Source organism: Somniosus microcephalus, chromosome 4 (genome assembly GCF_052327205.1).
Source record: "Somniosus microcephalus isolate GS21.2 chromosome 4, FLI_Smic_1.0, whole genome shotgun sequence".
Lineage (NCBI taxonomy): Eukaryota > Metazoa > Chordata > Chondrichthyes > Squaliformes > Somniosidae > Somniosus > Somniosus microcephalus.
Genome location: NC_140990.1, coordinates 75,648,780 through 75,792,958, shown reverse-complemented (window position 1 = coordinate 75,792,958; position 144,179 = coordinate 75,648,780). Strand labels below are relative to the sequence as shown.

Here is a 144,179-nt window from a genome sequence, read left to right as displayed (position 1 = left end):
TTTGCCGAATTTGTCCACAATTCTGCATCCACTGAACGCCCTACTACAAACGGGAGTAGCATGGAAATGGAGCAATGAATGTAAGCGGGCCTTTCAGAAGAGTAAGGACCTAATCACTTCAAGAGAAGTATTGGCTCACTACAACCCATCACTACCGATAAGACTGGCGTGTGATGCGTCTCCCTACGGCATTGGGGCGGTAATGTCACATAAATTCCTTGATGGTTCTGAGAGGCCAATAGCTTTTGCGTCATGCTCGTTAACTTCAGCCAAGCGTAACTACGCCCAGATTGACAGAGAGGCCCTCAGCCTGGTGTGGGGGGTGAAGAAGTTCAATCACTACCTGCACGGTCAGAAATTTACTCTACTAACTGATCATCAACCTCTCGTCTCCATTTTCAACCCTCAGAAGGGCGTACCGATAATGACGGCACCACGGCTACAGAGGTGGTCCCTTTTCCTAGGGGCATACCAATATGACATCGAGTACAAAGGAACTAAATAGCATGGGAATGCTGATGGATTGTCGCGCCTACCGTTGCCGACGGTGGAAGAAGAACTGGCAGTGGATCCAGTGGAGTTATTCCACTCGACTATTGTCGAATGTCTCCCTGTGATGAATGCAAACATAGAAAAGGAAACACGAAATGACCCAACACTCTCCTGGGTCTGTGATTTAACGGTGAAGGGATGGCCAGCACATGGCGAACCACTGCTGCCAGCATTCTCGCCGAGAAGAGAACAGCTGTCAGTGTGCAGAGGAACCTTGATGTGTGGATCCAGAGTAGTAATTCCACCCAAATTGAAGGATAGAGTGCTCAATGAGCTTCATGAGGGTCATCTGGGAGGGGTAAAAATGAAGAACTTAGCCAGAGAGTTTGTGTGGTGGCCGGGAATCGATAGAGAAATCAAAGAGATGACCAAGAGCTGTACAGGATGCCAGAAGGTCCAAAACGCCCCACCACAAGCCCCTCTACATCCATGGGAGTGGCCCTCATCTCCATGGCAAAGGGTGCACATTGATTTTGCTGGTCCCTTTATGGACTCAATGTTTTTAATTGCGGTGGATGCACATTCAAAGTGGCCAGAGGTAATAAAAATGTCCTCAACCACCACAGAAAAAACTATCACAGTCTTACGAACCATATTCGCCAGGAATGGGCTGCCTGAACAGATTTGCTCTGACAATGGACCACAGTTTGTGTCTGAAGAGTTCCGGAGGTTCTTAAAGAACAATGGTGTTAAGCATTACACATCCGCCCCATATCATCCAGCCACTAATGGATTGGCCGAGAGGTTTGTTCAAACATTCAAGAAGGCTATCAAGGCAATGTGTAATGAAGATATATCCCTACAACACAAGGTGGATAACTTCTTGTTTGCCTACCGGAATGCGACACATGCGGCTACCAACCAAACTCCAGCCATGATGTTCTTCAATCGAAGACTATGATGCCGCTTGGATTTGGTTAAGCCAAACGTCAGAAGAGATGTGGAGAACAGGCAGTTTCAGAATATGAATGAAAGGCCGACCAGGAATTTTAAGATAGGTCAACCAGTTTTGGCCCGGGACTACCGCACAGAGAAATGGCAGCCAGGAACGATCTGTACACGGCAAGGACCTCTAATGTATACCGTGGACGTTGGAGAGAGCATTGTAAGACGCCATGCTGACCAGATTCTAGAGTCACTGGAAAACCTCAACTCCACACCACGATCTGATACACCTGGCGATGAAACCGAAGTACCAATTGCATCTACCGCAGAATCGGTGATATTGGAAGCAGACGAACCAAACAACGACATTGATCCCGACTCAACCTTGCCAGAAGAACCTGATATCCCAAAGAGGCGTTATCCAGACAGAATCAGGAAGCCTCCTCAAAGACTGAACTTATAATTGCTTAACTTCAACTAATGTATCTAGCAACCGTAATTGTAATTGTAATTAGTTATTATTTAGTTGTTAAATGAATGTTATGTACTGTTTATCTAAAAGGGGAGGAATTGTTGTGTACGTCCCTTTAAGGGAATAACTGGTCTCAGACTGCAGTACCGGCAGTGACCATCCCTGTATAAAAGGCCCTGGCAGGCTTCTGTAGGTTCAGTTTCCAGATTGTCTCCATTCAGTAAAGACTTGTTAAACCAACTCCTGAATTCCGTGTCTCCATTAACACACGGATTTAATACTGGCGACGAGTAAGAAACAAACTTACCTGCAACTCGGCAGCACCTCAGACGACGTTATTGAAGGTCGAAGCCAGAAAAGAAAAAAAATAATCCAAAGAAACTCGAGAAATGGGCGTCGACCGTGGGCAACCACCCTCCAAATCATCGGATTGAAAACTTGCAGGGGAGACTGTCAAGAGCCAGGCTTGGTTCCCCAGTCTGTGGTTTCCCAGCTAATTGGGCTGGTGGCAGGTAGTGCACTGATCCTTCCTGGGCTGTGGCGGGCTAGAGCTCGATCGGGTGGCTCTGCAACGGTGCCGGGCAGCGAGTCGGGAAGCAAAGAGAGAGAGAGAGGGTGGAGCCCACAGGGTACGGCCGGTGCTTCGCAGCCGGGCAGCGTTCGGACCTAAGAAGAGGGAGGGAAGTGTCCCAGAGGGTCCGCTCCATGACGGGAACGGTTAAAAATAAAAATACCGCAGAGAGCGGCGTTGACAGCAGCGGCGGGAGGCGCCATCTTAACTCGGCGGGGAAGAAGGAAAAGCGCGGGAGGCGCCATTTTGATCCATCAGGGACGAAGGAAAAGCGCGGGAGACACCATCTTAGATTTTCAAGATGCCAAAGACTGGCAATATCACTGCCTTCGATAATGCAATAGAAGACTGGACCACGTATGTGGAAAGAATCGAGGTATATTGCGAGGCAAACGAAATAGCCGAGGGGAAAAAGGCATCGGTATTGCTAAATTTAATGGGCGCAAGAACGTACGGCCTATTGCGGGACCTGATTACTCCAGCCAAACCGAAGGCGAAGAGTTTTAACGAAATTGTTGCTATCCTACAGGAACACCTAAATCCTACACCGCTGCTGATAGCAGAAAGATTTAAATTCCACAGGAGAAATCAGCATAAAAATGAGAGCAATGCTGATTACCTTACAGAACTATGCAAGCTATCAAAGCACTGCCAGTTCGGAGCAGGACTGGCCGATACCTTACGGGACAAATTTGTCTGTGGACTCCTGAGTGAAGGAACCCAGAAGAGGTTACTCTCAGAGAAAGAGCTGACGCTAGATAAGGCTTTCAGCGTGGCATTATCGTACGAAGCAGCAGCAAGGGGAGCTGCGGAAATACAACAAAACCCACAGGAATACAGCACCTACGAAATGACACGGGGATTTGCAAAATGTTATCGCTGCGGCAGAACAAATCATGACCAGAAGGACTGCTGGTCCAAGGACAAAATATGCAGGCAATATGGAAAGATGGGACACATTGCACGAGTTTGCAGGTCTGAGAAGAAGACCAACGACAATAAAAAGGCTACTAAGGAACCGTACAGGAAAGTACAAAAGATGACGGACAGTAGTTCCGAAGACCAGATGAGCGATAGTGAATCCGGGAACAAGAGACTAAGCTGTCTCAAACTTCACAACGTAATCGCAAAAGAGGATCACTGAACCATTTGGGTCACCCTCACGATAGCAGGGTCTCAAGTCAAAATGGAATTGGACAGCTCTAACCATCATGAATCGACGCGACTACGAGCGGCTATTCTCACACATACCCTTGAGAGAGACATCCATTGTCTTGAGGATGTATACAGGGCAAAAAGTATACCCCAGAGGAAAAATAAGGGTGCCTGTCGAATACAACAGCAAGAAAATACGGAAATTGTATCTCTACATTCTGCAAGATGGTGAACCACCGTTATTGGGATGTGAATGGATCAGAAAGATAAGTTTAGACTGGCACTCCATTCAGGCACTGACGGTGGCTGGTCAAAAGGATGACGACGTCACTCCTGGACGATTGTCAACAATCTTAGCTGACGCCAAAAAGGTATTTCAACAAGAACTGGGCACTCTTAAAGGCATAACCGCCTCGATAAAAATAGAGGAGAATGCAATTCCCAAGTTTTTCAAAGCAAGACCGGTACCATATGCAATTCGCCCAGCCGTCGAGGCAGAGCTGGAGAATCTGGAGAATGCAGGCGTGTTATCTAAGGTAGACTGGAGCGAGTGGGCGACACCCATCGTTCCTGTCATGAAGAAAACGTTAAACAATAAGTCTGAGGAGTCAAGGAAGGTTCGCATCTGTGGGGACTTCAAGATGACAGTGAACCCAGTCCTTCACACAGTACAATATCCTCTTCCAAGGATAGAAGATATCTTCGCCTCACTATCCGGAGGGAAGCGTTTTACAAAAATTGACCTAGCACAAGCATATTTGCAGATGGAGGTTGAAGAATCCTCTAGGAAGTATCTCACGATAAACACTCACAAAGGTCTTTACCAGTATAATCAACTGGTATTCGGAGTAGCATCAGCTCCGGCGATATGGCAAAGAGCGATGGAACAAGTCCTGCAAGGGATTCCGAGGACTCAGTGTTACTTGGACGACATCCTAGTGACAGGTGAAGATGACAGTGAACACCTTGTCAACCTAGAGCAGGTGCTCACTAGACTACCTGAACATGGGCTATGAGCCAATCGCCCCAAGTGTGAGTTTTTTAAGAAACAGATATCGTATTGTGGCCACGTGATTGATGAAGAGGGGTTGCATAAGTCCCCTGACAAAATTGAAGCGGTAGTTAAGGCTCCAGCGCCTGAAAATGTGTCACAACTGAGGTCATTCCTCGGATTGGTGAATTACTACCATAAGTTTTTGCCGAATTTGTCCACAATTCTGCATCCACTGAACGCCCTACTACAAACGGGAGTAGCATGGAAATGGAGCAATGAATGTAAGCGGGCCTTTCAGAAGAGTAAGGACCTAATCACTTCAAGAGAAGTATTGGCTCACTACAACCCATCACTACCGATAAGACTGGCGTGTGATGCGTCTCCCTACGGCATTGGGGCGGTAATGTCACATAAATTCCTTGATGGTTCTGAGAGGCCAATAGCTTTTGCGTCATGCTCGTTAACTTCAGCCAAGCGTAACTACGCCCAGATTGACAGAGAGGCCCTCAGCCTGGTGTGGGGGGTGAAGAAGTTCAATCACTACCTGCACGGTCAGAAATTTACTCTACTAACTGATCATCAACCTCTCGTCTCCATTTTCAACCCTCAGAAGGGCGTACCGATAATGACGGCACCACGGCTACAGAGGTGGTCCCTTTTCCTAGGGGCATACCAATATGACATCGAGTACAAAGGAACTAAATAGCATGGGAATGCTGATGGATTGTCGCGCCTACCGTTGCCGACGGTGGAAGAAGAACTGGCAGTGGATCCAGTGGAGTTATTCCACTCGACTATTGTCGAATGTCTCCCTGTGATGAATGCAAACATAGAAAAGGAAACACGAAATGACCCAACACTCTCCTGGGTCTGTGATTTAACGGTGAAGGGATGGCCAGCACATGGCGAACCACTGCTGCCAGCATTCTCGCCGAGAAGAGAACAGCTGTCAGTGTGCAGAGGAACCTTGATGTGTGGATCCAGAGTAGTAATTCCACCCAAATTGAAGGATAGAGTGCTCAATGAGCTTCATGAGGGTCATCTGGGAGGGGTAAAAATGAAGAACTTAGCCAGAGAGTTTGTGTGGTGGCCGGGAATCGATAGAGAAATCAAAGAGATGACCAAGAGCTGTACAGGATGCCAGAAGGTCCAAAACGCCCCACCACAAGCCCCTCTACATCCATGGGAGTGGCCCTCATCTCCATGGCAAAGGGTGCACATTGATTTTGCTGGTCCCTTTATGGACTCAATGTTTTTAATTGCGGTGGATGCACATTCAAAGTGGCCAGAGGTAATAAAAATGTCCTCAACCACCACAGAAAAAACTATCACAGTCTTACGAACCATATTCGCCAGGAATGGGCTGCCTGAACAGATTTGCTCTGACAATGGACCACAGTTTGTGTCTGAAGAGTTCCGGAGGTTCTTAAAGAACAATGGTGTTAAGCATTACACATCCGCCCCATATCATCCAGCCACTAATGGATTGGCCGAGAGGTTTGTTCAAACATTCAAGAAGGCTATCAAGGCAATGTGTAATGAAGATATATCCCTACAACACAAGGTGGATAACTTCTTGTTTGCCTACCGGAATGCGACACATGCGGCTACCAACCAAACTCCAGCCATGATGTTCTTCAATCGAAGACTATGATGCCGCTTGGATTTGGTTAAGCCAAACGTCAGAAGAGATGTGGAGAACAGGCAGTTTCAGAATATGAATGAAAGGCCGACCAGGAATTTTAAGATAGGTCAACCAGTTTTGGCCCGGGACTACCGCACAGAGAAATGGCAGCCAGGAACGATCTGTACACGGCAAGGACCTCTAATGTATACCGTGGACGTTGGAGAGAGCATTGTAAGACGCCATGCTGACCAGATTCTAGAGTCACTGGAAAACCTCAACTCCACACCACGATCTGATACACCTGGCGATGAAACCGAAGTACCAATTGCATCTACCGCAGAATCGGTGATATTGGAAGCAGACGAACCAAACAACGACATTGATCCCGACTCAACCTTGCCAGAAGAACCTGATATCCCAAAGAGGCGTTATCCAGACAGAATCAGGAAGCCTCCTCAAAGACTGAACTTATAATTGCTTAACTTCAACTAATGTATCTAGCAACCGTAATTGTAATTGTAATTAGTTATTATTTAGTTGTTAAATGAATGTTATGTACTGTTTATCTAAAAGGGGAGGAATTGTTGTGTACGTCCCTTTAAGGGAATAACTGGTCTCAGACTGCAGTACCGGCAGTGACCATCCCTGTATAAAAGGCCCTGGCAGGCTTCTGTAGGTTCAGTTTCCAGATTGTCTCCATTCAGTAAAGACTTGTTAAACCAACTCCTGAATTCCGTGTCTCCATTAACACACGGATTTAATACTGGCGACGAGTAAGAAACAAACTTACCTGCAACTCGGCAGCACCTCAGACGACGTTATTGAAGGTCGAAGCCAGAAAAGAAAAAAAATAATCCAAAGAAACTCGAGAAATGGGCGTCGACCGTGGGCAACCACCCTCCAAATCATCGGATTGAAAACTTGCAGGGGAGACTGTCAAGAGCCAGGCTTGGTTCCCCAGTCTGTGGTTTCCCAGCTAATTGGGCTGGTGGCAGGTAGTGCACTGATCCTTCCTGGGCTGTGGCGGGCTAGAGCTCGATCGGGTGGCTCTGCAACGGTGCCGGGCAGCGAGTCGGGAAGCAAAGAGAGAGAGAGAGGGTGGAGCCCACAGGGTACGGCCGGTGCTTCGCAGCCGGGCAGCGTTCGGACCTAAGAAGAGGGAGGGAAGTGTCCCAGAGGGTCCGCTCCATGACGGGAACGGTTAAAAATAAAAATACCGCAGAGAGCGGCGTTGACAGCAGCGGCGGGAGGCGCCATCTTAACTCGGCGGGGAAGAAGGAAAAGCGCGGGAGGCGCCATTTTGATCCATCAGGGACGAAGGAAAAGCGCGGGAGACACCATCTTAGATTTTCAAGATGCCAAAGACTGGCAATATCACTGCCTTCGATAATGCAATAGAAGACTGGACCACGTATGTGGAAAGAATCGAGGTATATTGCGAGGCAAACGAAATAGCCGAGGGGAAAAAGGCATCGGTATTGCTAAATTTAATGGGCGCAAGAACGTACGGCCTATTGCGGGACCTGATTACTCCAGCCAAACCGAAGGCGAAGAGTTTTAACGAAATTGTTGCTATCCTACAGGAACACCTAAATCCTACACCGCTGCTGATAGCAGAAAGATTTAAATTCCACAGGAGAAATCAGCATAAAAATGAGAGCAATGCTGATTACCTTACAGAACTATGCAAGCTATCAAAGCACTGCCAGTTCGGAGCAGGACTGGCCGATACCTTACGGGACAAATTTGTCTGTGGACTCCTGAGTGAAGGAACCCAGAAGAGGTTACTCTCAGAGAAAGAGCTGACGCTAGATAAGGCTTTCAGCGTGGCATTATCGTACGAAGCAGCAGCAAGGGGAGCTGCGGAAATACAACAAAACCCACAGGAATACAGCACCTACGAAATGACACGGGGATTTGCAAAATGTTATCGCTGCGGCAGAACAAATCATGACCAGAAGGACTGCTGGTCCAAGGACAAAATATGCAGGCAATATGGAAAGATGGGACACATTGCACGAGTTTGCAGGTCTGAGAAGAAGACCAACGACAATAAAAAGGCTACTAAGGAACCGTACAGGAAAGTACAAAAGATGACGGACAGTAGTTCCGAAGACCAGATGAGCGATAGTGAATCCGGGAACAAGAGACTAAGCTGTCTCAAACTTCACAACGTAATCGCAAAAGAGGATCACTGAACAATTTGGGTCACCCTCACGATAGCAGGGTCTCAAGTCAAAATGGAATTGGACAGCTCTAACCATCATGAATCGACGCGACTACGAGCGGCTATTCTCACACATACCCTTGAGAGAGACATCCATTGTCTTGAGGATGTATACGGGGCAAAAAGTATACCCCAGAGGAAAAATAAGGGTGCCTGTCGAATACAACAGCAAGAAAATACGGAAATTGTATCTCTACATTCTGCAAGATGGTGAACCACCGTTATTGGGATGTGAATGGATCAGAAAGATAAGTTTAGACTGGCACTCCATTCAGGCACTGACGGTGGCTGGTCAAAAGGATGACGACGTCACTCCTGGACGATTGTCAACATTCTTAGCTGACGCCAAAAAGGTATTTCAACAAGAACTGGGCACTCTTAAAGGCATAACCGCCTCGATAAAAATAGAGGAGAATGCAATTCCCAAGTTTTTCAAAGCAAGACCGGTACCATATGCAATTCGCCCAGCCGTCGAGGCAGAGCTGGAGAATCTGGAGAATGCAGGCGTGTTATCTAAGGTAGACTGGAGCGAGTGGGCGACACCCATCGTTCCTGTCATGAAGAAAACGTTAAACAATAAGTCTGAGGAGTCAAGGAAGGTTCGCATCTGTGGGGACTTCAAGATGACAGTGAACCCAGTCCTTCACACAGTACAATATCCTCTTCCAAGGATAGAAGATATCTTCGCCTCACTATCCGGAGGGAAGCGTTTTACAAAAATTGACCTAGCACAAGCATATTTGCAGATGGAGGTTGAAGAATCCTCTAGGAAGTATCTCACGATAAACACTCACAAAGGTCTTTACCAGTATAATCAACTGGTATTCGGAGTAGCATCAGCTCCGGCGATATGGCAAAGAGCGATGGAACAAGTCCTGCAAGGGATTCCGAGGACTCAGTGTTACTTGGACGACATCCTAGTGACAGGTGAAGATGACAGTGAACACCTTGTCAACCTAGAGCAGGTGCTCACTAGACTACGTGAACATGGGCTATGAGCCAATCGCCCCAAGTGTGAGTTTTTTAAGAAACAGATATCGTATTGTGGCCACGTGATTGATGAAGAGGGGTTGCATAAGTCCCCTGACAAAATTGAAGCGGTAGTTAAGGCTCCAGCGCCTGAAAATGTGTCACAACTGAGGTCATTCCTCGGATTGGTGAATTACTACCATAAGTTTTTGCCGAATTTGTCCACAATTCTGCATCCACTGAACGCCCTACTACAAACGGGAGTAGCATGGAAATGGAGCAATGAATGTAAGCGGGCCTTTCAGAAGAGTAAGGACCTAATTCACTTCAAGAGAAGTATTGGCTCACTACAACCCATCACTACCGATAAGACTGGCGTGTGATGCGTCTCCCTACGGCATTGGGGCGGTAATGTCACATAAATTCCTTGATGGTTCAGAGAGGCCGATAGCTTTTGCGTCATGCTCGTTAACTTCAGCCAAGCGTAACTACGCCCAGATTGACAGAGAGGCCCTCAGCCTGGTGTGGGGGGTGAAGAAGTTCAATCACTACCTGCACGGTCAGAAATTTACTCTACTAACTGATCATCAACCTCTCGTCTCCATTTTCAACCCTCAGAAGGGCGTACCGATAATGACGGCACCACGGCTACAGAGGTGGTCCCTTTTCCTAGGGGCATACCAATATGACATCGAGTACAAAGGAACTAAATAGCATGGGAATGCTGATGGATTGTCGCGCCTACCGTTGCCGACGGTGGAAGAAGAACTGGCAGTGGATCCAGTGGAGTTATTCCACTCGACTATTGTCGAATGTCTCCCTGTGATGAATGCAAACATAGAAAAGGAAACACGAAATGACCCAACACTCTCCTGGGTCTGTGATTTAACGGTGAAGGGATGGCCAGCACATGGCGAACCACTGCTGCCAGCATTCTCGCCGAGAAGAGAACAGCTGTCAGTGTGCAGAGGAACCTTGATGTGTGGATCCAGAGTAGTAATTCCACCCAAATTGAAGGATAGAGTGCTCAATGAGCTTCATGAGGGTCATCTGGGAGGGGTAAAAATGAAGAACTTAGCCAGAGAGTTTGTGTGGTGGCCGGGAATCGATAGAGAAATCAAAGAGATGACCAAGAGCTGTACAGGATGCCAGAAGGTCCAAAACGCCCCACCACAAGCCCCTCTACATCCATGGGAGTGGCCCTCATCTCCATGGCAAAGGGTGCACATTGATTTTGCTGGTCCCTTTATGGACTCAATGTTTTTAATTGCGGTGGATGCACATTCAAAGTGGCCAGAGGTAATAAAAATGTCCTCAACCACCACAGAAAAAACTATCACAGTCTTACGAACCATATTCGCCAGGAATGGGCTGCCTGAACAGATTTGCTCTGACAATGGACCACAGTTTGTGTCTGAAGAGTTCCGGAGGTTCTTAAAGAACAATGGTGTTAAGCATTACACATCCGCCCCATATCATCCAGCCACTAATGGATTGGCCGAGAGGTTTGTTCAAACATTCAAGAAGGCTATCAAGGCAATGTGTAATGAAGATATATCCCTACAACACAAGGTGGATAACTTCTTGTTTGCCTACCGGAATGCGACACATGCGGCTACCAACCAAACTCCAGCCATGATGTTCTTCAATCGAAGACTATGATGCCGCTTGGATTTGGTTAAGCCAAACGTCAGAAGAGATGTGGAGAACAGGCAGTTTCAGAATATGAATGAAAGGCCGACCAGGAATTTTAAGATAGGTCAACCAGTTTTGGCCCGGGACTACCGCACAGAGAAATGGCAGCCAGGAACGATCTGTACACGGCAAGGACCTCTAATGTATACCGTGGACGTTGGAGAGAGCATTGTAAGACGCCATGCTGACCAGATTCTAGAGTCACTGGAAAACCTCAACTCCACACCACGATCTGATACACCTGGCGATGAAACCGAAGTACCAATTGCATCTACCGCAGAATCGGTGATATTGGAAGCAGACGAACCAAACAACGACATTGATCCCGACTCAACCTTGCCAGAAGAACCTGATATCCCAAAGAGGCGTTATCCAGACAGAATCAGGAAGCCTCCTCAAAGACTGAACTTATAATTGCTTAACTTCAACTAATGTATCTAGCAACCGTAATTGTAATTGTAATTAGTTATTATTTAGTTGTTAAATGAATGTTATGTACTGTTTATCTAAAAGGGGAGGAATTGTTGTGTACGTCCCTTTAAGGGAATAACTGGTCTCAGACTGCAGTACCGGCAGTGACCATCCCTGTATAAAAGGCCCTGGCAGGCTTCTGTAGGTTCAGTTTCCAGATTGTCTCCATTCAGTAAAGACTTGTTAAACCAACTCCTGAATTCCGTGTCTCCATTAACACACGGATTTAATACTGGCGACGAGTAAGAAACAAACTTACCTGCAACTCGGCAGCACCTCAGACGACGTTATTGAAGGTCGAAGCCAGAAAAGAAAAAAAATAATCCAAAGAAACTCGAGAAATGGGCGTCGACCGTGGGCAACCACCCTCCAAATCATCGGATTGAAAACTTGCAGGGGAGACTGTCAAGAGCCAGGCTTGGTTCCCCAGTCTGTGGTTTCCCAGCTAATTGGGCTGGTGGCAGGTAGTGCACTGATCCTTCCTGGGCTGTGGCGGGCTAGAGCTCGATCGGGTGGCTCTGCAACGGTGCCGGGCAGCGAGTCGGGAAGCAAAGAGAGAGAGAGAGGGTGGAGCCCACAGGGTACGGCCGGTGCTTCGCAGCCGGGCAGCGTTCGGACCTAAGAAGAGGGAGGGAAGTGTCCCAGAGGGTCCGCTCCATGACGGGAACGGTTAAAAATAAAAATACCGCAGAGAGCGGCGTTGACAGCAGCGGCGGGAGGCGCCATCTTAACTCGGCGGGGAAGAAGGAAAAGCGCGGGAGGCGCCATTTTGATCCATCAGGGACGAAGGAAAAGCGCGGGAGACACCATCTTAGATTTTCAAGATGCCAAAGACTGGCAATATCACTGCCTTCGATAATGCAATAGAAGACTGGACCACGTATGTGGAAAGAATCGAGGTATATTGCGAGGCAAACGAAATAGCCGAGGGGAAAAAGGCATCGGTATTGCTAAATTTAATGGGCGCAAGAACGTACGGCCTATTGCGGGACCTGATTACTCCAGCCAAACCGAAGGCGAAGAGTTTTAACGAAATTGTTGCTATCCTACAGGAACACCTAAATCCTACACCGCTGCTGATAGCAGAAAGATTTAAATTCCACAGGAGAAATCAGCATAAAAATGAGAGCAATGCTGATTACCTTACAGAACTATGCAAGCTATCAAAGCACTGCCAGTTCGGAGCAGGACTGGCCGATACCTTACGGGACAAATTTGTCTGTGGACTCCTGAGTGAAGGAACCCAGAAGAGGTTACTCTCAGAGAAAGAGCTGACGCTAGATAAGGCTTTCAGCGTGGCATTATCGTACGAAGCAGCAGCAAGGGGAGCTGCGGAAATACAACAAAACCCACAGGAATACAGCACCTACGAAATGACACGGGGATTTGCAAAATGTTATCGCTGCGGCAGAACAAATCATGACCAGAAGGACTGCTGGTCCAAGGACAAAATATGCAGGCAATATGGAAAGATGGGACACATTGCACGAGTTTGCAGGTCTGAGAAGAAGACCAACGACAATAAAAAGGCTACTAAGGAACCGTACAGGAAAGTACAAAAGATGACGGACAGTAGTTCCGAAGACCAGATGAGCGATAGTGAATCCGGGAACAAGAGACTAAGCTGTCTCAAACTTCACAACGTAATCGCAAAAGAGGATCACTGAACCATTTGGGTCACCCTCACGATAGCAGGGTCTCAAGTCAAAATGGAATTGGACAGCTCTAACCATCATGAATCGACGCGACTACGAGCGGCTATTCTCACACATACCCTTGAGAGAGACATCCATTGTCTTGAGGATGTATACGGGGCAAAAAGTATACCCCAGAGGAAAAATAAGGGTGCCTGTCGAATACAACAGCAAGAAAATACGGAAATTGTATCTCTACATTCTGCAAGATGGTGAACCACCGTTATTGGGATGTGAATGGATCAGAAAGATAAGTTTAGACTGGCACTCCATTCAGGCACTGACGGTGGCTGGTCAAAAGGATGACGACGTCACTCCTGGACGATTGTCAACAATCTTAGCTGACGCCAAAAAGGTATTTCAACAAGAACTGGGCACTCTTAAAGGCATAACCGCCTCGATAAAAATAGAGGAGAATGCAATTCCCAAGTTTTTCAAAGCAAGACCGGTACCATATGCAATTCGCCCAGCCGTCGAGGCAGAGCTGGAGAATCTGGAGAATGCAGGCGTGTTATCTAAGGTAGACTGGAGCGAGTGGGCGACACCCATCATTCCTGTCATGAAGAAAACGTTAAACAATAAGTCTGAGGAGTCAAGGAAGGTTCGCATCTGTGGGGACTTCAAGATGACAGTGAACCCAGTCCTTCACACAGTACAATATCCTCTTCCAAGGATAGAAGATATCTTCGCCTCACTATCCGGAGGGAAGCGTTTTACAAAAATTGACCTAGCACAAGCATATTTGCAGATGGAGGTTGAAGAATCCTCTAGGAAGTATCTCACGATAAACACTCACAAAGGTCTTTACCAGTATAATCAACTGGTATTCGGAGTAGCATCAGCTCCGGCGATATGGCAAAGAGCGATGGAACAAGTCCTGCAAGGGATTCCGAGGACTCAGTGTTACTTGGACGACATCCTAGTGACAGGTGAAGATGACAGTGAACACCTTGTCAACCTAGAGCAGGTGCTCACTAGACTACGTGAACATGGGCTATGAGCCAATCGCCCCAAGTGTGAGTTTTTTAAGAAACAGATATCGTATTGTGGCCACGTGATTGATGAAGAGGGGTTGCATAAGTCCCCTGACAAAATTGAAGCGGTAGTTAAGGCTCCAGCGCCTGAAAATGTGTCACAACTGAGGTCATTCCTCGGATTGGTGAATTACTACCATAAGTTTTTGCCGAATTTGTCCACAATTCTGCATCCACTGAACGCCCTACTACAAACGGGAGTAGCATGGAAATGGAGCAATGAATGTAAGCGGGCCTTTCAGAAGAGTAAGGACCTAATTCACTTCAAGAGAAGTATTGGCTCACTACAACCCATCACTACCGATAAGACTGGCGTGTGATGCGTCTCCCTACGGCATTGGGGCGGTAATGTCACATAAATTCCTTGATGGTTCAGAGAGGCCGATAGCTTTTGCGTCATGCTCGTTAACTTCAGCCAAGCGTAACTACGCCCAGATTGACAGAGAGGCCCTCAGCCTGGTGTGGGGGGTGAAGAAGTTCAATCACTACCTGCACGGTCAGAAATTTACTCTACTAACTGATCATCAACCTCTCATCTCCATTTTCAACCCTCAGAAGGGCGTACCGATAATGACGGCACCACGGCTACAGAGGTGGTCCCTTTTCCTAGGGGCATACCAATATGACATCGAGTACAAAGGAACTAAATAGCATGGGAATGCTGATGGATTGTCGCGCCTACCGTTGCCGACGGTGGAAGAAGAACTGGCAGTGGATCCAGTGGAGTTATTCCACTCGACTATTGTCGAATGTCTCCCTGTGATGAATGCAAACATAGAAAAGGAAACACGAAATGACCCAACACTCTCCTGGGTCTGTGATTTAACGGTGAAGGGATGGCCAGCACATGGCGAACCACTGCTGCCAGCATTCTCGCCGAGAAGAGAACAGCTGTCAGTGTGCAGAGGAACCTTGATGTGTGGATCCAGAGTAGTAATTCCACCCAAATTGAAGGATAGAGTGCTCAATGAGCTTCATGAGGGTCATCTGGGAGGGGTAAAAATGAAGAACTTAGCCAGAGAGTTTGTGTGGTGGCCGGGAATCGATAGAGAAATCAAAGAGATGACCAAGAGCTGTACAGGATGCCAGAAGGTCCAAAACGCCCCACCACAAGCCCCTCTACATCCATGGGAGTGGCCCTCATCTCCATGGCAAAGGGTGCACATTGATTTTGCTGGTCCCTTTATGGACTCAATGTTTTTAATTGCGGTGGATGCACATTCAAAGTGGCCAGAGGTAATAAAAATGTCCTCAACCACCACAGAAAAAACTATCACAGTCTTACGAACCATATTCGCCAGGAATGGGCTGCCTGAACAGATTTGCTCTGACAATGGACCACAGTTTGTGTCTGAAGAGTTCCGGAGGTTCTTAAAGAACAATGGTGTTAAGCATTACACATCCGCCCCATATCATCCAGCCACTAATGGATTGGCCGAGAGGTTTGTTCAAACATTCAAGAAGGCTATCAAGGCAATGTGTAATGAAGATATATCCCTACAACACAAGGTGGATAACTTCTTGTTTGCCTACCGGAATGCGACACATGCGGCTACCAACCAAACTCCAGCCATGATGTTCTTCAATCGAAGACTATGATGCCGCTTGGATTTGGTTAAGCCAAACGTCAGAAGAGATGTGGAGAACAGGCAGTTTCAGAATATGAATGAAAGGCCGACCAGGAATTTTAAGATAGGTCAACCAGTTTTGGCCCGGGACTACCGCACAGAGAAATGGCAGCCAGGAACGATCTGTACACGGCAAGGACCTCTAATGTATACCGTGGACGTTGGAGAGAGCATTGTAAGACGCCATGCTGACCAGATTCTAGAGTCACTGGAAAACCTCAACTCCACACCACGATCTGATACACCTGGCGATGAAACCGAAGTACCAATTGCATCTACCGCAGAATCGGTGATATTGGAAGCAGACGAACCAAACAACGACATTGATCCCGACTCAACCTTGCCAGAAGAACCTGATATCCCAAAGAGGCGTTATCCAGACAGAATCAGGAAGCCTCCTCAAAGACTGAACTTATAATTGCTTAACTTCAACTAATGTATCTAGCAACCGTAATTGTAATTGTAATTAGTTATTATTTAGTTGTTAAATGAATGTTATGTACTGTTTATCTAAAAGGGGAGGAATTGTTGTGTACGTCCCTTTAAGGGAATAACTGGTCTCAGACTGCAGTACCGGCAGTGACCATCCCTGTATAAAAGGCCCTGGCAGGCTTCTGTAGGTTCAGTTTCCAGATTGTCTCCATTCAGTAAAGACTTGTTAAACCAACTCCTGCATTCCGTGTCTCCATTAACACACGGATCTAATAATTATATAAATACAAGTTGTTGTTATTGTCTGAAACTAACAAATTCCACAGAGGAAAAATAACAGTATTTTTACTCCCAAATATTAAATATTTTGTTCCACGAAGTTTATCTGCCTTTATTCATGAATTTAGAAAGTCTCTTTTAAAAGCCTATAGTAAAACCTGAGCCAGTGTGTTGTGAGGCAAAGAGCCTTGTGTCCAATAAGGGGAATAAAGGCCCACAGGTTCCCCTGGCCCCGGGCCCTGAACAAGGGACTGGAGAAACTCGCTGCCCTGCGGAACAGAGAATCAGCCGGCGCTAGTCCCGCCCCTCGGGCTCCCCGATTGGTTGGAGGACCCGCCGCCGGCTCGCTCCTCCAGCCCCGCCCCGCTCGCTCCCTATTGGTCGGAAGCTCCCGTCAATCACCCGGGCAGTGTGAGCTGAGCTGAGCATGCGCGGACCTTGGCAGCAGCCGCTGACACATCAGGTGAGAGAGCTCAGGGAGCGGGTTCATGTACCCCGCGGGCTGCTCACACCCCGAGCTCATGGAGAGGGTTCATGAACCCCGGGGGAGGCGGGCTGCTCACAACCCGAGCTCATGGAGAGGGTTCATGAACCCCGGGGGAGGCGGCGAGATTCTCAGCAGCTCAGCTCTGCTCGGTGCTGTGTGAACGGGCTGCTCCACACCCCGGCTGCTCATGGGGAATGCCAGTGCGGGGGGCCCAGTGCAGAAGGCCCAGGGTGGAAGACCCAGAGGAGAGTGTCCTAGGCGGGAGGCCCAGCACGGAGGACCCCAGGTGGGGGGCCTAGGGCGGAGCAGCTGGTCGACAGAAGCGGAGTCGGGAGATGCTGTGGGTGAGCATGCTGCACGGTTTCTAAAGGTGAAGAACGGTCTCCGGCCCGAATGAGTTCCAGCGGCCCCGTCTGTGCTCCGTTTGGTGGCAGCTGTGAGGCTTTTTCTCGGTGCCGGGATCGGGTTTGTGCGCTGCCATTTTGGTGGAGGAAAGACAGACTGTTCCTATCTATAGTATGGTGCTTGAGCGGCCATAAGATGGGAAAAGAGAACGGAATAAAAGTGAATAAAAAGGAAGATAAAAGGCAAAACAAGGTATATCAGCAAGGAATAATGAATGTCTTGATGACTGGGTCCTGTGAGTGATAACAGCAAGAAGAAGGAAATTTGAGTAGTCGTTTTCTTCTTTTACGGGATTTGAGAAAGTGGTCGGCTTCTTTTCTGTGGAAAGGTTGAAGACTGTGGACAAGGATCATGACATTATATGGTTGGATAACATCAAGTGAAAACGAGGAGTTATTAGAGTGCCAATAGGACTGGCGTTGAACTGGTATTACTTGTTTTTTGAAGAAGTTTCGGGTTCTGGTTAAAAGTAGTTTACTTGAAGTTTTAATTGCTTTCTGATATGGTTATGGGACTTTGTATATTGTGGTGTTATTTACTGTTAAAGCCTTCCTTAATCGAACGAACGCTCTAGTGAACGCACGCATGCGGATACATATAATACGCACGCACACACGCATACACAATGGAACTTACGTTCGACCGAATGAAGGGCCCTCACTCCCCAGGATGAAAACGGGCATCCTACTGGGTGAGCGTGAGGCCTGTCTGGACGGATAAACGAACGCACGTATGCACGCAGGTAGACAAATGACACGCACGCACACAGCTATGCACAATGGAAGTTACACTTGAGCGAACGAACGAACGGAGGAATGAATGACCAAATGATTGAGCGATGCCAGTAGGACTGGCGTATACGGGTTCTTTCTTTTCTTGGTTTATTAAATAGTGGCAGTTTGTACTGTAAACTTTGTTGATTTACCTGTAAAACTTTATTATTGTATTTATATTGTTGACCATTAAGCTGTTTTTTTTTTGAGGCTTTATCCTTTTTTTGTGGTCAATGAATGTAATGGATTTACTATGTAATTGATGAGTTGTATAAGTACTGTTCTACTTGAATGTTAAAATTTAAAAAAAAGGACTACAGGTAATACCAAGCAAAAACAAAGAGTTACTAGATTGCCAATAGGACTGGTGTAAAATTGTTTTTCACTATGGGTACCTGTACTGTTAATATTGTTGATTTTTCTGTAAAATTCACCACTGCACTTATACTGTTAACCCTAAAGCTGTTTTTAAGGCTTTGTTTTATTGCGGCTAATGAATGTAATGGATTTATTATGTAATTGATGAGTTGTAACAAGTACCATCATATTTAAATAAATATGTTTCAAAAAAATAAAAATAAACCCCAGGTGGACGCGGGCTGCTCACACCCCGAGCTCAGGGAGCGGGTTCATGAACCCCGTGGGGACGCGGGCCGCTCACACCCCGAGCTCAGGGAGCGGGTTCATGAACCCCGGGGGGATGAGGGCCGCTCACACCCCGAGTGCGGCCCCATTATTAAAACACTCAACATTATCCGCTTCACAAACACCCGGGGTGGGCCTCAGGCCCCGAACAAGAGCCTCCGGGCCGGGCGTTTGCCCCGAGCGGGGCGGCAGCTGTGGGGCTTTCTCCCGGTGACAGGCCCGGGGTAACGGCCGCCATCTTGAGAGGCTCAGGGGGCAGCAGGGCGCATGCGCGGCCCCCTTGGCCAGGAACCAGGAGGAGAGAATCTTGTCAATTTCTATCCTGGACTCACAGTGATGGCTTTTGTAAACTCCTTTTACAGGCTGTGAGAAGGACAGCATTTACACACCGCAAACTCAAACCAAACATCACATCAAGATCTGACAGAGTCACTCCATTCATCAGGACCTGAATATCATCGGCCTCTGAATGTGGAAGGAGAAATGTTTGTTCTGTCTGTGGGAAAAGATTTCAAACATCAGTGTGACTGGAAAAGCACCGAGACACACACACCAAGTGAGAGTGTTCCAGTGCACTGACTGTGGAAAGAGCTTTAACCAGTTACACAGCCTGAAAAACATTGCACCGTTCACAGCGGAGAGAAACCGTTCATGTGTTCTGTGTGTTCACTCTGATAAGAAACCTTTTAAATGTTCTAAATGCGAGCTGAGCTTTAAAAGTGTTGCAATCCAAACCCATCGCACCATCTCCAACATTTCTTTCCTCCACTCCCAGTATTCTCCCTCCCTCTACTCTGGTTGGGTTCAGTTCGACACCCGCTGTGTGCAGAGTGAGAGTAAAATCAATGAGTCAATGGTTGTCTCTCCTGGTCACTGGGACCCTGAAGCCCCGCCCACTCTCTGTTCCTGTACGAAGATGACCACGCATGCGCCGTGCTGCAGGTGGAACCGGTCTGTCTTTCCTTCACCAAGATGGTGGCGCCTAACCCAGGCCTGTCACCGAAAAAAGCCTCACCACTGCCGTCCGGCGGAACACAGACCGGGCTGCTGGATCTCATTCGGGCCTGAGGCCGTTCTCCAACTTTATAAACCCTGCGGCGCGGCCTACCCGCAGTTTATTAATCTCCCGACCCCGCCAACCTGCAGGTCCGCCCGGCGACCGCGCGAGGCTTTCTTTGTAAAGTTGGTCAGGGACACGTGACCCGGGCCCGCGGCCTGATTGACGGGTGCTTCCGACCAATAGGGAGCAAGCGGGGCAGGAGGAGCGAGCCGGCGGCGGGTCCTCCAAGCAATCGGGGAGCCCGAGGGGCGGGACTAGCACCGGCTGATTGTCTGATCCGCAGGGCAGCGCGTTTCTCCAGTCCCTTGTTCAGGGCCCGGGGCCAGGGGAGGTTGTGGGCCTTTATTCCCCTTATTGGACACAAGGCTCTTTGTCTCACAACACACTGGCTCAGGTTTTAATAGAGACTTTTTAAATTCATCAATGAAAGCAGATAAACCTCGTGCTTCTGTGGCACAAACCTTCTAATATTTGGGAGTAAAAGGAGAAGTTTTTTCGCTCTGGGGAATTTGTTATTAGTTTCAGGAAACAGCAACAACCACTTGTATTTATAAAGCACCTTTAATGTAGTAAAACATCCCAAGGCTCTTCACAGGAGTGTTATAAAACAAAATTTGACACCGAGCCACATGAGATATTCGGGCAGATGACCAAAAGCTTGGTCAAAGAGGTCAGTTTTAAGTAGCATCTTAAAGAAGGAGAGATAGTTAGAGAGATGGAGAGGTTTAGGGAAGGAATTCCAGAGCTTAGGGCCCAGGCAACTGAAGGCATGGCCACCAATGGTGGAGCGATTAAAATCAGGGATGCTTAAGAGGCCAGAATTAGAGAAGCGCAAATATCTCGGAAGGTTGTGGGGCTGGAAGAGATTACAGAGATAGGGAGGGGCGAGGCCACGGAGGGATTTGAAAACAAGGATGAGAATTTTAAGGATGAGACACTTGAGGAAAAGCAGGGAGTGGGGGAGGGTCAAGCCCTTATGGGACAGGGTCGCTAATTCTGTTGTGCGACAGTTACTGGGACAGACTGTATCTCCCCCTCTCCTCCACACAGGGATTTGTGGTAGTTAAAGGGACAGTGATTCTTCTTGTTCTGTGAGATTGTAATTAAAGGGTCACTACTCTGAGATGGCTGCGAACTTTTAGTGCCGCCAGCCTTTCTAAAACATCTACCTTTCTTTGAAGATCTGTGTGAACTCGCTGGTGACTCAGCAGGTTAGATGAATTCTGAAACCTCTTTGCAGTCAGAACATTTAAAGGGTCTCTCATCAGTTCAAGGTCAGGAGGGATCTGGTTAACAGTGATCACAATATCATTAGGTTTAAAGTAGTTATGGAAAGGGACAAAGAAAAATCAATGGTGAAAATACCCAGCTCGAAGAGAGCCAATTTCAGTGATTTGAGAAGGGATTGAGCACAGGTCGACTGGAAACAAAGATTGTCCAGGAAAACAGTGAATGACCAATGGCAGGCCTTCAAGGCCGAGATAGTTCGGGTACAATCCAAGCATATTCCCATAAGGAGGAAAGATGGGGCATCCAAAGCTAGAGCTCCCTGGATGAGAAAGGATATTGAGGTTAGAATAAAACAGAAAAAGGAGGTTTACAACAAATGTCAGGTACAGAATAGTCAAAAACCAGGCAGAATACAGAGAGTGCGGGGGAAATTGAAACAGGATATATGGGCAGAGACAATATGATAAAAGATTAGCGGGTAACATAAAAGAAAACCCAAAAATCTTCTATAAACATATGAAACGTAAAAGGAAAGTTAAAGGAATGGTGGGGCGGATTAGGGACCAAATAGGAGCTCATCATACGGAGGCAGAGGGCGTGGCTGAGGTACTGAATGAGTACTTAGCATCTGTCTTCACAAAAGAAGAGGATGAAGTTAATGTCGCAATAGAGGAGGGGGGAGTAGAGAAATTGGATAAAAATGGATAGAAAGGAGGTACTAAATAGGTTGTCATCACTCAAAGTTAACAAGTCACCCGGTCCAGATGCGATGCATCCTAGGTTGCTGAGAGAAGCTAGGGTGGAGACAGCAGAAGCTCTGACCACAATCTTTCAATCTCCCTCAGATATATGGGAGTGGTGCCAGAGGACTGGAGGATTGCAAATGTTACACCCTGTTCAAAAAAGGGGAGAGGGATAAACCTGGTAACTACAGGCCAATCAGTCTAATGTCATTGGTGGGTGAATGACTAGAGACCATTGTCAAGGACAAAATTAATTCTCACTTGGAGAAGCATGGGTTAATAAGGGGCAGCCTGTATGGATTTGTTAAAGGTAAATCGTGTCTGACTAACCTGATTGAGTTCTTTGATGAAGTAACAGAGGGTTGATGAAGGTAGTGCAGCAGATGTTGTATATATGGACTTTCAAAAGGCATTTGATAAAATACCACATAAGAGACTTACTCGGAAAACAGAAGCACAGGGAATTAAAGGGATGATGGTAATTTGGGTATATAATTGGCTAAGGGAGAGGAGGCAGTGAGCAGTGCTGAGGGATGTTTTTCTGACTGGAGGGAAGTATGCAGTGGGCTCCTCCAGGGGTCGGGAGACACAGACTGCAGGAGAACGGTACAACAGGTGTTTACTCAACGTGGCTCACTCTGGAACTGAACTGTACAGATTACTACTCAGTGCTATATACAGGTGTGGTGACTGCCGGTACTACAGTATACATGAGCTGTAAAAAGTAGTTCCCCCCCTTAAAGGTATATACATTACAATTCCTCCCCTTTTAGATTAACAGTACCATAACACTCATTTAACAATTAAATATCAAACTAATTACAATTAACACTTTTAACATGCAACATTAGCTGAAAATAGTCCATTTATATATTCAGTCTTTGGGGAGGCTTCCTGATCCTTTCTGGAGAGCGCCTTTCCCGAGTGTCTCGCTCTTGGTGCGGAGGCGATTCTGGCACCCTGTCATCGGTTGGGTCATCAGCTTCCGATGCTACTGTTTCTGGGGTAGATGCGACCTGTACGTTGGGTTCATCACCAGGTACGTATGGGGGAGGCATGGGGTTGACTGGATGATACAAAACTTGGCAACGTAGTAAATAGTGAGCATTGTAGTAGCAGACTTCAGAAGGACAGAGACAGACTGTGAAATGAGCAGACACAAGGCAGATGAAATTAAATGAGGATAAGTGTGAAGTGATGCACTTTGGGAGAAACAACAGGGAGAGGCCGTATAATCTAAATGGGACTATTTTGAGGGGGTGCAAGAGCAGAGGGACCTGGGGGTCCATATTCACAAATCTTTGAAAGTGCCGCGGCAAGTTGGTGAGGCGGTTCAGAAAACGTGTGGGATACTTGGCTTTGTAAATAGGGCCATTGAATACAAAAACAAGGAAGTTACACTAAACCTTTACAAATCACTCGGAACATAGGAACAGGAGGAGGCCATTCAGCCCCTCGAGCCTGTTCCGCCATTCAATGAGATCATGGCTGATCTGCGACCTAACTCCATACACCTGCCTTTGGCCCATATCCCTTAATACCTTTGGTTAACAAAAACCTATCAATCTCAGGGCACCACACTTTAGGAAGGATGTCAAGGCCTTGGAGAGGGTACAGAGGAGGTTGACCAGGATGGTACCAGGGATGAGGGACTTCAGTTATGTGGAGAGATTGGAGAAGCTGGGATTGTTCCCCTTAGAGCAGAGAAGGTTAAGAGGAGACCTAATAAAGGTGTTCAAAATGATGAGGGGTTTTGATCAAGTAGGGAGAAACTGTTCACTCTGGCAAGTGGGTCGGTAACCAAAGGTCACAGATTTAAAATAGTTGCTAAAAGAACTAGAGGGGAAATGAGGAGAATTGTTTTCACACAGAGGGTTGTTAAGATCTGGAACGCACCATCTGAAAGGATGCTGGAATCAGGTTCCACAGGAACTTTCAAACAGTAATTGGATGTGTACTTGAAGAGGACTAGTTTGCAGAGTTCTGGGGATAAAGCTGGGGTTTGGGACTAAATTGGACAGCTCTTTCAAAGAGCCGGCACAGACACAATGGGCCGAATCACCTCCTTCTGTGCTGTTAGATTCGATGATCAGTGTGAAGACGCTGGTGACTCTTAAGGCTCTTCGAGCTTTTAAAGCTCTTCCCACAGTCAGAACACTGAAAGGGTCTCTCGTCAGTGTGAACAAGCTGGTGTGACAGGAGGGTGGATGACTGAGTGAATCCCTTCCCACACACGGAGCAGGTGAACGGCCTCTCACCAGTGTGGAGGAGCCGGTGTCTCTTCAGCTCCCCGGAGCTTTTAAAGCTCTTCCCACAGTCAGAACAGTTAAATGGTCTCTCCCCAGTGTGAACAAGCTGGTGTCTCTTCAGCTCCTGGGGGCTTTTAAAGCTCTTCCCACAGTCAGAACACTGAAAGGGTCTCTCGTCAGCGTGAACAAGCTGGTGTGACAGGAGGTTGGATGACACAGTGAATCCCTTCCCACACATGGAGCAGGTGAACAGCCCCTCCCCAGTGTGAACTCGCTGGTGTTGCTTGAGCTCCCGGGGGATTTTAAAACTCTTCCCACACACAGAACATTTAAAGGGTCTCTCATTAGTGTGAACTCGTTGGTGTCCCTTCAGCTCACCAGGGCTTTTAAAGCTCTTCCCACAGTCAAGACAGTTAAACGGCCTCTCATCAGTGTGAACAAGCTGGTGTCTCAGCAGACTGGAAGACTTCAAGAATCCCTTCCCACACACGGAGCAGGTGAACAGCCTTTCCGCAGTGTGAACAAGCTGGTGTCCCTTCAGATCCCCAGGGCTTTTAAAACACTTCCCACAGTCAAGACAGTTAAACGGCCTCTCATCAGTGTGAACAAGCTGGTGTGAAAGGAGGGTGGAGGACCGAGCGAATCCCTTCCCACACACGGAGCAGGTGAACGGTCTCTCCCCAGTGTGTAGGAGCCAGTGTCCCTTCAGGTCCTGGGGGCTTTTAAAGCTCTTCCCACAGTCAGAACATTTAAAGGGTCTCTCGTCAGTGTGAACAAGCTGGTGCGTCTGCAGGTTGGATGACTCACTGAATCCCTTCCCACACATGGAGCAGGTGAATGGCCTCTCCCCAGTGTGGAGGCGCTGGTGTCTCTGCAGGTTGGCTGTCTGAGTGAATCCCTTCCCACAATCAGAGCAGGTGAATGGCCTCTCCCCAGTGTGAACTCGCTGGTGTTGCTTGAGCTCCCGGGGGCTTTTAAAACTCTTCCCACAGTCAGGACAGTTAAAGGGTTTCTCATCAGTGTGAACAAGCTGGTGTTTCTTCAGATCCCCGGGGCTTTTAAAGCTTTTCCCACAGTCAGAACACTGAAATGGTCTCTCCCCAGTGTGAACTCGCTGGTGTGTTTGCAGGTGGGATGAACAAACAAATCCCTTTCCACACACGGAGCAAATGAACAGACTGTCCCTGGTGCGACTGCGCCAATGAACTTCTATTGCAGACGGGGAACTGAATCCCTTCCCGCCGTCCCCACCTTTACCCGGTTTCTCCCCGGTATGACAGTGCATGTGTGTCGCCAGGTCAGGCAATCGGCTGAATCCACGTCCACACACTGAACACGTGTGCGGTTTGTCATCACTGCGATCGCTGCTTTCTCCTTCCATGTGCAAAGGCCGATGATATTCAGGTCCTGATGAATCGAGTGACTCTGTCAGATCTTGACGTGATGTTTGGTCTGAGCTTCCCGCCTGTAACTGCTCCACTTCTATAACCCTGTAAAATGAGTTCAGAAAAGGATCAGAGGCAAACTGTTGTTTAATTTTCCCCTTTCCGAACCTAGGGGCAGTGAAGCTGATTTTCAGGCTCCAGCTGCTGCACAGGTTGGTTGAAAGGATCAGCAGTAATGGCGGCTGTAATACCCACAAGCCCCTGCGCTCCAGAAAGCGCTCTGTTGACGCGGAGTCCCGCGCATGTGCTCATGGCCCCCGTGCTCTCCCTCCTGCTCCACAATCGCCCGTCCCGATCGGTTCACAACGTGCATGTTCAGCGCACAAAACCCCGCGGTTGGAACACTGGGCGCGCATGCGGAGTTGCAACATCTGGTATGCGTGCGCGGCTCAGGTGGGGGCGAGTCGGTGTTTCGCCTCAGCCACCAGTGAGGTGCACATGCGCAGGACGACCCAACATTCTTCCTGTCAGCAATCACTCCCTCGTTTCTTTAATAAAAACAGAAAATGCTGGAAATACTCAGCAGGTCAGGCAGCATCTGTGGAGAGAGAAACAGAGTTAACGTTTCAGGTCGATGACCTTTCGTCAGAACTACTTGTTCTTTAGTGTCAGCCAGTGACTCAGTGGGTAGCACTCTCGCCTGAGGCATAAGGTTGTGGGTTCAAGTCCCACTCCAGAGACTTGAACACCAAAATCCAGGCTGACACTCCAGTGCAGTGCTGAGGGAGTGCGGCATTGTCGGAGGTGGATGTAAAAGATCCCATGGCACTATTTTGAGAAAGACTTGCATTTATACAGTGCTTTCATGACCAGCAGATGTCTTGAAGTGCTTTCACAGAATCACAGAAACCCCACAGTGCAGATAGAGGCCATTTCGGCCCATCGAGCCTGCACCGACACATATCCCACCCGATCCCCGTAACCCCACGTATTTAATCCCCCTAACAGCCAATGAAGTACTTTTGGAGTGTAGTCACTGTTGTAATGTGGGAAAGAGCAGGGGAATTATCCCCGGTGTCCTAGTCAATGTTTATCCCTCAATTAACACAACAAAAAGATAATTACTGGTCATTATCACATTGCTGTTTATGGGAGCTTGCTGTGCGATTATTGACTTCCACGGTTCCTACACCAGAACCAGGGGTCACAGTCTAAGGATAAGGGGTAAGCCATTTAGGACAGAAATGAGGAGGAATTTCTGCACCCAGAGAGTGGTGAACCTGTGGAATTCTCTACCACAGAAGGCAGTTGAGGCCAATTCATTAAATATATTCAAGAAGGAGTTAGATATATTTCTTAAGGCTAAAGGGATCAAGGGATATGGGGAGAAGGCAGGGACAGGGTACTGAATTTGGATGATCAGCCATGATCGCATTGTATGGTGGAGCAGGCTCGAGGAGCCGAATGGCCTACTCCTACTCCTATCTTCTATGTTTCTATGTTTACATTATAACAGCGACTACACTTCAAAAAGTACTTCATTGAGTGTAAAGCGCTTTGGGTCGTCCGGTGGTGAAAGGCGTTGTAGAAAAGCTTCTGGCTGATGGTTGATTGACAGACGAGTCTGCGCCTGCGCACACAGGACGGTTAGGGCCGAGTCCGGCACAGCGCCCCCTCCCGGTCACCAAGGATAATAACCGCGCATGCCCAGAGGAGACCAACCCCCCTCCCCCACTCGGAGCTGCGCCTGCGCACTCGTTTCCTGCCGGACGGAGTCGACGCGGGGCATTCTGGGGAAAGGCCTTGGTGTCGGTTCCAGAGTCGCGATCGGTGACGCAAAGTGAGTTTTCTCCGCTCCGATTGGGTGGAGAATCGCGCGGGCTGGCGGGGGGAGGGGTGGATCGGGAGAGAATAAAGAGAAATAGAAAAACCTGAGAGTCCGCGAGGCCCCGGACCGAGCGCAGTCAGTTGGACGGTTAACGTGATCTCCTCGGGGACACGTGACCCGGATCCGCGGCCTGATTGACGGATGCTTCCGACGAATAGGGAGCGAGCGGGGCGGGGCTTGAGGAGCGAGCCGGTGGCGGGTCCTCCAACCAATCGGGGAGCCCGAGGGGCGGGACTAGCGCCGGCTGATTGTCTGATCCGCAGGGCAGCGAGTTTCTTCAGTCCCTTGTCCGGCCCGGGTCCAGGGGAGGCTGTGGGCCTTTATTCCCCTTATTGGACACAAGGCTCTTTGTCTCAGGCATAGGGTGACGTCGCAGTGAAACTTTCCGCCCTCCTTTACAAAGATGGCTGCCGTTAACCTGGGCCTATAAGGGGAAGAAATCCCCGCAACTGCAAACAGGGGATCTTCAGGTTATTATTCGGGGCTTGATTCCTGCACAAGTTGTTTATGAAATCTCCCCACCCACCTACCGGTCCATTACTCCCCTCCGTCATGATTCTTATTCGCTGCACCATCGCGCTCCTGGCTTCAGCTCCTCTCCGTCCATCTCCAGTAACGCACTGCGCATGCTCAATATACCGGCTCCCTCCCGCGCCTGCGCACTGGGCTCCTGTAGTCTGGGTGCCGCACGTGGTCCACCACGGGGAATGCTGGGTAAAAGCCCCCATTGAAAGACCAGATTAGTGAATGGAACATGATTTACTGTGATCGGATTGAGGACTGAACCATGTTCATTCTAGTAGTTATGGTTTGTTTCTGCTGATCTTAATAACCCCTGTATCTGCGCTGGAGATTAATATTCTGTATAAATAGTGAATAAATAAAGCTCGAGGAACAGCACCTCATCTTTCGATTAGGCACTTTACAGCCTTCTGGACTCAACATTGAGTTCAACAATTTCAAACTTTAACCTCTGCTCCCATTTTTCATGCTGTATGATTTTGCCATCCCCATTTGCAACATTTTCCAAGACTCGGTTTCACAGCCACATCTCTTTCCTCAGCAACTGTCTCCGGTTCCAACTTATTCCATGTGGATTCCAACTGAACTTCCACCCTTCGTGTTTCAGATCCACCCAGGATAACTTTCCTGCCTCTTACCTTAGTAATATGTTACATCTCCAGCTTTTTCCAGTTCTGATGAAGGGTGCCAGACCTGAAACGTTAACTCTGTTTCTCTCTCCACGGATGCTGCCTGGCCTGCTGAGTAGTTGCAGTGTTGGATTGCAAAAATAGGCCTGTGAATCAAAGCCTGAATCCTCTAGTCTTTAAATATATTAATCAAAGCTGTAGGGAGGGCTGAAGTACTAGAAACCATATTCAAAGAATGTTTAGCTTCACGTATTAGGAAATATATATAAAACAAACATGTAGCATTTAGGTAGCTGCGCAGCATGATGGGATCCTTGACCATCATATTAACTCTCTTTAACTATACTGTAGAAACAGCATATTTACTAGACTCTTAGTCTCTGTCTTTGTTGTTATCAGTGTTACAGAAGCAGTGTTTAATGCAGCTGGCTTTCTGAGAGATAAGGGAAACTGAACTTCATAGGGAGTCGGCCTTTTCTATCTCTGCCTCAAACACCTTATCTTCCTTTGTAATGTCTGCTCGCAACCAAAAGCGGACATTGTTTATCATCTCAAGAATTAAACGACGTTGCTCACAGAAGCAAGAAACTAGATGTTATGCTGTATGTCAGAACACTTCAGGGCGGCTCCCGACATTGAGTGACTAATCACGCCAACCAATAAGGGAGCTGTTTGTATGTGTACGCCTACTTTTGCAACCTAATGGGCGTTGCTTATTGAAAGATATATTAATGCTTGTATGCTGTATTTCCTTTGAGAGATAGGTGCGAGTCTGAGGAAGCTCCCTCCTCTCCCTTGTGCACAAGGCCTTCCGGACGTTTTCTAATAAACTTTAACTTTGTCAGCAGTTCCGTCTCTCCGTGTGATTTTGCTCCAAAAATTCGGATCTAACGGTGTCAGAAGTGGGATACTGGATTGCAGGTTCCAGGTAGGACGTAGCTTGGTCCATGTTGGAGGGCAGCGACGAGACTGGAGTCTCGGTAAAAGTCTCGGTAAGAGACGGTTGAGTCAGGTTTGTCCTGTGTAACGCGAAGCAGGGGTGGACCCAAAAAATAAAGGGCCCCTGGTCAAGTCCCTCGAGAGCGAGTCGCACTCGCCATGGAAGCACTTGTCACAGTATTAAAATTATCCACGTAGTTAAATTACTCCTCACGGAGACCACGGAATGACGGAATTGACTAGACCTGCATGTGTATTTCTAATTTAGAGTATAAGCTGCTTTAGAGTATAAGGTGTTACGTTTGTGTCGATTAAAGTATAAGATTAAAGTGAAGTAAGTTAAAGCATAAGATAGAGCATAAGGAAATACAAATGAGTGACGAGGGAAAACCTCTTCCTCCCGACGTTCCGGCTATGGCCACCAGTGTCACTGTTGTAAAACGGGTCCAAGAGGCTAATTTGAAATACCAAAGTGAAATGATTAAGAATGGGTGGAAAGAAACACATCCGTTAGTTGATCAGATAAAGTGGTGGGCGGAACAAAAGGAGGCTAAGCAAGCTAACTACGGGGCGGTTTTGTGTGCTAGTTGGTTGGATCAGATGGGACCCATAATCGTGGATAAAAGGGGAGGACCGTCCCCACTACAGGACTTCTTGAGACCTGTTCAGGAGGCTAAAATTCGAGTTAGCAGTCTCCTGCACCTGGAGCCGGTAGGGACTCAGGATTTAGACGATTTGAAGGATTGGTTGGGAATTGTTAAGGCCATGGAAGCCCAACAAAACAAGACCCCACAACCTACGTGCCCCCCCCCCCGAATATAACCATATCTGCCCTTCAGCACCGCCTCAATCTGGGGCTGGGAAATCCAAACACATGGCTGGCCCCCGTCCGGATGAATCCAGGAGTTAATGCCAACAATGGAGAAATAGGTGGTAGGGGCGATGGGAGAGTCCCAGCCTTTCACGCCCCAAGAAAGATCTAGCGTTGTCCTTCTCCCGAGAGTGTTCAAGCACTTTTACAAATGCCACGACCTGTCACTGTTTCTGGCCTGCGGAGCGTGATGGGGATTGTTCAACTACTGCCGCACATACGTAGCCGACTTCACTGAATTGGCAAGTCTCTTAAATAACCTCCTAAAGGGAGGGCCCCGGGAGAGGCAAGACTGGATTGGACACCTGAGGCAGTCGAAGCCTTTGATATGGTTAAAACCACTTTGGCCAATGCACCTGCCCTGGGTCTCCCAGACCCTGCAAAACCCTTCCACCTGTGGAACTGGGTGGGCAACCGGGCATATAGTGAAGTGGTTGGACAATTCCGGGATAATCATATACGACCAGTAGGGTATTACTCTTGCCCGGTACCGTCCTCCATGATGGGACAGCCCCCATGCCTGGCTGCCACCGATTGTGCAGCCTGGGCGGTAGAAGCAATAGAGCCCATGGTAGGTCCCGGTAAGGTAATCCTACACACCCATCACAGCCTTGTTAAACTTCTCACGGGCAGCCTGAAAACTATCTCCAACCAGAGGCGTGCGAGATGGGAGGCTTGTTTGTTAGGTAGGGGGGTCCGGATCGAGGTGGTAACTGACCCTCAAATGAACCCGGCATCCTTCCTGATAGATGAAGGGACACCTCCCAATTCCAAACTACCCTCCTGATGTACCTACGTATGCTCAGTGAGGCCAATCAGGCCAATCACTTCCGGGTTCAATGAGGCACAGGATGCCAAAAGACTAAGGGGGGTTTGGAAAATACCCCCTTGTGTGGGACAATGGGTGATGGTTCAGCGACCGGTTCGAGGTATTTTTGAGCCACGGGGGGATGGACCCTTCCAGATCCTCCTTAGTACAGGTACCTCAGTTTGCTTGAAGGAAAAATTTGATGTAAGGTGGAGACACGGGAGCCAGATTAAGCCCATGGTGACGCCCGGGGAAGAAATTTCCCCTAACCCTCAGGACCCCTAGGGCTGAGGATAAAAAAAACTGCCGAGCGTGTGTTCATTCATCTTCAGTGTACTGTCTCTTTAAAAGCCTGTGCTTACCTCTTCAGGGTCACAGGCTGTGCGCTTTCTCGCTCTCTCGAGATTGTGACTGCTGCTTAAAGTTGTGATTGAAGTTGAGTATAAGTGTGTGTGTGTGTGTGTCAATTAATGTGCAATGTGCGATGAATTATGAAAGAAAAAAACGACCCTTTAGATAAGGCTAATGCAATTTAACCTTCTTTCCTTAATCTTAGGTTAGGACCAAGTTCGGAGGATTAAATCGATTCTTCGGGTTGTTATTTACCTCTCTCTTCCTTACAGATCGACCTTTCAACAGCTCAGTTTTTCAATTTAACCAGTGATCCTGCTCACCCTGACTGTTATACGACCCTGACCTGTCCCAGGACATACCCCTGACTTTTGAGTTCTGATTATCTCCCTTTTGTGGTTGCTATGGTGAAATCTTCCAAAGCAGTTTGATTTGATCTGTGTAAATGTGAAAAACTAATTTTTCTCCAGTTATATTCAATGTTTTTACAGTATTGTGGAAAGACATCTGAAGAAAGGACAATAAGGAATATGACGTAATTTACTGTTTTCTGCAAGAATGTGCTATTTTGTTTTTTATTTGTTCACAGTTTTACAAAAGATAAGCTTCTGCCTTAAAGTTACAGTTGCCAATGTGCTTGGAAGAAAATTAATTTGAATGTTTACAAGATCTGGATTAAATTGGAGTTATGAGGTTAATTAACCTATTAAAAACAGACTTTCATTGTGGCCACGGTGAAATTCTGGTTGGTGTAAATTTGTGTAGACCGCATTGAATAAGATAACTCTGCTCCGCGAGAACATCCGATAGTTGCAGAGTCCCTTACAAAGACTTACTTAGCTTGTGAACTTTGCTCAATCCCGTCTTTGTCCATATTACCTCCGTGTTCGTGTTTAGTTAAAGTGTGAAAACACAACTGTCTTTCGATAGGGAAAGTTCTTTTTTTTGATTTATGTGAATTGACGCAGTTGCATGCATTTGATAATGTTTTGCTCCACCTTCTTAAAATCCTGCAAAGGAGTTAACCCTTTCCACTGACAGCTGTTTAAGTTCACCAAGCAACAACTTTAGTATGAAATTTAAAGATATTGGACATTATTAAATTTAAGTTTCTTAATTTTAAGTTAATATCTCCCCACAGTGACAGAAGGAATTTATGATTTGATAACTTAACCCCTTGGGCTCTAAGCAGAGTCACAATGGATTTGCCTCTTTCTTTTGTTATATGGAAGTTACCTTGTAAACTAATTGCAGCACTTCTGTCTCTAATGTTAAAACACTGTGTAAGCCACCTAGCCTGAGAATCACTTGTTTCTGAAATTGGAAATGGAGGATAAATTGATAGAAATGAAATTGAACATTGACAAAATTTGCCAGTACAATAATACTGCTGTTTGGATTTTGGGATAATTTTGTATTAACAAAATGGACTCAGGCACTATATATTGGGTTACTTTTGGGAAAAGTAAAAGATCCTCTGAAATAATGATAAATAAAAAAATGTTAATAACTTGGATCAAGTGAGAACGTTTGATCTATGTTTTCTATCTTAAATGTTGTACTGGACAGTAAAGTTTCTCCAGGACTCATGAATGAGATATGAATGGTAATTAAAGGAAAGTGATTGAGGGTTTGAATTGAAACAGGAGAATTACACTTCTGAATGGGAATTTTCAAAATTTCCTAGTGAAAGTCAGGAAAGTGTAGCTAAGAATAGTAAATTGATAGCTTTCTCTTGGAGACATTTGTGTCCCTGCCTTTAATGAACTTTTTAAGAAAACTGAATTTAATAGCCTGGCCACTACCCAAGACATCAGGACCATGCAGAGGAAGATGAGCAAAGATCTCCAGATGGCGACAGTCTTTCGATAAGATACCTGAAAGCCCGAGAAAGGCTTGTATCGGATGGCATGATACTGAGATACCGGTATGAGTGTGCAAATGTGATTTGTTACGTATGAGGTAATTACCGTCCGGGAATGTATGGTGAATTTACACTGAAGAACGGATCTCAGACATGCTCAGTTACCTGACAACAGCAAGACAGGCATGAAATAGTTAATGTGGCTCAGGAGAGTGAGACAACCTTTTTAAGCATTGACACATACTCCATCGAGAAACTATCTAATTAATGAAACAATCAGAATAGAGTTAAACACACTGGTACCTGTTAGAGGGATTGAAATTGAAGTTGAAGTGGAGAGTTACATGGAATTTGGATTGGGAGAATTGAGGGCCAAGGAGAAATCATGTGTAGTAAGAATTATCCACAAGACGGATAAGAGTAAAAGAGAGATCTGGAAAATCTTTTAAGTCCATGATTTGTTTATTAGATGTTAAACTGTAATGTCGCTTGAAATGATTGTAAGTCTGAATTTAACTGTGACTGTAATAATTGTGTTTTGTAGGTAACAGAGCGTGGGAAAAACCAGTACGAATCCAGTATGAGGTGATCAACCAACATGTTCTTAAGTATGAGCTACACAATTGTGTGGCACAATTTGGATACTCAGATATGACATTCCCCTGTTGGTTGAGGGTTTCAGTGAGCTCATGATGCGACTGAACTCCTCCCTAAAGCATTTTTATGTTTTGGGGTAAGACAACTCGAGAATGGATATTGAAATTGACAGCATAGAGGACAACTCACACTGGTGAGATATTGGGCTTGACATACATCAGCACACCCTTACGTTCGTATTATTTCACACGCTCTGGTAGTTCTTCAGCTTATAATGATAGTGTATTTGATATATGTATATACACTATGTAGTAAGACTTTGATACATAAGCCAATTGGGCACTCATGCCCATAACTAACAAGTTAATTAAACACACCGAAAGGGAAGATGCAACGTAGAGGAAACCCCAGGCGGGGTAACACCAGGAAAGATAGAAGAAACAGAGGATTCCCCAGGCGGGGCAGAATCGGAACACCCATGGATCAGACTGATTTCACACACATTAGTCGTGGTGCAGTTAACACTGGTGTTGAGTTTGCTATGTATGGCATGTAAGAAGTGTAAACGGGCTAAAACGAAACACTTTGCGAAACAAGTAGTCAAGACAGTTAGTGCATGCACTGCTCCTCCTACACGCGTTTCGGACAACTTTGGTCGTTTGCAGGAGAGATCAAGCGTATGAATGTTGAGATAGTAGTATAATGAATCAGGAAACACTTTAGTTTAAATTTAAATTAACTGTACTCATCTGATGCATAACTGGTGGCCACCTTGACAGGATTCACACCAGGCCCTATGCAACAGACACTGGGTAGTCTTCCTGGAGTAGCCAGAGGTCTAGGGGGGGAGGTGTACAAACAAAGTAGGTCCGGTAACCGGAAGAAAACTCAATCATTCACACTCTTGGTTTCCCAGCATGTTGTATCAGCTGCTCGTAGGTGTGCATACTTTCCAACCCGCCTCAAGTTTTCCTTTCGGGGGGTTGGAGGGGGGGCACTGTTGGATTGCAAAAATAGGCCTGTGAATCAAAGCCTGAATCCTCTAGTCTTTAAACATATTAACCAATGCTGTAGGGAGGGCTGTAGTACTAGAAACCATTCAAAGGATGTTTAGCTTCACGTATTAGGAAATATATATAAAATGAACATGTAGCATTTAGGTAGCTGCGAAGCATGATGGGATACTTGACCATCATATTAACCAAGTACTGTAGGAATAACATATTTACTAGACTCTTAGGCCTAGAAATTCAGTTGTTTGCGCCAGCCGCTAGCGCCTTAGGAGGAGGAGAAGTGGGGCACTAAGTTGCTAGCGCCCGGGCGTGGCGCGTGCGATCTGTGCCTCTCGCGAACTTCAGTTAAGATTTAGCGGTGGCACAAAACCTTTGCGCGCGCTCAGCTGCGCGCGCAGATCCTGACGTTATTTCATGGTGCAACACCCTTTGTGCGCCCCGAACCGGAAATTCAGTGGCGCCGGCCTATTGTGCGCCTGGCGCCCCTAGCGACTGGTAGAGGGGAACGGTTCCCAGTTGCTGCGGGGCGCGGGGGGCGCTAATTAAAGGGGACTCCTCCTGCAGTATAAATGGCAGCCATTTTGCACCACTCCTTCTTTGTGAGAGACGGATCTTTGGAGAGAGACAAAGGTAGAGAGCTTTCTGGTTTGGCTCAACACTCGCACAGGTACTTGTGGCTTCAGGCCAGAGCTTTGCACTTGTCTTTAACTTCAGTGTCATAGCATTGATTGGAAACATATAATGGGGGCTGCAATGGGTGGAAACTGTTATGTATTGAGTGTTCTCCTCCCACCTGCGGTGGCGCTGTCACAGCAGATAAATGGTTGGGGTTGTTCTCTTGGTTAAGTTTTAGTTCTTTTTGTTCGGTACTCTCCAGAACCTTCTTTTTGAATAAAAGCATCTCATGTTTGAATCTCTGAGTTCTGAGTCTTAATTGTGTCTAGGTAGAAAGGTACAGACACAACAAAGTGGCGACGAGGATCGGATGAATCTGCGTGGTGGGAACTTTCTTGTTTTCGACTACAAAACACTCGGAACAGAGATTGCAGCATCACATTAACGTTACGGGTGCAGTGAGTAAACAGAAATTAAAATTTGAAACGTGAGATGGCTACTATATTAGGAAACATCGGTGATTTTGATGAAAATGTGGAGCAATGGAGCGCTTATACGGAACGTTTTGACTATTTTGTTTTAGCGAATGCGGTGGCAAACGAAAAGGTCGTGCCTACCTTTTTGAGTATAATGGGGGCAAAGACATTCAATTTACTTCGCAGCCTTGTACAACCAGATAAGCCAGGAACTAAAACATATAAACAACTAGTGGAAATTCTTGGAGCACATTTTTGACCAAAACCTCTGGTTATTGCAGAGAGATTTAGATTTCACAAATGGAATCAAGAGGAGGGGGAATCAGTGATGATGTTTATTGCTGCTTTAAAAAGGTTGTCAGAACACTGCGAGTTCAAGGAGGTGCTGAATGACACCATTAGAGACAGACTTGTGTGTGGTCTGCTAAGTGCAGCCACACAGAAGCGCCTTCTTACTGAGGACAACCTTACTCTTGAAAAGGCCATTGAAGTTAGTGTCTCCATGGAGATGGCGGAAAAGGAGGCTCACCAGTTGAGTTCAACAGGGAGAGTTCACAAGGTGTCGTCTGAGCCTAAAGGTGCGCGGAACGGCACATGTTACCGTTGTGGGAAAACGGGCCATCACGCTAATGACTGCTGGTGTACGGAGCTGGAATGCCGAAATTGTGGCAAAAAAGGTCACATTGAACGTGCCTGTAGAGGTAAAAAAAGAACAGACAGAGCTGGGAAGCATGAAAGCAAAATGTCTGTATTTGGACAAGAGAAGAAAAAGAGTGTTCATTCAGTGCAGTATGATGGAACAAGCAAAACAGGGGAGCGACACCTCTGAGGAGGAAGAGGTGCACATACTGACGGTTGCAGGTGGTCCAAATGGCTACTGGGTGTCGCCACTGGTGGAGGGACAATCAGTGCGGATGGAGGTGGACACAGGCGCGGCTGTGTCCCTTGTTTCAGACACTGTCTACAACAAAATGCTAAAGCATCTTACCCTTCAGCCAACAAACATTGTGCTAAAGACGTATACCGGCGAATCTGTGGCCATGAGAGGCGCCATTGAAGTGACAGTTAAATTGAATGGACAGACTGCGAAACTGCCACTATATGTGGTAAAGGGAAATTACCCATCTCTACTGGGATGTGCGTGGCTAGAGAAAATCACGCTGGACTGACCTGCAGTCCGCATGATGTCAAAAGGGGAGTCAGGTCTGACTGCAGTTTTAAACAAACATGCAGAACTCTTCAATAGTGAACTTGGGAGCATGAAAAAGATCAGCGTGAGACTGGACATTAAACCTGACAGCAAGCCGAAGTTTCACAAAGCCCGACCTGTACCCTATGCAATTTGGCTAAAAGTTGAGGCTAACTTGGAGGCCTTAGTTGAGAATGGAGTCCTGGAGCCTGTGAGCGTGAGCAAATGGGCCACACCCATTGTTCCTGTCCTGAAAAAGGATGGATCTGTTCGAATCTGCGGGGATTTTAAAGTGACTATTAACCCGGTGCTGTCTGTGGAACAGTACCCTCTTCCCCTCATTGGTGATCTTTTTACTGGCCTGCCCGGAGGGCAAAAGTTCAACAAAATAGACTTATGCCAGGCTTATCTACAAATGCATGTCGATGACAAATCAAAGGAGCTGCTGACAATTGTGACACACAAGGGGCTATACAGGTACTGCCGCCTTCCATTTGGAATTACGTCGGCTCCTGCTCTATTCCAAAGGGCAATGGATCAGATTTTGAGTGGACTGCCAGGAGTCCAGTGCTACCTGGACGACATCCTTGTCACTGGGACAAATGAGGAGGATCATCTTCTGAACTTGGATGCGACACTACAGCGACTGAAAGAGTACGGACTCAGAGTTTGTAAGGACAAATGTGAATTCTTTCAGTCTTCAGTTGAGTACCTGGGGCATGTGATTGACGCTACTGGCCTGCATAAGGCGCCGTCAAAGGTCAAGGCGGTCGTGGAGGCCCCAGCACCCCAGAATGTGAGCCAGTTACGTTCATTTCTGGGGCGACTTAACTACTATGGGAAGTTTATTCCAGGCTTATCAACATTGCTGAAGCCGTTACATCAGTTGCTATGTCAAGGCAAAACATGGAAATGGACTGAACTGTGCAACGAAGCTTTCGCCCAAGCAAAGAAAGCATTGCTGAAGTCAGAGGTCCTGACACACTTCGACCCAAAGTTACCCATGCAGCTAGCATGTGATGCATCACCATATGGCATGGGAGCAGTCATGTCCCACATCATGCCTTCTGGGGAAGAGAAACCTATCGCCTTTGCATCACGCACCTTGAACAAGGCCAAGAGTAACTATGCGCAGATTGAGCGCGAGGCCTTGGGAATCGTTTTTGGAATTCGAAAATTTCATCAGTACCTGTTTGGGAGAAGGTTTACACTCCTGACGGACCACCGTCCATTGACTTCAATCTTCGGGCCCCACACCGGAATTCCGTCTCTTGCTGCAAGCAGGATGCAAAGGTGGGCTTTACTGTTGTCAGGACACACATACGACATCAAATATCGCAAATCAGACTTGCACGGCAACGCAGACGGTCTCTCGAGGCTGCCCTTGCCTGTTACTCCCCCAGAGCCTCGTCAGATAGACATCTTCTACTTTAGACAAGTGGAGGGAGCACCTGTCACTGCAGTTCAGGTGCAAAGGTACACCCGCAATGATCCAGTCCTGTCTGAGGTAATGGATGATGTCATTCGAGGGAAAGCTATAGGAGATTCTCCTAGTTTGAAACCTTACGTTTCAAAAAGAAATGAGCTCTCCATCCAGGCAGGTTGTCTTCTTTGGGGACGCCGTGTCATCATTCCGCCACCTCTGAGGGAACCTATACTGCAACAACTTCATACAGGCCACAGTGGGATGGTTCGGATGAAGGAAATGGCAAGAAGCTACTTCTGGTGGCCAGGTCTCGATGGAAATATTGAGGAGAAAGCCAAAACATGTTCCCCATGTCAAAGGGTCCGGAATGTTCCACAGCTGGCAACCCTACACCCCTGGGATTGGCCTGAAGAAGTGTGGCAGCGAGTACATGTGGACTTCGCCGGTCCTTTCAAAGAGAAGATGTTTATGGTGGTTGTGGATGCTCGTAGCAAGTGGCCGGAGGTCGCTGTGATGAGGTCTACCATGGCAGAGAAAACAATTGAGAAACTTGGTGAGATGTTCAGCTGTTATGGCTCACCGGAACAACTCGTAAGTGACAACGGTCCACAATTTGTATCACAGGAGTTTGCAATCTTCCTGCATGTGAATGGTGTCCAACACATCAGGTCTGCGCCCTATCATCCCTCTACTAACGGCCAGGCAGAAAGGTTCGTGCAAACTTTGAAGCATGCCTTGAAGGCATCGCAAGGTCAGGGCTCAATCCACCAACGTCTGAACAGCTTCCTGTTGTCCTACAGGAACGAGCCGCATGCCACAACCAAAACTTCCCCCGCTTCGCTCATGATGAAGAGGCAGTTGCGGATAAGTTTTGATTTACTCAAACCTCCAAGGGCAGAGCAGGTTGTCCATCGTCAACAACAAGCTCAAGTTGAAAAGAGAGAGAAAAGAGCCAAGGAGAGACGGTTTCATCCGGGAGAGCACGTCCCAGCTCGAAACTACAACACTGGACCGAAATGGGTTCCTGCTATGGTGATCGCGCAGATGGGCCCTGTGTCTTACACAGTTGAGACTGCTGAGGACGTCGTCTGGAGAAGACACACAGATCAACTGTTGCTAGGAGCAGAGACAGCCACAGAGGCTCCAACGGCTGGTTGGCCTCAACTGTTTCCGGATGATACCGCAAACCAGCATCCTTTGCCACAGTGCTCTTCTCCAACACAGGAAGTCAAAGAGACTGTTCCACCTGTGCAAACTCCTGACTTTCGACTGACACAGGCACCTTCTCTATCTAGGCCTGTGTCAATGTCTACTGCTGTGGAAGCCAGCGATGACCGCCGGTATCTTGTCAGAGAGCGGTAGCCTCCAAGATGCTTGGATCTGTAGGCTTAGTGACTTACCCACAAGACTGGGCAGAATAAACCCCAGGGTAAAGTCAGGGTTTGAGGCAGTCTACCTCTACCCTTGGTTAGTTGAGTGCATTGAAAGTAACTTACCTGTTGAGGAATAATGTGGACCTTTCATTTAAGAGGGGAGGAATATGTTATGTATTGGGTGTTCTCCTCCCACCTGCGGTGGCGCTGTCACAGCAGATAAATGGTTGGGGTTGTTCTCTTGGTTAAGTTTTAGTTCTTTTTGTTCAGTACTCTCCAGAACCTTCTTTTTGAATAAAAGCACCTCATGTTTGAATTTCTGAGTTCTGAGTCTTAATTGTGTCTAGGTAGAAAGGTACAGACACAACAGAAATGTTGGGCTTCTCCATTGCATTCAAAGGGCTCAGAGACGCCATGAGAGAGTGCCAGTCATGGCCAGATGGAGAAGGGCCAACAGGCATCGGAAAACAAGGCCTTACCCACCCAGGGTATACCGCCAGCAGTTCTCATATCTGAACATGTCTGAGGAGCAGTGTGTTCGGAGGCTGCGATTCAGAAGGGCGGTGGTCACGGAGATCTGCCACCTGCTTCACGGAGATCTGCAGCCACAGCTGAGGAGCAGGACGTCTCTGTCGGTGGCAGTGAAGGTGACGGTGGCTCTCAACTTCTATGCCACCGGCTCCTTCCAATCCGCTACTGGGGACATTTCCAACATCTCCCAGTTCGCGGTACATTGCTGCATCCGCCAGGTGACCAATGCCCTTTTCAGAAGGAGACGTCAGTTCATCTCCTTCCCCATGACCGTGGACAAGCAGCAAGAGCGTGCAATGGGCTTTGCAGCATTAGCGGGCTTCCCCATGGTGCAGGGCGCCATTGACTACACGCATGTGGCTTTGCAGGTACCTCTACAGAATGCCGAGGATTACCGCAACCGGAAGGGCTACCATTCGCTCAACGTGCAGTTGGTGTGTGACCACAGGCAGCTTATCCTAGCTGTCAATGCCCGCTTTCCAGGCAGCAGCCACGATGCCTTCATCCTGCGCCAGACTTCTGTGGCAGACATGTTCGAGGCCCAGCCTCACTCACGAGGATGGCTTCTCGGGGACAAAGGCTATCCTTTGTGCACCTGGCTGCTGACCCTGCTCCGTGCGCCCAGCACCCCTGCTGAAGAGGGATACAATGACAGCCATCAAGCAACCAGGAACATCATTGAGCAAACAATCGGCATGCTGAAGCAATGGTTCCGCTGTCTGGATCATTCCGGGGGAGCCCTACAGTACTCGCCTGAGCGAGTCTCCCATTTCGTTGTCGTGTGCTGCATGCTGCACAACCTGGCTATCTGCAGGACTCAGCCACTGCCAGCAGACATTGGAGGACCACCAGAGGAGGAGGAGGAGGAGGAGGAGGACCAGCACGGGAGGGAGGCAGAAAGTGCAAGGGCCGCCCGTCGGCGGCTTATTGCAACTCGGTTCTAGGCCCCCTCTCAGGGAATGGCTTGTGCCAATGGCAGAAGATGAATGTAGCCGCTCCACAAGCCCTCAGCCGAGCAGGGCAACCAGGACTTCCAAAAGAAAATATGGACAGTGCGATTTAAGAACATTTTTTACTGTGATACCTCTGTGCCCTTCCCACATGACAAACTAATGGAGAGAAACCCCCCCCAAAAACACAAATACACCAGTCTCAGACTTTATAAGTAAAACAAATATACCAGTCTCGGCCTTTAAATATAAAACAAATACAGCAGTCTCGGCCTTTAAATATGAAACAAATACAGCAGTCTCGGCCTTTATATATGAAACAAATACAGCAGTCTCGGCCTTTATATATGAAACAAATACACCAGCCTCGGCCTTTATAAGTAAAACAAATATACCAGTCTCGGCCTTTAAATATGAAACAAATACAGCAGTCTCGGCCTTTATAAATAAAACAAAACATTTGGCCACACCTTCTACTTTTTCCCCTGCAAGGGTGATCCGTTTCGCTTCCGTGATTGGCCCCTACCCGCCCTGCAGCTCCTCCTCAATGGAACCCCAGTGGCTGCAGCAAGGCTGGGGGAAGGCTGCTGAGGGTCAGATGCCCTTGGGGGTTGGCCAGGAGGGGCCGGCTGCTGACTGCTCCAACTCTGCTTAGGCGGCAGCAGTCTGTCCAATGGCTGGTGGCAGCTGCAATGGAGAGTGACAGTGTTGGCTGCAGGAATGCTGCCAACCTGACAGATCACAGGCACTCCCTGGTCGGCTTATACATTGGCACGCGCACGGGCCAGCACTGCAGCATGCGCAGCAATCTGCTGAGGCACAGACTGCTGGGCTGCTGCGGCATGGTGAGTGCCCCGGCGATGCCTGGCCGATCCAGCGAGTGTGGCAGCAGTTAGTGCCCGTGTGGCCCTGGTCTGTGCCTGCATGACAGCAGCCAGTGAATGCACGGCACGACTGAGCACTTGGCTAGAAGCCGCCTGTGATAAGAACATAAGAACATAAGAAATAGGAGCAGGAGTAGGTCAATCGGCCCCTCGAGCCTGCTCCGCCATTCAATAAGATCATGGCTGATCTGATCCTAACCGCCAATCCACTATCACAGAACCATCTCCTGAATCTAACAGAATTAGACACACGAAATAGGAGCAGGATTAGGCTACACGGCCCCTGGGCCCGCTCCGCTAACCACAGGGCCATGACCGATCTGAACCTAGACTCATGTCCAAATTCCTGCCCGCTCCCCGTAACCCTTAATTCCCTTTACTTCTAGGAAACTGTCTATTTCTGTTTTAAATTTATGTAATGATGTAGCTTCTACAGCTTTTTGGGGCAGCATATTCCATGGACCTACCACCCTCTGAGTGAAGTAGTTCCTCCTCATCTCAGTTTTGAAAGAGCAGCCCCTTATTCTAAGACTATGCCCCCTAGTTCTAGTTTCACCCATCATCGGGAACATCCTCCCCGCATCCACCCGATCCAACCCCTTCACAATCTTATATGTTTCAATAAGATCGCCTCTCATTCTTCTGAACTCCAATGAGTAGAGTCCCAATCTACTCAACCTCTCCTCATATGTCCATCCCCTCATCCCCGGGATTAACCGAGTGAACCTTCTTTGTACTGACTCGAGAGCAAGTATGTCCTTTCTTAAGTATGGACACCAAAACTGTACGCAGTATTCCAGGTGCGGTCTCACCAATACCTTGTACAACTGAAGCAATACCTCCCTATTTTTATATTCTATCTCCCTAGCAATGAAAGCCAACATTCCATTGGCCTTCTTAATCACTTGCTGCACCTGCATACTAACCTTTTGAGTTTCGTGCACCAGGACCCCCAGATCCCTTTGTACTTCAGTACTTTCCAGTTTCTTGCCATTAAGATAATAACTTGCTCTACGATTTTTCCTGCCAAAGTGCATAACCTCATACTTTCCAGTATTGTATTCCATCTGCTAAATCTCTGCCCACTTACTTAGCCTGTCTATGTCCCCTTGCAGGTTTTTTATGTCCTCCTCACTCACTACTTTCCCTCCCATCTTAGTATCATCTGCAAACTTTGATATGTTACACTCGGTTCCCTCCTCCAAATCGTTAATATAGATTGTAAAGAGTTGGGGACCCAGCACTGACCCCTGCGGAACACCACTAGTTACTGATTGCCAGTCTGAGAATGAACCATTTATCCCAACTCTCTGCCTTCTGTTAGATAGCCAATCCTCTATCCATGCCAGAATATTACCCCTAATCCCGTGATTTTTTATCTTAAGCAATAATCTTTTGTGTGGCACCTTGTCAAATGCCTTTTGGAAGTCTAAATACACTACGTCCACTGGTTCCCCTTTATCCACCCTATATGTTACTTCCTCAAAGAACTCCAGCAAATTTGTCAAACATGACTTCCCCTTCATAAAACCATGCTGACTTTGTCCTATTAAATTATGATTATCCAAATGTCCTGTTACTGTCTCCTTAATAATGGACTCCAAAATTTTACCTACCACAGATGTTAGGCTAACCGATTTATAGTTTCCAGCCTTCTGTCTACTGCCCTTTTTAAATAAGGGTGTTACATTAGCAGTTTTCCAGTCTGCCGGGACCTTTGCCGAGTCCAGGGAGTTTTGGAAAATTATTACCAATGCATCCACAATCCCTACCGCCACTTCCCTCAAGACCCTAGGATGTAAGCCATCAGGTCCTGGTGATTTATCCGCCTTGAGTCCCATTATTTTACCGAGTACCACTTCCTTAGTGATTTTGATCGTGTTTAGCTCCTCCCCCCTTTAGCCCCCTGTTTGTCCAGTGTTGGGATATTCTTAGTGTCTTCTACTGTAAAGACTGATATAAAATATTCATTCAGTGTTTTTGCCATCTCCATATTTCCCACCATTAATTTCCCGGTCTCATCCTCTAAGGGACCAACATTTACTTTAGCCACCCTTTTTCTTTTTATATAACTATAAAAACTCTTACTGTCTGTTATTATATTTTTTGCTAATTTACTTTCATAATCTATCTTCCTTTTCTTAATCAATCTTTTTGTTATTTTTTGCTGTCTTTTAAAGTTTTCCCAATCCTCTATCCTCCCACTAGATTTGGCTACCTTATATGCCCTTGTTTTTAGTCGAATACTATCCTTAATTTCTTTACTTAGCCACGGATGGCTGTCTTTTCTTTTACACCCTTTTCTTCTCAGTGGAATATATATTTTTTGGAAGTTGTAAAATAACTCCTTAAATGTACACCACTGATCATGTATCGTCTTACCCTTTAATCTATTTTCCCAATCCACTCTACTCAATTCCGCTCTCATACCTTCATAGTCTCCTTTATTCAAGCTTAGCACGCTTGTTTGAGATCCAACCTTCTCACCCTCTAATTGAATATGGAATTCAACCATGTTATGGTCACTCATTCCAAGGGGATCCTTTACTAGGACATTTTTAATTAATCCTGTCTCGTTACACAGGACCAGCTCTAAGGTTGCTTGCCCCCTGGTCGGTTCAGTTACATACTGCTCAAGAAACCCATCCCTAATACACTCAATGAACTCATCCTCAAGGCAGCCCTGCCCAATTTGATTTGTCCAATTAATATGATAGTTAAAATCCCCCATAATTATAGATGTTCCCTTATTACAAGCCTCAACTATTTGCTGATTGATACTCCGTCCAACAGAGTTGCCACTGTTCGGAGGCCTATAGACTACGCCCACTAGTGTTTTTTTCCCCTTATTATTCCTTACCTCCACCCAAACTGTTTCATTATCCTGATCTTTTGACCCAATATCATTTCTCTGTATTACAGTGATTCCTTCCTTTATTAACATAGCCATCCCACCTCCCCTTCCTTCCTGCCTGTCCTTCCTGATCGTTAAATAACCTGGTATGTTTAATTGCCAGGCATTGTCACCCTGCAGCCATGTTTCTGTAATGGCCACAAGATCATACCCATATGTAGTTATTTGTGCCATTAACTCGTCTATTTTGTTACGAATGCTACGTGCATTCAGATAGAGAACATTCAAATATGTTTTGTGACACTTAGTTCCTGCTTTTGCCCTTTTTATTACTTTACCTTTTACTCCATACCTTCTGTCCCTTCCTGACATGCTCTGGTTTTTAATTTCCCCACTGCTACCTAAGTCTATGACCTTCTCTGTTGTCATTTTTATTATTTGCTCTCTAGGAACCTCCCCCCCACTAGTTAGTTTAAAGCCCCCTCTACAGCCCTAGTTATATGATCCGCCAGGACTCTAGTCCCAGCACTGGCCAAGTGAAGCCCGTCCCAACGGAACAGCTCCCTCCTGCCCCAGTACTGGTGCCAGTGTCCCAGGAAGCAAAACCCATTTCTCCCACACCAGTCTTTGAGCCACACATTTAACTCTCTAATTTTATTTGTCCTAGCCAAATTCGCTCATGGCTCAGGTATTATTACCCTTGTGGTTCTGCTTTTTAGTTTGGCCCCTAGCTGCTCAAACTCCCTCAGCAGAACCTCCTTCCTTGTCCTATCTATGTCGTTGGTACCAACATGGACCATGACAACTGGATCCTCCCCCTCCCACTCCAAGTTTCTCTCCAGTCCAGAGGAGATGTCCTTAACCCTGGCACCGGGCAGGCAACACAGCCTTCGGAACTCTCGCTCTCGGCTGCAAAGCACTCTCCCCCTAACGATACTATCCCCTACCACTACAACATTTCTTTTAACTCACCCCACTTGAATGGTCCCCCACTCCACGGTGCTGTGGCCAGGTTGCTCATCCTCCCCGCAGTCCCTGTTCCCATCCTCACAGGGAGTAAGAGCCTCAAACCTGTTGGACAAGTGCAAGGGCTGCGGCTCCTCCAACACTACCTCCTGGATCCCCGTACCTGCCTCACTTCTAGTCACACCATCCTGACCCTGGCCATGGACTACATCTGAATTAATTAATCTAATTGGTGTGAATACCTCGTGATACACAGAGTCCAGGTAACTCTCCCCCTCCCTGATGTGTCTCAGTGTTTGAAGCTCGGACTCCAGCTCTTCAACACGGAGTCCTGCTGACTCCTAGCCTGTGCTGCCGCGATGTCCTGCAGACTCCTGGCCTGTGCTACACTGAATTGTTGCAGACTCCTGGCCTGTGCTGCTGCGACGTCCTGCAGACTCCTGGCCTGTGCTGCCCCGAATTCCTGCATACTCCTTGCCAGTGACTCTATGGGGTCAGGCATCCTTGCCACTGCAGCCATGAGCTCAGTGTGCCTGCGCTCAGCCTGGGCACCCATTTACGCTAGGAGCTGCACCTCCTCTGCGCTCACCGTAGCAGGACTGGAGGCCGCACTCAACCTCCGGCGAGAAGGCCACCGAGCTTCCCCACCCCTCCCGCGTTGCTGCAGCCCACTGGTCCCCGGAGCTTCACTCTCCTCTGACCCTTCCCCCCTGCTCCCCTCCAGGGAAGATATGTCACCATCATGGCCATGGGCAGCCTCGGCTGAGGGTGTCCCTGATGGGCTGGTTCCTCTTCCTCCTCCTCTATGTCTGACTCGGACATAGTGCCAGCTTGAGGGGCCGCCTCCTCACCTGGCGAGTCACCATCTGAAAGCAGGGAGGCACAAGAGTTGCTTTAGAGTGAGGACAGGGTGGCAGCGAGGGAGGCATGAGTGCTGCTGTGCAGTGCATTGGTTCGATAGTGGCAAAGGATGCTGGTGTGAGGCGCAAGTGGAAAGAGAGAGGTCAAAAAGGTGATGACCTTACCATTGGTGCCCAGAACAGGGTCAGCATCTCCAGTGACGACGGGGCCACTCAGCCGGCCTGCCATGATCTGCTCCGCTCGCTGCTCGAGGTCACTCAGCTGTTTCAGGTCAGGACGGCCTCCCCTGGTCTGTCGCTGCTGTCTTCTGTTATGCGCCAGCTTGGCCTGCAAGAGAAAGGACAGCCTCTAAGTACAGTGTCAAGCCCTGATCTTGCCCGCACTGCCTCCCATGGTCGATTAGCCCTGACAGTGTCAAGCCCTGATCTTGCCCGCACTGCCTCCCATGGTCGATTAGCCCTGACAGTGTCAAGCCCTGATCTTGCCCGCACTGCCTCCCATGGTCGATTAGCCCTGACAGTGTCAAGCCCTGACCTTGCCCACACTGCCTCCCATGGTCGATTAGCCCTGACAGTGTCAAGCCCTGAACTCACCCGCACTGCCTCCCATGGTCGCTTAGCCCTGACAGTGTGTAAAGTCCTGAATGTGCAAGTGCTTTTCATAACAGTCCCATAGCTGCTGGATGAGGGCTGGCCATTAGGGCTTTCAGGCCCCTTTGGCCATAAAGTGAGGTGCACATGCAGGGATGAGGAGGATACTGGAAAGGGTACTCACCCTGACAACCCAAGTGAGGTCGTTGAATTTTTTCCGGCATTGGATTGGTGTCCTGCCAACCACGCTGTTGGACGTGACCCTGTTTGCCACATCCCTCCATGCTTTCCAATATTCGGTGGGCAGCGGCCTCCTGCCACCCTCAGGGAAGAGGATATGGCGCCTGCGGTCCACTGCGCCAACCAGCAGCCTCAGGTCACCCTCGCTGAAGTGCTGCGCTCTCTCCCTGGCCTTCTCCATTCTCCTGGGCACGGAGCAGTTCCAGAAGCAGTGTTCAGACCTTGACTTAGGGCTGCAGTGTGCAGGGCGTGGCAGCCAAACAATTCCACCCTCCCCCTTTAAGTGCTGACTGGCGCCTGACTGTCTGCCCTCAATGAGCAACTCACCACACCTGCGCTGTGCCCGCCTTTGGTGTTTGCGCCCCGGATTGCCGGCTTAGCGCCTAATGATAGTCGTGCATCGCCTGCTTTAGCGCAGCAGCAACCTCTTGGGGCGATGCAACTGAATATCGGTGAAGGTGGTGCTAAGTTGCGCCGGGCGCAAAAGTTAGCGAACGCCATGCTGTAGCGCCCCAAACGTGGCTATACTGAATTTCTAGGCCTTAGTCTCTGTCTTTGTTGTTATCAGTGTTACAGAAGCAGTGTTTAATGCAGCTGGCCTTCTGAGAGATAAGGAGAACGGAACTTCATAGGGAGTCGGCCATTTCTATCTCTGCCTCAAACACCTTATCTTCCTTTGTAATGTCTGCTCGCAACCAAAAGTGGACATTGTTTATCATCTCAAGAATTAAGCGACCTTGCTCACAGAAGCTAGAAACTGTTATGCTGTATGTCAGAACACTTCAGGGTGGCTCCCGACATTGAGTGACTAATCACGCCAACCAATAAGGGAGTGACGGTAGTGACGCTGTTTGTATGTGTACGCCTACTTTTGCAACCTAATGGGCGGTACCTATCGAAAGGTATATCAAGGCTTGTAGATTGTATTTTGTTGAGAGGAAAGGTTCGATTCTGGGGAGATCAGCCTCTCTCCCTTGTGCACAAGCTTTTTAGCTATTAACTAATAAAACTTTAACTTTATTCTCAATTCCATCTCAGTCTAGAGTTTCTCCGAATTCGAATCTAACAACGCTATGTAGCCGAGCTATGTAAACAGCTTCAAGGGATTAAAGTGGAAGTAAAGCAGCAGCAAGAAGCGGCAGATCAACACGGCCGTGGGCCTGAACCCGAGTCATCGGGGCTCCCAAAGGTGGGAGACAGGGTAATGGTAAAAGGGGTGCCGTCCAAACCGGGACTGGCGTCTCGGTGGACTGGGCCTTACACGGTCCTAATGACCAGTGACACATGTGTGTGTTTGGACATACAAAAGGGGGGTAGGTGGAAACATTGGTCCCAGGTTAAGCCTCATGACTCACATTCTGTTTCTACCAACAGGAAAGGTAGCAGCAGATCTCTTAATTATTTTGTTTCAGATAAACCTATCTCACAATGGCGGCCTGGTGGACGGCTGTGATGGCGATCACCCTCCTGGCAATTACGGTAGCGTGGGAGGTGCCCACCGTGCACATCGATAAAAGTACTTGTTTACATCCAGGACAATACATGCAACTGCCACAGGGGGTAAAGGGGAATGGGTAAAGAAACCCAATATGGCATAGTGGTTAGCACTGTTGCCTCACAGCGCCAGGGACCCGGGTTCGAATCCGGCCTCGGATGACTGTCTGTGTGGAGTTTGCACATTCTCCCCGTGTTTGCGTGGGTTTCCTCCGGGTGCTCCGGTTTCCTCCCACAGTCCAAAGATGTGCGGGTTAGGTTGATTGGCTATGATAAATTGACCCTTAGTGTTAGGGGGATTAAATACGCGGGGTTACGGGGATAGGGTGGGATATGTGTTGGTGTAGGGGTTACGGGGATCGGGTGGGATATGTGTCGGTGCAGGCTCGATGGGCCGAAATGGCCTCTATCTGCACTGTGGGGTTTCTGTGATTCTGAATATATGGATCACGGACCGGGTCACCGCACATAGCCATATGACCAAGGTATGGAAAATAAATCCCAAATGTAATATGGAACAAGGATACTGGGAATCTATCTGTGGCAGCAACCATGAACTGTCCACCCCCGGACAACCAGTCCGATTGGAACGGCCTCCCTGCCCATCACAAAGGGAAAGATCAGGGTACGGCGGTTGGTCATATGAACTTGAGGACTGTCCCGGCACCATGCAAGCAGACTCCTTCAACTCGGTCTGGATCTCTGTTATCGGACCAAGAAGTGACAATTATACAAAACTACAAACTAGCGTGGATACTGATGGAGATATAATGGTCACCGGCATATCTGATGATGCCACAGGACTGGGACGTTGGTTATGCTCCTGCTCACCGCACAAGGGGCAGCGTGGAAAAATGACAGGTGTGGTCATCAGTACCGTCAATATTATAGCAGGGTGGACTAACTTACCCCATTCATTTGGGAACCAGGACTTGTGGGACAATATTGCCAAGAATTGTGTCGCGATGTTCTTAAGCGGTTGGGATGTACTGCTATAAGATGCTTTGATTTAACAACATGTGGATATCAAAAGCCGTCGCGATGTCCCACCATGGTGCCACCTCCAACGGATGGCATGATCAGGGTCGGGGGCCCGAAGGCACTGTTACATGATGTAACTATGGCCACTTTAGAAGTAACTTATAACCTGAGCAGTATAGTGCCGGTGTTAGAGGCCAATTGTGGTGATCACCCAGCATCAATTACTTGGGCAAAGCATAAATTGCAGCGATTACTTAGTGATTATAAGGACCGCATAGCCCCCCAAAGTAGAGGCCCCCAAGAGGCGGCGGAGATGGAGTCTATTAGGGGAAGTGTGGGGCTTGTTTGGAAGTGCCAACTCGGTCATAAATTCATGGCAAATCACAGGCCTGAATAGCTATGCCTCCTGGGTGGTGCAAGAAAGCACCAAGGGCCTGTGGTTCACAGCTCAGGGAATGGAGTATGCGCTTACGGCAGTCGAAGTGCAGGGAACTGGGTTACAGAGAGCTATAGAGGACCTAGGGGAAGCCATAATAAAGGCGACTGATTTACAGTCCAAGGGTCGAGCATGTGACATGCTGGCTCGGGACTTCATTGACAGTGTTGAATCAGACATTGAAGACATCAGGTTTGGGACAGTGCCCCGGCATGTGCAGAAGGAAGTCAGCAGTCTCAATCTGATTAACTGGGAGGAAGATAGACAGGAACTCTTGGTAACCCGACCAGCAGGCGGGGGCGGGGGGTGGGGGTGAGCTGTGGATGCATTTAGATTTCTAATGATGATACCACAGGGGCACAAGAATGGGACATATCAGGGTGGATGTAAAGTAGGGTCTCTGGGAGAGGTCAGGGGTGAATCAATGTACTGGGTGGGTACCCGTGGATACGTAGCACCTGGCAAGAATGGCACCCTCCTGATGACCATGGATGAGTGTTGTACTGAGTCGGAGCACTACATAGTGTGTACCTGTAACACCCTGAAACCGATAGATGAGGGCTCAGCAGTGGTGGTGATGGTAGAGCCTTTGGAAGGAGCCTTTAGGGCGATTCAGGCATCTCCAACTCAGTGGTGTTTTCTGACCGACGAGAAGAACTACCTCTATGGAGGATTGGTATGTGCAAATAATCATACGTTCTGCCTTCAAGTTTCAGACTCTCTCACCTTGGGAGATTTCCATCTACCAGGCAGAACCCTCGCCGGGCCGGTCTTCAGCCCATGGTGGGATGACGAGTTGAGTGTGAATGATGCACCAGGGAGGACTGCTAGGGTGGCGGTGGAACAGGCCTTGAAAACCACAATGGAATACATTGCACGGAGTAAACAGGTCACCACAAGGGGAAGAGTGGAGGTGGACTTGACCAAAAGAACGGCTCGAAGGCTGGGAGCTAAAAGCCAGGGAGCTTCAGCCATAGGCCCAGTAGGAGAGGGCCAAAGACAACCTAACTGGTGGGACACAGGTAGAATGGCAGCCGCCATCACCTCCACGCTCGTCCTTATCATCAGTATATGCATCTGTTGCTATCAAAAATGGATGATATCCCAAGTGGTGATGATGTCAAATAGGGGATACACCCCAGTGTCAGTAGCCAAGGTGCCACTCTGAGACTGGGGAAAAGTGGGACGCGTATGCGATATAAATCTGGCCGAATGGGTCCCAAGCACAGCCAATGTCACTAGGACATCAGTGAGGCTGTAAGAGGACCATGTAATTTATGGATTTGACACTTGCAGGAGTCCAGTTGGATCCCTGGACAATTCAGCAGGTAGAGAATTCAGGGATTTAGGTATGTCCTACCTGGATCAGACGAGGTCTGACCAGGGGCCAACAGGAGGGACTGATAGGGTAACCTGTAGGTTTGGATAACCTTTAAATGTATATTATAGTTGCGTTAGAAGCTATGCTATTAAAATGTAACTGTAACTGCAATAAAGGCCAACATGCCATTTACCTTCCTAATTGTTTGCTGTACCTGCATGCTAACTTTCATAGAATCATAGAATGGTTACAGCACAGAAGGAGGACATTTGGCCCATTGAACCCATGCCGGCTCTCTGCAAGAACACCTCAGCTAGTCCCACTCCCCCGTCCTTTCCCTGTGACCCTGCAATTTGTTTTCTTTCAGGTAGTTATCCAATTCCCGATTGAAAGCCGTGATTGAATCTGCCTCCACCACCCTTTCAGGCAGTGCATTCCAGATCCTAACCACTCATAGAGCCATAACAGTACAGAAGGAGGCCATTCAGCCCATCGAGTCCATGCTGGCTCTCTGTAGAGCAATCCAGTCAGTCCCATTCCCCGCTCCATCTCCGTAGCCCTGCAAGTTTATTTCCCTCAGGTGCCTATCCAGTCTCCCCTTGAAAACATTGTGTCTCCGCTTCCACCACTTCCGTCGCTGCGTAAATTTTTTTTTCCTCATGTCGCCTTTGGTTCTTTTGCCAATCACCTTAAATCTGTGTCCTCTGGTTCTCGACCCTTCTGCCAATGGGAATGGTTTCTCTCTATCTACTCTGTCCAGAACCCTCGTGACTTTCTGTGTTTCCTGTACGAGGACAACTAATTCTCTCTGAACACCAACATTTAATAGTTTCTCACCATTTAAAAAATATTCTGTTTCTCTATTCTTCCTACCAAAGTGAATAACCTCACATTTCCTCACATTATACTCCATCTGCCACCTTATTGCCCACTCAACTGTTTATATCCCTTTGCAGGCTCTTTGTGTCCTCCTCGCAGCTTACTTTCCCAGTTGCAGTTTGTGGTGGAATACATTTTGCAACTGCTGATTGCCCACAGCGCCTCGTGGCTGTCCAGTTTTGAGCTGTTAGGCCTGTTCTTAGTCTATGTCATTTAGCACAGTGGTAGTGCCACACAATACAATGGAGGGTGTCCTCAGTGTGAAGACCTGGTCTCCACAAGGACCAACTTGGCATCATCTGCAACATGCCTCCTATTTTTGAGTCCATATAATGGTGAACAACATGGGTCCCAGCACGGATCTTCTCACTTTCTGCCAGTCTAAGAAACTTCCCTTAACTCTTACTCTCTGATTTCTGTTTTGTAGCCATCTTTTCACCAAAACATGCCACTTGGTCCTTGACTCCACACGGCCTGACCTTTGACTCCACACAATCTGACCGTGGTCATCTTGTAGACCGTACACACTGCAGACAAAGTGCACCAGTGATGGAGGGGATCGATATTGAGTCCTGTGGCAAGTGTGCTGCTGAAGTGGACTTCTCTGTCCCGCGTGTTTTGATGGATCGCTAGTGGCGTTTTTCACCTATTTCCACCTTGAAAAAAAAATTGCTGCCAGCTTATTAAAGCCATTAACAGCTTCTCAGGTAAGACTTACAAAGGAATGGGCCTCGTAAGTTTCCCTCTGAATAACAGGACTGCACTGAAGTTAGAAAACACAGTTAGTAAACATTTAGCAATTAAACCGGACTGGGCGGGGCCTGAGGTACGAGTTGGTAACTGAAAATCGGCGGCCAGCGTACCTCACACGATGGCGGAGGGCCCAGGCATGTGGATTTCTGTATAATTTATTAAATCGATGGGATGATAAAAAAATGTGCTGTTGACCAATGGCGGCGTTTACCCAGAATTGCCCGCGCGGCAGAAAGTGCCCTATCAATAACCACAGGAACCCAGTGCGCAGACGCGGAACTGGACGGTGCTCTGAGCATGCGCAGTGCGAGTGGTGGCGCTGGTCTGAAGTGGAAGAGACGGTTCCGGGAGGCGGTAGGATTATGATATGATTTTAAAAGGGAGTTGGGCGGGTACTGGAGGATGAGGATCTTACAGGGTTGCAGACAACAAGCAGGGGTGTGGGACTAAGCACAAATGCTCATTCTAAGAGCCAGCACAGGCACGACCGGCCGAATGGCCTCCTTGGTGGTGTCCGCTTCCATGATTCTATGAAAACTAACAGAACCAAACAAAGAAATGATCTTCCTTGTTTATCGATCATTTCACTAACTTTAAACAGAGTACTCTATACACCAACAACAACTTGCATTTATATAGTGCCTTTAAAACATCCCAAGGCGCTTCTCAGTAGCGCAGTCAGACAATAATTGACACACATACTTTGTTTATGGTCCAGTGCACTGACACAAACTTCCTTCACAACTGTAACAAATTTATTGCGGTTGCTGTGAAGGCTGCGCTCGCTCTGCTCGTACACCTGGTCTCCAAAGGAGGCAAAACAGGACTAACGCTGCCGAGCTCAGCTCTTTTTGATCAGAAAATATCAACTATTTAGCCTCGCCAGGAAATGCACAAAAGAGGCAGCAGTGCTGATTGGCTGCCCAGGAAAGTCCTATTTAGATTAAACTCCTTCACCCAGAGAGTGCTGAGAATGTGGAACTTGCTGCCACAGGGAGTAGTTGAGGCGAAGAGCAGGGATGTATTTAAGGGGAAGCTGGATAAACACATGGGAGGAAGGAATAGAAGGAGACGCTGATAAGGTGAGATGAAGAGAGATGGGAGGAGGCTCATGAGGAGCATAAACAACGCATGGACCAGTTGGGCCGAATGGACTGTTTCTGTGCTGTACAATCTATGTAATTCTATGTAATAAGAGAGGAAAGAATGTTCCATAGAAACTGGAATTATCTGTTCTGCATTTTAATCCTGAACTTACAGGGTTGTCTTTTGTAAACTGCTTTTACAGGGAATATCATCAGCCTTTGAATGTGGAAGGAGAAATGTTTGTCTGTTCTGCCTGTGGGAAAAGATATCATACATCATTGTGACTGGAAAAGCACCGAGACACACACACCTGAGTGAGAGTGTTCCAGTGCACTGACTGGAAAGAGCTTTAACCTGTTACACAGCGTGAAAAAACATCGCACCATTCACAGCGGAGAGAAACCGTACACGTGTTCTGTGTGTGGACGAGGCTTCAACTGATCATCCAACCTGGAGAGACACAAGGACACCCGCACCATGGAGAAACCGTGGAAATGTGGGGACTGTGGGAAGGGATTCAATTACCCGTCCCAACTGGAAACTCATCGACGCAGTCACACTGGGGAGAGGCCGTTCACCTGCTCCGTGTGTGGGAAGGGATTCACTAATTCATCGAACCTGCTGACACACCAGCGAATTCACACTGGGGAGAGGATGTTCACCTGCTCCATGTGTGAGAAGGGATTCACTCAGTTAGTTCAGCTCCAGACACACCAGCGAGTTCACACTGGGGAGAGGCCGTTCACCTGCTCCATGTGTGAGAAGGGATTCACTCAGTTAGTTCAGCTCCAGACACACCAGCGAGTTCACACTGGGGAGAGACCGTTTTTCTGCTCCGTGTGTGGGAAGGGATTCACTAATTCCTCTGACCTTCTGAGACACCAGCGAATTCACACGGGGGAGAAGCCGTTCACCTGCCCCGTGTGTGAGAAGCGATTCACTAATTCCTCCGACCATCGGAGACACCAGCGAGTTCACACTAGGGAGAGGCCGTTCACCTGCTCCATGTGTGAGAAGGGATTCACTCAGTTAGTTCAGCTCCAGACACACCAGCGAGTTCACACTGGGGAGAGGCTGTTTTCCTGCTCCGTGTGTGGGAAGGGATTCACTCAGTCATCCGACCTTCTGAGACACCAGCGAATTCACACTGGGGAGAGGCCATTCACCTGCTCCATGTGTGGGAAAGGATTCATTCGGTCATTCCACCTGCTGACACACCAGCGAGTTCACACTGGGGAGATGCCATTCACCTCCTCCGTGTGTGGGGAGGGATTCACTCAGTCATCCCACCTGCTGACACACCAGCATGTTCACACTGAGGAGAGGCCGTTCACCTGCTCCGTGTGTGGGAAGGGATTCACTCTGTCATCCAACCTGCTGAGACACCAGCGAGTTCACATGTGATTGCAGGGGTTGGATGCTGCTGTTAATCACATCCAGGACTGAACCATGTTCATTCTGACAGTTGGGGTTTGTTTCTGCTGATGTTAATAACCCCTATAACTGGGCTGGAGTTTAATATTCTGGATATATAGCTGATTGAGTTGTCGGGGCTGCAGTGTCCGTTTAAGAACCGCTGTCTGATCTTTCCCCTTAATTTCTGATGAGAGTCGCTGAATTATTTTACAATAAAATTATGAACTTTTACTTCAATCCTAAATTGATCTTTGGTACAAAATCTACAATTCAGTGTCTGAAAAGTTCCACTGATTAACATCTCCAATTAGAAAGTGCTGATTAATCCTCACTGACAATTCTTACTGACTTGCACATTACACACAGTGACACCTCCATTATCCACCAGAAAGAAGGGGAATGGGAATTGGTGGAGAATCGAGAGTCCCCAAATGTTTCCCCTCCCGTCTGGTACAGCAATCCCCCTCGGCACGGGAATGGAGACAAGTCCAGTTATAGTAACGGGATGAGTTAAAGGTGTTTACTCAGACGGGCGGAAGGTGGGAAGTGGTGTTCCACGGGGATCGGTGCTGGGACCACTGTTGTTCACCATTTACATGAATGATTGGGACTCGGGAATCAGAAGTACAATTTCAAAATTTGCTGATGACACTAAATTGGGGGGTGTAATTAATACTGAGGAAGACTGCGATAACATCCTTGTAGAATTATTCAGTTGTGTTCAGTAAATAGCAGCATCTTTTAATTTGCTTTGACTGATCACATCACTATATAGTTACGTGAAAAACAGAAATCATTAACAGCTCCCAATTTCAGAATTGTCAGATTCAAACTCAACTTCTTCCAAGTACAATCTAACATTTCAAAAATTGTAATGGACGTAGGTGAGATATTAGGACTGTTGTCTGACACAATCCAAACACAGTGACACACAGACAGATGGGCAGGTGTAGCTTCACAGCGAATCCTTTCAAGCCTCACTAAAAAGTGGCAGACTGGCAATCCATTGTTCACTAATGGAGTTGTGATCTTTGTAAATTAAGAAATGGAAATGTGTCAAAGAGTTGATTAACAGAGTGGGCATCATCTCCCTTTGATTTCTATTTCTGACACCAGGCAACAGAAAAAGGTCATTACAACACGACATAAACAGACTCTTCAGGGGTGAGACATCAGACTTCAGAACAACACGTCTGCCAGCTCTGGCCACAAACCTCAGTACAGTCAACCTTTCAGCAGCTGCAGCCCTGATTAAATAACTAGTCGTTTAACATGTCGAGTAGAGCTTTTGTATCAAAATAGAAGAAATGTATTTGTGACACACACACAATTAATAATTACATCACAATGTGATTGTGAGGATCGATTATCGCCTCTTGATACCTTCTGTGCCCACCAGTCGAGGAAGGTATCAAGTGAACCGGTGGACACCGCCTGCTCCCTCTCCAGGGCCAACCAGGCAGGGACAAGACCACGGGAGAGAGGCAGGCAGCCAGAGTGACCCCCCCATGGGCCCCGCCCAGCCTGGGCCTACAAATTACTGTTTTCGCCAGGCCCAAGAGCAGGTCCAGGAGAAGATCCTCCGACTTACCCACCCCCCTCCGCTCCGGGTGGGCAAAGATTAGGAGCGTGGGGCTAAAGTGTAACCAAGAGTTGAGGAGCAGCCCCTTCAGGTAACTATACAGGGGCTGCAACCTCTCACACTGAATATATACACGGCCCATGGACTCCTCTAGGCCGCAAAAAACACATCTGGCCTTGGAGTCCGGAAAGTAGCTTAAAAACTGTTGCACACGACAGCTCCCTGCAACAGTCTCCACCCCAGATCCCCAATGGTGCAGGGAAGGACCCCCGCATAGAGAGCCCTCCACTGGGGAACCTCGCCTCTGCCAGACAGCAAGATGACCCGCCAGTCTGATTGAGGTTGGGCAATTAACAAATGAATCAATAAATGATACAGAAACCCGAGTCCCCGGGTCCTCAGCCCGGGTGTGAAGTACGCTGGCCACCAATTTTCTGTTACTGACTCGCACCTCAGGCCCCGCCCAGTCTGGTTTAATTACTAAATGTTTTCTAACTCGGGTTCAGGCCTGTCATTCTGAGGGAAACAAGGCCTCAGTTATTGGTGTGTCCCACCCGAGCGGCTGTTAATGGCTTTAATAAACTGGCAGCAAGGTTTTTAAAGGTGGAAAGTGGTGAAAAACACCACTAGCGATGCCTCAAAACTCACAGACAGAGAAATCCACCTCATCAGCGCCCCTGCCACAGGACTCAATATCCACCCCCTCCACCACTGGTGCACTGTGTCTGCAGTATGTACGGTCTACAAGATGACCACAGTCAGGCCGTGTGGAGTCAAAGGTCAGGCAGCAGAATGGATGGAAAGATCGCAACAAACTTCCCTCAACTCCAACCCTCTGATTTCTGTTTTGTAGCCATCTTTCCATCCATTCTGCTGCCTGGCCCTTCACTCCACACGGCCTGACCTGGGTCATCTTGTCGATCTTACAAACTGTTATGGATAGCAAGCTGGTTACAAAACAGGAAACAGAGAGTAGGGGTTGGGAGTAGCTACTCAGACTGGCAAAAGATGGGAAGTGGTGTTCCACAGGGATCGATGCTGGGACCACTGTTGTTCACCATTTATAGAAACGGTTTGGACTCGGGAATCAGAGGTACAATTCCAAAATTTGTCAATGACACCAAATTGGGAGGTAGAGTTAATACTGAGGAAGACTGTGACAAAATCATGGGTTAAAGTCCCTCTCTAACAGCGCTGTGGGAGCAACTTCACCACACAGACTGCAGCGGTTCAAGGCGGCGGCTCACCACCACCTTCTCAAGGGCAACTAGGGATGGGCAATAAATGCTGGCCTTGCTAGTGATGCCCACATCCCATGAACGAATATTTAAAAACGCAAGACTTCCAGAATGGGAGGGCAATTAGCAAATGAATTTTAAGAAAGGTGGTTGCATTTTGGTAGGAAGAATAAGGAGGCCACAAACTACTTAGAAAATAAGAGTCTAAATGGGGTAGAGGAGCAAAGGGATCTCGGGGTCCAGATACACAAATCACTAAAAGTAGCGACGCAGGTTAATGAGGCCATAACAGGAGCAAACAATGGACTGGGGATCATTTCTAGAGGGATAGAATTAAAAAGCAGAGAAATTATGTTAAACTTGTATTGAACCTTGGTTAGACCACACTTGGCGTACAGTGAACAGTTCTGGTCACCATATTATAAAAAGGATATAGAGGCACTGGAGAAGGTGGAGAAAGGCTTTGCAAGGATGATCCTAGAACTGAGAGGATATACTTATCAGGAAAGGCTGAACAGGCTGGGGCTGTTTTCTCTAGAATAAAGAGAAGGCCGATGGGTGACCTGATCGAGGTCTTTAAGATTATGAAAAGGTAATATCGGGTGGACCTGGAGAAAATGTTTCCACTTGTGGGGGAGTCTAAAACTACAGGTCATAAATATAACACAGTCTCTAATAAATCCAATGGGGAATTCAGGAGAAACTTCTTTACCCAAAGAGAGGTCGGAATGTGGAACGTGCTACCACAAGAAGTAGTTGAGGTGAATAGCACAGATACATTCATGGGGAAGGTAGATAAGCACATGAGGGAGAAAGGAATAGAAGGATATGCTAATAGGGTTAGATGAAGAGTGGTGGGAGGAGACTCGTGTGGAGCAGAAACACCGGCAGTGACCAGTTGGGCTGAATGGCCTGTTCCTGTGCTGTAGACTCTGTAATTCTATGTAACTCTGTGTAACTATGTCTTCTGACTCCTGACGTAGCTGGAAAAGCTTTTACTATTATTACCACAATTGTGCACCATCTTCATTTCCAAAGATCTCTTAACCTCTCTAATGGCTGCTTTTGACTCCCTCAATTGTGGGTGATATTTGTCCCTATTCTCCTGTAAACTGAACTCACCTTGATCTGAACTGGGTTCAATGTAAGACAGTTCAGGGAGTCAGGCATCATTCACCCCTAGACCTACGCTGGCCGGTAAAACCCCACACGGTTCCTCAGTAAGGATTCCTCTGGTTCCTTGCCATGCATTTGTCAGGATACTGAAGCCCAGCTTCCTTACACTTCACTCCTGGAGGCCCCACTCCTGGCGGCCCCACTCCCTGAGCCTACAACCTTCAGCAGGGTCAGTGGTGGAGTTCCACAGCGGAAGTGACCCCAGAGTAACTGTCGGGATCGCACGCACGTGGATGTTCCAGGTCGTGTATTTTTAGTTATCCTGGTGACTAACACACACACATCAATAAAACAGGGAATTCCTGGAAACATGTTGCAGGTCCTTCTTTATCTGGAGATCAAATGTCTGTTGTATAATTGTACCAGCAGTTAACAGGCTCCTGTGAACTCTTCCATCTGCTTTTTAATGCAGACTTTAACCAATTTATTTTAACCGGCCTTAAAATGGTAGATTCAGGACTGTCCCACAAACATGTTAAACCTTCGTAGAATAATTACCACAGTCATATTTAGACTGGAAACTTAAACCTGCCATTTCACTTTCAGTCAGGAACAGATCACAGTTTGACACCAATCGCTGATTTGACAGCACATTTCCAGCATTCACCGTTGTTCTTCCTGACTCTAAACACAGTTGTAAAGGAGCCTTCTGTTCTGTGCCTAGCAGCTCTGAACCATGGGAGAGAGCGGCTGGGACACATTTCTCACAGGCCTCAAGATTAACTCACATGGGGACTTTGCTGTCAGTGAAGAGAGACGAGAAAGACCAAAGTGCCATTTGCCCCTCTCAGTGTGGCCCTGAAGGACTGTGTCCAGGCTGAAGTTCTGTTCCCGCCGTACGATCCTCCCCCAGATTGTCCTTTCTGAGCTCCAGCCAGGTGATGCTAAACACTCAGCTGGGAAAGAAGAAAATCTACAACAATGTGTTTAAAGCAAAGCTGATTTACTCGACATCTAACCAGAAAATTAAACTCCAGCCCAGTTATAGGGGTTATTAACATCAGCAGAAACAAAGTCAAACTGTCAGAATGAACATGGTTCAGTCCTGGATGTGATTAACAGCAGCAATAACAGCAGAATCCAACCCCTGCAGGCACATGTGAATTCATTGGTGTCTCAGCAGGTGGGATGAACTAATGAATCCCTTCCCACACAACAAGCAGGTGAACGGCCTCTCCCCAGTGTGAACTCGCTGGTGTTTCAGGAGGTTGGATGACTGAGTGAATCCCTTCCCACACACGGAGCAGGTGAATGGCCTCTCCCCAGTGTGAACTTGCTGGTGTGTCACCAGGGTGGATGACTGAATGAATCCCTTCCCACACAATAAGCAGGTGAATGGCCTCTCCCCAGTGTGAACTCGCTGGTGTCTCAGCAAGTACGATGAACAAGCGAATCCCTTCCCACACACAGAGCAGGTGAACGGAATCTCCCCAGTGAGTGTGCGTTGGTGTGTCAGCAGAGTGCATGACTGAGTGAATCCCTGCCCACAAATGGAGCAGGTGAACGGCCTCTCCCCAGTGTGAACTCGCTGGTGTGTCCGCAGATCCTTTTTGCTTTTAAAGCTCTTCTCACAGAACATTTAAAGGGTCTCTTATCAGTGTGAACAAGCTGGTGTGTCTACAGATGGGATGAACGAGTGAACCTCTTCTCACACACAGGGCAGGTGAACGACCTCTCCCCAGTGTGAACTCGCTGGTGTATCAGTAGATGAGATGAATTAGTGAAGCCCTTCCCACACTCAGAGCAGGTGAACGGCCTCTCCCCAGTGTGAACTCGCTGGTGTCTCTGCAGATCATTTTTGCTTTTAAAGCTCTTCTCACAGTCAGAAAATTTAAAGGGTCTCATATCAGTGTGAACAAGCTGGTGTGTCAGCAGATTGGATGACTGAGTGAATCCCTTCCCACACTCAGAGCAGGTGAACGGACTCTCCCCGGTGTGAATGTGCTTGTGTCTCGATAGGCCGGAGGATCGGCTGAAGCCTCGTCCACACACAGAACACGTGTACGGTTTCTCCCCGCTGTGAACGGTGCTTTTTGCTTCCATGTTCAAAGGCCGATGATATTCAGGTCCTGATGAAGTAAGTTACTCTTGACGTGATGTTTAGTTTGAGCTTCCTGTTTGCAAATCCTCCCCTTCCAATACCCTGTAAAATGAATTCAAAACAGGAAAAAGGTAGCGTGAGAGAGAACCCACAAAAAAAGAAAGGCAGTTTGTGAAATTGTGCTCAATGAATCTGGTCATTTGAGGGGCCAGCACCAGAAACAAGTGACCATGAAAGCTGTCGGATTATCATAAAAATCCAACTGGTTCACTAATAAGAACATAAGAAATAGGAGCAGGAGTCGGCCACTTGGCCCCGCGAGCCTGCTCCGCCATTTAATGAGATCATGGCTGATCTGATCTTGGGTTCAGCTCCATTTCCTTGCCCGCTCCCCATAACCCTTCACTCCCTTATTGTTCAAAAATCTGTCTCTCTCCACCTTAAATATATTCAATGACCCAGCCTCCACAGCTCTCCGGGGCAGAGAATTCCACAGATTTACGACCCTCTGAGAAGAAATTCCTCCTCATCTCAGTTTTAAATGGGCGACCCCTTATTCTGAAACTATGCCCCCAAGTTCTAGATTTCCCCACGAGGGGAAACATCCTCTCTGCATCCACCTTGTCGAGCCCCCTCAGTATCTTATATGTTTCAATAAGATCACCTCTCATTCTTCTAAACTCCAATGAGTACAGGCCCAGCCTGCTCAACCTTTCTTCATAAGTCAACCCCCTCATCTCTGGAATCAACCTCGTGAACCTTCTCTGAACTGCCTCCAATGCAAGTATATCCTTCCTTAAATAAGGAGACCAAAACTGTACGCAGTACTCCAGGTGTGGTCTCACCAATACCCTGTACAGTTGTAGCAGGATTTCCCTGCTTTTATACTCCAGCCCCCTTCCAATAAAGGCCAACACTCCATTTGCCTTCCTGTACTTGCTGTACCTGCAGGCTAACTTTTTGTGTTTCGTGCACAAGGACCCCCAGGTCCCTCTGAACTGCAGCATTTTGTAATCTCTCTCCATTTAAATAATAATTTGCTTTTTTATTTTTCCTACCAAAGTGGATAACCTCACACTTTCCCACATTATACTCCATCTGCCAAATGTTTGCCCACTCACTTAGCCTGTCTCTATCCCTTTGCAGATACTTTGTGCCCTCTTCACAACTTGCTTTCCCACCTATCTTTGTATCATCAGCAAATTTGGCTACATTACACTCGGTCCCTTCATCCAAGTCATTAATATAGATTGTAAATAGTTGAAGCCCCAGCACCGATCCCTGTGGTGCCCCACTAGTTACCGTTTGCCAACCGGAAAATGACCCATTTATCCTGACTCTCTCTTTTCTGTTAGTTAGCCAATTCTCCATCCATGCTAATATATTACCCCCAACCACGTGAGCTCTTGTGCAGTAACCTTTTATGTGGCACCTTATCGAATGCCTTCTGAAAATCCAAATGTCCTTCAGGGAAGGGAACCTGCCTACACAAGACTCTGGCCTCTATGGGAGGAAAGAGAGAGAGAGAGGTGGGGGAGAAGGAGAGGGGCTTTATACATCTGCAACTTTGACAGAACCTCCCAAGCCCATGACCTCCACCACCTAGAAGGACAAGGGAAACCGGTGCATGGGAGAACCATCACCTCCAAGTTTACCAGCAAGCCACACACCATCCTGACTTGGACATATATCGTCGTTCCTTCACCAATCCTGGTTGGGAATCATGTAACTCCTTACCTAACAGCATTGTGGGAGTACTTTCACCACACGGACTGCAGCGGTTGAAGAAGGCGGCCCATCATCACCTTCTCAACGGGAAACTGAGGATTGGCAATATATGATGGGTAGTGGCGTTCCACAAGGATCAGTGCTGAGACCACTGCTGTTCACAATTTACATTAACAATTTAGAATTTGGAATCAAAAACACAATTTCTAAATTTGCGGATGACACCAAATTGGGGGGGGCTAGTCAATACTGAGGAGGACTGCAACAAATTACAGAGGACATTAATAAACTTGCAGAATGAGCATATAATTGGCAAATGAAGTTCAACACAGATAAGTGTGAGGTATTACATTTTGGTCGGAAGAATGGGGAGGTCACTTATCACTTGGAGGTTGCGAGTCTAGGTGGGGCAGAGGAACAAAGGGATCTCGGAGTACAAATACACAAATCACTAAAAGTTACGACACAGGTTAGCAAGGCCATAAAAAAGCAAACCAATCACCAAGGTTTATTTCTAGAGGGATAGAATTGAAAAGTAGGAAAGTTATGCTAAACCTGTATCGAACCTTGGCCAGGCCACACTTGGAGTACTGCGTACAGTTCTGGTCACCATATTATAAAAAGGATATAGAGGCACTGGAGAGGGTGCAGAGAAGATTTACAAAGATGATACCAGAAATGCGAGGTATACAGATCAGGAAAGGATGAACAGGCTGGGTCTCTTCTCTTGTAAAAAGGCTGAGGGGTGACCTAATAGAGGTCTTTAAAATTATGAAAGGTTTTGATAGAGTGGATACAGAGAGAATGTTTCCACTTGTGGGGAAGAGCATAACTAGAGGCCATCAATATAAGACAGTCACCAAGAAATCCAACAGGGAATTCAGAAGAAACTTCTTTACCCAGAGAGTGGTGAGAATGTGGAACTCGCTACCACAGGGAGTGGTTGAAGTGAATAGTATCGATGCATTTAAGGGGAGGCTGGACAAGCAGATGAGGGAGAAGGGAATAGAGGGTTATGCTGATAGATTTAGATGAGGAAAGACGGGAGGAGGCTCGAGTGAAGCATAAACGCCGGCATGGACTGGCTGGGCCGAATGGCCTGTTTCTGTGTCGTATATCCTACGTATGTACGTAATATATGTTGGCCTTGCTAGTGACGCCCACATCCCAAGAATGAATTAAAATAAATCTGTATATGCAAAATGGATTAAAAGCCTCTACAGAAATACTTGTTGCTAAAACAATACTCTTTTACATTGTAGGGACAGTGTCTGTTTAACAACCTAATCTCCCCCAGAATCCACCTCCCTTGACATAGAAACATAGAAAATAGGAGCAGGAGCAGGCCATTCGGCCCTTCGAGCCTGCTCCGCCATTCAATGAGATCATGGCTGATCATCCAAATTCAGTACCCTGTCCCTACCTTCTCCCCATATCCACTGATCCCTTAAGAAATATATCCAACTCTTTCTTGAATATATTTAATGAACTGGCCTCCACCGCCCTCTGTGGCAGAGAATTCCACAGGTTCACCACTCTCTGGGTGAAGAAATTCCTCCTCAATTCAGTCCTAAATGGCTTACCCCTTATCCTTAGACTATGACCCCTGGTTCTGGACTCCCCGGCCATCAGAAACATCCTTCCTGCATCTAGTCTGTCCAGGCCTGACAGAATTTTATAGGTTTCGATGAGATCTCCTCTCAATCTTCTAAACTCCAGTGAGTATAAGCCCAATCAACACAATCTCTCCTCATACGTCACTCCTGCCATCCCAGGTATCAGCCTGGTGAAACTTCTCACATTGGAAATTGTTGGGTCCTCCTGGGCTCAGAAGTACTGGGGGTTAAACCCAGCAGCTTCAAACACTCCCAGGGCAGGTACAGCACGGGTTAGATACAGAGTAAAGCTCCCTCTACACTGTCCCATCAAACACTCCCAGGGCAGGTACAGCACAGGTTAGATACAGAGTAAAACTCCCTCTACACTGTCCCATCAAACAATCCCAGGGCAGGTACAGCACGGGTTAGATACAGAGTAAAGTTCCCTCTACACTGTCCCATCAAACACTCCCAGGGCAGGTACAGCACGGGTTAGATACAGAGTAAAGCTCCCTCTACACTGTCCCATCAAACACTCCCAGGGCAGGTTCAGCATGGGTTAGATGCAGAGTAAAGCTCCCTCTACACTGTCTCATCAAACACTCCCAGGGCAGGTACAGCACGGGTTCGATGCAGAGTAAAGCTCCCTCTGCACTGTCCCATCAAACACTCCCAGGGCAGGTACAGCACGGGTTAGATACAGAGTAAAGCTCCCTCTACACTGTCCCATCAAATACTCCCAGGGCAGGTACAGCACGGGTTAGATACAGAGTAAAGCTCCCTCTACACTGTCCCATCAAACACTCCCAGGGCAGGTTCAGCACGGGTTAGATACAGAGTAAAGCTCCCTCTACACTGTCCCATCAAACACTCCCAGGGCAGGTACAGCACAGGTTAGATACAGAGTAAAGCTCCCTCTACACTGTCCCATCAAACACTCCCAGGGCAGGTACAGCACGGGTTAGATACAGAGTAAATCTCCCTCTACACTGTCTCATCAAACACTCCCAGGGCAGGTACAGCACAGGTTAGATACAGAGTAAAGCTCCCTCTACACTGTCCCATCAAACACTCCCAGGGCAGGTATAGCACGGGTTAGATACAGAGTAAAGCTCCCTCTGCACTGTCCCATCAAACACTCCAGTGCAGGTACAGCACGGGTTAGATACAGAGTAAAGCTCCCTCTACACTGTCCCATCAAACACTCCCAGGTCAGGTACAGCACGGGTTAGATACAGAGTAAAGCTCCCTCTACACTGTCCCATCAAACACTCCCAGGTCAGGTACAGCACGGGTTAGATACAGAGTAAAGCCCCCTCTAAACTGTCCCATCAAACACTCCCAGGGCAGGTACAGCACGGATTAGATACAGAGTAAAGCTCCCTCTACACTGCCCCATCAAACACTCCCAGGTCAGGTACAGCACGGGTTAGATACAGAGTAAAGCCCCCTCTACACTGCCCCATCAAACACTCCAGTGCAGTGCTGAGGGACTGAAGCCCGGCGCAGAGTAAAGTTCCCTCTGCTCTGCTCCACCAACATGCCTGAGCCCTAAACCCAGTCGAGCGCCCTCTGCTGCCTGACACTGGTCTCAGCAGCGGGAGAAGCAGGCGGCGGAGGTCCCGCCCCTCGGACACCCCGATTGGTTGGAGGACCCGCCGCCACCTCAGTCCTCCAAGATCCGCCCACTCTCCCTATTGGTCGGAGCTCACGTCAGTCCTCGCCCTGGAGTTGATGACGTGCCCAGTCAGGCCCCCTGCAGCGCCGGGCTGCGGCCTTCAATCCGCCCCGCTCGGTGCCGGGAGGGCGCTCCTGTTTGTATTTTCTTTATTTTTATCTCCCTGACCGCACTTCTCTCCACGATATATATATTTTTAAAAAAACCTCTTAAAGCTCACTCTCCGGGGCCATCCGGGCTCTCGGACGGTTACCCGGACCTTACCCAGAATGCCCCAGGCGGGACCTCCGCGCAGGCGCGGTAGCGGCTCATTGTCCGGAGCGGGTCTTGCCGAGCATGCGCAGTCTGCCACCCAGGGCCTCGTCCGAGAATCTATAAAAGGCACCGGAGACTCAGGTAGGCCTCAGTGCGGTGGCAGCGGGAGGAATCTCTGAGCGGCGGAGCGACTATCAAAGGCCCCGGAGGCTCAGGTAGGTCTCAGTGCGTCACTAATCTCCAATCTCAGAGGAAGAGAAGTAAAAAAGTAATCGAGGTGTGATGTCACCAGAAAACAGGTAAGTGATTGGTTGGTGAGTATTTCTCTCTTTATAAACTTTAGCTCTGCGGTTTATAGTTTCTAAAGTCTCTGTGGTGTAGTGGGGACTGTTTATAAACCAGGGCCCTTAAATATACTATTTAATAACTAGTGTAATTGGTGGGATTGATTTGATTTAATTTAATTGCAATTAATTAAAGGGTAAGTCATGGCAGGAGAGCCTGGCGCTGTGGTATGCTCCTCCTGCGCTATGTGGGAACTCGGGGACACTTCCTCTGTCCCTGACAACCATGTGTGCAGGAAGTGTGTCCAGCTGCAGCTACTGGCAGACCGCATTACGGTGCTGGAGCAGCGATCGGATACATACTGGAGCATTCGCGAGGCTGAGGACGTCGTGAATAGCACGTTTGATCAGTTGGTCACACCGCAGGCAAAGGTTGGACAGGCAGAAAGGGAATGGGTGACCAACAGACATAGTACTAGGCACAGGCAGGTAGTGCAGGGGTCCCCTGTGGACATCCCCCTCAAACAGATACACCGCTTTGAGTACTGTTGGGGGGGATGGCTTACCAGAGGAAGGCAGCAGCAGCCAACTTCCTGGCACCAGGGGTGGCTCTGCTGCACAGGATGGGAGGGAAAAAAGGGGTAGAGCTATAGTAATAGGGGATTCTATTGTAAGGGGAATAGATAGGCGTTTCTGCGGCCGCAAACGAGACTCCAGGATGGTGTGTTGCCTCCCTGGTGCAAGGGTCAAGGATGTCTCCGAGCGGCTGCAGAACATCTTGGAAGGGGAGGGTGAACAGCCAGTTGTCGTGGTGCATATAGGCACCAACAATATAGGTAAAAAGTGGGATGAGGTCCTAAAAGCGGAATATAGGGAATTAGGAGGTAAATTAAAAAATAGGACCTCAAAGGTAGTAATCTCAGGATTGCTACCAGTGCCACGTGCTAGTCAGAGTAGAAATAGAAGGATATTTCAGATGAATACGTGGCTAGAGGAATGGCGCTAACACCGAGGGCGGGCGCAGTGCAGGTGCGGCAAGTTGCTGATTGAAGGCAGACACACTGGCGCCGGTCAGCTCTTAAAGGGGGAGGGTCGATTTGTTTGGCTGGCACGCCCTGCACACTGCAGCCCTGAAGCAAGGCCTGACCATTGCTGGTTCATCAGTTCTACGCTCAGGACCATGCAGAAGCCTGCTATTCTTCCAAATCCCATTGCAAGCTCTTGCTGCTTGTCCAGGGTCATGGGGAAGGAGATGTACTGACGTCTCCTTCTGAAAAGAGCATTGGTCACCTGGCGGATGCAGCAATGTACCGCGAACTGGGAGATGTTGGTAATGTCCCCAGTAGCGGATTGGAAGGAGCCGGTGGCATAGAAGTTGAGAGCCACCGTCAACTTCACTGCCACCGACAAGAGACGTCCTGCTCTTCAGCTGTGGCTGCAGATCTCTGCGAAGCAGGTGGCAGATCTCAGTGACCACCTCCCTTCTGAATCGCAGCCTCCGAACTCACTGCTCCTCAGACATGTTCAGATATGAGAACTGCTGGCGGCATACCCTGGGTGGGTAAGGCCTCCTGTGCCGACGCCTGTTGGTCTTTCTCCATCTGGCCATGACTGGCACTCTCTCACGGCGTCTCAGCCCTTTGAATGCAATGGAGAAGCCCAATGTTTCCACCCATTGCAGCCCCCATTATATGTGGCGACTCAAGGCTATGGCACTGAAAGCTAAATCCAAGTGCAAAGCTCTGGCCTGAAGCCAGAAGTACCTGTGCGAGCGCTGAGTCAAAGCAGAAAGCTCTCTCCCTTTGTCTCTCTCCAAATATCCGTGTCTCACACAGAAGGATTGGCACAAAATGGCTGCCACTTATAATGCAGGAGAAGTCCCCTTTAAATAGCGCGCCCCGCAGCGACTGGGAACCGTTCCCCTCTACCAGTCGCTGGGGGCGCCAGGCGCACAGAAGGGCAGCGCCACTGAAGTTCCGCATCGGGGCGCACCAAGGGCGTTGCACCATGAAATGACGTCAGGATCTGCGCGCACAGCTGAGTGGGCACTGCCGTTTAGCGCCACCGCTAAATCTTGAGTGAAGTTCGCGAGAAGCGCAGATCGCGCCGTGCCCGGGAGCTAGCCGCTTAGCGCCCCACTTCTCCTTCTAAGGCGCTAGCGGCTGGCGCTAACAACTGAATTTCCAGGCCGTTGTGTTTTAATGCGAGGAGCATTCGTAATAAGGTGGATGAATTAGCTGCGCAAAAAGAGGTAAACGAATATGATTTGATTGGGATTACGGAAACATGGCTCCAGGGTGGCCAAGGCTGGGAACTCAACATCCAGGGGTATTCAATATTCAGGAAAGATAGGCAAAAAGGAAAGGGAGGTGGGGTAGCATTGCTGGTTAAAGAAGGGATTAACACAATTGTAAGGAAGGATATTAGCTCTGATGAGGGAGAATCTGTATAGGTAGAGCTGAGAAATACCAAGGGGCAGAAAACGTTAGTGGGAGTGGTATATAGACCGCCAAACAGTAATGCGGAGGTTGGGGATGGCATTAAAAGGGAAATTAGAGAAGCGTGCAATAAGGGTACAGCAGTCATCATGGGTGACTTTAATCTACATATAGATTGGGCTAACCAAATTAGTAACAATACTGTGGAGGAGGAATTCCTGGAGTGTTTACGGGATGGTTTCCTGGACCAATATGTCGAGGAACCAACCAGCGATCAGGCTATCTTAGACTGGGTATTATGTAACGAGAAAGGATTAATTAGCAATCTTGTTGTACGAGGCCCCTTGGGTCGGAGCGATCATAATATGATCGAATTCTTCATTAAGACGGAGAATGAAGTAGTCGACTCAGAAACTAGGGTCCTAAATTTAAATAAAGGAAACTACGATGGTCTGAGGCGCGAGTTGGGTAGGCTTGATTGGGGAATGTCACTCAAAGGGTTGACGGTGGATGGGCAATGGCAAACATTCAAAGACTGCATGGATGAACTACAGAATTTGTTCATCCCAGTTTGGCATAAAAATAAAACAAAAAAGGTGACTCAACCGTGGCTAACAAGGGAAATTAGGGATAGCATAAGATCCAAGGAGAGGACATATAAATTGGCCAGAAAAAGCAGTAAACCTGAGGATTGGGAGCAGTTTAGGATTCAACAAAGGAGGACAAAGGGATTAATTAAGAAAGGGAAATAGAATGAGAGTAAGCTTGCAGGGAGCATAAAAACTGATTGTAAAAGCTTTTATAGATATGTGAAGAGAAATGATTGGTGAAGTCAAGCGTAGGTCCCTTGCAGTCAGAATCAGGGGAATTTATAATGGGGAACAAAGAAATGGCAGATCAATTAAATACATATTTTGGTTCAGTCTTCACAAAGGAGGAAACAAATAACCTCCCAGAGATGTCGGGGAAGATAGGGTCTAATGAAAGGGAGGAACTGATAGAAATCAGTATTTGTAGCGAAATGGTGTTAGGGAAATTGATGGGATTGAAGGCCGATAAATCCCCAGGGCCTGACAATCTACATCCTAGGGTACTTAAGGAAGTGGCCCTAGAAATAGTTGATGCTTTGCTGATCATCTTCCAGCATTTGATGGAATCTGGAACAGTATCCATGGATTGTTACCCCACTATTCAGAAAAGGTGGTAGAGAGAAAACGGGGAATTATAGACCGGTAAGCCTGACATCGGTAGTGGGGAAAATGCTAGAGTCCATTATAAAAGATGTAATAGCAAAGCACTTGGAAAACAGTGACAGGATCGGACAAAGTCAACATGGATTTACAAAAGGTAAATCGTGCTTGACTAATCTACTGGAATTTTTTGAGGATGTAACTGGTAAAATAGATAAAGGAGAACCAGTGGATGTGGTGTATTTGGACTTTCAGAAGGCTTTCGATAAGGTCCCGCATAAGAGATTAGCGTGCAAAATTAAGGCACATGGGATTGGGGGCAAGGTATTGACTTGGATACAGAACTGGTTGGTGGACAGAAAGCAAAGAGTTGGAATAAACGAGTCGTTTTCCGAGTGGCAGGCAGTGACTAGTGGGGTACCGCAAGGATCGGTCCTAGGACCCCAGCTGTTCACAATATATATTAATGATCTGGACGAGGGAATTGGATGTAATATCTCCAAATTTGCAGACAACACAAAGCTGGGTGGGAGGGGATGCTGTGAGGAGGATGTCGTGAAACTCCAGTACGATTTGGACAGGTTGGGTGATTGGGCAGAAACATGGCAAATGCACTATAATGTGGATAAATGTGAGGTTATCCACTTTGGTGGCAAAAACAGGAGGGCAGATTATTATTTGAATGGCAATAGATTGGGAGAAGGGGAAGTGCAAAGAGACCTGGGTGCTCTTGTGCACCAGTCGCTGAAGGTAAGCATGCAGGTGCAGCAGGTGGTTGTCATTTTCCAAAATTCCATAGATTCTAGAATGGTTCCCGCAGATTGGAAGGTAGCAAATGTAACCCCACTATTTAAGAAAGGAGGGAGAGAGAAACCAGGGAACTACAGACCAGTTAGCCTGACATCAGTAGTAGGGAAAATGCTAGGATCTATTATTAAGAACATGGTAACAGGGCCCTTAGAAAATAATGACAGGATTGGGCAGAGTCAACATGGATTTATGAAAGGGAAATCGCGTTTGACAAATCTGTTAGAATTTTTTGAGGTTGTAACTAACAGAATAGATAAGGGGGAACCAGTGGATGTGGTGTATTTGGATTTTCAGAAGGTCTTTGATAAAGTCCTTCACGAGGTTGTTAAACAGATTAGGGCTCATGGGATTGGGGGTAATATACTAGTGTGGATTGAGGATTGGTTAACGGACAGAAAACAGAGCGAAGGAATAAGCAGGTCATTTTCGGGTTGGCAGGCTGTAGCTAATGGGATACCGCAAGGATCAGTGCTTGGCCTCAGCTATTCACAATCTACATCAATGATTTGGATGAGGGGACTAAATGTAATATCTCCAAGTTTGCTGATGATACAAAGCTGGGTGGGAATGTAAGTTGTGAGGAGAATGCAAGGAGACTTCAAGGGGATATAGACAGGCTAAGTGAGTGGGCAAGAACATGGCAAATGGAATATAATGTGGAGAAATGTGAAGTTATCCACTTTGGTCGGAGAATAGAAAAGCAGAGTATTTTTTAAATGCTGAGAGATTGGGGAAATGTTGGTGTTCAGAGGGACCTGGAAGTCCTTGTCCACGAGTCACTGAAAGTTAAGATGCAGGTACAGCAAGCAATTAGGAAAGCAAATGGTATGTTGGCCTTTATTACAAGAGGATTTGAGTATAAGAGTAAAGATGTCTTACTGCAATTATATAGGGCCCTGGTGAGACCACACCTGGAGTACTGTGCACAGTTTTGGTCTCCTTACCTGAGGAAGGATATACTTGCCATAGAGGGAGAGCAACAAAGGTTCACCAGGGATTGTCCTATGAGGAGAGATTGAGTAGACTGGGCCTATATTCTCTAGAGTTTAGAAGAATGCGAAGTGATCTCATTGAAACATACAAAATTCTGACAGGGCTCGACAGGGTAGATGCAGGGAGGATGTTTCCCCTGATTGGGGAGTCCAGAACCAGGGGTCACGGTCTCAGAATAAGGGGTCGGCCATTTAGGACTGAGATGAGGAGAAATTTATTCAGAGGGTAGTGAATCTTTGGAATTCTCTACCCCAGAGGGCTGTGGAGGCTCAGTCATTGAGTATATTCAAGACAGAGATCGATAGATTGTTGAATATTAAGGGAATCCAGAGATATGGGGATAGTGCAGGAAAGTGGAGATGAGGTAGAAGATCAGCCAGGATCTTATTGAATGGTGGAGCAGGCTCAAAGAGCCAAATGGCCCACTCCTGCTCCTATTTCTTATGTTTTTATGAAAGAATGCTCCATAGAAACTAGAATTGTCTGTTCTGAATTTCTATCCTGTACTTAGTGATGACTTTTATAAACTCCTTTTACAGGGTATTAGAAGGGGAGGATTTACAGACGGGAAACTCAAACCAAACATCACATCAAGATCTGACAAAGTCACTCCAGTCATCAGGACCTGAATATCTTCGGCCTTTGCATGTGGAAGGAGAAATGTTTGTTCTGTCTGTGGGGAAAAAATTTCAAACATCAGTGTGACTGGAAAAACACCAAGACACACACACCTGAGTGAGAGTGTTCCAGTGCACTGACTGTGGAAAGAGCTTTAACCAGTTACACAGCCTGAAAAAAATTGCACCATTCACAGCGGGGAGAAACCGTACACGTGTTCTGTGTGTGTGGACGAGGCTTCAACCGATCGTCCAACCTGGAGAGACACAAGGACACCCGCACCATGGAGAAACCGTGGAAGTGTGGAGACTGGGAAGAGATTCAATTACCCGTACCAGCTGGAAACCCATCGATGCAGTCACACTGGGGAGAGACCGTTCACCTGCTCCGTGTGTGGGAAGGGATTCACTTCACCATCCGGCCTCCAGTCACACCAGCGAGTTCATACTGGGAAGAGGCCGTTCATCTGCTCCGTGTATGGGAAGAGATTCACTCATTCATCCAACCTCATTGAACACCAGCGAGTTCACACTGGAGAGAGACAGTTCACCTGCTCTGTGTGTGGGAAGGGATTCACTTGTTCTTCCCACCTCATTGATCACAAGCGAGTTCACACTGGAGAGAGACCGTTCACTTGCTCCGTGTGTGGGAAAGGATTCATTAAATCATCTCACCATCTGAGACACCAGCGTTTTCACACTGGAGAGAGGCCGTTCACCTGTTCTGTCTGTGGGAAGGGATTCACAAATTCACCCCACCTTGTGGCTCACCAACGCATTCACACTGGGGAAAGACCGTTCACCTGCTCCGTGTGTGGGAAGGGATTCACTGTCATCCCACCTCACTACACACCAACTTGTTCACACCAACAGGAGACCGTTTAAATGCTCTGACTGTGAAAAGAGCTTTAAAAGCAGAAGTGATCTGATGAAACACCAACGCATTCACACTGGGGAGAAGCCGTTCACCTGCTCCGTGTGTGGGAAGGCATTCGTTCGTTCAGGCAACCTGCTGACACACCAGCGAGTTCATGACTGACTGCAGGGGTTGGATTCTGCTGTTAATCACATCCAGGACTGAACCATGTTCATTCTGACAATTGGGCTTTGTTTCCTCTGTAACTGGGCTGGAGTTTATTATTTGACAAATAAATCAGCTTTGTTCCGAACACAGTGTGTCGAGACCTTGATTTCTCCCATAATAAGAGGAGACTAATTGTTGTCCTGTTACCGACTGTTCCTTTTTTGGGCCATTTCTCCTTTGTTAAATAAAGACTTGTATTTATGTAGCACCTCAGGATGGCCCAAAGTGCTTTACAGCCAATGAAGTACAACAACATGCTGTACATTTGAAGAGCATTCATTGTTGTAGGAAATGCAGCAGCCAATTTGCGCACAGCAAGCTGCCGTGAACAGCAATATGATAATGGCCAGACAATCTGTTTTAGTAATGTTGGTTGAGGGCTGATGGGGCCTCTGTTCAACAACTAATGTGAAAGACAGCACCTCTGACAGTGCCGCACTCCCTCAATACTGCATTGGAGCGTCAGCCTCGATTTCTGTGCTCAAGTCTCTGGAGGTGGACTTGAACCCACAACCTTCTGACTCAGAGGCGAGAGTGCTGTACCTGCCTTGGGAGTGTTTGATGGGACAGTGTAGAGGGAGCTTTACTCTGTATCTAACCCGTGCTGTACCTGCCCTGGGAGTGTTTGATGGGACAGTGTAGAGGGAGCTTTACTCTGTATCTAACCCGTGCTGTACCTGCCCTGGGAGTGTTTGATGGGACAGTGTAGAGGGAGCTTTACTCTGTATCTAACCCGTGCTGTACCTGCCCTGGGAGTGTTTGATGGGACAGTGTAGATGGAGCTTTACTCTGTATCTAACCCGTGCTGTACCTGCCCTGGGGGTGTTTGATGGGACAGTGTAGAGGGAGCTTTACTTTGTATCTAACCCACGCTGTACCTGCCCTGGGAGTGTTTGATATGACAGTGTACAGGGAGCTTTAATCTATCAGACCCATGCTATACCTTTTTTTTAATGTGTTCGTGGGATGTGGGCGTCGCTGGCAAGGCCAGCATTTATTGCCCAACTCTAATTGCCCTTGAGAAGGTGGTGGTGAGTCGCTTTCTTGAACTGCTGCAGTCCGTGTGGTGAAGGTATGCCCACAGTGCTGTTAGAGGAGGGTGTTCCAGGATTTTGACCCAGCGACGATGAAGGAACAGTGATATATTTCTAAATCAGAATGGTGTGTGACTTGGAGTGTTCCCATGCGCCTGTTGCCCTTGTCCTAAGTGGAAGAGGTTGTGGGTTTGGGAGGTGCTGCCGAAGAAGCCTAGGTGAGTTGCTGCAGTGCATCTTGTAGATGGTACACACTGCAGCCATGGTACGCCGGTGGTGGAGGGAGTGAATGTTTAAGGCAGTGGATTGGGTACCAATCAAGCGAGCTCCTTCACCCTGGATGGTGTCGAGCTTCTTGAGTGTTGTTGGAGCAGCACTCATCCAGGCAAGTAATAATAATAATAATAATCAACTTTATTGTCATTGTTAGTGCACAAGTGCAGTACAGTGAAATGTAGGCTTGCGGCTCCCGAGAGTGTACATTTAGATTAAGACATTTAAACATTCAACATTCATTTGGCTTGTAATACATTAACATAAACATAATAAAGTGCATTGGCAGATGTGCAGGCTTTAGAGTTTATTTGTGGAGTTCAGTAGGATGACAGCCCTGGGAAAGAAGCTGTTCCTAAATCTGGTCGTTCGGATGCGAATGCATCTGTAGCGTCTCCCAGATGGCAGGGGGGCAAACAGACTGTGGCTGGGGTGGGTAGGGTCTTTGATGATGGACCGTGACCTCCGTAAACAGCGTTTCTGGTATATGTGCTCTATGGTCGGTAGCCGGGTGCCGGTAATGCGTTGGGCAGTTTTGACTACCCGCTGCAGGGCTTTCCGGTCATAGTAGCTACAGCTGCCATACCACACTGTGATACAGTTTGTCAGGATGCTCTCTATTGTGCAGCGGTAAAAGTTCGAGAGGATCAGGGGTGACAGGTTACATCCCTTCAGCCTCCTTAGGAAATATAGGTGCTGCTGGGCCTTCTTCACTAGAGAGGAGGTATTGAGGGACCAGGAGACGTCTTCCGTGATGTGGACTCCGAGGAACTTAAAGCTGTCCACCCTTTCCACCACAGACCCATGGATGTGGATGGGGGTGTGACTTCCGCCTTTACTCTTCCTGATGTCCAAAATGATTTCTTTGGTTTTCTTGATGTTGAGGGCCAGGTTGTTATCGGCGCACCACTTCACGAGATGCTGGACCTCCTCCCTGTAGGCTGACTCATCGTTGTTGGTGATCTGGCCTACTACCGTGGTATCATCCGCAAACTTGATGATGGTGTTGGAACCATGAACAGCCACACAGTCATGGGTGAAGAGGGAGTACAGGAGGGGGCTCAGCACACATCCTTGTGGGGCCCCCGTGTTCAGGGTCAGGGGGCCCCACACTCCTTACTTGTGCCTTGTAGATGGTGGAAAGGCTTTGGGGAATCAGGAGGTGAGACAGTTGCCGCAGAATACCCAGCCTCTGACCTGCTCTTGTTGCCACAGTATTTATGTGGCTGGTCCAGTTAAGCTTCTGGTCAATGGTGATTGATGTTGATGGTGGAGGATTCAGCGATGGTAATGCCATTGAATGTCAAGGGGAGGTGGTTAGATTCTCGCTTGTTGGAGATAGTCATTGCCTGGCACTTGTGTGGCGCGAATGTTACCTGCCACTTATCAGCCCAAGCCTGAATGTCGTCCAGTTCTTGTTGCATGCGGGCATGGACTGCTTCATTATCTGAGGAGTTGTGAATGGCACTGAACACTGCAGTCATCAGCGAACATCCCCATTTTTGACCGTATGTTGGAGGGAAGGTCATTGATGAAGCAACTGAAGATGGTTGGGCCTAGGACACTGACCTGAGGAACTCCTGCAGCGATATCCTGGGGCTGTAACGATTGACCACCAACCACCACAACCATCTTCCTCTGTGCCAGGTATGACTTCTGCCCTGGGAGTGTTTGATGGGACAGTGTAGACGGAGCTTTACTCTGTATCTAACCCGTGCTGTTCCTGCCCTGGGAGTGTTTGATGGGACAGTGTAGACGGAGCTTTACTCTGTATCTAACCCGTGCTGTACCTGCCCTGGGAGTGTTTGATGGGACAGTGCAGAGGGAGCTTTAATCTGTATCTAACCCGTGCTGTACCTGCCCTGGGAATGTTTGATGGGACAGTGTAGAGGGAGATTTACTCTGTATCTAACCCGTGCTGTACCTGACTGGAGAGTGCTTCAGGCAGACACTCGGTGTTCAGAACACCACATTCCCCAGCACTGGCATCCATCAGCTCTGAGAACATTTAACCCAAAGATAAGAGAAACCCATCAGTTTCTCCCCGGACGCAGATCCGGAGGGACAGTCAGTGTCCTGAACATTTTTGTACGGTGTGCTCGATAGTTCCTCCCTGGGTCTGAGCCTTTTGGTGATGATTTGAATTTGATGCCCTCTAGTTCCTGACTCACCGACTGGTGGAAATAGTTTTTCCTCATTTACCTGATCAAATTCTGAACACCTCCCTCAGATCTCCAATTACCCTTTTAATGAAAAGAGCCCCAGTTTCTCGAATCTCTCCTGATAACTAAAGCCTCTCTTCCCTGGTATCATCTCAGTGAATCTCTCTGCACCCTCTCCACAGCCTTGACATCCTTCCTGGTGTAAGATGCCCCAAAACTTGACCCAATATTCTAACTGCAGCCTCACCAATGATTTGTCCAGGTTTACATGACCTCTGCCCTTTTGTACTCTACACCCCTACTTATAAAACTGAGGATCCCTCGTGCTTTTTCAAACTACTTTATCAACTTGTCTTCCCACTTTTAAAGGTTTGTGTATCTGTGCCGCTTGTTTCCAGAATACAGCACTGTCAGTGACGACACTTCAAAAGTACTTCATTGGCTGTGAAGCCCACTGCGACATCCTGAGGTGGTGAAAGGTGCTATATAAATGCAAGTCTTTCTTTCTTGTAGGTTTTAGAGATATTAACATAACATGGCTAAAATTCATTGTCATAAAGTGTCTGATATAATGTGTATTATGGGAAAGAGAAGTTTAGTCTGAGTTAGAAACTCAAACAGGTGTTTCACTGCAGGCAGGTCGCCATGGCAACACTGATAAGACATTTCACTGAATCGACTGGTTGGAATCTGTAATCAGATCAGGGGAAAGAACAGGTTTTGTCTGTTATTAACCACAATGTTAGGTTAAAGCAGTGTGAGTAATAGAATAGATTCGATTATAATGTGTGATGAAAGGGCCTGACGGAAGGTCAGTGACCTGAACCGTTAACTCTGTTTCCCTCTCTCCACAGACGCTGCCTGACCTGCTGAGGATTTCCAGCATTTTCTCTCTTTATTTCAGATTTCCAGCATCCGCAGTATTTTGCTTTTGTAATTGGATGGATCTTTCAGAGAGCCGCACAGGCACGATGGGCCGAATGGCCTCCTTCTGTGCTGTATCATTCTAGGATTCTGTGAAGTGTCAGTTAATGCAATTTAAGAAGCATCAAAGGCTTTGTGTCAGAATTTAACTGAGTATCGAGCCAACATGTCCAGGTTATGTAAACTGGGCCTGTTCACACTGGAAAGAGAAGGTGGAGAGGTGATAGGATTGCTGTTTTTAGTATTCTAAAGGGACTGGATAATGTAGAGCATGACAAGTTATTTCACCCTGTCCAGAACAGTAGAACCAGAGGACACGGCCTGCACTTGAAGGGGGTAAATTCAAATCCAATCTGTGGAAACAATATTTCAGTGAGTGAGTGGTCAATCTATGGGACAGGCTCCTTAGGGAGATGCTGGAAGCAGTTAGTGTTGATTCATTCAAATGCAAATTGGACCGATTTCATTCATAGAATAAGATTTTGGGACACAGTGTGTGAGTAATTTGAGACATGACGTGTGATCAGTGTAGAATGCTCGGGAGGAAGAGGTGACTTTGGTCCGATGGCTCCTAAAGCTCTCCACCACTGGAGTTTTCCTCGCCTCATGTCTGGGTCTGTTGTAGACTCATTGATAGAGATTGATCGCTGTGATTAGTCAACAACTCCATTATCATTGTACCATGGGACTCCCAGGATGGTAGAAGGCCAATTAGATCAGAACCAAAATAATCCAGAGTAAGAAAGGAGAAACGGCCCCAAAATGGAGCAGTCAGTAACAGGACATCAATTAGTCTCCTCTTATCATGGAGTCAGCACAGACTCGACACAAAGTGTGTTTAAAACAAAGCTAATTTATTTGACATTTATACAGAATATTAAACGCCAGCCCAGTTAGAGAGTTACTAACATCAGCAGAAACAAACCCCAACTGTCAGAATCAACATGGTTCAGACCTGGATGTGATTAACAGCAGCAATAACAACAGAATCCAACCCCTGCAGTCACTTGTGAACTCGCTGGTGTCTCAGTAAGGAGGATGACTGGGTGAATCCCTTCGCACACACGGAGCAGGTGAACTGCCTCTCCCCGGTATGAACTCGCTAGTGTGTCAGCAGGTTGGATGAATCAGTGAATTCCTTCCCACATACGGAGCAGGTGAATGGCCTCTCCCCAGTGTGAGTGCGTTGGTGTTTCAGCAGACCACTTGTGGTTTTAAAGCTCTTCTCTCAATCAGAACATTCAAAAGGTCTCTCATCAGTGTGGACATGTTGGTGTTCGGTGAGGTGGGAGGACTGAGTGAATCCCTTCCCCCACACACAGCAGGTGAACAGCCTCTCCGCAGTGTGAACTCGCTGGTGTCGCAACAAGTGGGATGATCGGGTGAATCCCTTCCCCCACACGGAGCAGATGAACGGCCTCTCCCCAGTGTGAAATTGCTGGTGTTTCAGCAGGTGGGATGATCGGGTGAATCCCTTCCCACACACGGAGCAGATGAACACGGAGTGGCTAATAAGGGAAATTAGGGATAGCATAAGATCCAAGGAGAGGACATATAAATTGGCCAGAAAAAGCAGTAAACCTGAGGATTGGGAGCAGTTTAGGATTCAACAAAGGAGGACAAAGGGATTAATTAAGAAAGGGGAAATAGAATGAGAGTAAGCTTGCAGGGAGCATAAAAACTGACTGTAAAAGCTTTTATAGATATGTGAAGAGAAAATGATTGGTGAAGTCAAGCGTAGGTCCCTTGCAGTCAGAATCAGGGGAATTTATAATGGGGAACAAAGAAATGGTTGACCAATTAAATACATATTTTGGTTCTGTCTTCACAAAGGAGGACACAATTAACCTCCCAGAGATGTCGGGGAACATGGGGTCTGATGAAAGGGAGGAACTGAAAGAAATCAGTATTTGTAGGGAAATGGTGTTAGGGAAATTGATGGGATTGAAGGCCGATAAATCCCCAGGGCCTGATAATCTACATCCTAGGGTACTTATGGAAGTGGCCCTAGAAATAGTTGATGCTTTGCTGATCATCTTCCAGCATTCGATGGAATGTGGAACAGTACCCATGGATTGGAGGGTAACTAATGTTACCCCACTATTCAAAAAAGGTGGTAGAGAGAAAACGGGGAATTACAGACCGGTAAGCCTGGGGAAAATGCTAGAGTCCATGATAAAAGATGCAATAGCAGAGCACTTGGAAAACAGTGACAGGATCAGACAAAGTCAACATGGATTTACAAAAGGTAAATTGTGCTTGACTAATCTATTGGAATTTTTTGAGGATGTAACTGGTAAAATAGATAAGGGAGAACCAGTGGATGTGGTGCATTTGGACTTCAGAAGGCTTTCGATAAGGTCCCGCATAAGAGATTAGCATGTAAAGTTAAGGCACATGGGATTGGGAGCAAGGTATTGACTTGGATAGAAAACTGGTTGGCAGATAGAAAGCAAAGAGTTGGAATAAACGGGTCTTTTTCCGAGTGGCAGGCAGTGACTAGTGGGTACCGTAGGGATCGGTCCTTGGACCCCAGCTATTCACAATATATATTAATGATCTAGACAAGGGAACTAGATGTAATATCTCCAAATTTGCAGATGACACAAAGCTGGGTGGGCGTGTGCGCTGTGAGGAGGATGCCAAGAAACTCCAGGATTTGGACAGGTTGGGTGATTGGGCAAAAGCATAGCAGATGCAATATAACGTGGATAAATGTGAGGTTATCCACTTTGGTGGCAAAAACAGGAAGGCAGATTATTATCTGAATGGCAATAGTTTGGGAGAATGGGAAGTGCAACGAGACCTGGGTGTCCTTGTGCACCAGTCGCTGAAGGTAAGCATGCAGGTGCAGCAGACGGTTAAGAAGGCAAATGGCATGTTGGCCTTCGTGGCAAGAGGGTTTGAGTACAGGAACAAGGATGTCTTGCTGCAGGGCCTTGGTGAGACCACATCTTGAGTATTGTGTGCAGCTTTGATCACCCTATCTGAGGAAGGATGTTCTTGCCATGGAAGGAGTTCAGCAAAGATTCACCAGGCTGATACCTGGGATGGCAGGAATGACGTATGAGGAGAGATTGGGTCGATTGGGCTTGTACTCGCTGGAGTTTAGAAGAATGAGAGGGGATCTCATTGAAACTTATAAAATTCTGACAGGACTGGACAGACTAGATGCAGGAAGGATTTCCCGATGGTCGGGGAGTCCAGAACCTGGGGTCACAGTCTAAGGATAAGGGGTAGGCCATTTAGGACAGAAATGAGGAGGAATTTCTTCACCCAGAGAGTGGTGAACCTGTGGAATTTTCTACCACAGAAGGCAGTAGAGGCCAATACATTAAATATATTCAAGAAGGAGTTGGATATATTTCTTAAGGCTAAAGGGATCAAAGGGTATGGGGAGAAAGCAGGGACCGGGTACTGAATTTGGATGATCAGCCATGATCGCATTGAATGGCGGCGCAGGCTCGAGGGGCCGAATGGCCTACTCCTGCTCCTATCTTCTATGTTTCTATGAACGGCCTCTCCCCAGCGTGAAATCGCTGGTGTCTCAACAGGTGGGATGATCACCTGAATGCCTTCCCACACAAGGAGCAGGTGAACGGCCTCTCCCCAGTGTGAACTCGCTGGTGTCTCAACAGGTGGGATGATCGGGTCAATCCCTTGCCACACACGGAGCAGATGAACAGCCTCTCCCCAGTGTGAGTGTGTTGGTGTTTCAGCAGGTGCTGTTTGCTTTTAAAGCTCTTCTCACAGTCAGAACATTGAAACAGCCTCTTATCAGAGTGAACAAGTTGGTGTGTCAGAAGGTGGGACGAACAAGTGAATCCCTTCCCACACATGAAGCAGGTGAATGGCTTCTCCCCAGTGTGGGTGCATAGGTATGTCAAATCTTTTTTACTTTTAAAGCTCTTCTCACAGGCAGAACATTTAAAAGGTCTGTTATCAGAGTGAACAAGTTGATGTGTCAGAAGGTGAGATGACTGAGTGAATCCCTTCCCACACATGGAGCAGGTGAATGTCCTCTCCCCAGTGTGAACTCATTGGTGTGTCAACAGATCATTTGTGCTTTTAAAGCTCTTCTCACAGTCAGAACATTTAAAAGGTCTCTTATCAGTGTGAACTCGCTGGTGTGTCAGGAGGGTTGATAAAGCAGTAAATCCCTTCCCACATTCAAAGCAGGTGAACAGACTCTCCAGTATGAACTCGCTGGTGTGTATAGAGGCTGGATGACTGAGTGAATCCCTTCCCACACGGTGCAGGTAAACGGCCTCTCCCCAGTGTGACTGTGTCGATGAGTTTCCAGCTCAGATGGGTAGTTGAATCCCTTCCCACATTTCTACGGCTTCTCCATGGTCCGGGTGTCCTTCTGACTCTCCAGGTTGGATGATCGGTTGAAATCTCATCCACACACACAACGCGTGTACGGTTTCTCCCCGCTGTGAATGGTGCGATGTTTTTCAGGCTGTGTAACTGGTTAAAGCTCTTTCCACAGTTCATGCACTGGAACACTCTCACTCGGGTGTGTGTGTCTCGGTGCTTTTCCAGTCACACTGATGTTTGAAATCTTTTCCCACAGACAGAACAGACAAACATTTCTCCTTCCACATTCAGAGGCCGATGATATTCAGGTCCCGATGAATGGAGTGACTCTGTCAGATCTTGATGTGATGTTTGGTTTGAGTTTGCGGTGTGTAAATGTTGCCCTTCTCACAGCCTGTAAAAGGAGTTTACAAAAGCCATCACTGAGTTCAGGATAGAAATTGACAAGATTCTCTCCTCCTGGATCCTGGCCAAAGGGGCCGCGCATGCGCCCTGCTACCCCCTGAGCCTCTCAGGATGGCAGCCGTTAACCCGGGCCTGTCACCGGGAGAAAGCCCCGCAGCTGCCGCCCCACCCGGGGCAAATGCCTGGGCTGGAGGCTCTTGTTCGGGGCCTGAGGCCCCACCGGGTGTTTATAAAGCCTCCCTGCCGGTTCTACAGCTCCCCTGCGCTCCGCTGCCTCCTCCCCACTCCGGAACCTTCTCTCCGCCTTCCGCCGTCATTACCTGACTGTCAGCACTGCGCACGCGCGGGACGAGCCCCGCACCGAGCCCTCCCCGTGCCTGCGCACACTGGGCCCCTGCAGCATTGATAGGGCCTATTCTAGCCCGCGGAGTATTCTGGGTAACAACTGCCGCCATTTTGGTCAAAAACAAAGTGGAGGAAAAGTGAGTGGAATAGCTGAGGTCAGAGATACCTTTGGAGTAGGGAACAGGAGGAGGATGAGCGGTGTGGAACAGAGCTCGAGAATCTACTAATTGGAGTGGCTTGCTAAACAGAGTGGTAAGGGGAATTTGGTGAGAATGGCTATTGGATGCTGAGGGGGAAGGAGGTGCTCAGTAATTTAAACCATGGAGCAACAGTAAATAATAAATAATCGCACCGGAGGACACAGAAAAAAGTGATGTTATAATCAACACACAGCAGAGCAAATTAACATAAGTATATCGATAAGAGCAGCGATATCCCTTTGTGTGTTTAGTCCCCTTAGTGTTAAGCTTGACTTAGTAAGGATTTATTAGTGAAAGTAAGTGTAAGTCAAAGGAAAACGATGTAAGTGATTAAATTCTAACTGCTTTTAAAGACGCTCATAACTGATAAATAGCAAAGTAATTAATCACAGTTCAAGAAATAAACTACAGATAACAAAAAATAAATTCATTCATTCATTAATAAAGACCAGGCAGTGTGTGGGGATTGTAGTATGTGGGAGTTTGTGAACAACGAGACTGTCCCAGACTGCCACATCTGCAGCAAATGTCTCTGCCTCATGACATTCCAGCTCCGAGTCAGTGAGCTGGAGTCCGAGCTAGAGACACTCTGACATATAAGGGAGGAGCAGGAATTACTGGATAATTTACTCGAGTACAGTCACACACCAGAAGAAAGCACAGGTGCAGGAAGGGGAGAGTGTGACTGTCAGTCAGCCGGGTAAGGGGAAAGTAGGAGAAGTAGTGAAGGAAGTCCAGCAGACACTGCTCCTGTCCAACAGGTACAAAGTACTCCATACCTGTGAGGATAAGGAGAAAGACTGGGAAGGACAGCGAGAATGCTGCCCAAAGCACCATGGAACAGGAGGCTGTCCAAGGGGTGGAGGAGCAGAGTGGAAACACTGTCGTACAGGGGATTCTATAATTAGAAGGATAGATAGTTGTCTTTACAGTCAGGATCGAGAGTCCCGGAGGGTGTGTTGTCTTTCAGTTGTCAGGGTAAGGGACACCTCAAAATGGCTGGAAAAGAATCTGGACACCAAATCCAGGGACCACTTACATTGAGACTATAAATGGAAATCAGAGAGCCTCAGTATGACGAATGGTCATGGTGGTGAAACCTGCTCTAGTGAGGGCGAAAGGCATGGTGGGTAATGGATGAAGATATGACGCTGGAATCAGATGGTGACAGGTTATTTTCAGAAGCCCTTTTCAGGCAGGCTGATGATTGGATGTAACCAGCCCAACACCTGGATCCGCCTGTTCTTGTCCCCAAATCCCAAAGTCTAATGTCCCTGATGTCTTTTTCTGTGAGAAATGTCGAGATGTGAAAGAAGAGAAAAAATCAGGCTCCTGCCAGAAAGAATGTTCCTTGAATGAACAATTCATGAGGCTGTTTCGTGACTCGTCTGTGTGAGGTTAAAAAAACATGAAATGAAAAAAGATATGTCCAGTGACACTGGTGTGGTTAATAGTGGTTTCAAACCCTAATCACGAACTCCGAACTCCTAAGCCTAACCTCCAATTGATTAACCCCAACCACTAACCCCAATCCTAACCAATAACCACCAGCCCCAACCACTAACTCCTAAGTCTACACCCTAACCCCAGCCCCTAACAAAGGATCATTGACAGGGATCAATGGAGCAGCTAAAGATCTGATAATGGAAGTATTTGAAACAATTATCTCGATGAAAGAAATAGTGCAAGGTATGTTAGTAACAAGAGATTAAATCAACGAGACCATCAAGCTCAGAAATTACTATTACAAAGACCAGAACCTTTCCAATGTTATTGTTAACCCCTCACTTCTGTGAGGAGGATCTACCCCTAACTCGGGGTATCAGGGTTCGCTGCTTTAGGAGACTCAACACGTCGGTCAGTCTATTGTCACTTTCTCAGTAATATACATTGTCAGAAACTGTAAAATAAGTAAAGTTTTATTCTGGTCACCGGTACTGGACTTCACTCTGAGAAACCCTTTGTGTTTCTGCACACAAGTATGCCTCCCAAAGAGTGAGCCTTGGACTCACGGGGCTACAATATTTATACATTTTCATAAATTGCAAGTCATCATGAGAATACAGAAAACTAGGCGATCACACGCTGCACGAGTCATTTGTTTCTTTTTACAGAGTTCTGTTTAAAATTCACTTTAGCTTTCAACAAAATTTGGCCCTGAGACTGTCTTGACTCTGTTCTATAAACATTCTGTTTCGTCCTTTCTTATCTATGTGTATTGCATTCCCACAGTCCTGTATCAGCTTTTTACATTTAAACCATTCACTGTATGTCAAGTAGTCCATCATGCTTTGCGAATCATTGGTAAGGCAGTCTGGGATTAATCCAGCTTAACATTATCACGTGCAGTACGTATGGAGGAGTTTTACTAAATCAAATTCACAAAGAGTTAAATTATACAGTGAGTAACAGATTTCAAATCTTATGCAAGATAGTTCTATAAAGAATTGCAGATAAGTGTACTCTTTTGTGCTAATAAATAAACTGTAACTTAACTTAAAACATTAAAGGAAACATAATAAATTAAATTAAAATTCCATTACCAGTGGTGATGATGTACTCCAGTCCCTGCGGTACCCACCAGTTGCGGAAGGCCTCGAGCGTGCCAGCGGACACCGCGTGCTACATCTCCAGGGCCACCAGGCGTGAACGTGGCCGCGGAAGAGAGACAGGCAGTTGAGCCGAACGACCCCCTCGACCGCCCGCTGCCTGGACCAGTTGATGGCAGATGAGTGTAAGTGAGACACTGCAGTTCAGTCTATGACACCCACAAGTCGTGTACTCAAACGGAGCAAGCTTGGGGTTTGATGTGGTAGAAGGCGAATTAGTTGAGAACGGAAATAATCTAGAGTAAGAAAAGGCCCAAAAATTAAACAGTCGGTAACAGAACATCAATTCGTCTTCTCTTATCATGGAGAAATCAAATATTTGACACACTGGCCTAGAAATTCAGTTGCCTTAGCGCCGCTTTTGAGGCGCTAGAGGGACTAGCGCCAGAGTTATGGCCAGTTTAAAAATTCCCTGGGGCCCTAAATCGGCGTTGCACCGGTAGCGCTGCGCCGGCACCGATGACGTCATCGGTGTGCGCAGCGTCCCGGTTGCCATGCCGACGGGCCCTAGCGCCGAAATTCAGTTGTGGCCGCCTCGCCCGTGGCAGCCGCAACTAAGACTCTGGCAACAGAGTCTTGCATGAGTTTGCGCCGGCGCATTAAAGGCCCCGTGGTGGCCGGCCGCTTTCCCGCCGGCCGCCTGCCCGCAGCTCCCTCCCCGGACTTCTCCCCCCCACCCCCCGGAACAGATGCAAGCCCGGCACTTGTCCGAGGTGCCAGGCTCATTTTTAGACAGATTTGCGCGGGCCGCGGCCGGGTGCAGGCAGCTCCTCCTTAACGGAAGGAGGAGGCCTGCACTTCCCGAGCCTGCCGCACCGCATCGGGTGCCGCAGCGCCGGAATTGCGGCGCGAAACGGCAGTTAGCGCCGATTTACCGCCGCAAAGACCCTTCAGTAGCGCCGGCAGCCGTTTGGGCGCGGCCCTGCTGAATTTTTGGCGCGCGCAGGGGGACTTAGCGCCGGCACTAACTTCCGGCGCTAAAGCCCTGGCTAAGCCAAAACCCAATTTCTAGGCCAGTGTGTGTTTGAAACAAAGCTGATTTATTCACTATTTATAGAGAATATTAATCTCCAGCACAGGTACAGGGGTTATTAAGATCAGCAGAAACAAACCATAACTGCTGGAATGAACATGGTTCCAGTCCTCAATCCGATCACAGTAAATCATGTTCTATGCTGAGAGAAATGGGTTTCGATTGTGGGGCACCGGCACCAGTACTGGGATAAGAGGGAGCTGTTCCGTTTGGACGAGCTTCACTTGAACCATGCTGGGGCTAGAGTCCTGGTGAATCGAATAACTAGGGCTGTAGAGATCGCTTTAAACTAAATAGTGCGGGGGAGGGTCCAGGTGAGTGGGAATTTAAAAAGTCAATGAGAAATGAGAAAGCAATAGAGCAGGATAGAGATAGGGGAAATAATAACCAGAGTGTGACAGGAAGGGACAGAATGTTTAAAAATAAGAGTGCAACAGAAAATGGGGCCAAAACAAGGAGAAGTGATAAAAAGACAAAGTTAAAAGCTTTATATCTGAATGCACGCAGCATTCGGCACAAATAGATACAAATGGGTCTGATCTGATCGCCATTACAGAGACGGGGCTGCAAGGTGACCTGGGCTGGGAACTGAATATTCCAGGATATTTGACAATTCGGAAGGATAGACAGAAAGAAAGGGAGGTGGGGTGGCTTTTTTGGTAAAGGATGGGATCAGTGCAGTGGTGAGAAGTGATATTGGCTCAGAAGATCAAGATGTAGAATCGGTTTGGGTGGAGATAAAAAATAACATGGGGAAAAAGTCTCTGGTGGGTGTAGTCTACAGGCCCCCGAACAGTAGCAATACTGTTGGACAGAGTATAAATCAACAAATAATAGAGGCCTGTAAAAAAGGTACAGTAATAATCATGGGTGGTTTTAATCTCCATATTGATTGGACAAATCAAATTGGCCATGGTAGCCTTGAGGAGGAGTTCATAGAGTGTATCCGGAATGGTTTCCTAGAACAGTATGTAATGGAACCAACCAGGGAGCAGGCTATCTTGGATCTGGAACTGTGTAATGAGACAGAATTAATAAATGATCTCATAGTAAAGGATCCTCCAGGAAAGAGTGATCATAGCGTGGTTGAATTTCAAATTCAGTTGGAGGGTGAGAAAGTTGTTTCTCAAACCAGTGTTCTGATCTTAAACAAAGGCAATTACAATGGCATGAGGGCAGAACTGGCTAAAGTGGACTGGAAAAATAAATTAAAGAGTAAGACAGTTGAAATACAGTGGTGGATATTTAAGGACAAATGTAAGAAGTCACACAACACCAGGTTATAGTCCAACAGCTTTATTTGAAATCACAAGCTTTCGGAGCACTGCTCCTTCATCAGGTGAAGTGGAGAAATGCATAAAGATACAGCTTATATAGTCAGAGAATAATGTCAGATGGTTACAGGTAATCTTTCTAACTGCCATTTATCATACCTCGGCAGAGAGATAATCACAGCAATCAAAGGTGTGAATGGTGTAGGAGCAGCGCTCCGAAAGCTTGTGATTTCAAATAAAGCTGTTGGACTATAACCTGGTGTTGTGTGACTTCTTACATTTGTCCACCCCAGTCCAACTCCGGCATCTCCACACCATGGCTACTATCGACACCACAAACTGCCGGCTCAAAGTGGAGAGGATCTCCAAGAAGATCGCGCATATCGACACGGACATCAAGTTTCTACAGAGATGCAAGAAAGCAGACAAGATCCCGAAAGGACTACAGATCACGAACCCACTCAAGTCGACCTACAACACAGACTACGCTGAGAGACTCTGACGTCGTACCTCTCGCACACTCCTCAACCATCTCGTACACCAGCTCTACAGCAGACGCCGCAACCTCGAAACCGAGATGGAGTCCATTTTCTCAGCCTGTGCTCAGGACACAGCATTCCAGCTACGAGACACCGCCAAACAAACAAGGCAACGGAACTACGCTACCTACATGCACACCAAGAACAGGAAGCTTGAGAAACTCGGCATCACCAGCAGCAGCAACCAAGCCTCCCCCGGTACCACGGTTGAAACCACAGGGAAATCCATCGTCAACCTGTCCGACCACACCCTTCAACCAGACGAAATTGAAGTTCTCAGCTGAGGGCTCAATTTCTGCCCTACCACCAAAATGGACCCCATCGGTCTCGCGGCAGACACAGAGGAATTCATCAGGAGAATGAGGCTCTGGGAATTCTTCCACAAATCCCAAGATGTCAGCAGCGAACCCAATGAGACAATCAATGATCCGGAACAGCAGACAGAGGGATCTGCAGTGCAGCAACCGAAGAAGAAAGAGTCAAATTGGACCCCTCCGGAGGGTCGCTGCCCTAAGCTTGACATGTATGCTCAAGCTGTCAGGAGATGCATCAACGCCAGATTCATCAGCCGCACTCACAAGACAGTCCAGAATGTCACCCGAGCACAACGCAACGCCATCCACGCTCTCAAGACCAACCGCAACATTGTCATCAAACCAGCAGACAAAGGAGGCGCCATCGTCATACAGAACAGAACGGACTATTGCAAAGAAGTATACCGACAACTGGACAACCAGGAACACTACAGACAGTTACCCGCAGATCCGACCAAAGAACACACCCGCCAACTCAAGACTGATCAAGACATTCGATCCAGACCTTCAAAGCATCCTACATGCTCTCATCCCACGTACTCCCTGCGTGGGAGACTTCTACTGCCTCCCAAAGATACACAAAGCCAACACACCCGGACGTCCTATCGCATCAGGCAATGGAACCCTGTGTGAGAACCTCTCTGGATATGTCGAGGGCATCCTGAAACCCATCGTACAGGGAACCCCCAGCTTCTGTCGCGACACTACAGACTTCTTAGAGAAACTCAGCACCCACGGACCAGTTGAACCAGGAACACTCCTCGCCACGATGGACGTCTCGGCACTCTACACCAGTATCCCCCACGATGACGGCATCGCTGCGACAGCCTCAGTACTCAACACCAACAACAGCCAATCTCCAGACGCCATCCTATAACTCATCCGCTTCATCCTTGACCACAATGTCTTCACCTTCGACAACCAGTTCTTTACCCAAACACACGGAACAGCCATGGGGACCAAATTCGCACCCCAATACGCAAACATCTTCATGCAGAAGTTCGAGCAAGATTTCTTCGCTGCACAGGATCTCCAACCAACGCTATACAGCAGATACATCGACAACATTTTCTTCCTATGGACCCACGGCGAAGAATCACTGAAAAGACTACACAATAACATCAACAAGTTCCATCCCACCATCAAACTTACCATGGACTACTCCTCAGAATCGGTTTCATTCTTGGACACACGAATCTCCATCAAAGACGGACACGTCAGCACTTCACTCTACCGCAAGCCCACGGACAACCTCACGATGCTTCACTTCTCCAGCTTCCACCCTAACCACGTTAAAGAAGCCATCCCCTATGGACAAGCCCTGTGAATACACAGGATCTGCTCAGACGAGGAGGAATGCGATGGACACCTACAGACACTGAAAGACGCCCTTGTAAGAACGGGATATGATGCCCGACTCGTCGATCGACAGTTCCGACGGGCCACAGCGAAAAATCGCATAGACCTCCTCAGAAGACAAACACGGGACACAACCAACAGAGTACCCTTCATCGTCCAGTACTTCCCCGGAGCGGAGAAACTACGCCATGTTCTTCGCAGCCTTCAACATGTCATCGATGACGACGAACACCTCGCTAAGGCCATCCCCACGCCTCCACTATTCGCTTTCAAACAGCCGCCTAACCTCAAACAGACCATCGTTCGCAGCAAATTACCCAGCTTTCAGGAGAACAGCGACCACGACACCACACATCCCTGCCACAGCAACCTCTGCAAGACATGCCAGATCATCAACACAGATACCATCATCACACGTGAGGACACCACCCACCAGGTACATGGTACATACTCATGTGACTCGGCCAACGTTGTCTACCTCATACGTTGCAGGAAAGGATGCCCCGGAGCATGGTACATCGGCGAGACCATGCAGACACTGCGACAACGGATGAACGGACACCGCGCAACAATCACCAGGCAGGAGTGTTCCCTCCCAGTCGGGGAACACTTCAGCAGTCAAGGACATTCAGCCTCCGATCTTCGGGTAAGCATTCTCCAAGGTGGCCTTCGAGACACATGACAACGCAAAATCGTCGAGCAGAAACTGATAGCCAAGTTCCGCACCCATGAGGACGGCCTCAACCGAGATCTTGGGTTCATGTCATGCTACATGTAACCCTACCTGACGCAGGGTCATCCAGACTCGAGTCGACATTGGCTTGTTCTCTCTACACAGATGCGGCCGGACCTGCTGTGAATTCCAGCAAAAAAAATGTTTTTTGTCTTTTTTTGTTTTTCATACAGACCCCAGCATCTGCAATATTTGACCCCTTGTGACCCCACCTCATTGTTCTTTGATGCAATGTTTTCCTGACTGACCTGTTTGGACACCATTCACACCTTTGATTGCTGTGATTATCTCTCTGCCGAGGTGTGATAAATGGCAGTTGGAAAGATTACCTGTAACCATCTGACATTATTCTCTGACTATATAAGCTGTGTCTTTATGCATTTCTCCACTTCACCTGACGAAGGAGCAGCGCTCCGAAAGCTTGTGATTTCAAATAAAGCTGTTGGACTATAACCTGGTGTTGTGTGACTTCTTACATTTCTCCACCCCAGTCCAACTCCGGCATCTCCACACCATGGATATTTAAGGAGATATTTCATAACTCTGAACAAAAATATATTCCAGTGAGAAAGAAAGATTTTAAGAGAAGGGACCACCATCCGTGGCTAACTAAGAAAGTAAAGGATGGTATCAAATTGAAAACGAAGGCATACGATGTTGCCAAGATTAGTGGGAGACCAGAGGATTGGAAAATTTTTAAAAACCAGCAAAGGATGACTAAAAAAATAATAAAGAGAGAGAAGATGAATTATGAGAGTAACCTGGCAAGAAATATTAAAACAGATAGTAAGAGCTTCTACAGGTATATAAAAAGGAAGAGGGTAGCTAAAGTAAATGTTGGTCCCTTAGAGGATGAGGCTGGGGAATTAATAATGGGGAACAGGGAAACGGCAGACACTCTGAACAAATACTTTGTATCTGTCTTCACAGTAGAAGACACTAACAACATCCAAATGGATAATCAAGGGGCCACAGGGAGTGGGGAACTAAATACAATCACTATCACTAAGGAAAAGTACTTGGTAAAATAATGGGACGAAAAGACGACAAGTCCCCTCGACCGGGTGGCCCGCATCCCAGGGTCTTAAAAGAAGATAGTGGATGCTTTGGTTGCAATATACCAAAATTCTCTGGACACTGGAGAGGTCCCAGCGGATTGGAAAACCGCAAATGTAACACCCCTATTTAAGAAAAGAGGGAGACAGAAAGCAGTCAACTATAGACCAGTTAGCCTATCATCTGTTGTTGAGAAAATACTGGAATCCTTCATTAAGGAAGCAGTAGCAGGGCATTTGGAAAATCATAATGCAGTCAAGCAGAGTCGGCATGGTTTTATGAAAGGGAAATCAAGTTTAACAAATTTGCTGGAGTTCTTCGAGGATGTAACAAGCAGGGTGGACAAAGGTGAACCAGTGGATGTGGTGTATTTAGATTTCCAGAAGGCATTCGATAAGGTGCCACATAAAAGGTTACTGGATAAGATAAGAGCTCACGGAATTGGGGGTAATATATTAGCATGGATGGAGAATTGGCTAACTAACAGAAAGCAGAGAGTCGGGATAAATGGGTCATTTTCCGGTTGGCAAACGGTAACTAGTGGGGTGCCACAGGGATCGGTGCTGGGGCCTCAACTATTTACAATCTACATTAATGACTTGGATGAAGGGACCGAGTGTAATGTAGCCAAGTTTGTGGATGATACAAGGATGGTTGGGAAAGCAAGTTGTGCAGAGGACTCAAAGAATCTGCAAAGGGATATAGACAGGCTAAGTGAGTGGGCAAACATTTGGCAGATGGAGTATAATGTGGGAAAGTGCGAGGTTATATACTTTGGCAGGAAAAATAAAAAAGCACCTTATTATTTAAATGGAGATTACAAAATGCTACAGTTCAGAGGGACCTGGGGGATTAGCGTGTAAAGTTAAGGCACATTGCACTTCCCCTTTGCCCAATCTATTGCCAAGGGGGCAAGGTATTGACTTGGATAGAGAATTGGTTGGCAGACAGAAAGCAAAGAGTTGGAATAAACGGGTCTTTTTCCGAGTGGCGGGCAGTGACTTTTTTTAAAATTATTCATTGATGGGATGTGGGCGTTGCTGGCTGGCTAGGCCTGCATTTAGTGCCCATCCCTAATTGCCCTTGAGAAGATGGTGGTGCGCCGCCTTCGTGAACCGCTGCAGTCCATATGGTGTAGGTACACCCACAATGCTGTTAGGGAGGGAGTTCCAGGATTTTGGCCCAGCGACAGTGAAGGAACAGCGATACAGGTCCAAGTCAGGATGGTGTGTGGCTTGGAGGGGAACTTGTAGGTGGTGATGTTCCCATGCGTCTGCTGCCCTTGTCCTTCTAAGTGGTAGAGGTCGCGGGTTTGGAAGGTGCTGTTGAAGGAGCTTTGGCGAGTTGCTGCAGTGCATCTTGTAGATGGTACACACTGCAGCCACAGTGCGCCGGTGGTGGAGGGAGTGAATGTTGAAGGTGGTGGATGGAGTGCCAATCAAGCGGGCTGCTTTATCCTGAATGGTGTCGAGCTTCTTGAGTGTGGTTGGAGCTGCACTCATCCAGGCAAGTGGAGAGTATTCCATCCCACTTCTGACTTGTGCCTTGTAGATGGTGGAAAGGCTTTGGGGAGACAGGAGGTGAGACACTCGCCGCAGAATTCCCAGCCTCTGGCCTGCTCTTGTAGCCACAGTATTTATATGGCTGGTCCAGTTCAGTTTCTGATCAATGGTAACCCCCAGGATGTTAATAGTGGGGGATTCAGCAATGGTAATGCCATTGAATGTCAAGGGGAGATGGTTAGAGTCTCGCTTGTTGGAGATGGTCATTGCCTGGCACTTGTGTGGTGCGCAAGTTACTTGCCACTTGTCAGCCCAAGTCTGAATGTTGTCCAGGTCTTGCTGCATATGGACACGGACTGCGTCTAGTGGGGTACCGCAGGGATCGGTCCTTGGACCCCAGCTAATCACAATATATATTAATGATCTAGACAAGGGAACTAGATGTAATATCTCCAAGTTTGCAGACGACACAAAGCTGGGTGGACGTGTGTGCTGTGAGGAGGATGCCGAGAAACTCCAGGATGATTTGGACAGGTTGGGTGATTGGGCAGAAGCATGGCAGATGCAATATAATGTGGATAAATGCAAGGGTATCCACCTTGGTGTCAAAAACAGGAAGGCAGATTATTATCCCAATGGCAATAGATTGGGCGAAGGGGAAGTGCAATGAGACCTGGGTGTCCTTGTGCACCAGTCGCTGAAGGTAAGCATGCAGGTGCAGCAGGCGGTTAAGAAGGCAAATGGTATGTTGGCCTTCGTAGCAAGAGGGTTTGAGTACAGGAACAAGGATGTCTTGCTGCAGTTGTACAGGGCCTTGGTGAGACCACATCTTGAGTATTATGTGCAGTTTTGGTCACCTTATCTGAGGAAGGATGTTCTTGCCATGGAAGGAGTTCAGCGAAGATTCACCAGGCTGATACCTGGGATGGCAGGAATGACATATGAGGAGAGATTGGGTCGATTGGGCTTATACTCACTGGAGTTTAGAAGAATGAGAGGGGATCTCATTGAAACTTATAAAATTCTGACAGGACTGGACAGACTAGATGCAGGAAGGATGTTCCCGATGGCAGGGGAGTCCAGAACCAGGGGTCATAGTCTAAGGATAAGGGGTAAGCCATTTAGGACAGAAATGAGGAGGAATTTCTTCACCCAGAGAGTAGTGAACCTGTGGAATTCTCTACCACAGAAGGCAGTAGAGGCCAATTCATTAAATATATTCAAGAAGGAGTTGGATATATTTCTTAAGGCTAAAGGGATCAAGGGATATGGGGAGAAGGCAGGGACAGGGTACTGAATTTGGATGATCAGCCATGATCGCATTGAATGGCGGAGCAGGCTCGAGGGGCTGAATGGCCTACTCCTGCTCCTATCTTCTATGTTTCTATGTGAATGAAACACTAAAAGTTAGCATGTAGGCACAGCAATAATCAAAAAGGCAAATGGAATGTTGGCCTTTATTTCAAGGGGGTTGGAGTATAAAAGCAGTGACATCCTGCTACAACTGTACAGGGTATTGGTGAGACCACACCTCGAGTACTGTGTACACTTTTGGTCTCCTTATTTGGTTTCTGAACTGCATTAGAGGCAGTTCAGAGACGATTCACTAGGTTACTTCCTGAGATGAGGGAGTTGACTCATGAAGAAAGGTTGAGCAGGTTGGGCGTATACTCATTGGAGTTTAGAAGAATGAGAGGGGATCTTATCAAAACATATAAGATACTGAGGGGGCTCAACAAGGTAGATGCAGAGAGGATGTTTCCCCTCGTGGGGAAATCTAGAACTCGGGGACACAGTTTTAGAATAAAGGGTCGTCCTTTTAGAACTGAGATGAGGAGGAATTTCTTCTCTCAGAGGGTCATAAATCTGTGGAATTCTCTGCCCCAGAGAGCTGTGGAGGCTGGGTCATTAAATACATTTAAGGTGGACATAGAGAGATGTTTGCAAGATAAGGGAGTGAAGCATTATGGGGAGTGGGCGGGGAAGTGGCTTTGAGCCCAAGATCAGCCATGACCTTATTGAATGGCAGAGCAGGCTCGAGGGGCCAAATGGCCTATTCCAGCCCCTATTTCTTATGTTCTTATTCACTAGTATCTTCTTCTTCTTCTTATGCAGTCCCTCGGAACCGAGGATGACTTGCTTCCACATTAAAAATGAGTTCACAGGTGACTGATGAGTCCAATGTGGGACCTACAGTCTCTGTCACAGGTGGGGCAGACGGTGGTTGAAGGGGTGGGTGGGTGCGGGTGCTTGGGTTGATGTGCGCTCCTTGTGCTGCCTGTGCTTGACTTCCACTTGCTCTCGGCGAAGAGACTCGAGGTGTTCGGCACCTTCCCGGATGCTTCTCCTCCACTTTGTGCGGTCTTGGGCCAGGGATTCCCAGGTGTCAGTGGGGATGTTACACTTTTTCAAGGAGGCTTTGAGGGTGTCCTTGAATCATTTCCTCTGCCCACCTGGGGCTCTCTTGCCGTGCCGGAGCTCCAAGTAGAGCGCTTGTTTTGGGAGTCTTGTATCGGGCATGCGGACAATTTGACCTGTCCATCGGAGCTGATCGAGCGTGGTCAAAGCTTCGATGCTGGGGATGTTGGCCTGAGCAAGAACACTGATTTTTGCAAGATAAGGGAGTGAAGGGTTATGGGGAGCGGGCGGGGAAGTGGCTTTGAGCCCACGATCAGCCATGATTTTATTGAATGGAGGAGCAGGCTGCAGGGGCCAAGTGGTCTATTCCTGCTCCTATTTCTTATTCACTAATCTGGTCTTTCAATGGGGCCTTTACCCAGCATTCCCCACGGTGGAGAATGTGCCCAGACTGCAGGAGCCCAGCGCGCAGGCGCGGTAGGGGAGGGTATATTGAGCATGCGCAGTGCGGCGTACGGGAGACAGACAGACGGAGGAACAACAGCCGGAAGCGCGCTTCGGCAGCGGGTAAGAATCGGTGGGCACAGGGGAGCAATGGACCGGTAGGTAGGTGGGGAGACTTCATAAACAACTAGGGTAGGCTGCAAGTCCCGAATAATAACCTGAAGATCCGGTGTTTGCAGCTGCAGGGGCGGAAAGTTCCAGTGCGATGCCATTTTGATTCAGTGTGGAACAGAGCGCATGCACGGTCATCTTATATAAAGTGGGCGGGGCTTCAGTGTCTGCTTCCATCCGGGTCCCAGTGCCCGGGAGAGACAATCAATGTCTCAGTTATTGTATCCTCACTCTCCACACAGGGCATTTCTCACCATCTCTCCTGAAGGCGCTGGGAAGTGCCAAGCTCAGAGTTTACATGCCCCAGAAGGTTGTGGGTTCAAATCCCACTCCAGGGGCTGGAGCACAAGAGCCTATACTGACTCTGCAGTGCAGTGCTGAGGCCCCATCTGTTCTCAGGTGGGCGTAAAAGATCCCGGGACACTATTTTGAAGAAGAGCAGGGGAGTTGTCCCCGGTGTCCTGGCCAATATTTATCCCTCAATCAACATCATTAAAAAAAAACAGATTATCTGGTCCTTATCACATTGATGATTGCGGGAGCTTGCTGTGCAAAAACTGCCTGCCGCCTGTCCTACACTGAACAGTGACTACACTTCCAAAAACTACTTCATTGGCTATAAATTGCTTTGGGACGTACCAGGCGCTATAGAAATGCAAATCTTTTGTTCTTTCAGAGCTGCGCTCCCATGTACAGTCCCAGGGTTAGAATCCCCATGTACAGTCCCAGGGTTAGACTCCCCATGTACAGTCCCAGGGTTAGAATTCCCATGTACTGTCCCAGGGTTAGAATCCCCATGTACAGTCCCAGGGTTAGAATCCCCATGTACAGTCCCAGGGTTAGTATCCCCATGTACAGTCCCAGGGTTAGAATTCCCATGTACAGTCCCAGGGTTAGAATCCCCATGTACAGTCCCAGGGTTAGAATCCCCATGTACAGTCCCAGGGTTAGAATCCCCACGTACAGTCCCAGGGTTAGAATTCCCATGTACTGTCCCAGGGTTAGAATCCCCATGTACAGTCCCAGGGTTAGAATCCCCATGTACAGTCCCAGGGTTAGAATCCCCACGTACAGTCCCAGGGTTAGAATTCCCATGTCCAGTCCCAGGGTTAGAATTCCCATGTACAGTCCCAGGGTTAGAATCCCCACGTACAGTCCCAGGGTTAGAACCCCCATGTACAATCCCAGGGTTAGAATCCCCATGTACAGTCCCAGGGTTAGAATCCCCACGTACAGTCCCAGGTTTAGAATTCCCATTTACAGTCCCAGGGTTAGAATCCCCATGTACAGTCCCAGGGTTAGAATCCCCATGTACAGTCCCAGGGTTAGAATCCCCATGTACAGTCCCAGGGTTAGAATCCCCATGTACAGTCCCAGGGTTAGAATCCCCACGTACAGTCTCAGGGTTAGAATCCCCATGTACAGTCCCAGGGTTAGAATCCCCATGTACAGTCCCAGGGTTAGAATCCCCATGTACAGCCCCAGGGTTAGAATCCCCATGTACAGTCCCAGGGTTAGAATCCCCATGTACAGTCCCAGGGTTAGAATCCCCATGTACAGTCCCAGGGTTAGAATCCCCATGTACAGTCCCAGGATTAGAATCCCCATGTACAGTCCCAGGGTTAGAATCCCCACGTACAGTCCCAGGGTTAGAATCCCCATGTACAGTCCCAGGGTTAGAATCCCCATGTACAGTCCCAGGATTAGAATCTCCATGTACAGTCCCAGGATTAGAATCTCCATGTACTGTCCCAGGGTTAGAATCCCCATGTACAGTCCCAGGGTTAGAATCCCCATGTACAGCCCCAGGGTTAGAATCCCCATGTACAGTCCCAGGGTTAGAATCCCCATGTACAGTCCCAGGGTTAGAATCCCCATGTACAGTCCCAGGGTTAGAATCCCCATGTACAGTCCCAGGGTTAGAATCCCCATGTACAGTCCCAGGATTAGAATCCCCATGTACAGTCCCAGGGTTAGAATCTCCACGTACAGTCCCAGGATTAAAATCTCCATGTACAGTCCCAGGATTAGAATCTCCACGTACTGTCCCAGGGTTAGAATCCCCATGTACAGTCCCAGGGTTAGAATCCCCATGTACAGTCCCAGGGTTAGAATCCCCATGTACAGTCTCAGGGTTAGAACCCCCATGTACAGTCCCAGGGTTAGAATCCCCATGTACAGTCCCAGGGTTAGAATCCCCATGTACAGTCCCAGGGTTAGAATCCCCATGTACAGTCCCAGGGCTGGAATCCCCATGTGTGAAAGAACATTGTATAGAAACTAGAATTGTCTGTTCTGAATTTCTATCCTGTACTTACAGTGATGACTTTTGTAAACTCCTTTTACAGGGTGTTAGAAGGGAAGGATTTACAGACGGGAGACTCAAACCAAACATCACATCAAGATCTGAGAGTCACTCCATTCATCAGGACCTGAATATCATCGACCTTTGAATGTGGAAGGAGGAATGTTTGTCTGTTCTGTCTGTGAGAAAAGATTTCAAACATCAGTGTGACTGGAAAATCACTGAGACACACACACCCCAGTGAGAGTGTTCCAGTGCACTGACTGTGGAAAGAGCTTTAACCAGTTACACAGCCTGAAAAAACATTGCACAGTTCACAGCGGGGAGAAACCGTACACGTGTTCTGTGTGTGGACGAGGCTTCAACCGATCGTCTAACCTGGAGAGACACAAGGACACCCGCACCACGGACAAACCGTGGAAATGTGGGGACTGTGGGAAGGGATTCAGCTCCCCGTCCCACCTGGAAACGCATCGACGCAGTCACCTGCTCCGTATGTGGGAAGGGATTCACTCGGTCATCCAACCTGCTGAGACACCAGCGAGTTCACATGTGACTGCAGGAGTTGGATTCTGCTGTTATTGCTGCTGTTAATCACATCCAGGACTGCAAACATTCTGACAGTTGGGGTTTGTTTCTGCTGATGTTAATAAACTCCAGCCCAGTTATAGGGTTAATATTCTGGATATATAGCTGATTGACTTGTTGGGGCTGCAGTGTCCCTTTAAGAACCGCTGTCTGTGACCTTTCCCCTTAATTCAGGACTTTTATAAAAATTATTTGACAAAGTTATGAATTTTACTTTAACCCTAAATTGACCTTTGGTACAAAATCTACAATTTATTGTCTGAAAAGTTCCATGGATTAATATCTCCAATTAGAAAGTGCTGATTAATCCTCGCTGACAATTCTTACTGACTTGCACATTACACACAGTGGCACCTCCATTATCCACCAGAAAGAAGGGGAGTGGGAATTGGTGGAGAATCGAGAGTCCCCAAATGTTGCCCCTCCCGTCTGGTACAGCAATCCCCTCGGCACGGGAATGGAGACAAGTCCAATCCAAGTAATGGCTGAGTTTAATCTTTCTGGGCCTGTGGGATTGGTTTATATCAGACAGGAGCTGGATTTCCAGAAGGCACTCGATAAGGTGCCACATAAAAGGTTACTGCCAAGATAAGAGCTCACGGAATTGGGGGTAATATATTAGCATGGATGGAGAATTGGCTAACTAACAGAAAGCAGAGAGTCGGGATAAATGGGTCATTTTCCAGTTGGCAAACGGTAACTAGTGGGGTGCCACAGGGATCAGTGCTGGGGCCTCAACTATTTACAATCTGCATTAATGACTTGGATGAAGGGACCGAATGTAATGTTGCCAAGTTTGCGGATGATACAAAGATAGGTGGGAAAGCAAGTTGTGTAGAGGACTCAAAGAATCTGCAAAGGGATATAGACAGGCTAAGTGAGTGGGCAAACATTTGACAGATGGAGTATAATGTGGGAAAATGCGAGGTTATCCACTTTGGCAGGAAAAATACAAAAGCAAATTATTATTTAAATGGAGAGAGATTACAAAATGCTACAGTTCGGGGGGACCTTGTGCATGAAACACAAAAGTTAGCATGCAGGTACAGCAAGTGATCAAAAAGGCAAATGGAATGTTGGCCTTTATTTCAAATGGGTGGAATATAAAAGCAGTGAAGTCCTGCTACAACTGTACAAGGTATTGGTGAGACCACACCTGGAGTACTGCGTACAGTTTTAGTCTCCTTGTTTAAGGAAGGATATACTTGCATTGGAGGCAGTTCAGAGACAATTCACTAGGTTCATTCCAGAGATGAGGGGGTTGACTTATGAGGAAAGGTTGAGCAGGCTGGGCCTATACTCATTGGAGTTTAGAAGAATAAGAGGTGATCTTATTGAAACATATAAGATACTGAGGGGGCTCGACAAGATAGATGCAGAGAGGATGTTTCCCCTCGTGGGGTAATCTAGAACTTGGGGGCATAGTTTCAGAATAATGGGTCGCCCTTTTAGAACTGAGATGAGGAGGAATTTCTTCTCTCAGAGGGTCGTAAATCTGTGAATTCTCTGCCCCAGAGAGCTGTGGAGGCTGGGTCATTAAATACATTTAAGGTGGACATAGACAGGGTTTTGCAAGATAAGGGAGTGAAGGGTTATGGGGAGCAGGCGGGGAAGTGGCTTTGAGCCAAGATCAGCCATGATCTTATTGAATGGCGGAGCAGGCTCAAGTGGCCAAGTGGCCTATTCCTGCTCCTATTTCTTATGGTCTTATTAGGAGGAGATTGGTGTCAGTGACTGTGGGGTTGGTTTATATCAGACAGGAGGAGATTGGTGTCAGTGACTGTGGGGTTGGTTTATATCAGACAGGAGGAGATTGGTGTCAGTGACTGTGGGGTTGGTTTATATCAGACAGGAGGAGATTGGTGTCAATTACTGTGGGGTTGGTTTATATCAGACAGGAGGAGATTGGTGTCAGTGACTGGGGTTGGTTTATATCAGACAGGAGGAGATTGGTGTCAGTGACTGTGGGGTTGGTTTATATCAGACAGGAGGAGATTGGTGTCAGTGACTGTGGGGTTGGTTTATATCAGACAGGAGGAGATTGGTGTCAGTGACTGTGGGGTTGGTTTATATCAGACAGGAGGAGATTGGTGTCAGTGACTGTGGGGTTGGTTTATATCAGACAGGAGGAGATTGGTGTCAGTGACTGTGGGGTTGATTTATATCAGACAGGAGGAGATTGGTGTCAGTGTCTGTGGGGCTCCACCATTTGTCCCAACACACACGTAATTGTCCGTGAGTCCCCGTAATTGTCCGATGGGTATTGTTACCCAGTCGTTCCCACTCGATAGTAGAGTTCTTCATGTCCTTCCCCAGCTTTCGTAACCACCACCATCTACTTAACGGTACGTTCCCATTACACACCAAACAGATCCTCTTTCCCACGGTAACGCTGACTCTGGGTGCAAGGATCCTCACCCGAGGGCACATTAACGAAGTCTCTTGGTAGGCGAAACCGAAATTGCTGGAGTATTCCGTAGAATTCGTCCCCAGCCATCCTGGCCATCTTCCTTGGTGGAAATAGGTGGCGGTTTCCTCAACCTCTCGCTTCCCCGTCCCATCCGTCGCCATGGGGGCTGTGTCCCCGGAACATCCGAACACGATGATGTCCTTGGTGCGGCCCCGGTAGGCCAGCCCGCACCCGATCGCCGCGAGTATCACGAGAATCCTCTCCATTGTATCCCTGGTTTCTGTAACCGATAAGATGATGTAGCCAGGCTCCCAATAGGTGCTGGCTTAATTAAACAGACGCGCGGGTCCTCTGACCCCGCTTCCAAACAACCACACATTCTGGGCAGACTCCGAAAACTACCTTTTAAAACATCCCCATCATCTTAAACTTTACACACCTTAAACTATCATTACAATTACCTAACTTAACTCATCATTTCCTAACACCTATGTACAGCGCCGCCCTCCTTCGGGCGGCCTACTTAATTCCTGGGAGGGTTGCAGCGTGCCGCTTCCTGTGGCGGGGCTGCACTGACCTTCAGCTTTGATCCCCCGCAGCCTGTCGCTGCTGAACGGGAATCGTGCCTTTCCTGGGCTGCTCTGGACCGAGGTTGGGGAAGATAAGGAGAATTTGGCCAATGCTTCCTGGGCTGAGGCGTTCGAGTCGACCTCCGAGGGGATGCCTTGGGCAAGGCTCCCAGGGCTGACGGGCCGGGGGTTGGGACTTTCACCGTCACAGCCTGTGGTTCCACCACAGCTGCCGGCTCCGGCTCCCTTCCCTCTGGCTCCGCCCCCCCGGGGCCGGGATTTGTGGCATCCGACTCCACCTCACCTGTCCCTACAGGCAGTGAGTCTCCGCCCCCAATCCCTACCTCCCCTAAGCTTGAGTCGAGGGCAGGATCTTCGTCCTCTGACTCTTCCTCCTCCGTGATCGGGTCAAGGGCGTGGTCGAGCTGTTCGGGCTCTTCCTCGTCCGAATCCCAAATTAGAGGGGAGACCTCCCACTCCATTGGGATGGCTCCTCCCTTCACGCAGGCTACAGTTCCAGCCTGTGTGGTCTGTGACTCTTTCGCAGGCTGAGGATTTTTGTCCTCAGACCTGACCACTGTTGTTGGCCCTTGTGCACCCAACTTAAACAGTTTGCACTGGTTAATGTGAAACCATTTAGTACGTCGGGACACCTTCACTGCATACACCATGGGGCTGGCCTTGTCTACAATGTTATAAGGCCCCATGTACAGTGGTTCAAAGCTCCCCACCCGGGCATAGTTCCTAACCATGACCTGGTTTCCGACTTCCCACTCTTGTTGTTTACGAGGTTCCAGCAACAGTCGATTGCCCTGATGCTGTCTCCCCATGTTCCCAGCCGTTTGCCCATAAACCTGTTTCAGGCGCTCCAAAAGGGTTTGGACGAACTTGTCTCGCTTCACCTCTTGGAGCTGGCCCTCAGTGAGCACCGGGGCTAGTACATGGGTGGGTGTTCACATGATCCTCCCAGTCATTAACTCGTGCGGGGAGTACCCCGTACTTTTGGACTGGCTGGCCCGGATCCCCATGAGGACTAGAGACAGGACCTCCGCCCATTTCTGGGGTGAGCCCATTGTCTCTTTCCTCAGCTTTTCCTTGAGGGTCCGGTTCATGCGTTCAACAATCCCGGATGACTGGGGATTGTACGCTACGTGCCACTTCCCTTCAATGCCCAAGAGCATGAGGGTGTTCTGCATCACTTGACCGGTGAACTGACTCCCTTGGTCGGACTCAACAAAACGGGGGAGCCCCCACCGTGAGAACACTTCCCGGATCAAGATCTTGGCAGTACCCAGTGCCGTGGCTGTTCTACACGGGAAGGCTTCTACCCACTTGGTGAACACATCCACCAGGACAAGGCAGTACTTATAGCCTCCCTGGGCGGCGGGCAGGGGCCCTATGTAGTCGACCTGAATCGATTGCCATGGTCCCTCTACCCTCCTGATGTGCCCCATGGGCACCTTCCTTTTCTGGGGGTCTGGGTTGTTTGCAGCGCACACAAGACAGCTTGCACAGAACTCGCGGACATCGTCTCTAAGTCCCGGCCACCATCCCGCCTGCTCTACCCGTTGCCAGGTAACCTCAGGCCCGGGGTGTCCTGCCCCTGGACCCTCATGGGCCAGTTGAAGGAATTCCCTCCGGTGCTGCTGCGGCACAACCCACTGTTCCTCTCGGAACAGCATGCCTTCCTTAACTGAGAGGGCTGCCGTACTGTACGGACCCTCTACCTGCTTGCCCTCAGAAATGGCTTTGAGGACTGTTTTAAGGGCGGGGTCCAGGGTCTGGACGGTCTTTAGGTCTAGGGGTAGTGCCACCCCTGTGTTCCCTAGAGTCCCCTCCCCGTCTCGGATCGCTGCCACGGGTCCGTGTCCATAGGGGTCCCAGAAAATGCCGTTGCGGGCACCCTCCCTGGCTAGCGCATCCGCCTGCTGGTTACCCTGACTGCGGGGTTCTGTGGTGGAATGAGCCTTCACCTTGTGGATGAACACCTCCCCTTCCTCCCCCACAGCTTCCAGGATCTTTTCCAGCAAGGGCTTAACTGTTAAAGGCCGTCCGTCCACGGAGGTATATCCGCGGCGGGACCAGATGGCAAGGTATTCTGTACACGAATTGCACGTGAACATGCTGTCCGAGCAAATTGTGTATGGGGTTGGGAAGGTCTCGGGGTGAGTAACCACGTACGCCACCGCGGACAGTTCAGCCTGCTGTGCGCTCATAGTGTTGGGGAGCTTAATCGCCAGGGCAATGTCTGCCACGGGGTCATAAACTCCACACCCTGTGAGTCGTTCGCCAGCAGATACCATGCTGGAACCGTCTACGTAGATTTCGCGGCCTGTGGGGTGTATCCCGGCCCGTAAACCTATGTCGACCTCCCATACCCCTTCTACGGAACACCGATGGGCTGTTCCAGGATATACCATGTTGGCTGCGAGCTTTGGCTCGCAGAGACCTTTAACTTTGAGATCCATCTGGGAAAGGAGGAGGGTCCAGCGTGCAACCCGAGCGCTGCTTACAGTCCCATCCTTAATCCTTCCATCCAGAAGCATCTTTGTGGGGGTGTGATGGGTGAGGAGAGTGATGGGAGAGGTTCCTGTGAAGATCACTGATCTGTTCACAGCCCAATGCGTGGCCAGGAGATGCCATTCGCAATTGGAAAAACTCCTCTCCACATCCGTCAGCACCCTGGAGGAATAGACCACTGGTCTCAGCTTGCCGTGTCGCTCCTGGAGCAGCACGGCACTCAGGCTGTCCCCACTAGCGGCTACCTCCAGGAAAAACTCCTCCCCCCCAATCTATGGCCCCTAGGGCTGGCGCGGTCTGCAGGTCCCTTTTCAACTTCTCGAACTCGAATGCTGCCTGACAACCCTCGTCCCAAGACCACTCGACCCCCTTGTGTAAGAGTCGGAGCAGCGGGGCTGCTGTGGCTGCATAGTCCTCGATGAAATCTCTGCAGTACCCGGTCAATCCCAAAAAGGACCTTACACCCGTTACTGTGTTAGGGATCGGCAGATCTTGCACCAATTCCCGTCTAGCCTTATCTATGGATCTTTCCCCAGTGCGGATGGCCAGACCCAGGAATTTCACCTCCTGCTGGCCGATCTGTGCTTTCTTTGGGTTTACTTTAAAACCCTTTCTTTCCAGCAGCTCCAATAATTCGGCTAATAGTGGGCCGTGCTCCTCCCATGAGTCCGTGAACAGGAGTAAGTCGTCCACATACTGCACTAACTGATTGGGCTGGCTAAATTCCTTTAAACTTCCCGCCATGCATTGATGGAAAATGCTGGGGCTGTTGTGAAAACCCTGTGGCAAGCAGTTCCAAGTGTACTGTTGCCCTTTAAAAGTAAAGGCAAACTTGTACTGATCCTCCCGCCGCATCGGAATGGACCAAAAACCGTTCGAGATATCCAGCACCGTGAACGTGGTCGCAGATGCTGGAATACTCCCTATTAGGTCGGCAACTGCTGCTACTGTGGGCGCGCAGGCTGGGATGTTACTGTTGAGGACTCTATAGTCCACCGTGGCCCTCCACGAATTGTCCGGCTTCTTTACCGGCCATAATGGGGAGTTCACGTGAGTGGCTATTGGTCTCAACACGCCCTACTGCACCAATGAAGATATTGCTGTCTCCATGTCGGGTTCTGTCTCCTTGGGGAAGTTATACTGTTTTTGGGGTCGGATCATGGGGTCCCCGTCTACGCTGACCTCAAACCCGGTGACTCTCCCACAGTTGTACTTGTGGGTGGCAAACGCGGTCAGATTGTCCGACACACACGCCTGCAAGTCCGTTGGGACGTCCGCGACCATAAGCTCGAGATCGTAACCTCCTGACGGCTTCATGGTGCACAAGGTCCCCTTTCCTCCCTTCTCTGGGATCACGACTACCTTGCCTAACCCTTTCTCGGCTCCCCAGAGACAGTGATTTCTAAGGTCCATGAGGATCCCATGTTCCACCAAGAAATCAGCCCCGAGGATGCCTTTACCACCCCCCTCATTCCACTTCAATAGGATACACGTCCATGTGGTGTGGAGTGCTCCCAAATGAATGGAGAGCGGGATGGAGTACGTGCCAGCCTGTTCTCTGCCTGTGAAACCCGCTACCGAGAATGGAGCCTGGGAAGACAGAGGTGAGGCGAAAGGCTTAGCTGTATGGATCACAGTACATGATGCTCCCGTATCCAACAGGTAACTACCTTTTTCCTTTTCCACCTCCATCTCCACAATGGGTCTTCTCCACGCGTCATAGCGGAGCGGACACAGGTAGATGGGCTGCGCGGGCATCAGTCATTTGGGTGCTGCAGTTGGGGTTGAGGGAGCAACAGGGCTGCTGGCGACTGCCACCTTCCCTTGCGAGGTCATCAGAGACCGCATTGCCTCTAAAACTGACTCGATCGTATCGGGATGGATTGACACATCGGCCCCTTTCTCCCGGGTGGGCGTTTGGGCTGGGGTTGGGGAAGTTTTTCCCTTCAAATCCTTCCAGGGATTTTTACAGTCCCGGCGCCAGTGACCCTCCTTCCCACACCCGTAACAACTGCTCTTGGCTTGGGGAGGGCGATTCCCCTCCTGATGCCATTCCTTTTTCGCAGGAGCTGCAGGCCTCGCCTCGTACACCTTTCCCTTTGAGGAAGGCACATCCCTATTCTTGGTGTTCCTATAACTTATTGCGAGCTGATCGAGTACTACTTCCTCCATGGAGCGGGGGTTAGAGGGGTCAAACCATACTTTGGCCTGCTCCCTCACCTGTGGCAAGCTATTGGCGACCAGGCACCGGAGCCAATGAGCCCTTTGTTCCCCATTCAGCCCGTTCCGGTCCGGCCCGCCCGGACAGCTGCGCTGATACACTGGCCACAACCTCCCGGCGAAAACCCGTGGGGGTTCTCCCTCTAGCTGTACCATCCTTTCCAGTCGGAGGAACGGAGTCCCGTCACCCTCCCCTATAATCTCCAGGATCTCGTCCCGTATCTCCTCGTACGTCTTTCGCCCTCTTTTGCTCTCGTCAGGGAAACACTGGAGGAGCGAGCTGTCCAGGGAGAACAGCAGCATTTTGGACAGTTCGGCCCCGTCGCAGTCATTAACTGCTGCGGTTTGCTCCACGTCCCTAAAATGCACGGAGGGATCTCCTGACTCGGAGAGTTTTGGGATGTGACTGATCATTTCCCTTAGCTGTCGTGCGCTGTGGGGCATTATGATCTGATTCACGAGGGGTACGTCCTCGCCATCCTGGTCCGGACCGAGCCTCCGGTGTCGCGTGGGACACATCGGTGCCGGTCCCGACTCTACTACCTGGTGTTGCTCTACCTCAAGAACCTCTGTGTCTGACTTCTCCGTTTCCTTCCCCGGAGTCCAAGACTCAGCATAGGTGGGAGGTGCTGAGGGCTCGGGAGTTGGTACCCTAACTGCCTCTTGCGGAATCGGTCTCTTGGATTCCTTGGCTAACAGTAGCTGGCTTGCTGGTGGGTTTATGAGACATACCAAGCCGTTTGCTTTTGCTAGGGCCGTTCTCAGGTCCTCTAGCTCCCGGTGGCAAGCGCTATGGTTGGTGTTCTCAGATCTATCCTCCATGGCCATCTTATAAGCTGCCCTAGCCCCCAGAATACTTTCCTCCTGTGCCGCTACCTGCTTAGCTAGGCGGAAACACCTTTCTCTCATTCTACCTTCACTGGCCTTGGCCTCAATGACCTGACACTCCAAGTAATCTATCCTGGTCTCATGGCAGTGAGTTACGGATTGGCGTTCCTGATTCAGCACGTTAAGCGATTTAATCAGTTTCTGACCTCCTGCAACCTTTTCCTCTACTTCTGCCAGTAGCCCTTTGATCTGGACTGTCTGTGCTACAACGACCTGGTCCAAAAGCTGAACTTGCTTCTTGTAGCACATCAGCCAGACCACCTTTTCTACCGATTTCTTATGCTCTTTGCTTTCTGTCCACTTGAAAGCTGCGTCTAGCGGGCGCCTATCCCTTAATAGGTCAGATATCCACTGTTTTGTAAGGTTTACCTTCCCAAAAACATAATCCGCTATTCTCTCATCCATCACATTTCGTTTATTCAGACCTTGATCTAACACACTGCATTCCTGCTGCCAAGGTCCTGCCGCGGTCGCCATCTCTGTAGGGGGTTTCTCTTGCCCGTTCTGGTCTTCTACCAGGCTTCGTGCAATAATTACCCTTGAGTGGTTCGACCCACTCTTCCCTACAGTTCTAGAACTTGGACTTAGGTGCAGGGAACTGTAGTGCAGAGAAAAACTCAATAGACCAGGTTGAATAGCACGAAATGGATGCTTTTATTAATTAAACAGTTTGCAGCATTATAAAATACATGTCATAAGCACAGATTAAAGTAACTACAAGCATACACATATCTATAAACTTAACTCTATGGAAATGGGGAACACACGGCACATCGTAAAAGGGAAAACACATTACGATTACCCTTAACCCCCTCCCCTAGGCCTAGCTTAAGTTTCGACTTGAGAAACTCGGGATCATGCTCACCACTCTCAGAATCACGAAAAGGGGGGTGCGCAGCCCTTTTGGCACCGCTTTCCGTCGTCACGTGGATTTGGAAACTTCTGGCGCAGCTTGTTTTTCTTACGCGGTGCAGCAGCAGATACAGCCTTGATGAGCGCTCGTCATGGATGGATCGGTTAAAAGTTGTTGAAGAACCAGATACACATGGGAAAGTCCATTACTGGAAAGCTGAGAATGGGATGTTGAGGAACGGGAGTGCTAGGCCCGGAGTGTCCTTTTATTTCTACCTCCGGCCTGGCTCGTCGGTTTTCCTGAGGGTGTCTTCTCCTTCGGCCTGGGTCGTCGATGATCTCCCGACAACAGTACCCGGGGCCACCCTCGTCGTCTCCCCGTCGTGGCTGAGCCTTGCCTGGCCGAACACCGACCACGCTGCCTTAACCGAAGAGTCCGTCCCGAAACGTCCTGCTCGAATTCCGAAGCTACCGAGGTAGAAGAAGTGTGTCCCCAAGCGTGAATCTGAAGCGAAGTGCCGAAGCGTACTCCCAAGCGTTGAAGAAATGAAAACCGAAGTGAAGCCCCGAAGTTTCGCCCTGATGGACCTTTAAATCCACAGCTATACCTTGTTGGGACAGTCTTATCTCCCGCCAAATCATAGACCAGTCTTTGTAATATTTTTGGCGGGCAGAAATCTCTGCAGGGGCGCTTTGTCTTGTAACGGGAGCCGGTGATAGCTTAACTGGCCTTCCTGGGCTGATAATGTCTTTTTCTTTGTCACCGTAACTCGGTTCGTATATTGATCGGTCTGGAGATTGCCCTTGATGGCTGTTAAACGGTTTTTCCTTTGTACAGTAAATGGGTTTAAGTGTTCATTCAAAAGCCCGCCCATTTCTTGATGGGCCCCATCCTGTTACCTGAAACTGTCTTGTACTTAGAATCCAATTAATATGTATGCTCAGTTCCCTGAGTTTCGTTTTCCCGATACTGGCTTTCGCGGGCTTACTGTCCTCAATCCACAAGCCTGTCTGGCTTGCAGTAACAGAAAACAAATGGTCCCAGAAACTGATCACGAGGTCCGGCGGCCATTTTGTATGCCCTTTTTATCAAAGGTTTTTCTGTACAAGCTTCTTTTTGTCAATAAAACTGTTTTATTAACCCTGTTTTGTTGCGTGATTAAATTACTGAAAATTTCGAATCTTACACAGGAGGAGATTGGTGTCAGTGTCTGTGGGGCTGGTTTATATCAGACAGGAGGAGATTTGTGTCAGTGACTGTATCTAACCCGTGCTGTACCTGCCCTGGGAGAGTTTGATGGGACAGTGTAGAGGGAGCTTTACTCTGTATCTAACCCATGCTGTACCTGCCCTGGGAGTGTTTGATGGGACAGTGTAGAGGGAGCTTTACACTGTATCTAACCCATGCTGTACCTGCCCTGGGAGTGTTTGATGGGACAGTGTAGAGGGAGCTTTACTCTGTATCTAACCCATGCTGTACCTGCCCTGGGAGTGTTTGATGGGACAATGTAGAGGGAGCTTTACTCTGTATCTAACCCATGCTGTACCTGCCCTGGGAGTGTTTGATGGGACAGTGTAGAGGGAGCTTTACTCTATATTTAACCTGTGTGGTACCTGCCCTGGGATTGTTTGATGGGACAGTGTAGAGGGAGCTTTACTCTGTATCTAACTCATGCTGTATCTGCCCTGGGACTGGTTGATGGGACTTGGAAGAATGAGAGGTGATCTCATTGAAACTTACAAGGCTCTGAGGGGGATTGACAGGGTAGATGCTGAGAGGTTGTTTCTCCTGGCTGGAGAGTCCAGGACTAGGGGGCATAGTCTCAGGATAAGAGGTCGACCATTGAAGACTGAGATGAGGAGGAATTTCTTCACTCAGAGGGTTGTGAATCTTTGGAATTCTCTGCCCCAAAGGGCTGTGGATGCTGAATCGTTGAGTATATTCAATGCTGAGATAGATTTTCGGCCTCTAGGGGAATCAAGGGAGATGTGGATCAGGTGGGAAAGTAGAGTTGAGGTCGAAGATCAGCCATGATCTTATTGAATGGTGGAGCAGGCTCGAGGGGCCGAATGGCCGACTCCTGCTCCTAATTCTTATGTTCTGAATGTGACCACTGTGTGTTTTTATTCATTCACAGGATGTGGGCATCGCCAGCAAGGCCAGTATCTATTGCCCATCTCCAATTGCCCTCGAAGGTGGTGGTGGGCCGCCTTCTGAATACAACTGAGTGACTCGCTGGGCCATTTCAGAGGGCGGTTAAGAGTGAACCACATTGCTGTGGGTCTGGAGTCACCAATAGGCCAGACCGGGTAAGGACGGCAGATTTCCTGCCCTAAAGGACATTAGTGAACCAGATGGGTTTTTACACAATCCGATAGTTTCATGGTCACCATCACTGATACAAGCTTTTCATTCGAGATTTATTTAATGTTGTACTTCATCTTTTTCTGGTGAATGAAACATTTTAAAAACCTGAGACAGTGCGTCGTGAGACAAAGAGCCTTGTGACCAATAAGGGGAATAAGTCCCCTCTGAGTCAGAAGGTTGTGGGTTCAAGTCCCACTCCAGGGACTTGAGCACATAAAGCTAGGCTGACGCTCCAGTGCAGTGCTGAGGGAGTGCTGCACTGTCAGAGGTGCCATCTTTTGGTGAAGACGTTAAACCGCGGCCCCATCAGCTCTCTGAGGTGGATGTAAAAGATCCCATGGTACTATTTTGAAGAAGAGTAGGGGAGTTATCCCCGGTGTCCTGGCAAATATTTATCCCTCAACCAACATAACAAAAACAGATTATCTGGTCATTATTGTGGTGTATGTAACCTGTTCCACCTTAAGAGCACTTAAACCTGTTCCACCTTAAGAGATGTACTACTTTCTCTGGCTGCTGTATACTGTAATACCGGTGGTGACCACACCGGTATTTAAGTGCTGTGTAGTGATCTGCTGTTCAGTTCATCTTCTGACCTCCGAATAGTAAAGACCTATTGAAAAGTTATTCTTGTAGTCTGTGTCAGTAATTGATCTTTAAATATACTGGAACACACAGACTTAACAGTGGCGACGAGTCCGATCTTACCCTGCGGCAGTTACATCCACGGCAGCTTCGTCCTCAGAACGGGCGTCGAGAAGAGGCATCCACCCTCATCATCCTGCTAAACAGCACGTCGCGCGGGAGGCATCAAGAACCCAGAGTGAAGAAGAGAAATTCTGAACTCGAAGCCATCCATCAGCGGCAGACATCGATCTTCTTTCTACCTCGGTGGTGGGTAAGCCGATCAGCGACACGACAGCAGAAAGTCGGCCACGTTGACTGTAGCGGAAGGGAGGAAAGACGGAGGAAAGAGGGCGGTGAAATCGACTGCGGCCGGTGAAAAGGGCCGGGCCGCATTCGGGCCGAAAGGCTCAGTGACTGGGGCAGCAGAAGGTGTGAGAGCCGCGGTGAATCCAAACGCAGCCGGTGCACATAACCAGGCTGCAAGAAGGGCTGTGAGGCGCGACGGCAGGGAAGCGCGAATGCCACGGGAACCGCGGTGGAGTTGAAGCAGCGTCGGGGGAGTTATTAACCGCTGGGGAGGCGAGTACTGCAGCAGCAAGTCAATCGCCATTGCAGACAGCGGGAGAAGAAGACGAGCGCGGGAAAGACAAGCGCGGGAAGCCGCCATTTTTAGTAGGCGGAGGACGAAGACAAGCGCGGGAAGCCGCCATTTTGGAATATAAAAAAAAAAAAAAATTGCAAACATGCCTAAACAGGGGAGCATTAACATTTTTGATAGTGACATCGAAGACTGGACTACGTATGTAGGACGCACAGAAGTTTATTGTAAAGCAAATAAGATACCAGATGCGGATAAAGCAATAACCTTATTAAACTCAATGGGTGCGAAGACATACGGGCAATTGAAACACCTTCTATCACCAGAGAAACCGACGGATAAGACTTTCTGTCCTGAGAAATCATTTAAACCCCACGCCGCTGATGCTAGCGGAACGATTTAAATTTTACAGCAGAATGCAGCTGAAAGATGAGAGCAATGCTGAATTTTTAATGGAATTGCGTAAGCTAGCAAAGTATTGCCAGTTTGGTGCAGGACTAACAGATGCACTAAGAGATAAATTTGCGTGTGGATTGTTAAAAGAAGAGACACAAAAGCAACTGCTTGAGGAGAATGAGCTGACGCTTGATAGAGCTGTCACTATGGCAGCATCGCACGAAGCCGCAGCGAGAGGCACGGCAGTAATGCAACTACGGTCACCGGAACTCAGCACAAATCAAATGGTCGTGGGTACAGTAAAATGTTATCGTTGTGGAAAGGCAACACACGATCAGAACCAGTGCTGGTTCAAGAATCAGGAATGCAGAAAATGTGGCAGGCTAGGTCACATAGCTAAAGTATGCCGGTCAGGAAAGAAGACCAGCGACAAAAAGTCACCGCAAGGAAAGTACAGGAAGGTACACAAGGTGACAGAGCACAGTTCGAACGAACAGAAGTCAGATTCAGACGCCAGCAGTAATGAACTGGGTAGCTTAAGAGTACACAACGTTGGCAAGGAAGCAGACCTCCAGACAATTTGGGTCACACTTCAGATAGCAGGAGTCCAAGTGAAGATGGAATTGGACACTGGATCGGCATTGACGGTCATGAATCGAAAAGATTATAAAAGGTTATTCCAACATATTCCCATACGGGATATGGAGATCGTATTGAAAACATACACGGGGCAAAGAGTATACCCCATCAGAAAGATAGAGGTAAAGGTGGTCCACAAGGGCAAAGAAAGCCAAGGAATGGACATATATGTGCTACCTGAAGGAGGTCCACCACTACTGGGACGGGAGTGGATTAGAAAAATGAATATGGACTGGCATTCCTTAAAAGCACTAACGGTAGATTCCAGGGAAACAGATGTCAAACCTAAACGATTGTCCAGGATATTGGACGATGCTAAAGAGGTGTTCCAGCAGGGACTGGGAACACTGAGAGGAATTACGGCAAACATCAAAATTGAAGAACATGCACACCCAAAATTTTTCAAAGCCAGACCGGTACCCTATGCGATACGACCTGCTGTGGAAGCAGAGCTGGAAGCGCTAGAACGTTCAGGAGTACTGTCTAAGGTAGACTGGAGTGAGTGGGCTACGCCCATTGTTCCCGTGATGAAACGTCCTTCGAGCAACAAGCCGGGAGAACCAGGGAAGGTTCGCATCTGTGGAGATTTCAAGATCACGGTTAATCCAGTGCTTCACACGGTGCAGTATCTGCTTCCGTGGATTGAGGATATCTTCGCTTCATTATCTGGCGGGAAACACTTTACCAAGATAGACCTGGCGCAGGCGTACTTACAGATGGAGGTTGAGGAAGAGTCACGCCAGTACCTCACAATCAACACGCATAGAGGCTTGTACCGGTATAATAGATTGGTTTTTGGAGTGGCATCGGCTCCAGCAATTTGGCAGAGGGCCATGGAGCAGGTATTACAGGGAATTCCAGGCACACAATGTTACCTGGATGATATCCTGATTACAGGTGATTGTGACGAGGAACACCTCGCAAATTTGGAACTGGTGCTCATCAGATTGAAAGAATATGGACTTCGAGTTAATCGGCAGAAGTGTGAGTTCTTTCAGAAGCGGACCTCGTACTGTGGCCACGTCATTGACCAGGAGGGGCTTCATAAGTCTCCTGACAAGATCGAAGCGGTTGTGAAGGCTCCCGCTCCGGATAATGTATCTCAGCTAAGGTCGTTCCTAGGATTGATTAACTATTACCATAAGTTTCTGCCAAATTTATCCACGGTGCTGCACCCGCTGAATGTTCTTTTGCAGAAGGGAGTACCATGGAAGTGGAGCGAGGACTGTAAGAAGGCCTTTCGCAAAAGCAAGGAATTGATCACCTCAGAGGAAGTGTTGGCTCACTTCAACCCAACACTGCCTATTCGTTTGGCTTGTGATGCTTCTCCATATGGTATCGGGGCAGTACTCTCACACAAGTAGCCAAATGGCATGGAGAGGCCAGTCGCATTCGCATCCAGATCATTGACCTCCGCTGAGCGCAACTATGCTCAGATAGATAGGGAGGCTCTCAGCCTTGTGTGGGGAGTAAAGAAGTTTAATCACTACCTGCAGGGCCAAAAGTTTACGCTTCTGACAGACCATCAGCCATTGGTATCCATTTTTAACCCTAAGAAGGGTGTTTCGGTGATGACAGCACAGAGACTCCAGAGATGGTCCCTTTTCCTAGGGGCACATCAATATCAGATAGAATTCAGAAGTACAAAGCAGCATGGTAATGCTGATGGGCTGTCGCGCCTGCCACTACCTGAAGAAGAGAAGACAACGAAGGTTGACCCTGTTGAGCTATTTCACTCGACCATCATCGAGTGTTTACCAGTCACCAATGCAAGTATTGAAAGAGAAACCAGGAACGACCCAACACTGTTCCGAGTCTACGAGGTGACAGTGAAGGGATGGCCAGTGCATGGTGATCCTCGGTTACCGGCATTCTCGGCAAGACGAGACCAGTTGTCCGTCTGTCAAGGAACATTGATGTATGGAACAAGAGTGATTATCCCTCCTAAGTTAAGGGAGAGAGTTCTAAAGGAACTGCATGAAGGTCACCTGGGGGGAGTCAAGATGAAAAGCCTTGCTAGGGCTTATGTGTGGTGGCCGGGTATCGACCAACAGATAGAGGAGCTGACGAAAAGCTGCTCAGGGTGCCAAAAAGTGCAAAATACACCTCCGATTGCACCGCTGCATCCATGGGAATGGCCTTCAGCCCCATGGCAACGCGTACATATTGACTTCGCTGGTCCATTCATGGACTCCATGTTTCTAATTGCGGAGGACGCACATTCTAAATGGCCAGAAGTGATCAAGATGAATACCACTACTTCAGAAAAAACTATTGCGGTGTTAAGAACGATATTCGCAAGGAACAGATTGCCAGAACAAATATGTTCAGACAACGGACCACAGCTCGTGTCAGAAGAATTCCAAAAATTCTTAAAGAAGAATGGGGTGAAACATTATACCTCTGCACCATATCATCCGGCTACAAATGGGTTGGCCGAGAGATTTGTACAAACATTCAAAAAAGCAATAAAGGCCATGAGCGAAGATCAGATTCCACTACAACACAAGGTGGACAAGTTCCTACTGGCATATCGAAATGCCGCTCATGCAGTGACAAACCAAAGTCCTGCCATGATGTTTTATAACAGGAGGTTGCGGTCCAGGTTGGACTTGTTAAAACCAAATGTGCGGAGAGGAGTTGAAAACAAACAGTTCCAGCATATGAATAACAAGACTACTCGGAGTTTCGAGGTAGGACAACCAGTGTTGGCCAGGGACTATGGAAACGAGAAATGGCAATCTGGAACAATTCGGGCTAGACAAGGGCCCCTGATGTACACGGTAGATATTGGTAAAAATGTAATACGGCGTCATGCTGACCAACTGGTAGAATCGAGAACAAGGGTTGAACCCATGGTTACGACAGAGACAACCGTGGAAGAAGTTAGTGAACCTGAAGCATCTACCTCGGCAGTGAATGTACCTGATGATGATGTCCAATACATAGGAGACCAACTAGAGGAGTCACCTCAACAACCAGAATCAGAGACCCCTGAAAGACGTTATCCAACTCGAATCAGGAGGCCTCCTGAGAGACTGAACCTTTGAACTATTTCTACATGAAGTTGTATATGTATATATGTTATTATATTGTGTTAAATGGGGATATAACTGTTAAGCTAAAAAGGGAGGATTGTGGTGTATGTAACCTGTTCCACCTTAAGAGAACTTAAACCTGTTCCACCTTAAGAGATGTACTACTTTCTCTGGCTGCTGTATACTGTGATACCGGTGGTGACCACACCGGTATATAAGTGCTGTGTAGTGATCTGCTGTTCAGTTCATCCCCTGACCTCCGAATAGTAAAGACCTATTGAAAAGTTATTCTTGTAGTCTGTGTCAGTAATTGATCTTTAAATATACTGGAACACACAGACTTAACAATTATCACATTGCTGTTTTTGGGACCTTGCTGAGTGCAAATTGGCTGCCGCGTTTCCCACATTACAACAGTGACTCCATTTCTAAAGTACTTCATTGGCTGTAAAGAGCTTTGAGATGTCCGGTGGTCGTGAAAGGCGCTATAGAAATGCAAGTCTTTCTTTTTCTTTTAAAGCCCCACAGCCTCCCCTGGCCCCGGGCCCTGAATATTCTGAGGGGCGAGGGTGAACAGCCAGAGGTCATGGTCCATATCGGTACCAACGACATAGGTAGAAAGAGGGATGAGGTCCTGCAGGCAGATTTTAGGGTGCTAGGAAAGAGATTAAAAAGCAGGACCTCAAAGGTAGTAATCTCCGGATTACTCCCGGTGCCACTCGCTCGTGAGTATAGAAATAGGAGGATAGAGCAGATGAACGTGTGGCTAGAGAGAAGGTGCAGAAGGGAGGGCTTTAGATTCTTGAGGCTTTGGGACTGGTTCTGGGGGAGGTGGGACCTGTACAGGCCTGAAGGTTTGCACCCCAACAGGACCGGAACCAATACCCTCACGGGGAGGTTTGCTAGCGCTGTTGGGGAGGGTTTAAACTAATTTGGCAGGGGGATGGGCGCCAGGATGAAACAATAGAAAGGGGAAATAAAGTGCTCACAGGATTGGGAGAGGCAGAGAACACTAAAGTAAGATATAGTAAGGTATTAGGTGGGGTCAAACTAAGGGAGAATACAGGATGGTCTAAGATGGGTTTACAGTGTATGTATGTGAACGCACGAAGCACAGTAAACAAGGTCAGTGAGCTGCAGGCACAAATAGCCACGTGGGAATATGATGCTGTGGCAATAACTGAGACCTGGCTCAAAAAGGGCAGGATTGGGTGTTATATATTCCAGGTTATAGAGTGTTCAGGAAAGAGAAAAGATCGGAGGTGGTGTGGCAGTATTGGTCAAGGAGAATGTTACAGTGCTGGAGAGGGAGGATGGCCTGGAGGGGTCGAGGACAGAATCTATATGGCTACAGTTAAGAAAGAATAGAGGTGTCATTACACTGCTAGGTGTATTCTATAGACCACCAAATAGTGGGAAAGATATGGAGGAGCAAATTTTCAGAGAAATTACAGAGAGGGGCAAGAACTATAGAGTAGTGATAATGGGGGACTTCAACTATCCTAATATAGGCTGGGATCATAATAATCTTAAGGGCAGAGAAGGGGAAGAATTTCTGAAGTGTGTTCAGGAGAACTTTCTTGATCAGTATGTTTCTGGCCCGACGAGGGAGAAGGCATTGCTGGATCTGGTTCTGGGGAATGAGGTGGGTCAAGTGGAGCAAGTGTCAGTCGGTGAACATTTAGGGAACAGTGATCATAGTATCATAAGGTTTAGATTAGCTATGGAAAAGGACAGGGAGCAATCTAGTGTAAAAATGTTTAACTGGGGGAAGGCCAATTTCAGTGGGATGAGAACAGATCTGGCCCGGGTAAACTGGAATCAAAGATTGGCAACAAAACTGTAATGGAACAATGGGCTGCCTTTAAAGAGGAACTAGTTCAGGTACAGTTGAGGTACATTCCCACTAGGGGGAAAGTCAGGGCAACTAAAGTCAGGGCTCCCTGGATGATGAAAGAGTTAGTGAATATGATGAATCAGAAAAAGAGTGCGTATGACAGATGTCAGGTTGCAAATACAACTGAGAATCAGGTTATATATAGAAAGGTCAGAGGAGACGTGAAAAAGAAAATAAGAGGGGCAAAGCGAGGGTATGAGAATAGAATGGCAGCCAACATAAAAGGTAATCCAAAAGCCTTCTATAGGCATTTAAATAGTAAAAGGGTAGTAAGAGGAGGGGTGGGGCCAATTAGGGACCACAAAGGAGACCTAGGCATGGAGGCAGAGGGTATGGCTGAGGTACTAAATGAGTACTTTGCATCTGTCTTCACCAAGGAAGAGGATGCTGCCATAGACACAGTGAAGGATGAGGTAGTGGAGACACTTGATAGGATAAAAATTGATAAAGAGGAGGTATTAGAAAGGCTGGCTAAATCACCAGGAGCGGATGGGATGCATCCGAGGATGCGGAGGGAATTGAGGGAGGAAATCGCAGAGGTACTGGCCATAATCTTCCAATCCTCCTTAGATATGGGGGTGGTGCCAGAGGACTGGAGAATTGCAAATGTTACACCCTTGTTCAAAAAAGGGTGTAAAGATAAACCCAGCAACTACAGGCCAGTCAGTTTGACCTCGGTAGTGGGGAATCTTTTAGAAACAGTAATCAGGGACAAAATTAACAGTCACTTGGATAGGCGTGGATTAATTAAGGAAAGCCAGCACAGATTTGTTAAAGACAAATCGTATTTAACCAACTTGACTGAGTTCTTTGATGAGGTAACAGAGAGGGTTGATGAGAGCAATGCGGTTGACGTGGTGTACATGGATTTCCAAAATACGTTCAACAAAGTGCCACATAATAGGCTTGCCAGCAAAGTTGAAGCCCATGGAATAAAAGGGACTGGTGACTGCATGGATATGGAATTGGCTAAGTGACAAGAAACAGAGAGTAGTGAACGGTTGTTTTTCGGTCTAGAGGAAGGTACACAGTGGTGTTCCCCAGGGGTCGGTACTAGGATCACTGCTTTTCTTGATTATATATTAATTAATTGGATGCGGGTGTACAGGGCACAATTTCAAAATTTGTAGATGACACAAAACTTGGAAGTATAGTGAACAGTGAGGAGAATAGTGATAGACTTCAGGAAGACATAGACAGGCTGGTGAAATGTGCGGACACGTGGTAAAATGAAATTTAACGCAGAAAAGTGTGAAGTGATACATTTTGGTAGAAAGAATGAGGAGAGGAAATATAAACTAAATGGTACAATTCTAAAGGGGGTGCACAGAGAGACCTGGGGGTATGTGTGCACAAGTCATTGAAGGTGGCAGGGCAGGTTGAGAAAACAGTTAAAAAGGCTTACGGGATCCTGGGCTTCATAAATAGAGTCCTAGGCCTAGAAATTCAGTTGGCTGCGCCAGCCGTTAGTGCCTTAGGAGGAGTAGATCTCGAGCGCTAGGCGCTTAGCGCCCGGGCGCAGTGCGATCTGCGCCTCGCCCCAACTTCAGTACACATTTAGCGCCGGCGCAAAGTCATTGCGCGCGCTCATCTGCGCGCGCAGATCATGACGTCATTTTGTCGTGCAACGCCCTTTGTGCGCCCGGAACTGGAACTTCACTCGCGCCGCCCCATTGTGCGCCTGGCGGCCCGAACGACTGTGAAGTGGAACGGTACACAGCCGAGGCGGGCCGCAGGGAGCGCTAATTAAAGGGCACTTACCCTGCACTATAAAGGGCAGCCATTTTGCAGCACTCACTCTTGTGCAACGGATTTTTGGGGAGAGACCAAGGAAGACAGCTTACTGCTTTGGCCCAACACTAGGACAGGTATTTTTGGCTTCAGGCCAGAGATTTGCAATTCTCTTTGCCTTCATTGAGATCTCAGTGTTTGCCAGCATATTATGGGGGCTGCATTGGGTGCCAACGCTGACTTTCAGCCTTATGTCGGAAGGGCTTACAGATGCCGTGAGAGAGTGGCAGCCCTGGCTAGACGCAGAGGGGGCAACAGGCGTCGGCAACGGAGGCCTTACCCACTCAGGGAATACCGCCAGCAGTTCTCCTATCTCAACATGTCTGCCGCGCAGTGTGTTAGGAGGCTGCGATTCAGAAGGAAGGTGGTTGCAGAGATCTGCCAGCTGCTTCACAGAGATCTGCGTCCACAGCTGAGGCGCAGGACGTCTCTGTCGGTGGCAGTGAAGGTGATGGTGGCTCTGAACTTCTATGCCACCGGCTCCTTCCAATCCGCTGCTGGGGACATCGCTAACATCTCCCAGTTCGCTGTGCATTGCTGCATCCGCCAGGTGACCAATGCCCTTTTCACAAGGAGACGTCAATTCATCTCCTTCCCCATGACCCTGGACAAGCAGCAGCAGCGTGCAGTGGGATTTGCAAGAATAGCGGGCTTCCCCATGGTGCAGGGCGCCATTGACTGCACGCATGTGGCTTTGCGGGCACCTCTGGAGCATGCCGAGGATTACCGCAACCGGAAGGGCTACCATTCCTTCAACGTACAGCTGGTGTGTGACCACAGGCAGCGCATCCTAGCTGTCAATGCCCGCTTTCCAGGCAGCAGCCACGATGCCTTTATCCTGCGACAGACAATTGTGGCTGACATGTTCCAGGCACAGCCTCACCGAAGAGGATGGCTTATCGGGGACAAAGGCTATCCTTTGTGTACCTGGCTCATGACCCCGCTCCGCGTGCCCAGCACCCCTGCTGAAGAGGCATACAACGAGAGCCATCAAGCGACCAGGAACATCATCGAACAAACAATCGGCGTCCTGAAGCAACGGTTCCGCTGTCTGGATCGCTCCGGTGGAGCCCTCCAGTATTCGCAGGAGCGAGTCTCCCAATTAGTCGTCATTTGCTGCATGCTGCACAACCTGGCTATCCGCAGGACTCAGGCACTGCCACCTCACGTTGGACCACCACCTCAGGAGGAGGAGCAGGAGGAGCATGAGGAGGAGGAGGAGGACGAGGAGTACCAGCCCAGGAGGGAGGCAGAAGGTCCAAGGGCCGCCCGTCGGCGGCTTATTGAACGTCGCTTCTAGGCCCCCTGTCAGGGAATGGCTTGTGCCAATGAAAGAACATGATTGCAGCTGCTCCGCAAGCCCTCAGCCGGTTAAGGCAACAAACACTTCAAAGATCAAACATGGACAATCTGAATAAAGAAAATGGTTTATTGTACAAACTCAGGGCCCTTCCCACATGAAAACCAAAAACACACGAAACCCCCAAAAAACACTCACACACATGACTCACTCCCACAACCTGGGGAGCATTAACAAAAGATGTAAACAAAAATGGCCTTCATCCTCGGCCTTCACAAAACACCCATTCCAAAAAACAAAACATTTGGCCACACCCTCTACTTTGTGGCCCGCGAGGGCGATGCCTTCTGCAAACTTTGGCGGCCCCTGCACGCCCTGCTGCTCCTCCTCAAAGTGAGGCCAGTGGCTGCTGCAAGGCTGGGGGAAGGCTCCTGAGGGGCACATGTCGTGACTGCAGATGCCCTTGGGGGTCGGCCTAGACGAGGTCTGGCCCTCGAGGGGCCGGCTGGTGAATGCTGCAGCTGTGGCTGGGCAGCATCAGTCGCTGCAGCAGTTCGTGGCAGCTGCACTGGGGGAGTGGCAGTGGCGGCTGGAGGAATGGGGGCAAGCTGGCGGATGGCAGGCGCTCGCTGGTCGCCTGAGACACTGGCACCCGCCCGGGCCAGCACTGCAGCATGCGCAGCAATCTGCCGAGGGACAGACCGCTGTGCTGCTGCAGCGCGGCGGGTGCCCTGGCGAGGCCTGGCTGACACAGCGAGTGTGGCAGCAGTGAGTGCCCGTGTTGCCCTGTTCTGTGACCGCATCAGAGCAGCCAGTGACTGCACGGCACCACTGATCACCTGGCCAGTCGCTGCCTGAGCTGCCCCGAATTCCGCCCGACTCGCTGCCTGATCTGCCCCGAATTCTGCCAAACCCGTGGCCTGTGAGGCCCCGAATTCGGTCACACTCCGAGACAGGGACTCGATGGCCTCAGGCATCCGTGCCACTACCCCCATGAGCTCCGTGTGCCAGCGCTCCGAGTCCGCGGACATGTCCTCGAGGAGGCGCAGCTCCTCGGCGGTGACCGTCTCCGGACTGGAGGCCGGACTCTCCCTCTGGGGAGAAGGCCGCCGAGCTGCCCGACCCTTCCTGCGTTGCTGGACGCCGCTGGGCCCAGCAATTGGACTCCCCTCCGACCCTTCCCCCCTCTGGGGAGAAGGCCGCTGAGCTTCCACCCCCCTCCCGCGTTGCTGCAGGCCGCTGGTCCCAGGAGCTACACTCCCCTCCGACACTTCCCCCAGGCTCCCCTCCAGGGAAGACGTGTCCCCTACATTGGCATGGCTTGCCGCGGCTGAGGGTTCCCCTGATGGGCCGCCTTCCTCTTCCTCCTCCTCCTCCTCCTCTTCTGAGGGGCTGTCACTGGCAACTTCAGGGACCTCCTCCTCACCATCTGAAAGCAGAAAGGCACAAGAGTAGCTTTGGAGTGAGGAGAGGGCATCAGCGAGGGATGCATGAGTGGTGGCATTCAGCGCATTGGTCGGACAGTGGCAAAGGATGTAGATCTGATGCGCAAGTGGGACGCGAGAGGTCCAAAAGGTGATGTCCTTACCATTGGTGCCCAGAACAGGGTCGGCATCTCCAGATGCAACGGGGCCAATCACCCGGGCACCCATGATACGCTCCATGCGCTGTTGCAGCTCGGTGAGCTGCTGGATCTGGGGTCCGCCTCCCCCGGTCTCAGTCCTGCTCCTCTTATTATTGGCCAGCTTGGCCTGCAAGAGAAAGGACGGCCTCTAAGTACAGTGTGTAGCCCTGATCTTGTGTGCACTGCCTCCCATGGTCGAATAGCCTGGCCAGTGTGTAGCCCTGATCTTGTGTGCACTGCCTCCCATGGTCGAATAGCCTGGCCAGTGTGTTAAGTGCAGAATGTGCAATTGATGTTCATGACTGTCCCATAGCTGCTGCATGACGGCTGGCCATTAGGGCTTTCAGGTCCCTTTGCCCATAATGTGAGGTGCACATGCAAGGATGAGGAGGACACTGGAAAGGGTACTCACCCTGACAATCCTGGCGAGGTCATTTAGCTTTTTGCGGCATTGTACAGAGCTCCTGGGGACCTCACTGTTGGATGTCACCCTGGTGGCGACATGCCTCCAGGCTTTCCGGTAGACGCGGGCCGCCGGCTTCTTCCCATTGTCCGGAAACAAGATATGGCGTCTCTTCTCCACAGCGCCAACCAGCACCCTCAGATCATGCTCTGAGAAGCGCTGCGCTCGTTCACGGGCCTTCTCCATCCTTTCAGGTGCTATTTGGGTCCAGCAGCAGTGTTCAGGCCTAGCTGGAGGGTTGCAGTGTCCAGGGCGTGGCAGCAGACCAACTCGACCCTTCCCCCTTAAGAGCTGGCCGGCGCCAGGGTGTCTGCTGTCAATCAAGAAATGACCGCACCTGCGCTGCGCCCGGCCTCGGCGGTATCGCTCAGCACCGCCGGCTTAGCGCCTAAAGATAGTCGTGCATCGCCAGTTTTAGCGCTCGAGCAAACTCTTAGGGCGAAGCTACTGAATATCGGCGAAGTGGCATCGACTTTGCGCCGGGCGCAAACTTTAGCGGCCGCCCGACTTTACCGCCCCAAAAGTGGCTATAATGAATTTCTAGGCCATAGAGTACAAAAGTGTGGAAATTATGACGAACCTTTATAAAACACTGGTTTGACCCCAACTGGAGTATTGTGTCCAATTCTGAGCACCACACTTTAGGAAGGATGTGAAGGCCTTAGAGAGGATGCAGAAAAGATTTATGAGAATGATTCCAGGAATGAGGGACTTCAGTTACGTTGATAGACTGGAGAAGTTGGGGTTGTTCTCCTTGGAGCAGAGAAGGTTGGGAGGAGATTTGATAGAGGTGTTCAAAATCATGAGGGGTCTGGACAGAGTAGAGAGAGAGAAACTGTTCCCATTGGCGAAAGGGTCAAGAACCAGAGGACACAGATTTAAGGTGATTGGCAAAAGAACCAAAGGTGATGTAAGAACAAGCTTTTTTCCGCAGCGAGTGGTTAAGATCTGGAATGGTAGACTCAATCTTATCTTTCAAAAGGGAGTTGGATAAATATCTGAAGGAAAAAAATTTGCAGGGTAAGTGCAGGGGAGTGGGACTAGCTGAGAGTTGGCATGGCTTGACGGGCCGAATGGCCTTCGTCCGTGCTGTAACCATTCTATGATTCTATGAAATCCCTCTGAATCCCAACCTTTACGAGTCTCTCACGTTTTAAAAAATATTTTGCTTTTCTATTCTTCCTACCAAAGTGGATAACTTCACATTTCTCCACATTATACTCCATCTGCCACCTCCTTGCCCACTCACTGAACCAGTCTATATTTCTTTGCAGCCTATTTACGTCCTCCTCACTGCTTACTTCACACCTATTACACTCGGATCCCTCATCTAACTCATTGAAGTAGCTGAGGGCCAAGCACTGATCCTTGTGGTACCACACTAGTTACACCCTGCCACCCTGAAAATGACCCGTTTATCCCTACTCTCTGTTTTCTGTCCATTAACGAATCCTCAATCCATGCGAAGATATTACCCCCAAACCCATGAGCCCTAACCTTGTGTAACAACCTATTGTGTGGCACCTTATCAAATGCCTTCTGAAAATCCAAATATATTACATCCACTGGTTCCCCCTTATCTACCCTGCTAGTTACACCCTCAAAAGACTCCAATAGATTTTTCAAACACGATTTTCCTTTCATAAATCTGTGTTGACTCTGTCTGATCATATTGTGATTTCCCAAGTGCCCTGTCACCATGTCCTTAATAATAGATTCTAGCATTTTCGCTACTATTGATGTCAGGCTAACTGACCTATAGTTCCCTGTGTTTTCTCTCTCCCTCCTTTCTTGAATAGCAGGGTTACATTTGAAAGAAATTTCCAAGAAGCAGTTTTTGACCAAATTCGACTCCCACAGGGATGGGGAAATCTATAATAAGCACAGAATCGGTCAGGATTTAAAATTTATTTACAACTGATACGAAGGGCTCTTACATTTGGGATCTATCTTTATTCTGTCCACTCAAGGAGTTAGAAAACAGATTTTCTCCTGCGAATATAGAGCTGGCTTATTGGGCCATGATCTGTTAACTTGTTCATCTTCTGCTAAATACATTTCCTGAGGGAATTAACATCTAAACCAGGTTCTGAGGCGTGATGCTCTCTTCACACATCGAAGGTGAGAGAGATGCTGTGGGTCACACGCTAAGTCCAGTAGCTGAAAGTGATTAACAGACCGGGTTTTGTGTTTAGTGATCCCGGGCGTGTTACCGATACCTTCCCTGGATACCAAGGCTAGGAGAGGCACTCTGGAAGGTTTGGGGAGCTGGGACTTGTCCATGAGAGTAACCGAAGGTATGAGAACTGAAATAATCTCGAGTTAGAAAGGAGAAAAGGCCCAAAAATGGAGCAGTTGGTAACAGGACATCAATTAGTCTCCTCTTATCTTGGAGAAATCAACGACTCGACACACTGAGTGTTTGATATAAAGCTGATTTATTTGACAAATATCAATATATTAAACTCCAGCCCAGTTATTGGGTTACTAACATAATCAGAAACAAACCTCAATTGTCAGAATGAACATGGTTCAGTCCTGCATGTGATTAACAGCAGAAGCCAACCACTGAAGTCATTTGTGAACTCGCTGGTGTTTCAGCAGGTAAGATGACCGAGTGAATCTCTTCCCACACACGGAGCAGGTGAACGGGCTCTCCCCAGTGTGAACTCGCTGATGATTTAGCAGGTGGGATGACTGAATTAATCCCGTCCCACACACGGAGCAGGTGAATGGCCTCTCCTCAGTGTGAACTCGCTGGTGTCTCAGCAGAGTGGATGAATCAGTGAATCCCTTCCCACACACGGAGCAGATGAACGCCCTCTCCCCAGTTTGAACTCGCTGGTGTGTCAGCAGGTGGGATGACTGAATGAATCCCTTCCCACACACAGAGCAGGTGAATGGCCTCTCCCCAGTGCGAACTTGCTGGTGTGTCAGCAGGTGGGAGGAATTAGCAAATCCCCTCCCACACACGGAGCAGGTGAACGGCTTTTCCCCAGTTTGAGTGTGTTGGTGTGTCAGCAGATCTCTTGTCCTTTTAAAGGTCTTCCCACACTCAGAACATTTGAAAGGTCTCTTTTCAGTGTGAACAAGTTGGTGTTTAGTGAGGTTGGTTAATTGAGCAAAAACCTTCCCACACACAGTGCAGGTGAATGGTCTCTCTCCAGTGTGAACTCGCATGTGTTCAGTGAGGCTAGATGACTGCCCAAACCTCTTCCCACATTGAAAGCAACTGAATGGCCTCTCTCCAGTGTGAATTCGCTGGTGGTCAGTGAGGTTCGATAACTGCCCAAATCTCTTCCCACAGTGAGAGCAACTGAACGGTCTCTCCCCAGTGTGAACTCGCTGATGTGTCAGAAGGTGGGATGACTGACTGAATCCCTTCCCACACTCGGGGCAGATGAACGGCCTGTCCCCGGTGTGACTGTGTCGGTGAGTTTCCAGCCGGGACGGGAAGCTGAATCCCTTCCCACAGTCTCCACATTCCCACGGTTTCTCCATTTTGCGGATGTCCTTGTGTCTCTCCAGGTTGGACGATCAGTTCAAGCCTCATCCACACACAGAACACGTGTACAGTTTCTCCCCGCTGTGAATGGTGCGATGATTTTTCAGGCTGTGTAACTAGTTAAAGCTCTTTCCACAGTCAGTGCTCTGGAACACTCTCACTCGGGTCTGGGTGTCTCGGTGCTTTTCCAGTCACACTGATGTTTGAAATCTGTTCCCACAGACAGAACAGGCAAACATTTCTCCTTCCACATTCAAAGGCTGATGATATTCCCTGTAAAAGCAGTTTACAAAAGAGATCAATGTAAGTTCAGGATTAAAATGCAGAACAGATAATTTTAGTTTCTATGGAACATTCTTTCCTCTCTTATTACATAGAATTACCCAGATTGTAGAACACAGAAACAGGCCATTCGGCCCAACTGGTCCATGCGGTGTTTATGCTCCACACGAACCTCCTCCCATCTCTCTTCATCTCACCCTATCAGCATCTCCTTCTATTCCTTTCTCCCATGTGTTTATCCAGCTTCCCCTTAAATGCATCCCTGCTCTTCACCTCAACTACTCCCTGTGGCAGCAAGTTCCACATTCTCAGCACTCTCTGGGTGAAGGAGTTTAATCTAAATAGGACTTTCCTGGGCAGCCAATCAGCACTGCTGCCTCTTTTGTGCATGGCGAGGCTAAACAGTTGATATTTTCTGATCAAAAAGAGTTGAGCTCGGCAGCATTAGTCCTGTTTTGCCTCCTTTGGAGACCAGGTGTACGAGCAGAGTGAGCGCAGCCTTCACAGCAACCGCAATAAAATTGTTACAGTTGTGAAGGAACTTTGTGTCAGTGCACTGGACCACAAACAAAGTATGTGTGTCAATTATTGTCTGACTGAGCTATTGAGAAGCGCCTTGGGAAGTTTTAAAGGCAATATATAAATGTAAGTTGTTGTTGGTGTATAGAGTACTCTGTTTAAAGTTAGTGAAATGATCGCTAACCAAGGAAGATCATTTTTTTGTTTGGTTCTGTTAGTTTTCATAGAATCATGGAAATGTACAGCACCAAGGAGGCCAATCGGCCCGTCGGGCCTGTGCTGGCTCTTAGAATGAGCACTCGTGCTTAGTCCCACATCCCTGCTTGTTGTCTGTAATCCTGTAAGATCCTCATCCTCAAGTACCCGCCCAGCTCCCTTTTAAAATCATATCATAATCCTACCGCCTCTCGGAACCATCTCTTCCACTTCAGACCAGCGCCACCACTCGCACTGCGCATGCTCAGAGCACCGTCCAGTTCCGCGTCTGCGCACTGGGCTCCTGCGGTCATTGATAGGGCACTTTCTGCCGCGTGGGCGATTCTGGGTATACACACCGCCATTGGAAGCCGCAATTGGTCAACAGAACATTTTTTTTCTCATCCCTTCGATATTGGGGCCGGTGGGGCACACTTGCCACAGGACTCAATATCGATCCCCTCCATCACTGGTGCACTTTGTCTGCAGTGTGTACGGTCTACAAGATGAGCAAAGGTGAGATTGTGTGGAGTCAAAGGTCAGGCCGTGTGGAGTCAAGGGCCAAGTAGCATGTTTTGGTGAAAAGATGGCTACAAAACAGAAATCAGAGAGTAAGAGCTAAGGGAAGTTTCTCGGACTAGCAGAACATGAGAAGATCCGTGCTGGGACCCATGTTCACCATTATATGGACTCAAAAATTGGACATCGTCCTAACAGTTCAAAACTGGGCAGCTACGAGGCGCTGTGGGCAATCAGCAATTGCAGACTGTATTCCACCACAAACTGCAACTGTAAGCTGCGAGGAGGAAGCAAAGAGCCTGCAAAGGGATATAAACAGGTGAGTGGACCTAGAAACATAGAAGAAAGGAGGAGTAGGCCACTCGGCCCCTCGAGCCTGCCCCGCCACTCAACGAGACCATGGCCGATCATCCAAACTCAGTACCCTGTCCCTGCCTTCTCTCCGTATTGCTTGATCCCTTTAGCTTTAAGAAATATATCTAACTCCTTCTTGAATATATTTAATGAATTGGCCTCAACTGCCTTCTGTGGTAGAGAATTCCACAGGTTCACCACTCTCTCGGTGAAGAAATTCCTCCTCATCTCTGTCCTAAATGGCTTACCCCTTATCCTTAGACTGTGACCCCTGGTTCTGGACTCCCCGACCATCGGGAACATCCTTCCTGCATCTAGTCTGTCTAACCCTGTTAAAATTTTATACGTTTCAATGAGATCCCCTCTCATTCTTCTAAACTCCAGCGAGTATAAGCCCAATCGACCCAATCGCTCCTCATACGTCATACCTGCCAGCCCAGGTATCAGTCTGGTGAATCTTCGCTGCACTCCCTCCATGGCAAGAACATCCCTCCTCAGATAAGGCGAACAAAACTGCACACAATACTCAAGGTGTGGTCTCATCAAAGCCCTGTACAACTGCAGCAAGACATCCTTGTTCCTGTACGCGAACCCTCTCGCTACGAAGGCCAACATACCATTTGCCTTCTTAACCGCCTGCTGCACCTGCATGCTTACCTTCAGCGACTGGTGCACAAGGACACCCAGGTCTCGTTGCACTTCCCCTTCTCCCAATCTATTGCCGTTCAGATAATATTCTGCCTTCCTGTTTTTGCCACCAAAGTGGATAACCTCGCATTTATCCACATTATACTGCTTCTGCCATACATCTGCCCAATCACCCAACCTGTCCAAATCATGCTGGAGTTTCTCGGCATCCTCCTCACAGCACACAAACCCACCCAGCTTTGTGTCGTCTGCAAACTTGGAGATATTACATCTAGTTCCCTCATCCAGATCATTAATATATATTGTGAATAGCTGGGGTCCTAGGACCGATCCCTGCGGTACCCCACTAGTCACTGCCTGCCACTCAGAAAAAGACCCGTTTATTCCAACTCTTTGCTTCCTGTCTGCCAACCAGTTCTCTATCCAAGTCAGTAGCTTGCCCCCAATCCCATGTGCCTTAACTTTACACGCTAACCTCTTATGTGGGACCTTATCGAAGGCCTTCTGAAAGTCCAAATACACCACATCCACTGGTTCTCCCTTAGCTATTCTACAAGTTACATCCTCAAAAAATTCCAGTAGATTAGTCAAGCACGATTTACCTTTTGTAAATCCATGTTGACTTTGTCCGATCCTGTCACTGTTTTCCAAGTGCTCTGCTATTACATCTTTTATAATGGACTCTAGCATTTTCCCCACTACCGATGTTAGGCTTACCGGTTTATAATTCCCCTGATTCTGACTGCAAGGGACCTAAGCTTGACTTCACCAATCTTTTTCTCTTCACATATCTATAGAAGCTTTTACAGTCAGTTTTTATGTTCCTTGCAAGCTTACTCTCATACTCTATTTCCCCCCTCTTAATTAATCCCTTTGTCCTCCTTTGCTGAATCCTAAACTGCTCCCAATCCTCAGGTTTACTACTTTTTCTGGCCAATTTATATGTCCTCTCCTTGGATCTTATGCTATCCCTAATTTCCCGTGTTAGCCATGGTTGAGTCACCTTTTTTGTTTTATGTTTATGCCAAACAGGGATGAACAAATTCTGTAGTTCATCCATGCGATCTTTAAATGTTTGCCATTGCCTATCCACCGTCAACCCTTTGAGTAACATTCCCCAATCATTCCTACCCAACTCGCGCCTCATACCACTGTAGTTTACTTTATTTAAATTCAGGACCCTAGTCTCTGAGTCAACTACTTCACTCTCCATCTTAATGAAGAATTCTATCATATTATGATCGCTCCGCCCCAAGGGGCCTCGCACAACAAGATTGCTAATTATTCCTTTCTCATTACTTAATACCCAATCTAAGATGGCCTGATCTCTAGTTGGTTCCTCAAAATATTGGTCCAGGAATCCATCCCGTATACACACCAGGAATTCCTTCTCCACAGTATTGTTACTAATTTGGTTAGCTCAATCTATATGTAGATTAAAGTCACCCATGATAACTGCTGTGCCCTTATTGCATGCATCTCTAATTTCCCGTTTAATGCCATCCCCAACCTCTGCATTACTGTTTGGGGGTCTGTATACAACTCCCATTAACGTTTTCTGCCCCTTGGTATTTCGCAGCTCTACCCATACAGATTCCACATCATCAGAGCTAATATCCTTCCTTACAATTGTGTTAATCTCCGCTTTAACTAGCAATGCTACCCCACCTCCTTTTCCTTTTTGCCAGTCTTTCCTGAATATTGAATACCCCTGGATGTTGAGTTCCCAGCCTTGGTCACCCTGGAGCCATGTTTCCATAATCCCAATCATATCATATCCGTTTACATCTATTTGCGCAGCTAATTCATCCACCTTATTATGAATACTCCTCACGTTAAGGCACAAAGCCTTCAGGCTTGTTTTTTTTAACAATCTTAGACCTTTTAGAATTATTATTTACTGTGGCCATGTTTGATTTAAACCCTTGATTTCTCTGACTGCCACTTTTGTTTTTCTCCTTCCTGTCTTTTGCTTCTATCCTTGTTTCCCTTTCCTCTGTCTCCCTGCACAGGTTCCCAACCCCCTGCCATTTTAGTTTAAACCTTCGCCCACAGCACTAGCAAACACTCCCCCTAGGACATCGGTCCTGGTCCTGCCCAGGTGTAAACCGTCCAGTTTGTATTGGTCCCACCTCCCCCAGAACCAGTTCCAATGTCCCAGGAATTTGAATCCCTCCCCCTTGCACCATTCCTCTAGCCACGTATTCATCTGAAATATCTTTCTATTTCTACTCTGACTAGCACGTGACACTGGTAGCAATCCTGAGATTACTATCTTTGAGGTCCTATTTTTTCATTTACCTCCTAACTCCCTATATTCAGCTTTTAGGACCTCATCCCGATTTTTACCTATATCGTTGGTACCTATATGCACCATGACAACTGGCTGTTCACCCTCCCCTTCCGAAATGCTCTGCAGCCGCTCTGAGACATCCTTGTCCTTGCACCAGGGAGGCAACACACCATCCTGGAGTCTCGTTTGCGGCCGCAGAAATGCCTACCTATTCCCCTTACAATAGAATCCCCTATTACTATAGCTCTCCCACTCTTTTTCCTCCCATCCTGTGCAGCAGAACCGCCCATGGTGCCAGGAAGTTGGCTGCTGCTGTCTTCCCTCGATAAGCCATCCCCCTCAACAGTATCCAAAGTGGTATATCTGTTTGAGAGGGGGATAGCCACAGGGGACCCCTGCACTACCTGCCTGCGCCTACTACTCTGCCTGGTGGTCACCCATTCCCTTCCTGCCTGTGCAGCCTTTACCTGCGGTGTGACCAACTCATTAAACATGCTGATGTAAGCCCCCAAAGTGTGGACCAAGTGATATACAAAGTCGACATCACCGGCTTGTTGCAAGAAAGACAGACCCAATAATTGAAGTCAAAACGGTTTATTCAGGCCTGGGGAGTATTTCTTGCATCCCCACGCAAGACCAAAACTCCAACGAGCCTCTCAAAGTCCACACAGTTATACACATTTTGCAAGCCATACCTCCTCAGAGATCCAATCGATTTAAAAGTTTATACATTAATCACTATCTGGGAGTGCCTTATTCGTACAGAGTAACATATAGGATAAGTTTGGTTTTCCCCATAAATGAGTCATGCTGGTCTGCTGATTTCTTGGAAATGAGTTTTTTTTAAATTCATTGATGGGATGTGGGCGTCGCTGGCTAGGCCTGCATTTAGTGCCCATCCCTAATTGCCCTTGAGAAGATGGTGGTGAGCTGCCTTCTTGAACCGCTGCAGTCCATATGGTGTAGGTACACCCACAATGCTGTTTGGAAGGGAGTTCCAGGATTTTGGCCCAGCGACAGTGAAGGAACGGCGATACAGGTCCAAGTCAGGATGGTGTGTGGCTTGGAGGGGAACTTGTAGGTGGTGATGTTCCCATGCGTCTGCTGCCCTTGTCCTTCTAAGTGGTAGAGGTTGCAGGTTTGGAAGGTGCTGTTGAAGGAGCTTTGGTGAGTTGCTGCAGTGCATCTTGTAGATGGTACACACTGCAGCCACAGTGCGCCGGTGGTGGAGGGAGTGAATGTTGAAGGTGGTGGATGGAGTGCCAATCAAGCGGGCTGCTTTATCCTGAATGGTGTCGAGCTTCTTGAGTGTTGTTGGAGCTGCACTCATCCAGGCAAGTGGAGAGTATTCCATCACACTCCTGACTTGTGCCTTGTAGATGGTGGAAAGGCTTTGGGGAGTCAGGAGGTGAGACACTCGCCGCAGAATTCCGAGCCTCTGGTCTGCTCTTGTAGCCACAGTATTTATATGGCTGGTCCAGTTCAGTTTCTGATCAATGGTAACCCCCAGGATGTTGATAGTGGGGGATTCAGCGATGGTAATGCCATTGAATGTCAAGGGGAGATGGTTAGAGTCTCGCTTGTCATATCCCTTCTGGCCCCTACTAAGTTTCATTTCTCCAGAAGTGAGTCATACTCCTTCTGCCTCTGTTAGGTTCAGTTTCCTGGAAATGAGTCAAACCAGTGTCTCCTTTTGTAAGTTTCATCTCTCCAAACTGGTAGAGTCATTTCTGCAATTAAACATACAAGTAATTAGTACACTTCATCGTTAAACATTCTGTGGCTGCAGTTGAATCCTATTTGTTATGCCCTGTTATGCCCAATTTTAATATCTTACTTCAATGCTATCCACGATGTCTTCAGCATCGCGAATGCTCCAGTATGTATGCATTCGCAGCTCCAGTGTCGCAATGTGGTCTGTCAGTAGCTGCAGCTGGATACACTTCCCGCACACATGGTCATCAGGGACACAGGAAGTGTCCCTGCTTTCCCACATAGTGCAGGAGGAGCATACCATGCACCGAGCTGTACTGCCATGACTTACCCTTTAATTAATTCAAATTAAATTAAATCAAATCAATCCCACCAATTACATTACAATTAAATGATATACTCAAGGGCCCTTGTTTAGGTGACAATAAGGTGGCTGATGGAGTATAATGTGAGGAAATGTGAGGTTATTCACTTTGGTAGGAAGAATAGAGATACAGAATATTTTTTAAATGGTGAGGAACTATTAAATGTTGGTGTTCAGAGAGATTTAGTTGTCCTCGTACAGGAAACACAGAAAGTCACGAGGGGTCTGGACAGAGTAGATAGAGAGAAACTTTTCCCGTTGGCAGAAGGGTCGAGAACCAAAGGACACAGATTTAAGGTGATTGGCAAAAGAACCAAAGTGACATGAGGAAAAACTTTTTTACGCAGCGACGGAAGTGGTGGAAGCGGAGGCACTCAATGTTTTCAAGGGGAGACTGGATAGGCACCTGAGGGAAATAAACTTGCAGGGCTACGGAGATAAAGCGGGGAATGGGACTGACTGGATTGCTCTACAGAGAGCCGGCATGGACTCGATGGGCCGAATGGCCTCCTTCTGTGCTGTTATTACTCTATGAGTGGTTAGGATCTGGAATGCACTGCCTGAAAGGGTGGTGGAGGCAGATTCAATCATGGCTTTCAATCGGGAATTGGATAAGTACCTGAAAGAAAACAAATTGCAGGGTTACGGGGAAAGGGCGGGGGTGTGGAACAAGCCGAGGTGTTCTTGCAGAGAGCCGGCATGGACTCGATGGGCTGAATGGCCTCCTTCTGTGCTGTAACCATTCTATGAGTCTATAAAAGTTAGCATGCAGTTACAGCAAGCAATGAGGAAGGCAAATGGCATGTTGGCCTTTATTGCAAGGGGGTTGGAGTATAAGAGTAAGGAAGTCTTGCTCCAATTGTACAGGGCCTTGGTGAGACCACTCCTGGAGTACTGGGCACAGTTCTGGTCTCCTTATCTGAGAAAGGACATACTTGCCTTAGAGCTGGTGTAACGATGGTTCACTAGATTGATCCCTGGGATGAAAGGGTTGTCCTATGATGAGAGATTGAGCAGATTGGGCCGATACTCTCTGGAGTTTAGAAGAATGAGAGGTGATCACATTGAAATATATAATATTCTGAGGGGGATTGACAGGGTAGATGCTGACAGCTTGTTTCCGCTGGCTGGAGAGTCTAGAACCAGGGGTCATAGTCTCAGGATTAGGGGTTGGCCATTTAAGACTGAGATGCGGAGGAATTTCTTCACTCAGAGGGTTGTGAATCTTTGGAATTCTCTATCCCAGAGGGCTGTGAATGCTGAGTCGTTGAGTATATTCAAGGCTGAGAGAGATAGATTTTTGGACTCTAGGGGAATCAAGGGTTATGGGGTTCAGACGAGAAAGTGGAGTTGAGGTTGATGATCAGCCATGATCTTAGTGAATGGTGGAGCAGGCTCGAGGGGCCATATGGCCTACTCCTGCTCCTAATACTTACGTTCTTATGTTCTTATAACCTCATGGCCCAGCATACCCCTCACTCCTCTATCATCATCAAACCAGAGGACTAACCCTGATTCAAAGAGGAGTGCAGAAGTGCATGCTGGGAACAGCACCAGGTGTACCTGAAATGAGAAGCCAACTTGGTGAAGCTAAAACACAGGACTACATGCATGCTAAAGAGAGGAAGCAGCATGCTATAGACAGAGCCAAGCAATCCCACAATCAAAGCATCAGATCAAAGCTCTGCAGCCCTGCCACATCTAGCCACGAATGGTAGTGGACAAGTAAGCAACTAACAGGAGGAGGAGGCTCCATGAACATCCCCATCCTCAATGATGGCGGAGACCATTATATAAGTGCAAAGGACAAGGCTGAATCATTTGTAACTATCTTAAGTCAGAAGTGTCGAGTGGATGATCCTTCTCTACCTGCTCCTGAGTCAACAACCACAATTTGCATTTATATAGCGCCTTTACTGCCTTAAAATGTTCCCCCAGCCTCTTCACAAGAATGTTATCAGACAAAATGTGACACCAAACCACGTAAGGAGATATTAGGACAGGCAAAAATCTTGGTCAAAGAGAGAGTTTTTAAGGATCATCTTCAAGAAGGAGAGAGGCAGGTAGGTTTTCTGAATCCCAGACCTGCGGCCTCGGCAGCTGAAGGCACGGCCGCCAATAGTGGAGCAATAAAAATCAGGGATGTTCAAGAGGCCAGAATTAGAGGAGCACAGATAACTTGGAGGGTTGTAGGGCTGGAGGAGGTTTCAGAGATGGGGAGTGTTAAATCTCAAGAGTTTAATAACCTTGCTTGTATAACAATTAAAAGAGTACGCAGGAGACAGAGTTCAGTTCACAGCCAACACTTTACAGAGAATCTTCTCAACTCCATGCACTCTATTTCCCATAGTGCATTGCACATCACAACTACGGTAAGCTATGTGGGGCAATTCAAATACAACATTCAAAATACACATCTCCTCCCCTCTTACATTAGATGTCCCAATAGAACCACAAAATGTTTAAAACACAATAACCCATGGGGATTATTCTGCCCCAGATAAAGGGTAAGCCTCTGAACTATAAGTTCAAATGTATAGGGGCCTGCCGCTCTCTGTTAGGATATCGGCAGTCAACCTGGCTCTCCAGTTCATTGTCTCTCACAGGTGACGTCAACACAGGTGTAGGCGGCTGAGGTGCCTGTATACAGGTCTCCCTTGCTGATGAGATAGGGGCTGAAGCGGCTGCTTCCTCAGAAGGTGAGCCTCTCGGTGTAGAAGGCGGATGACCCACAGCGTCACCCAAAGGCAGATAAACTGCTGTTGGTGGTTCAGTGGGTGTTGCTGCACTTCATAGAAGCTGATCGGTGTGTCTCTTCCAGACAATGTCCTCAGGTGTCTGTACAGTGTAGGATACTGGACCAGTCTGTGCAATGACAGTAGCAGGAATCCACTTAGGTCCACCACTGTAGTCCCGTGCCAACACATGTTCACCTGGACTGAAGACTCTGTCTTTGGAGTGTTGTTCACGTCGCTTGATCTGCTTGTCCTGCTGATACTGTACCATGTCTTTCACCTTTGGTGGTTTCAGCAGGTCGAAGTTGGTGCGTAGCTCTCTTTTGAGCAGTAGAGTGGCAGGTGATGCATTTGTGGTCGCATGTGGTGTGTTCCTGTAACTCAACAGGAAACTATTCAGGCACTGATGAAGCATTCCCTGGCCTTGCGATGCCTTTAGAAAGTGTTTCATGGTCTGAACAAACCTCTCAGCTAGACCATTGGTCGCAGGGCGGTATGGTGCAGCCCTGATATGTTGTACACCATTCACCTGCAGGAATGTAGCCATTTCTTGTGACACCCACTGTGGACCATTGTCTGAGACAAGTTGCATCGGAGATCCAAATCAGCTGAACACCTCACCTAACTTCTCGATGGTCTTCTCAGCAGTGGTGGACCTCATTATAACGACCTCTGGCCACTTACTGTGCGCATCAACAGCCACCAGGAACATTCTCTCCTCGAATGGACCTGCAAAGTCTACATGAATGCGGTGCCATGCTTCCTCCGGAAAGTCCCAGGGGTGAAGAGGTGCAAGCTGTGGCACATTACGAACTCTCTGACATGAGGAACAGGTTTTAGCTTTGTCCTCAATCTGTCCATCCATACCTGGCCACCAGAAGTAGCTCCTCGCCATTTCTTTCATACGAACCATTCTGCAGTGTCCGGAGTGTAGTTGCTGTAACACTGGTTTCCGTAGCGATGGTGGAATAACCACTCTCCTCCCCCACAGCAAACATCCAGACTGCACCAACAGTTTGTTTCTCCTTAAGGGATATGGTTTCAGGTTTGGGTCATCACTGTCAAGCTTGCCCCTGACGATAATGTCCAGCACTGCAGACAACACTGGGTCATTTCTGGTGTTTTGTCGGACCTGTGTCAAAGTAACAGGCGTGTTCTCCACCTGCCTAAAATAGCAGATGTCCGTGCTACACATCATAGGCTTGGTGACAGGCAGCGGCAACCTGGAAAGACTGTCAGCGTTGCCGTGCAGGTCAGACTTACGATATCTAATGTCAAATGTGTGTGCAGACAACAGCAGCGCCCACCTTTGCATTTTGCTCGCAGCAAGTGACGGAATCCCTGTATGTGGCCCGAAGATGGTTGTGAGAGGGCGGTGATCTGTTAGTAGGGTAAACTGTCTCCCGTACAAATATTGGTGAAACTTGCGAATGCCAAAAACGATGCTCAGTGCTTCTCATTCTATTTGGGCGTAGTTCGTTTCAGCTCTGTTCAAAGTCCTAGATGCGAATGTTATCGGCTTCTCTTCTCCGTTTGGCATGATATGAGAAACGACCGCTCCCACACCATATGACGATGCATCGCAAGCTAACTGTATTGGTAATGAAGGGTTAAAATGCGTCAAAGTCTCTGACGTCAGGAGCGTGTCCTTTGCTGTCATGAACGCCTCCTGGCACTTGTTAGTCCTTTCCCACTTCTTGCCTTTACATAGCAACCAATGCAGCGGCCTCAGCATCGAGGCTAGGCTCGGTATGAACCGTCCATAGTAGTTCAGTAACCCTAGAAAAGAACACAGCTGGCTGATATTTTCAGGTGCTGGGGCATCCACGATTGCCTTGGTCTTGGACGGTGCCTTGTGAAGGCCTGTGGCATCGATCACATGACCGAGGTACTCAACTGATGCCTGAAAAAAATTGCATTTATCCCTGCAAACTCTGAGTCCGTAATCCCTCAGTCTCTGTAGCGTTGTGTCCAAGTTACGCAGGCAGTCTTGGTCATCACACCCAGTAACTAAGATATCATCTAAGTAGCACTGGACTCCAGGCAATCCACTAAGGATCTGGTCCACAGCACGTTGGAAAAGCGCTGGAACTGATGTAATTCCGAAAGGAAGTTGACGATACCTAAATAGGCCCTTGTGCGTCACAATAGTCAGCATTTCTCGTGACTGTTCATCCACATGCATTTGCAGGTAGGCTTGACAGAGGTCGAGTGTGCTAAACTTCTGGCCCCAGCAAGTCCCGCAAACAAATCATCACTATGGGGGAGCGGATATTGCTCCACTGACAATACAGGGTTAACAGTTACTTTAAAATCTCCACATATCCTAACTCCACCCCCTTTCTTAAGCACTGGTATGATGGGCATTGCCCATTCACTCACACTGACTGGTTCTAGTACTCCGCTTTCAACTAGGGCTTCGAAGTCAGCTTCGACTTTTGGTCTGATGGCATAAGGTACGGGTCGTGCTTTCATGAACTTGGGTTTGCTATCCTGCTTAATACGAAGCTTCACAGTAATATCTTTCATACTACCCAGTTCTCCATTAAAGACTTCTGCATGTTTCTTTAAGATGGTGGGTAAGCCTGGATCATTGTGTGACATCATGTAGACTGATGACCAGTCTAATTTTATTCTCTCCATCCACGAACATCCCAGCAGGGAGGGGTAGTCTCCTTTAACTATGTAGAGTGGTAACTTCCTAGTTTGTCCATTCAACTGAACTGTGACCTCAGTGATACCTCTCACAGTCTTTAACGCTATGTTAGCTGGCTGAAGTGGAAGGTGCTTTAATGTCTTTTTGTAGACTGTCTCTGATCATAAGAGATACTGCTGCCCTGGTATCAATCTGCATTCGCACAGGCTGCCCCTCTAGCAAGGGTGAGACCCAGTAGCCATGCGAATCCCCAGCTACAGTCAGCACGTTCAGTGATAGTTTCTCCTCTGAAGTGTCACTTGCCTCCGTTTTGTCCTGTTCTACAGAGCGGACATGCTTCTTTGTCTTTTGTCTGAATGTTTTTTTTCTTCTTTCCATCTTTGATGTTTTCTCTATGTCCTTTTTATTTCTGCATGCACGCTGAATATGTCCCTTTTTACCACAGCTGTGGCAATCCATGTCCACACACCAGCATGCAGATGCAAGATGCCCCATTTTGCCACAATGGAAGCATGGCCCTTGGCTCTCTGTTCTTACTTTGTGCACTTTTTCTGTTGCACCCAATTGTTGAGCTTCCTTAGCTGCCAATTCCATGGAAATACTGATTTCAATGGCCTTTTGTAGAGTCAGATCACTCTCCGTTAATAGTCTCTTCGGTATGGCTTCAGTTCTCATACCGCACACTAGCCTGTCTCTTATAGTATCATTTAGCACGTCATTAAACTCACAGTGCTCTGATAGTCTTTTTAGTGCAGCTACAAATATGGTCACTGTTTCTCCTTCTTCCTGGTTATGCCTGTGGAACCTAAACCTCTCAGCTATGACTAGGGGTTTGGGTGAAAAATGCCCTTTTAGTATCTCCACAATTTCGCGATATTGTTTAGTCCCTGGTTTATCTGGAAGCACTAAAGTACGCAAAAGATTGAAAGTCTTTGGTCCCATCACACTTAACAATGGGGCAGTAATTCGGGTCGGTGGCTTGCCGCGCGTGCAAGCCCCCGATATGCACTTACCCGACGCGTCTGCCGTTCACCTGCAGGGACGCCTGGAATTCCATTTTGAAACAGAAGAATCCCGGGCAGCGTTTGACGTCACGCCGCCCAGGAGTGCAGCCAGCGCGAAGCCTGGAGCGCACTGTGCAAGTGAGACACGCCCCTTAAGGTCTCATTGTAGTAGGACACGCCCCCAATCTCTCCAAGCAGCTGCAGAGGACTTTGTAGTTACACAGCTGCAGGGAAAGTAAGTTATCTGCTATTTTATGAATGTTTTGTGAACTTTTAAAACATTTTAAAAACGTTTACATTATTTTGAAGAATCTGAAGTAGTTTTAAACAGAATTAAAGCAATTTAAAGACTTTTAAAAGCCCTAAAATAATTTTTTTTATTCCATTTATTTATTTAGCAATGTCATCGTCATACGTGTCTTCACACTGTTCCCTTTGGGGAACTGTATGAAGTGGTGGAAGGATTTATGGCCGTGATTAACGCTCATTCCATGACCGTAACCATCTTTGAACCAGCCATTAGGGTGGTTAGTCCTATGGCGGGAGGGTTTTACGGGCTCCCACAAGCTATACAAGGAGGGGGGGCCACCCACACCCACGGACGCAAATATCCCGCTGGATGTCAACCCAGAATTTAGAGCCGGAGCTCCGACTCCACTTGCCGGGACTGTGTGGAGCGGGGTTCGAAACCCTACCCCATCTGGCCCAGCGGCGGGGATCCTACCGCTACGCCAAAGGCCCAATCCGATTAGCAACGTGAAATGGCTGGAATGAGCACAATTCACGGCATTAAAAGAACTCACAATTGAACTGATGATGACCTCAGCAATCTCCTCAACGAGGTGGAGGCGCAGCGCCTGCTCATCATTGGTAATGAGAAGTCAAAGGCGCCGCAAAAAGGGCAGATGAAAGCTTGGTCTTTCAAGTGGCAGCATAGGGCTCCAGTCACGGGGAGGGAAAAGGCGCAGGAAACGTATGGGTGTCACCTTTTGTGCGGAGTGGGCCTTTTGCGTAGCGGTAAGCATCCCCGCCGCTGGGCCAGAAGGAGTAGGGTTTCGAACCCCACTCCAGACAGTCCCGGCAAGTGGAGTCGGAGCTCCAACTATAAATTCTGGGTGGACATCCAGCGGGATACTTGCGTCTGCGGGTGTGGGTGGCCCCCCCCCCTCAGATGGGTTGTGGGAGCCTGTAAAACCCTCACGCCATAGGACTAACCACCCTAATGGCTGGTATGAAGATGGTTATGGTCACGGAAGGAGTGTTAACGTGGCCAGAAATCCTTCCACCACTTCATACAGTTCCCGAAAGGGAACAGTGTGAGGATACGTACGACGATGACCTCTTGCGCAACGCACCTCCTTGGACCCTGAGTCGCAGATGCGAGGGGGAAAATCGTGCAATTGTTAAATTTTTCATTTTATTGACATGTAAAATGTTGGCCCAGTAATTCCGTTCCAAACACGCGAGTACGGTCGGGGTACTTACGCGTCTGGCCGGAGGAAATGCCGGTTTTCAGCATGCACAGCGCATGCGGGGAAAACCGGCATTTCCTGTCCTCTGAACGAAGGGGTTCAGAGGCAGAACGCGTGCGACTGTACAGGCAGCGCGTGTGCAGTAAAATTCGCCGCTTTCATTCATGCTTTCAGTGAGGTCAAGTCCTTACAACTTACACATGAAAAAAGCATGAGTACAGTTGCTCCAGAGGCTGCGGAGGAAGATATTTCTTATCGTGGAGCTTCTGAAAGGCAATATTTTTGTTTGGGAAAGGGAGGAAAGTTATTTTAAGAAATGCTGAGGTAAGTTTTAAAGTTTATTTTTGTTTTTTAAAACGGGTTTTCAGTACTGTAGGTAGAAGGATCAATTGTGGCTATGTGAATTGAATTTGCTGTGTTTATTAAATGTAAAAATGACTCCAACATTTTTAAGAAAGAAACTTTTCATCAGTAATATATTCTTTTAAGTAATTATGTATGTATGTCTGTATATATTCCTTTGCGTGTATGTATATATTCCTTTACTTATGTGTATGAATGTATGTATTTAATTATGACTTTCAGAGAAAGTAAC

General features: G+C 48.2%; 2 protein-coding genes and 2 pseudogenes across 10 annotated transcripts; 1 reads left to right on the top strand and 3 right to left on the bottom strand.

The window, feature by feature from the left end:
- Window positions 1-22,630: 22,630 nt before the first annotated feature.
- LOC147119264 (uncharacterized) lies at window positions 22,631-28,186 on the bottom strand. Its single transcript, XM_085984931.1, has 2 exons — window positions 28,081-28,186; window positions 22,631-25,767 (listed from the first exon to the last, which is right to left on the bottom strand). The coding sequence occupies exons 1-2, from the start codon at window positions 28,086-28,088 to the stop codon at window positions 24,105-24,107; spliced, it is 1,671 nt and encodes a 556-aa protein (XP_085841057.1). The 5' UTR covers window positions 28,089-28,186; the 3' UTR covers window positions 22,631-24,104.
- A 39,470-nt stretch (window positions 28,187-67,656) lies between these two features.
- On the top strand, window positions 67,657-74,990 carry LOC147119263 (uncharacterized; annotated as a pseudogene). The gene is made up of 2 exons (XR_015078008.1): window positions 67,657-67,976; window positions 74,016-74,990. The product of XR_015078008.1 is annotated as an uncharacterized LOC147119263 (transcript).
- Window positions 74,991-80,672: 5,682 nt separating this feature from the next.
- On the bottom strand, window positions 80,673-117,084 carry LOC147119262 (uncharacterized; annotated as a pseudogene).
- Window positions 117,085-127,899: 10,815 nt separating this feature from the next.
- LOC147119261 (uncharacterized) lies at window positions 127,900-128,853 on the bottom strand. 8 transcript variants are annotated; one of them, XM_085983744.1, is made up of 2 exons: window positions 128,751-128,853; window positions 127,900-128,666 (listed from the first exon to the last, which is right to left on the bottom strand). In XM_085983744.1, exons 1-2 carry the CDS (start codon window positions 128,824-128,826, stop codon window positions 127,900-127,902), a joined length of 843 nt encoding a protein of 280 aa, XP_085839870.1. In that variant the 5' UTR covers window positions 128,827-128,853. The 8 variants fall into 8 exon arrangements, with proteins under 8 accessions (XP_085839870.1, XP_085839864.1, XP_085839866.1 ...); XM_085983738.1 differs by having other exon boundaries at window positions 127,900-127,998; window positions 128,080-128,826; XM_085983740.1 differs by having other exon boundaries at window positions 127,900-128,305; window positions 128,390-128,826.
- Window positions 128,854-144,179: the final 15,326 nt, after the last annotated feature.

What these genes read in the sequence shown, in the direction of transcription:
- LOC147119261 (XM_085983743.1), bottom strand. Translation starts at nt 128,826, where the DNA reads ATGGAGAAACCGTGGGAATGTGGAGACTGTGGGAAGGGATTCAGCTTC.